The sequence below is a fragment of the Microcaecilia unicolor genome, chromosome 8, assembly GCF_901765095.1.
Source record: "Microcaecilia unicolor chromosome 8, aMicUni1.1, whole genome shotgun sequence".
Taxonomy (NCBI): domain Eukaryota; kingdom Metazoa; phylum Chordata; class Amphibia; order Gymnophiona; family Siphonopidae; genus Microcaecilia; species Microcaecilia unicolor.
The window spans coordinates 173,566,685-173,709,316 of record NC_044038.1 but is presented as its reverse complement, the minus strand read 5'-3'; the positions used below and the strand labels follow the sequence as shown (position 1 = coordinate 173,709,316).

At 43.8% G+C, this 142,632-nt stretch overlaps 2 protein-coding genes across 7 annotated transcripts; one reads left to right on the top strand and one right to left on the bottom strand.

The window, feature by feature from the left end:
• Positions 1–23,330: 23,330 nt before the first annotated feature.
• Positions 23,331–41,349, bottom strand: CCNI2 (cyclin I family member 2). Of its 3 annotated transcripts, XM_030211233.1 has the most exons (8): positions 40,990–41,349; positions 38,373–38,493; positions 32,503–32,659; positions 30,356–30,490; positions 28,856–28,930; positions 25,907–26,047; positions 24,395–24,625; positions 23,331–23,827 (listed from the first exon to the last, which is right to left on the bottom strand). In XM_030211233.1, exons 2-8 carry the CDS (start codon positions 38,399–38,401, stop codon positions 23,411–23,413), a joined length of 1,185 nt encoding a protein of 394 aa, XP_030067093.1. In that variant the 5' UTR covers positions 38,402–38,493; positions 40,990–41,349; the 3' UTR covers positions 23,331–23,410. The 3 variants fall into 3 exon arrangements, with proteins under 3 accessions (XP_030067093.1, XP_030067092.1, XP_030067094.1); XM_030211232.1 differs by lacking the exon at positions 38,373–38,493 and having other exon boundaries at positions 40,931–41,349; XM_030211234.1 differs by lacking the exon at positions 38,373–38,493.
• Positions 41,350–48,889: 7,540 nt separating this feature from the next.
• On the top strand, positions 48,890–131,409 carry KIF3A (kinesin family member 3A). Of its 4 annotated transcripts, XM_030211605.1 has the most exons (20): positions 48,890–49,010; positions 56,411–56,684; positions 57,873–58,017; positions 68,866–68,950; positions 69,582–69,687; positions 69,995–70,134; positions 74,244–74,441; positions 75,492–75,666; positions 89,715–89,813; positions 103,934–103,999; positions 106,610–106,618; positions 106,982–107,138; positions 107,568–107,748; positions 115,211–115,321; positions 117,237–117,362; positions 118,179–118,232; positions 118,321–118,389; positions 118,529–118,653; positions 121,955–122,011; positions 130,483–131,409. In XM_030211605.1, the coding sequence occupies exons 1-19, from the start codon at positions 49,005–49,007 to the stop codon at positions 122,001–122,003; spliced, it is 2,175 nt and encodes a 724-aa protein (XP_030067465.1). In that variant the 5' UTR covers positions 48,890–49,004; the 3' UTR covers positions 122,004–122,011; positions 130,483–131,409. The 4 variants fall into 4 exon arrangements, with proteins under 4 accessions (XP_030067465.1, XP_030067463.1, XP_030067462.1 ...); XM_030211603.1 differs by lacking the exon at positions 103,934–103,999 and having other exon boundaries at positions 131,005–131,409; XM_030211602.1 differs by lacking the exon at positions 103,934–103,999.
• Positions 131,410–142,632: the final 11,223 nt, after the last annotated feature.

Here is a 142,632-nt window from a genome sequence, read left to right as displayed (position 1 = left end):
TAACACATCTTAATGGTAGTCCATGTTGATAATCTCTCCCTTGATTAATGAAAAAAGAAATGTCTCTAGAAATCAAAATCACTTCTATATGTAATAAAAGTGAGCCAAGTATAGGACGATCAAGCCATTGTGACATCTTATTGGCTCTTATTGGTGGAATGAGGCATTATGACATAACAATATCAGCTCTGGTTACCAGAGACTGAAACTCTTCACACTAAGGGGGGAAGTTATTAACGTGGGCTACTGTTGATGTGTTACTTTACAATTAACTCATGCTATTTTAGCACAGGTCCCATTTTATGCAATGTTACCTAGGTATTAATAACTAGGATTAACAGTAAAATAACACATCTTAATGGTAGCCTACATTGATAATATTTTATGCCGTGAGCCCTTGTTACTAATAACGGAGGGTTAACAGTAAAATAGTCCATGTTAAGTTCCCCTCTCAATGTGTTAGTAAACTGGGGGGAGGCGGTATAGTAAATGCAAATAAATAAAATTGGTACTGCTTTTATATTTTTTGTTGTGCTGACATTGCTATGTATTTGGTTTGTTTGGTTTTTTTTGTTTGCTTGTTTTGGTCCATTTAAGCTGATATGTTAAATGTGTCTCTCTTCTGGGAAAATATTTAGGGATCATCACAACCTTTTTTTTGTTAGTCAAGCACCTGGAATTGGTGCGTGTTTCTTTTAAACAAAACCAAACCAAAATGTATTTAGTTTAACTGTTTTTTCTCCAAAGCCATTGTTTATCTGGGAGGGCAGATTCCTGTCTGGGTCAGCTCTTCAAAATGTATTTTTTCCCATAGAAACAAAATATGTGCCTATGGGTAAAAGCCTTTGCTTTAGATTGAGCTCCTTAAGACCACAGCTGACATGTGAGGGCAGTTATGTAAAAGGCACCTAACTGAAGCCTATTCTATAAAGAAAAGTAGATGCCTACTTTCTTTTGTAGAATAGTAGTGTAACTGGGTATATACATGCATATGTGTTTAGGTGCCAGCACTTATGCCAGCCATAGAGCCTAGACTGGGGTGATACATGGGGACTTGTAGTAGTCTATAAAGTTATACAGAAGTCTGCTTCCTGTCCAGGCTGCGCCCAGACTCTGCCCATGTGAATACCTACCTGCAAACTGTGTTATTGAAGATATGCATGCATGTAGTTTAAAAAAAATGTGTTTAAATTTATTTACCACCTTTTTGAAGAAATTCACCCAAGGTAGTATACAGCCAGATTAAGCCAGACAACAGCTGTAAAAATATTCTAATAACAGTATATAGTATGGCACAGTATACTATTTCCAATGTCAACACAATATGCAATAAAAAATCTTAAAAAGCATAGAGTGTTAAGCTGAGGTGGAACATATAGACAGGATAGACTAACAGAGTGAGATGGACGATAAGAATGACTTAAGGAAAAATTGCACATGAAGTCAGAAAAGTGTATGAAAATGACCTCGGAATAAGCGTAGATAAGCAAGTGTAGCCGGCGTTAGTCTTTATGGACTAGATTCTATATATCACGGCTAAAAAATTGGCACTGAAACGAAATACACCTAGGCATTTTCTATAAAGTGTGCTTAAATTTAGAATAGAACTTAAACTAGAATAAGCCTGCATTTCTGTGCGGTTTATAGAATAGGTCCGAGCGCTCATCTGCGTGACTAAATTTAGTCGTGGGCAGGTACGCCAAGTAAAACTTTATGTAAATGCTGACGCCTAAATTAGGCATGGACCGGGTGTATTCTATAACCACGCACATAAATTTTTGAAATGCCCATGACCTGCCCATTCCACACCCCATGGTCACACCCCCTTATGAACTCTGCAACTTAGAATTTACACGTAGAACTGTCTACGTTATAGAATACGCTTGAAATTATGCATGTCTACGTTATAGAATACGCTTGAAATTATGCATGTAAATTCTAATTAATGCCAATTAGTGTCATTTGCTTAAGTGGCAATTATCGGCACTGATTGGCTTGTTAATTAAGCTGCTCACGCAAATCAGAAAGTGGATTTTCATATGCAAATTAGGTCGCAGTATATAGAATCGCGGGGTATGTGTGTGACTTGCTAATTAGTCGCTTCTTCCATTAAAGGCTTGTGAGAAGAACTGAGCTTTCACCTTCCTGAAGTAGAGAGAGAGTCTTTGTCACACAACTTTCTCAGAGAGTGCTCAAGTATGGGGCTACTCTAGAGGAAGCTTGCATGTGACTTGATTATTATTTACGTGTGATTAGAATTCCGTCATTTATGTGCATTCTTGCCAAGGAGCGTTTTTAGCAGCTTCTTATAGAAAGTACCCCAAAAATATTGTGTGTCCATTACACCCGTAAATAGAATAGCATAACTACCACAATTCCGCCCATACCCACTTCACTTACATAAGGTGTTTTTCCAAAGGGGGTACAACATGGGCAGAGCTGAAACCTAAATGTGTAAGTTATGGGCATAGCTCTAGCCCTTAAGTACACGAGCCCTTAGCAGCTCTTTTAAGTGCCTATATACCTGGTTACACTAGTATTCCAGACAGGAAAGTAGGTGCCCTGTTAATTCTATAACTTCACATGCTTGGAATACCACAAAGTAGCCATGAAATTCTTTCTTTAGAATGCCTTTAATGTGTGTGTCTCTCTGTCCCCCCCCCCCCCCCCCCTTTCCTCTTAAGTGTTCTCTGCTTATGTAATCAGATACTGTGGGTAGTGCAGCAGCCCAGACAGTTTTTCTGGTCTTTCTGCACCACTGTGTCACAGTAACCTGACCAGTAAATATTTTTGCAGAGACCTGCGTTTGTCTCAGTAAAAGGGGACAGATGCTCAAAGCCACACTCAGATGGGCCCACAACTCGAGCAGTGCTCAAAGCTAATTATATTTAAATGTTATATGTAGTTAAATCGTGCTATTAAATAGGACGTGGAGAGAGGAACGTGCCTAAAGGTTTTATGGTAATCGTGGTTCTTGTGCACATATCCAAGCAAAAAACAGAAGTGCCAGTGCACATTGGCACTCTTTTTCTTCGGTGCCTAAATATGAGCCTCACAAATATTTCTAGCACATGGAGTTTATGCAAGGCTCACATTTTAAGTGCACAAGTGCAATTGATGTGTGCTTTTACTTTCTGTTGTGTTTGGACATGCGCACGTTTGTTCTTTCTTGTCTGCCTTTAAAACTTGCAAAACAAGAAGAAAAAAACCTGGCAGTTCAGTCTGGAAAAATTGAGAAGAAATCCTCTCCTCAAAACCACCTCCACTGCCCCTGATCTAGTGAAAACGTTTTCGTGTTAAAGCCAGTGCTTCCGTCGGTGCATTGCAAAGGGATATTTCTGACGTCATTACCCTATGTTTAATACAGTACTGCACACGTTAACGCTGGTGCTCGAGTCCTCTTGAGCATCTGGTGCACAACAACATGCAAGCAAACCCAGATTCTATATACTACGCCTAAAAAAATCACTGCGGAAAAGAAATACGCTTATGTATAATCTATAAAGTATGCCTAAATTTTGGCGTGGTTTATAGAATACACCTAGCACCCATCCGCACAACTTAATTTAGTCATAGGCAGTTACGCCAAGTAACCTTGGTGTAAATGCTGACGCCTAAATTAGATGCGGATCGAGTGTATTCTATAACCCGCATAGTTTTTAGAAATGCCCATGTCCCTCCCACACCCATGGTCATGCTCCTTTTTTTTTTTTTCTATACGCCTTAGAATTTACACACAATACTTTACAGATTACGCTTACACAGCTGTGCGTTTGAATTGTAATTAATGTTAATATTTGCTTGTTGGCAATTATTGGTGCTGATTGGCTTGTTAGCTAATAAAGTTGTGCGCGCAAATCCAGAATGTGACCGGATTTGTGCATGCAATGCAAGTCACTCTGTATAGCATCTGGGGGATAATGTTGGCACTAGATTTTGAGCGTCTGCCTCTGAGAGCCTCAGATATTGGGAACCGATTTGGATTTGACTGGGGCAAGCCAGGTGCCTCACCCTCCACTACCCTCTCAGTCAGATCCCCTGTGCTTGCATAGAGCTCTCGAAAGCAAAAGTTGCTGACAGTCCCTGGAAGAAATGTTTTGTTTTATTTTTCAATAGTGTGCCAGGTGCAGGTTGTGAAGATCTCTTAAGTGTATTCCATTGGTCAGTGATTTGCTGAGGGTTGTGTTATGAGTTGACCAGTGTTAAACAGTTACCCTTATTTCATTTTGCTCTGCCTGATATCTCCTGATTCTTTTTTTCCATTCATTTTGTACTGCTTTTCCTTTTATTAAACCTCACATTTATTTTGTTTTGTGGTGTCATTTTTTTGCCTTTGTTATCCATTATTCAAGCACAGAACCTGGTTTTATTAAGTGTTTGCAATAAAGAGAACAAAAAGTCTCTACCTCACTGTAAATGGTTGGGAGCAGGGATTCTCAGTCCAATCTCGGGACACACCCAGCCAGTCAGGTTTTCAGGATACCCACAGTGAAGATACATGAGAGAAATTTGCATGCACTACCTACATTATATGGATGTCTCTAGTGCCTATTCATTGTGGTAATCCTGAAAACCTAACTGACTCGGTGTGTCTCCAGGACAGGGTTCAGAAGCACTGCTGTACTATATTCTCTCTCTCTCTATATATATATCTATCTATCTATCTATATATATATATATATATATATATATATAACCTGTTTGTATCTCTGAAGGACTGGAGTTGGATTACCTGCTAGAGAGGGTTTGGGAATCAAAATCTGACATATATCTAAAATGCTTATGAAACCTAAGTAAACAGTTGAGCTGCTGCTTATTCAGCTATCTCGGAGATTAGTGTTAAAACAGTCTTATCCCAAAACTCTCAGGTGCAGATGGGGGGGGGGAACAATATCACACCAGGAAGCTTCTGTTGTAGTGTGGACCATTTCCATCTGCTCTCAGCAATGATACCCCCCCCCCCCCCCCCCCCCCCCCCCCCGGTTATTTTCAAAATATGTATTTTTACTGCATTAACACTAAATGATAGCAGGTAAACCATCTGGCCCATGTGATTTGCCTAGTGGTTACAGATTTCAGCTGTCGACCATAAGGCATATCCACCTATACGATATTTGTAGGATATTGCTACTTATCCAAGATAAGACTGTCATCTTTACAAGTAGTTGCCTAGTGATATTGCCACATCGTATCACAGTCACTGTTTCAACCACTACAAATGGTAGATCACTCATTGCAGGCTGCTTTTCCTTCCAGTGCCCAAGAAGAGGCGCTTCCTCTTTATTAAGATGTATATTATTCATAGGTTCAACAATCCTATATTTTATTTTTTTACTTGGAACAATGTAAATTAAATTACAAGGGCAAAAAATACGGTAAGTAACTTGACTGGTTTTACAATCGGTATGTTTGTTCAAGTGATATACGTACTTTATGTATTAGGGAGTGATTCATCTAATCACAGCATGACCATAATAAGTACAATGTTTACATTGTATGTGCCCTCTTCACTGGGTACATAAGAGCACTGAAGGCAATGATCGGTAGGATCTAGTTTTAAAAATGTCTCAAGTTCTGTCCTTGTCAGTATGCAAACTTGGGAAAGTTCTCAACTATCTCATGTTTTTGCAAAACATGTCAATATTTTCTAATCCTATACAAAATATTAGACTTGATGTGAATAAGGTAATATAGACTGGAACTCTAGATTCGAGTTGATGAGGTTGCAATAGTAACTCCCTGTTTGCATATTGAACTAGATTCAGTAAGTGGCCCCCAAATTTGAGCGCTGAAAAAAATCCTCATGGAGGTGCTGTTCTGTAAACGGTACGCTGAGCTGCGTGCCGTTTATAGAGTAATGCTTAGAGCCAATTTCCATGCCAAACTTTTTGGGCGTGAAGATTTACACCAACTGAAACCTTGTGTAAATCCTAGCACGTAAGTTAGGCGTGGATCCCCGGTATTCAGTAATACTGCGTGCATCTATAGTGAATATCCCTGACCTGCCCATGCCCCTCCTATGGCTGCGCCCCCTTTTGAGTTGTACGCTATAAGATTTCTGCATGGATCTTTATAGAATGGTGCATAGCAAGATGTGTGCACAAATCCAAATTGTTAGCACCCAATTATTGGCACTAATTGGTTCATTAGCCACTTCAATTGCACTTGTATCCCATAGTGTGCAATTTTGTGGGTGTAAATTTGCGTCCCATTTAGAGAATCTGATGCTCATTTATAAACACATTTAGGGGTCTTTAGTGTACTAGCGTTTGTAGCTCACGATAAAAATCAGCTGGCATTAAACATGATAGGACAAAATGGGCGTCTTGGCGTTTAGCGGCAGCTGATTTTTAGCACAAGCTAAAACCGCTAGTGCACCTTAGTAAGAGACCCTCTTAATTATAACGCTGAGGCAATGTGGAAGTTAAAAAAAAATTGACCTACTGGACTATTGTCACAAAGATTTTTGGATGGAAACTTCTATAATGTAACAGATTATTTTGATCTCTGTCCTTCAATACATAGTATCCTACTCCTACCATGTACAACACAAGGCACCACAATATTTCAAATAGTTACCACTACTATCATTATTGTTAATGAACATATGGCCTTCTGGCCTTTCTGTGGCTCGAGCCAAGACTTCTATCTAGGTTTTCCAAGGGAGATAAATAGCATCAAATATCTTTAAAGTTGATTTAAAACTTTTTTAGAATTGTATTGTGTTGATTCTTTACCACCATTACAGATGAGAGCATTAGTTCTTGAGTACGTCTCTAATTGTGACATCTTCATTTGCATACAGACTTTTTTTTTATCTAGTGATTGCCACTAGGCCCACTCCTTTGTTTTAAAGAAGATACCTTGACCTAGTCTGGAAGCACAACACGAGCTATTCATTATTTTATACAAGTTTTTGCATCTCTCTGTTCTCCATTAGATTTTTTTCCATCTAGACAGTTCTTGCTTCAACATGCACTGCCAAAGAGAACTGCAACATTCTGTCAAGTTGAGCATTATTGCATGCTTACAAAATGTCAAGTAGATAAATTACTTATTTTTTAAATTTATGGGGTAATATTTGAATTGTCGACCTAGTTTACAGGTTTCCTATTCCAGCAAAAAAGTTATTGTGTGACCCTGGCCTGGAAAACCCTAAGTCATAACACTGCATGTACCCACAATAACATTTCGGGCACACCTCACTCACGTCAAGTGCTCAGTGAAAAGGCTGCTTTATAGCATTCGGATAAAGGAGAGGCTTTGATATGATAGGTATAACCACTGGCCTTGGTAGAAGTAATCCATCCTAAATTTTTATCCTAATTTATGCCTCCATTCCCCCCAAAACTGCAGGGTTCTAAATGTTGGCGCAAGGAAAACAGGGTTATTTATAGAGTGCACTAGTCCTTATTAGCACAGCATAGGAATTAAGGGGAAAGTGCTAGTCTACATGAGTTGCAGACATCACATAGCTTTGTCGTGCAACAGCTGCAGCAGCCATTAGCATGGTCTTGATAACTTGCATCTATCATTGGCTTGCAGTAGTTCTTAAGATTGATCCAGTCAAAAAAGATTACAATTTGCAAAGCACAGTGTTTTCCTGAACACTGAGGGTTTTGCCAGTCATCCTCTTCCTTGCTCTTCATTGATGACTTCAAAACCCCTGCTGAGAGATGAGAAGTGGAGTGGAACAGGTAAACGAAACGTGGATCAGTTGTTGTACTCTTTCAAAACGTACAAAGACTAGGGGCCGTATCATGGCATTACTAGAGGAAAACATTTAAAAGAAAGCAGAAAGAATATTTTATCATTCAATTCTGGAATTTGTTGCTGGAGGATGTGGTAAAAGCTGCTAGTGTAGCTAGGTTTAAAAAAAAAAAAAAAAAGGTTTGGACAGGTTCCTGTAGGAAAAGTCCAGAAACTATGATTAAGGTAGTCTAGAGAGAAAGCATCATGGAATGTGGCTATTTTGGGGGATTGTGCTTGGGTACCTGTCACCTTGATTGGCCATAGTTGGAAATAGGATGCTGGGCTTCTTGGACATTTGGCCTGTACAGGCTTATTTTTGAAAGAGAAAGGGTGCCCATCTTTCAACACAAATTGGGAGATGGGCGTCCTCCCAGGGTTGCCCAAATCGGCATAATCGAAAGACGATTTTGGCCACCCTCAATTGCTTTCCGTCACTGGGACAACCAAAGTTCATGGTACATGTCAGAAGCATAGCGAATGCGGGACTGGGGTGTGCTTAACACATGGGCGTCCTTGGCCGATAATGGAAAAAAGAAGGGAATCCCTGACGAGCACTTGGCTGACTTGGTCCATTTTCTCTTGTGACCAATCCTCAAAAAGGTGCCCGAACTGACCAGATGATCACCAGAGGGAATCGGGGATGACCTCCCCTTTCTCTCCCAGTGGTCACTAACCCCCTCCCACCCTAAAAAAAACAACTTTAAAAATATTTTTTGCCAGCCTCAAATGTCATACCCAGCTCCCTGACAGCAGTATGCAGGTCCCTGGAGCAGTTTTACTGAGTGCAGTGCACTTCAGGCAGGTGGACCCAGGCCTGCCCCCCCCCCCTACCTGTTACACTTCTGGTGGTAAATGTGAGCCCTTCAAAACCCACATGTAGGTGCCCCCCTTCACCCCTTAGGGCTATGGTAGTGTTGTACAGTTGTGGGTAGTGAGGTTTTTTTTTTTGGGGGGGGGGGGCTCAGCACCCACAGGGAGCTATGCACCTGGGAGCAATTTATGAAGTCCACTGCAGTGCCCCCTAGGGTGCCCGGTTGGTGTCCTGGCATGTGAGGGGGACCAGTGCACTATGAATGCTGGCTCCTCTCATGACCAAAGGGCTTGGATTTGGTCATTTCTGAGATGGGTGTTCTCGGTTTCCATTATCGCCGAAAACCGGGAACGACCATCTCTAAGGTTGACCTAAATGTTGAGATTTGGGCGTCCCTGACTGTATTATTGAAACGAAAGATGGCCGCCCATCTTGTTTCGATAATACGGGTTTCCACGCCCCTTTGCCGGGACGTCCTGCGAGTACGTCCTCAGGAAAACTTGGGCGCTCCTTTCGATTATGCCCCTTTAGTATGATAGGTGTTCTTATCTCACTGAGATGTAAACATTAACATTACAGTAGTTTACTCTTGAATTTCTTTGTAATCCAGCATTTGGTGAACACATCTCTCCTTTCTGACCAATGGCATATACCTGGATGGATGGCAGGCAGTGTAGTAGGCTTGGGCCCATTCCTTGAAACGAAAAACTAACTGTTGTGCCATCTGTAATCTTAATAATGAAAATATATTGAAGTGCCTCTATAACCTGGACAATCCAGCACTGGTTGTCTTTCTCAGAATTCTTTCACTGTGTTTGTACAGTGTAGGCCCCTCAAAGGCTGCGGTTACCCCCAGTGAGTGCTATAATTTGTTATGGAGCTACCTGAGGGTTGCCACTGCAATGCACAGTATATTAGGGACCTGTACTGTGCTTCACTGTGTGTCCCACTGCATGTCCTTCACAATTGCCACTGTGACCTGGAGGTGTGTGTACAGCTGGTAAGTCTTATGTATTGATGTTGACTGGCTGTTTTGTTCTCTTCAGCTTTTTTAGTCTCCCCAGTGCGTGCTCCTTAACATCAGGACGACATTTTAATTAGAAGATGTATTAAGGCCAAATCATCCCAGGCAGAAGAACTAACTTGTGGCCTTCACCTTATGCTTCCAATACATAAACATTTGCACAGATGAGATTACCTGGGCTGAGAAAATTAAAGCTGCTTTCCACTGTAGAGCTATACGTGTTGAAGCTTTGTTCAGTGACATCTACCACTGTTGCTAAAATACAAATGGGCAAATTTTGGGTTAATGCAGAGCATCGATCACTCAAAACTGATTTCTCTCTGCAGTGATCTATAATGCATTCACTGTGAGCTCTTGCTAGAAAATGTTCTCATCTAAGCAAGCGAAGGCATTAGCAAAAAAAAAAAAAAAATGTGTGAAGGGTTTTAAAATTTTTTTATGTAATTTTTTTTTACTTTTTAATTTGCCTTTTCACCTTGGTGCTATTTGCTGGGTGAATTTTGGTTGGCATTTGGGAGGAGGAGAGGATGAAGTATTTTTCATTCGTCATATCTTAAACATTATTGCTCATAAGTAAGCAATGTAAAGGAGAGTTTACCTTTGCTCTGTCTCCCATTCTCTTTGTTAAATCTTCTAAAACTGTACCTTCACCTCACATATTACATTGTGTATTGGAATTTTTGTTGGAAACCTGATATTTTTAAGTAAGGAAAACCTGAAACTACGTTAAAGGACAACGAAGTTCATTGAGGACTGAGCAGTCTTTAGGCAGTACAGCTGTAGGTTTGACGTACAGCTAGGTATTCAATTGCTTCAATGTCTTCTCCAGTGATGGAAGAGAATTGAATGTGTCCAGCCTGCAGCAGCCTCCACCGGCCTGTGCTGAAGCCCAGTTCCTTAATGCTTACGTTCAGTAGGTAAAGAAGCGGAGCTATTTTCTGTAGTCGTGTTCTTTCTCTATGTATAATCATTAAATGTAAATATGAACCATTACTAAGACTAAGTACTTGTGTATCATAGGAGAACTAAAGAGAAAAAGGGCCTTGCCATGAAAACACTAGAAAGCAGGACCCCAAGGAAGCAGCAACAAAATAATGAACTAATAAATTAAAAAAATGGCCTAACATGGCCATGTTCCAACATACAAATGCCTGCGTATATAAGTAACTCTGAAGACAATAGGGCTCAGGTTTTATAAAAGTACATGAATCTGTATTCCACAAAAATCAGGCAAGACATTGTTTACTGCCTGGACTGCAGTGAAGGAGTGAGAGCAGTGCCTGAGGCCCACAGCAGTGGGAGGGGGGGGGGGGGCATTCTCCCCTAACCACTAATAGCCAGTGATATATGTTGGATGAGGGGCTAGGGACTCCTGACCTTTATTGCCCAAAGGCCCAGATCACTGTCAGTCTTCCACCTGGCTATTGCTAATACAAATCTTGGGGTCATTTTTGTTATCCCATTTTTGAGACACAAAGAGACTTATTTTCAAAGCACTTAAACTTATAAAGTTATGTAGGAACCTAAGTGCTTGAAATGAGCCCCATAATCTGATTTTACGAGGAATCAGCAATAAAGAAAAAAATTCTATTATTTTGAGGGCAGTAAGATTTCTCTGCTTTGCAACATTAGATACAGTTAAACAGTTTTTGAAACAAGGCAACTTGTCTGATTTTTATTTTTTGTGGGACACAGATATGTTTACCTTTTTAAGAAACCTGAGAGCTACTGATGTTTTTTAACATTAGGGGGTCCTTTTACTAAGGTGCGTTGACAGATTTCATGCACGCTAACAAATTATGTGCCATTCAGTCCATAGCATAAATTAGGCAGTGTGGCATTTATCATGTGCCAAATCTATTAACGCACATTAGTTTCTGCTCTCGTACATTTCAAATTATTAACACTAGTATTCTACTACTACTACTTAGCATTTCTATAGCGCTGCCAGGGTTACGCAGCACTGTACAACTTTAAACACAGGGAGGGACAGTCCCTGCTCAAGAGAGCTTACAATCTAACGGTAACAGACTACGTAGTCAGTGTAGGTAACAGGAATGGGGAAGGTGGTTAGGCGCCAAAAGCAAGGGAGAAGAGATGGGCCTTGAGTAAGGACTTGAAAATAGTATTCAAAGGGTTACAACCCTCAGTGCCAGATTTACATCTCCAATTTGCATCTTCCTCATCTTGCCTTCTGTAATTTATGCTCCTCTTAAACAGCCCTATTACAACTTCCATACCCAGCTTGGCGTCACTTGGGATACTGCATTTGATTATGTAGCACCCAGAATCTGGAACACTCTGTTGAATTAAAAACAGAAGTTTCCTATGCTACTTTCAAGAAACTCCTTAAAACATGACTCTCCAACAAGTATTCAATATCTGAACAGTGTCTCGCATTTTTTTTACCTCTCTACTTTCATTTGTTTCTTTTTCCTTTGCTCTCTCTTGAGCTTTTGTCAACTGCCTTAGAAACATAGAAATATGCAGGCAGATAAAGACCCTATGGCCAATCCAGTCTGCTCATCCATGCCATTTATTCTCCCTGTCCCTCCCAGTTGGTGACGCAGTATATCAAGACTTTGTAAATAAATAAGTTAAATGACCCCTATGTACCTGTACATACCCCTGATGCAACCATCTGTATACCAAAACATGGTTGTGCTGGGTCTTTTTTTTTTTTTTTTTTACACTTTGTTTTTCCCGATATTGTAGCATAAAAGAGACAACATGACATTTACACTGTGGTAAATTCAACCCATTACTTGAAATCTACACAATTAGGAGAAAGGGAAATGGAACTTGATATACCACCTTTCTGTGGTATTTTGCAACTACATTCAAAGTGGTTTACACATATACAGGTACTTATTTTGTACCTGGGGCAATGAAGGGTTAAGTGACTTAAACCCAGTCACAAGGAGCTGCAGTGGAAATTGAACCCAGTTCTCCAGGATCAAAGTCCACTGCACTAACCACTAGGCTACTCCTCCACTGTTGAGAAGCTCACCACTGTTCAGTCACATGTACCACATGAATTATACACTAAAAGTTTCCAAGAACTTCGCCATCTATAATGCAGACCCCGATATAGCCCTGCTCACAGGCCCCTGCTTGAACATATAGGTTACTGTTCTTAAACAGGCCTACTGACTGCTAAACCTATGAACAGTACATTTTGAATGGAAGTCATGTTTCTTCAAATTTCCCAAATGCCTCCACTCAAGAGCAACTAGTCTTTCCATCATGTAAAGCTCCCAAACATTTATACCAGCCCTTAAGACAGGGAGGATATAAATTTTTCTGAAGAGTTGTAATAGAAAGGCAGCTCACCACCAAAAACAGATAGTCTAGTAAACCAGACCTATTCAACACCTCAAAGTCTCAGCATATCTCAGCAACAATAATATAATCAACAGTAATCTATGTGACTTCTTTTTACTAAACGGCATTAAGCCCATGAAAACAGGGTATCGCACAAATCCGTTAAAGTATTTTGCAGTATTTCCCTGATTCTGCATACTAAGGGGCCATTTTATGAAGTGGCTGTTACCATACAGCCAGGGCTGCCGAGAGGGGGGGCAGGGAGGACAACATTCCCTGGACCTCTGCCTCCAAGGGGGCCTGGTGCTGGGGTCTCTCTCCTGTTCCCAGGCCGCCGGCACTGCAGTCCCCGGTCTCCACCTGCCTGCCCTCGGCTTCCGTCAGCGACCCCCTTCTGTCTTCCACTGGGCCCCCTGCATTTGGAAAAAGGAGAGTCTCTAGTTGGCAGCGCAGTGTCTCGCGTCTGAGAGCGGCGGATCGTCTCGGGCCTTCCCTGTGTCCCGCCCTTGTCTGATGTAACTTCCTGTTTCCACAAGGGCAAGGCACAGTGAGGGAGGGCCCAAAGGGAGGCGATCTGCCGCTTTCACATGGAGGTGAGGTGCTGCTTGCTGGTGCTGCGCTGCCGATTTGAATGTAGGGGGCCCAGTGGCGGACGGAGGGAGCTGTCGATAGGGCTGGGAGTGGGCGGCTGGAGACTGGGGACTGTGGTGCTGGCGGCCTGGGAGCAGGAGAGGGAGGCGACAGTGGTAGTGATTGGGGGGCGGCCTTGCCCCGGGCCCAACTCAGTCTCTCGGCGGCCCTGCATACAGCCACCTCACTGTGTACCAAATCAGCTGTACTGCAGGGTTCACTGAAGAGTCTGACGGTAGTTTCGGCTTCCAGCATACAGCAATTACAGTGCTAGAAAATACTTTTGTGTTTTCTAGTGCAGAGGATATGCCTGTTGGTAATCAGGCAGTGACGCACTCCTGCTGGAGCCCCTACCGCTTCCCTAGGAAATGGCCATGCGCCAAGACCTTGGCTTCGAGCCCAGCCATTTCCTTCCAGAAAAAAAATAAAAAGCCTTTTACTGGCAGCGGTAAAATGGGGCCTCGCAAACCCATGTGCCAATACCACCACAGGCCCTCTTTTACCGCCGTTTGGTAAAAGGACCCCTAAACCCCGTGTTAATTATTTGGAGGGGAATTTTTTCCTGAGGGGGTGTGGCATGGACAGTGTATGGGTATTTCTGTGTTATCCAGTTAGTGTGTTCTGGAAGATGCAGAGTTAAGGCAAGAGCATTTAGTGCCTCCTAAACAGGAAATGGTAAGTGGTCCCACATGATTAGTTCTGCGCATTAATGGGAATATTAGCGCACAACCTGTTAAAAACAGAAAAGAAATGTCCTAAGAAGTGCCATGTTAAATCTGGACTTGGCATGTGGGGAAATCCAGCATTATCACATGTTAAGTCCCTATGTTCTCTAATAGTAAGAGCCGTGTCTTGAACTAGCTTTCAGAAGGCCTTCACCATAGGGCACCTACCAGTCCACAGGGCCACTACCAATGCTGTTTTCAACTTTGAAAGCACACACAATTTTTTTTCTTTTGCTTTAAAAGCAGATGTATTGAACGTTTTGTAGAAAATGTCTATGCTATTTATTTGTTCTGTCTAATAAATCAGTTGTATGGCATTTTCAAGTTGGCGGGAAATTTAAGACGTAAGGGGCAACTGGTTATTATGAAAGACTTAGGACCTTATGTACTAAGCATTTGTTTTCTATAGACCCAAAAGGAGGGAGAACATTTAATACAAAGGGCTCTTAATTTATGAAAGGATTGGAATGGGCAGATCTGAAGACACCTTTAATAAGTTATGCAACATGGATGATGGTAGTAATTCTTGGAATTCCTCTCTCAACCAGCCTCAGTTGAAACAACGTGTAAGCAGGGGCGTAGCTACTATGGGGCCACGGGGGCCTGGGCCCCCTACATTTGGTCCTGGACCCCCCTGCCACGACTCTCTCAACGCCCCACTTCCCGCCACCAACCATCTCCCACCACGTGCCTTTGCTGGCGTGGGACCCCAACCCCCACCAGCTGAAGTTCTCTCCTTGGCCGCGCGGCGTTGCTTGCTGAATGATCTGATCAAGCTTCTGTGCGTGTGTCTGACGTCCTGCACATTGTACGTGCAGGATGTCAGACGCAAGCACAGAAACAGATTCAAACTTAATCAGATCATTCAGCAACGCCGCACGGTCGAGGACTTTGGCTGGCGGGGTTTGGGGTCCCCCGCCAGCAAAGGTACGTGGTGGGAGATGGTTGGCAGTGGGAAGGGAGGGGCCGAGAGGGTTGTGGCATCAGCAGTGGTGGGGGTGAAAGGCGGCGGGGGAGGGGGGGTGAAAGTTGGCGGTGGCAGTGGCGGCGGGTGGGGAGAGCTAAAATGTGCCCCCTCCCATTGAAGTCTGGCTATGCCCCTGCGTGTAAGTAAGATGTTTATGAGAGCAGTGTACTGATATGGAGGCACATTTGTTGTTACCACTACTGTAGAGGTACCTACCTCAGCAAAGTTTCAAACTTCAGCTTCTGGGGAAAGAAATGTTCAAAGAACTAATTAATGTTGTTACTACATTAGAGGCATAGCCAGACCTCAGTTCGGGAGGGGGCATGAGCCCAAAGTGGAGGAGCACATTTTGCCCCAGCTCCCCGCCACTCAACCGCTGCTGTAACCTCACATGCCTGGGCTAGCAGGGGTCCCTAATCCCTGCTAGCAGAAGCTTTCCTGTGGCGATATTTGCCACTGCACTGCCTGCCCTGCTTTCCCATCCCGGCATGCATACTTGTTTTAGTTGAGGACGGTAGATTGAGACAGGAGACGGCATATCTAGTCCATTATGGAGGCGGAAGCTTGTAGGCAGAGCTTGCCGCCATTTTAGTTCACCCAAAACAATAGCAAATGCTATTGAAAATAATAGCAAAATATTATTAGGCAGTCTTATTTCTTTGTGTGGTCCATTTGTTAAAAGTCTAAAGCCATTCCAGTTGGATAGGCAGTGCCTTAAAAGATGGAGGATAAACAATATATATATATATTTTTTACTTATTTGACAGCTTTTTTTTATTTATTTGAATGCTTCCTATAGCTAGATATATATCATTAAATAAAATTAATATCACTAAAACAGCTTAAAAAATTATTGTAGCTGGTAGAACAGCAGTAATAATCTTTGTAATTTGTGCTCATTTTTCTACACTGTTCTGTAGAATACAGTAATACATGGCCAAATTTCACAAAGGATATCCTGTTTCCTGATAGGATCATCTTAACTGTTGTTGTAATCTGCCTTGGGAAGCCTGGTGTTATAAACATGGAATATATTGTAATTACATTGGAAGTAAAAATAAACTCTCATTGGGACACATCTTCACCTCATCTGTTTTATAGAAGTTTACATTTTAGATACACAAATGGATTATTTTATATTAAGCATGTTTCAGGGACAAGTAGTTTTATCAGTCAAAATAATAAAATTAAATATTTTGTTTCAGGCAGAGCTCTCGTTTAAACATAACTAAAGGGGCTATAAAGCCCCTAATGAAGTCGATTGGGTTTCTTATATTTTGTTCTCGTGCTGACTTACACTGTGCCAAAACTGAACATTCTTATTTCTTCTATCTGGTCGATAATAAAAGGAGTTCATTGTGAACACTATCCACCCTAAAAGTTTGTTTTGTGATTATATATGAAGAATTGTGATATTGAATAAATAAGTGTATGTTTGTGTTCCTAATCACGCATCCAAAGGTTATATAATCCTTTCAAGAAAACCAGTTAATCATTTAACTTACTAGTGGAACATGACCAGAAAGGCATGGTATGGTTGCATTTTCAATATAGTAATACTAGAGCCTAGCTAAGGAACAGGTTATTTTGAGGTAGTCTTCACTGGACCAAATTTGCTTTCCTTGTGCCATCACCATCCAGCTGGATAGGCAGTGCCTTAAACGGTGGAGGATAAAGGATTTTTAAAAAACATTTATATCCCATATTATCCCCAAGCAAACTCTCAGGTTCAATGTGGCTTAAATTTGAAAATACAGCGAGACAGAATAATAGAATTCAGTAACATCATGGGAGCAAGTAGATGGCTGTGTCTGAAACATTTAACAAAGTTGAGATTAGCATGTATACCTCACTGGGCATTTAAAAGTCTGACCTATAATGATGCTGCATGTTTGGAAATCATAGCCATACGTATAGATAATTATTCAAACATTATCACATGCACATAGCTATCCATACACATATTGCAACAGTAAATGTCTACAGCATACATCCAAAACTTGTTTCCTCTTTTCCATCTTCCAAAATTCTAGACAGCAGATGTACAGATCAGTAGGACCCAACACAGTCCATAACAAGTAAAATCAGTTTATATCTAACTGTTCAACTGCCCTTAGGCTTTGCCTTTGGGTTTAAAAATCAATACCATGTGCATGTAAGGTCTGGATAAACTAATTAAAACAATGTTTAAAGCAAATACCCATAATATGTAATACTTGGTAGCAATAATGAAATTGATGGAATATTCATATAGCAGGCAGCCAACAAATTTATTTTCCATGGAACATAATTACTAAGCCACACTATAGGTGTGCTTGTGTTTTTCACACATGCTAAACATATGGGTGTTTCTAGCGTTTAGCGTGCAATAATTTTAGTGCATGCTAAACATACTAGTACACCTTAGTAAACAGGGCCCTAAGTTTGTATGAACTTGGTGGCTAATAGTGTACTAAACCGGACAATGTTGGCATATTTAGACTAACTCTGGACAGAACTTCTATATGAAGAACCTGTTCCCTCATTATTCAATACCTCTCTGTGAAATAGTGGTAATAAAAAAAAGCAAGTGCATTTTTATAATATACCACTGCATTCCACAAAACAAAAGGAGAAAGTTGTCACATACTATATTTTCTTTTGATGTACACATAGGAAAAAAGGAGGTTGTGCTCCAAACTTTCAATCTAATTAATGTTTAAAACAAACCTTTGTACTTATAAATAGTAACTCTGATTGTTGAGCACCTGATTCTCATAACATGTCTATTTTGGTGGCCCTTTACTAGGTGAAAACATTTATGCACAAATACAGGGAGTCCCTATAACCAGACCCTCCACAATGATTATGATTCAGAACTAATTACTCTCTAACCAATGAAACCGATACTTCCTTGTGCATATCCATATGCTGCACAAACTGCCATGGTTGAAAATATAAGTGAACTCAAATAAAAATGCTACCAACAATAAAGAACGCCAATGTGGAAGCAGCAGCTCATAGATTTGTTTGCTTTGTTTTGTGTGTATAGGGATAACGGCTGCACAGGGTATAGGGAAAGGGAGATCTACCTCATTGGTTTCAGCTTTTTTACTTCGGGCCGTCTCCATCTAACCTCCTTGTGCTATATCCTTGTTTGCTGAAAGGATACAATCTTCAAACAACCCTTCCTCCTATACTGTCCTGTTTAATTCTTAGCCTGATGAGACCCTGATTGGGTGTAGCTACTTATCTAAACTACCTTTATATTCTTCCACTCACCATACGCTAAGCAGATTACTAAAACATTTATAGTGCCAATAGACAAAGTCTGTCTAAAATTAAATGCTTCTACAAGACTTGAAGCACGTAGGTAAAAACATTTCTAGATGACAAACATAATTCTCCAAGTACAAAGATGGTGATCTTTTTCGAAGTTTTCTGTGAGTGGTCCACCCTTCCCAGTAGAACAGGAAGAGCTTTTGAGCTTGGGCCCCAACTGTGACTGGAAGATGTCAGATAAACTCCTTCAGTTTCCCCTCATTCTCACTAACTCCTTACACCAGTACTTCTCAACCTAGTCCTTAGGACACACCCAGCCAGTCAGGATTTCATGGTATGCACAGTGAATTAAAGTTTTGTTTGTTTAGTTTCTTATATACCACCTGCAAGCCCCAAAGCGACTGAAGTGGTATATTCAGGTACAGTAGCTATTTCCTTGTCTCTGGAGGGTATACAATCAGAGGGCCCTGTTTAGGAAGCATTTTTTTTTCACAGACAAAAAAAAATATGGGAGAAAACCTTTAGTAAGCAGGCACAAAAGTTCATACCTGAGGCAACGAAGAGTTCAGTGACTTGCCTACAATCACAGGGAGAGCAGTGGAATTTGAACCTGGCTCCTAGACCACTGCTGTAGCCATTTGGCTACTTCTCCACTCTGTGTATATGAGATAGATTAATGTAGGTAGGTAGTACATGTAACATATTCATTGTTTGAAATCTAGTCAAACTTAGACAAATCAAATAAAAATGTATACAATTTAACATTATCTTTAAAATTAAAAATTATTTTTATGTACAGGTGTTCAGAAATTGTCACCACTATAAAGCTGACACATATTGCTGGCGATTACCACATTCAATCACTGCACAAACATTTTTTTATGTAAAGTCCCACATACAAAAATACAAAAATCAATGTATGCAACAAAAAAAACCCACCTAGACATTTTTCTATTTTGTTAAATCTCATCCCATAAGTCATCCAGTGATCATCAGATCATGGCGTCCTTTTACTAAGTGGCGGAGCGTGTTTGGAGCCTGGAGAGGTGTGCCCAGCGCTAATCGGTTAGCGCAGCTACATTGCCACATGCCAACTGATTAGCGTACGGTTAGTGCGTGAGCCCTTTCTGCCTACTAAATAGGGGTCAGTAAGGGCTCATGTGTTAATCTGGAAATTAATAGAAAAAAATGGAAATGGCCATTTTACAGCCACACCAATCGTAGTGCACGGTCCTTTTAGCGCAGCTTAGTAAAAACACCCCCATGTTTATAAGTTTGGTGATCACTAGATTTATGTACATGGGTATCATGGGTTGAGACGTATTATTCTGGGGAAAATTCATGAAGTCGTGTTGGGGCATTAAGTTGCATTATTTGCCCCTTAATGTGCCGTAAAGGTTTCTAATGTTGCTTGAACTAAATTACCACCATGATATTTAAGTCACTGCGAGTTAAGCAGCAATGAGATGTAAAACATGTAAATTCATGTTTTGCAACTCATTACTATGCAAATAATGTACTGCGACTTGCAGTGATACCCAAGTCACGTTAAGGCCAAAAAATGATGGTATTACCCCAACTTTTTGTTATAATTATTTCACTGCTCAGGAGCATCAAGCTATGAAGTGGCAGCCCAATGTTCCCAGGCTGACTGAGCAGGGCCCCCCCTCTGGCTGAAGCCCCACCCACTCCCACTCCTAAAATAGCCTTTGCCCCTTCTAACAGTGATGATCTGGGAGGAGGTCTTCATGCAGGAGGAATGCCCAGTCACTTCTGCCTAATCCAGTGCCAGCTGCAAAATAGTGCCCTTAGCGGTAGTCTTGTAAGCTACCGCTAGGGGTGCCATTTTGCAGCTGGTGCTTGATTGGGCAAGAGCGACTGGGCATTGCTCCTGCCTGATCTGACAGACCTTCACTGTTCTAAAGGCAGCCCTTAGAGAGGGCAAGGGCTACCTTCAGAGTGGGGGTGGGCAGAGCTTGACCTGGTGGGTGGAGGGGAGGCATCAGGCCGCAGCTTTGCGTGGGAGGTGGCTTGCAAGCAGCATTATTCCTTCAAAACGGAATTCAAGAACCTGCGCAAATGAGATCCCATAGGTTGCTGAATCCCACAGGAAATCAAGGTGTGGTTAAAGGCAATCTTTTACCGCCCCTTGATGAATTCCCCCCTTTCATTTTTTAATATAGTTTTTGTGCACACATTGATTTTTTAAATATGGGACTTTCAACATCCATTATGTACTGTGGTAATTGCTCGCAATAGACGTCAGCATCATAGTGGTGACAATTTATGAGCACCTGTAATTTTAAAGATAAAATGTTAAATTCTATACTTTTCTGTATTTGATTTCCCTAAGTCTGACTAGATTTCAATTTTTCTCCATGGTCTTAGGCTAGTTTAGGGGCCTCTTTTTTAATGCATTAAGATATGTGCTTAGCGAGTTTTAATGTGGGGATTTCCCATTCATTAAGCCAGTGTTTCCCAGGTCTGGTCCTGGAGTACCCACTGTGCCAGTCAGGTTTTCAGGATATCCACAGTGAATAAGCGTGAAAAACATTTGCATATAATGGAGGCAGTGATTGCAAATCAAGTTCATGCATATTTATTGTGGATATCCTGAAAACCTGACTGGCAAGGGGTACTCCAGGACTCAAGCAGGAGGAATGCCCAGTCACTTCTGCCTAATCTAGTGCCAGCTGCAAAATGGTGCCCTTAGTGGTAGTCTTGTATTGACTTGGGAAACACTGTGCTAAGCCCATTTTAAATGCAGTCCAAATAGAGGGCTTTTTTCTTTTTGCAAGTCCTGCGCTAAGTTTTCCATTAATAGGTGAGACCAGCTAAAACACTAAGGGTAAAGAGTAAATCTGGGGTAGTTTTCATGCCCATTCCCCGTCACCATCTTATCATGCGCTTAGTGTTCACTGACAACTGTTTGCTAAAAGGGGCCCTTACTGAATTATTTCCCAAAAGCTGTTATGCATATTTAGTGTGGATATCCTGAAAACCTGACTGGCCAAGTGAGTCATGAGGACCCTTGCTCTATATACTTGTGCATTCACCATAAAAAGTGACTAGCACACAAGCTGCATCCTTCCCCTGGTGAATGGCTGAGGAGGAGGGGTACTGAACACTAAGGTATGAGTTAATACATGAACTGAACTCATCCTGGGAGAGACAGAATCTTTTTCTACGACTGTCACCTTATCATGCAATAAGTTTTATGATCACCCTCACAAAAAAACACACCTGTGAAATAGTAGGAAGAGCAGTAATGTGGGCAGTAAAACTGTATGACAGGATGAACAATAACTATCTTTTAAGCAATGGTGCCTGTTCAGTTTGGTTGTGAGAATTTTTTTGTGCCTAGGGCTAGGAAGGATTACAGTACATACAATGTTTCTTTCAGGCTAGTGATCAGGCCCTCATGACAGAGTTTACCCATTACAAAAAGTCTCTAAAGCTTACTAGGAAATAAAAATGCTTGGAATGTTCAATAATGCACACAGATTTTGGTATGAACATCATACACTTTATTTCAGATAACTATAAAAGTCTTAGCTTCTTTTGCAAAGTCACAGTTCAAAATAGAAAAAGTGCTTTTTTTTCCTTCCTTCCCTCCTCTCTCAAATTAAGTAAACCATACATTGCACATACAAAAACATAAAAGACAGCCCAGAAATAGGAAGAGAAAGCTGATCTGGTGGATATCTTACCTCTTGGCAAATGGAAGAGAGGCATTCCCCACTGCTTATCGCTGCTGTCTTTTTTGCACAAGCACCACCCGTGCTGTAAGGGCTCTAGCTAAGCACTAATTTGTGTGTAATAAAGTCTGAGCTTAACAGATGTGCGAGGTTCAGCCTTCACCAGAGTTCGCGGCATTCACATACCTTAGAACGTAGGATTTGCTCAGGTACATCCGTGATTGCGTTCATGGTTGGCTCAAACATGTTTGTTCCTTGGTTTTAGCACCCTGTTTGAGAAGCTTCTTCATACAGGCAGAAGCTTAATTAACTTTTTGAGTGCCACTATGTTTGCAAAGCTAAATCTTAAATGCTATTATTTCTCAATTCTCTGTACTGCATATTTAAATTATATACTCACCAATATATGAACTCCATCAGTTATAAAAATGGCTGTCTGCCACTGCTGGGTGACAGTCCTTAGGGAAAAGTTAAATTGCTTTACATTATTTGTATAAAACAGAAAAACAAAATGGAAGTTAAATGGCAGTAGCAGGCAAAGAGACCACAGTATGTTAAGTGTATATAAAAATAGTTAAAACTTTCATACTACCAAGTCAGCTAAATTATCTAGTTTACAAATAACAAAATGGGTTGTTCCACATCGGAGTCACTGCTGTTTGAATAGCACAGACACCGACTTCACTGCTGGTAAGAGGAATTTGGTCCCACCTAGGAACATCTAATAATCTCCAACCAGACATCGTAATAGTGCTCTTTAACACCTAAAAAATCTGTGCTCCCCTTCAGAAAGGCTTTTGCAACCTACAAACAATGTCAAAAACACTAAACGTTTTGTTAAAAAAAAAAAAAACACACACACACACAGAAAGATGGAAAGTGGCCTGGCCTATTTCATGAAAATCTAGCTGCCTAAAAAAAAACAACCAACTCAAGAGCCCTGGCTTCACCTCTTGTGAACCGTTCATCCCTGAGTGCAAGACTTCACCGATTCAGACGTCTTAAAAGACTTTTCATAGCATTTCAATAAACACTGTACATAGTTAGAAATATACAAAAAAAATACAGCACAATGAATTAACACTTTCAGAAAGCAATATAACACAATGGCAGTTTTTTTTTTCTTTTACCAGTTCCCTAGCCTGAAACACTGGCCTGGGTTGTGGTACCTAATTCAACATTTTGTTTGTACCTAGACACTAGATTTACCAGTGGAGTTCATGAATTCCAGTGTATTTCAGGGGGCTGCAGTGGTGGGCAAGGAGAACAGTGTTCCTCCTGCCTCACTTTATTGCCTGCGTCACTGTTGCTTATTGTTGCATCTTCCAGAATAGCATCTTCATTATACAGGTGTTGGAACCCATCGTAAAACTCATCCGTCTCTGTGGTGTCTTGGTATCTGTGATCTGAGGCCGAATCATATTCTGGTAGGGCAGGCTGACTTGCTGTGACCCTTGAGTTGCTCAGTGGCTGTGGATGCTGACCGTTAGAATTGCGAGACAGTAATCTTCCCTTTGGATGAACCCGGATGATTTGATTGGCCGGGTTAAAAATATATATTGCATTGGCAATGGGCAAAACCATTAATTGCTGGTCAACCAGCTCTTTGCAGTGGATGAAGTGGCTGCTGTCAACCTGCAATGAAAAATATAGATGCATTTACCCCACTGTCAGGTGAAATTGAGTAAGTTGTGCACAAAGTTTGTTTAAAATGTGTTATGTCCCATTGGATCTTTTAGAGGGAACTTCACAAAGCAAAAATTCTTGTTGAATAAAATGTGAACTGTAGTATCTAATGGTGCAATCAATATGTCACATTTCATACGTCAGGAAATTAGTTTCAATAAAACCATTCTGTGACAGCCACCTGTAATACATAATTGCATCTTTCCAAGAACCTTGATTGGAGCAAATATCCTAGGAGTAGATACACTTGGAGACACTAGTCACAATTTTACAAACACATTTAAACACTGTAGACCTGCTTGTTTTCACAGATGAACTTTCTCAGAAAAGATCAATTTTCAGTGGCAATTATTTAAGCTGATACACAACAGGGCTAGATTGAAGATCAATTGACTGGGTCACAGCTGGTGAATTGAGGGTACCGGTTTGTTTTCCGCCATCTTTGTTATTTCTACAGCATTTGGCCAAATCTTGTATCTATGTGTCAACTTTGGCAAACGCCATTTTGATTCGTACCTGTGCTTTCTTCAGCAGATCAGTAATAACGGGAAACCAGTCAGGAGTCAGCCTCTCCAGTTCTAAGGTGATGATCACCAAGGCCAATGTGGAGCCCTTAAACTGCACTAGCTGGTGGCAGGCCATACAGTGCTGTAGCTGCCTAGTCAAGAATGCAACATGGCGGGAAGGATTCATCTGAGCAAGCCTATATAGTAGCTGGGGCCAGTTGGACATCACCATGGCATGGAACTGAAAAAGATGGGGGGGGGAAATAGATATATCAATGTAATACATCCAAGCTCAACTGTGGACATCCTACCTTACATGTGTTATTGGCCAAAAGTTCAAACTAACATTGATTCACATCAGGAGGCCTGGAACAATCCTTCCCTTTCACCGTGTATGAGTTGGTCAGTGATGTACATTCTAACTATTCAACTGTTTGAGCTTGTAATGACTGTGAAAGGCCTGTATTTTCTGACTAGCTTGAGTTAACCGCAATATTTTATTTATTATCCAAATGGTTTCTTGTTTTAAATAGTTGAAGCATGCAAGTGGGCACATGGAGAGAGTTGCACTGCTTCAGGGTAATTGGTAAACAAGTCAACAACTGGTTACTGTCTGTTTCCACTAGATGGGGAGTTAAAGCAACTGTAATCACAAAACACAAGCCGAGGATTTCAATGACCAAAAGAAGTGAGATTCTCCTCTTTTTGGTGTTGGGTTACTTTTTTTTTTTTTTTAATTGAATGATGTTCTGAAAATCTCTCCCCATTTGAAACTAAGTAAAATCAAGGCTCAGCAGCTACTGGCTGCCCTCCAGCAGAACCCCAAAGCAGCTGTTGCACTAATACATAGGAATTGAAATATGAACTCAGGACAGAGTTAAAGCAGGGATTGCAGCCATAATGGAAGGTGCACAATTTCAATGCCAAACTTATAGAGGAGAAAAGGAAAGGAGACCTAGGAATAATATCATGAAAGCAAGAAATAAAAGCCGAGATGCGAGGGGCGTAAATTATGTTCCCTGCATCATCCCAATCCACAAAGACTAACTTTCTCATAAACCAATTTAGGACAGAGCCCTAAAGAAAACTGACTTTAGTAAGTGCCAGACTTAATGGTCTCCATACAGACAAACAGACAGGCTTCTTAGTGTACCTCTGTTTCAAGTGTAGCGAGAGCTGACAGCCTTCTATGTACAGTATTAGAATAGAATGGAATACAGAAATATTTTTGCAGTGTCTATTTAAACAGAATATTTATTATCCACACAGTTTAGATAACTTTCTAAAAGAGATTTAGTTGTCCTTTAAAATGAAAGTCTAGTGATAAAATGGAATATTAAAGTTTTGAAAATTGCTATATAAATGAACACTCAGTTTTTACATTCTTTAACTACTGGTAAATAGTTTAAAATGGAACATGCACAGGGCTGTGCTTATGTATTTTTCAGTCTTGTTTGGTAAACGGCTCCATTTATTGCAAAGGAAAAGTACGTTGCTAGTCTGAAATTTGCGGAAAACTTACTGTGTTCAGGAAATCCACTGGTGTTGCTGTAAATAGATCCCAGTGAAGTTTATCTAGAATGATCCTTTCCATTCTCAGAACTTCCGCTGTAGAACATCGGCAATCACTCTGCACCGCCAGCTTCTTCACCGATGGTAGTACCTTGTAACAAAGAAAAAATAAAAACAACTGACGAGGTCAAACCTCCGTGTTTCTCTTCTGTTTCTTGACAGGCAGGACCATGTTAATAAACCACTTCAGGCTGCATGCTTGGGTACTGCCTCTATTGCTTGTGTGTAGCATTTTATTGTGGTGCATTGCATCAAGGTGTGTGCCAAAGCACTGCTACGGTACCCATAAAATCAGGCCCAGATGGTTACCAGCTATGGCACCTAGAAAGCTGTAAAAAGATTATGAATGTGTAGTAGCACAGGAAAGTGGCCAGAAAGATAGGGGTGGCACAGACTAAGTGAATAACTGGCAGTACTGTAGGCATAAAAGTTCAATATAGTCTCTGTTCCCAGAACCAGAGGCCAAAGCCCAAGGACAGAAGTGACCTGTTTGAGAGGGAGGAGAAGGGTAGTGCAAACACATCAACCAAAGTTTCAAAATTAGAGGTACCTTGGGGACTGAATCCCAAGGGATAGATTAGAAAACAAATTCCTACAAACGTGGCTGTGTTTTGTTTCCACTGGAAAGCTGCAGAAGTTTCCAGGACATTAAGGATGAGCAGCAAACACCGGTGGGAACTGGTTTTGAACTGTAAAAAGAATTGTCATTGTATGTTTTTTAAATTGCTTTAATGGATGAATTTTTACTATTCCCTTTTTTTTTAATCACTTTGTAAAGCTAGTCACAAATGTTAAATCTTGAGATTCACTGCAAACTGGTTTAGACCATGTTGTCAACCACTTCTTTTAGGCGGCATTGTCTCCAAAGACCACGTTGTCAGCCACTTCTTTTAGGCGGCAGCGTCTCTAAAGACCACGTTGTCAGCCATTTCTTTTAGGCGGCAGCGTCTCCAAAGACCACGTTGTCAGCCACTTCTTTTAGGCGGTAGCGTCTCTAAAGACCATGTTGTCAGCCACTTCTTTTAGGCGGCAGCGTCTCCAAAGACCACGTTGTTAGCCACTTCTTTTAGGCGGCAGCGTCTCCAAAGACCACGTTGTCAGCCACTTCTTTTAGGCGGCAGCGTCTCCAAAGACCACGTTGTCAGCCACTTCTTTTAGGCGGCAGCGTCTCCAAAGACCACGTTGTCAGCCACTTCTTTTAGGCGGCAGCGTCTCCAAAGACCACGTTGTCAGCCATTTCTTTTAGGTGGCAGCATCTCCAAAGGAGTTTGTTTTCTGCAAACTGTGGCAGGTCTGAACCTCAGGCTTCAGTCAGTGTTTCATATTTAGAGCTGGTGCCCCTCAGACTTCCATTGCACCAATGAGAGCTTCCTTCTGAAACTCAGTAGGCTGGTAGTGGGCACGTAAGCAGTGGGCTAGGATAAAACACACAACCAAACAGTCCTGTGGAAGACCTTGTAATACGGCAAAACGTTGACTCCTCCTATCTTCTAATTATCTGCAAGACATGGCCAGCAGCAAGGGTATTTTGCATTTTATATTAAAGCACATAAAGCAGAGGAGTAGCCTAATGGTTACAGCAGCAGGCTAGGAACCAAAGGGACCAGGATCAGAACCCACAGTGGGTCCTTGTGGTCATCAGTAAGCCTCTTTACTCTCCATGCCTTGGGAGAAGGCAATGGCCAACTACTCCTGTATCATTGCAAGGAAAACATGGGAGAAATCCCTCATTGTGTGGTTGCCAAGTGTCAAATCTGATTGAATGGCACATCTGGAAAGTCCTTTCCAATACTTGTAGATGCATACAAAGTACCATATTCAGGGCAAGAGTAAGGCATAGGCAAACTAGTCATGTGCCTAGTGCTTCTTCAATGGTTCCCAAGCTAGCTTTTGCCCCAGAGAGTCAGCTGCTACTAGAAAGAAGAGTGGGAGTAAGGGTGGGGGCACCAGAGCTACAGTCCCCGCAGTGGTGTTGCTATTCTCCCTGCCTCCTGTGCAAGTGTTTCTTACCTGCTTGTTTCTCATCTTTCTGCTTTTCTCTGGAGTTTTAAAGTGTATTTATACTACAATGGTGGGGGGGGGGGGGGGGGGGGGGGCAATGCGTTTGTTTGCTTAGGACCCACCAAAAGCTTAAGCCTGCCCTGACTGCATACTGCACCATCAGAACAAATGGGAAAAGACAGAGCACAAGAGAATGCAGAGGAATAGAGGGGAGAGAGTGAACCTCAGAGGAGATGAAGAACTAGAAACGTACTTTTTAAGAGTGTAGGAAACAGAGCCCTATATAAGTTCAGTCTTTAGCCCTCTATAACTGGCACAAGTTCTGTCTGCAACATTTCCTGTGCTGCTCTCTGCACTCTGTTTGTGGTAACCTATTTCTCCCCCTCCCCCCCCCCCCACCCCATCTTGGTATGCTCGGTGGTATCTACTTCCTGTGGTCATTATCTACTGCTAGGCTCCAGTTTTATTATTTGCTCTAAACCCATCCACGGTGGCTTTTATCAGCAGCAGTTTGTGCTCCCAGCTGCTCAATTTTAATGGCTACCTGCGATTGCTTGGCTAAACAATACTTGGGGTATTTCCCAGTTGAATTGTTTGGTGTTTGCACCGTGGCCCAGTTGATAGCTGTATAAAATTACACCACTAGTTACTGCAGTGCACCAGCCTCTACTTCGAAAGCATAGGGTAAGACCTACAGCTTGAGGGAGTGCTGAAAGATTTTAGTTTTACACTACCTAAACAATTAATTGCAAACCTTAATTCTAGTTCTGGGCCTTCTCTGAGCAGGGTGATGATAGGTCAGTAAACTGATTTCCTTGTATTGTAATGTACAATCCAGATTTTCCTACTGAAGAGCTAATGCCTCTAGGTGCCACCTCTCCCAGTAAAATGGACTAACCTCATCTTCTTCACTGGTCTTAGCAGCAAGCAGAAAACACGAGACAGCAATACAACGGAGATATTTCACTTGTGCCTGGTGGGAAAAGAGGGGGAAAAAGTTTGCTGTACAATACCTGTCTTCTTGCAGAAAGTTCAGTAAAGAGCAAAGCATCACAGAACTGCGATCATCCTTGGATCATACCATGTACACATCATTTTCATTCTGTTCTGTACTATAGTGAAAATGATGTGTGCTCCAGGTACCACTAGATGTCAGCAAAGAGTCTTTGGCTTCCTCAGTGGTGTTTCTAGTGCACTTCACTATACTTACAAAATTGATGTGTCTATTGCATGGACTGGGGTTACAGCGCTAAGATATTGCATAAACCTCTGGCTGTTCCACACCTCACTACACAATTATGTGCCTTATCCAAAATTCAGAAAATGCTTGTAAGGTAATTTATTTATTGCACTTGTATCCCACATTTTCCCACCTATTTGCAGGCTCAATGTGGCTTACAAAGCTCTGTTATGGCATCGCTCTGTTATGACAATCTGGATAGAGGGTGTTTAGGTGTTGTGTTGTATTTAGTTATGGGTTCTCGTGGTAGGCCTTGTTAAAGAGATAGGTTTTCAGAGCATGTGTGTATTATACACACACACACACACTTTCTATATTGCCCTGCAATGGGGGGGGGGGGGGGGGAGGGTGTGTGTACATATTTATCACATCTGATATACTGCTCAAGCCTACTCATAGGCATGGGGGAGATTCTATATATTTGCGCCTATATTCTATAACAGAGAACGTAAATTTTAGAACGCCAACGAAACGCCCATTTCCCAGCTCATAACCATGCCCCCTTTTGCCAGCGTGCATTAAAATTTAGGTGCTGTGCATTACAAATACACTTAGCGATTTGCGCATGTAAATTTTAATTATTGTCAATTAGTGCTCATTATTGCTTAAGTGCTGTTAATAATGCTGATTGGCTTAAGCCAATTAAGTTACACGCGTTGTTATACAATACGTATTTTGAAGCGGAACGCTAGGCGTGCTATATAGAATCCAGAGGATAGCAGGTTCACACACAAATATCTGCACAGGTACTTTTCAGTCCCAAATGGGCTCACTAATTATTATTTGTACCTGGGCCAATGGAGGGTTAAGTGACTTGCCCAGGGTCACAAGGAGCTGCAGTGGGAATCAAGCCCAGTTCCACAGGGTCTCAACCCACTGCCCCAATTGTTAGGCAGCAGCAGGAATCAAACCCAATTCCCAGGTCCACAACCCGCTACACCTAACCACTAGGCCAATCCTCCACAAAGTGTTACATCCACAGAAAAATTACAGCTCTACAATTTATGGCAGTTGGTCTAGGCTGATTCACTCAAGTATATTACCATATTAATGGATATTTCCAATTCTTTCTAAGGGGGCCTATTCGCTAATAATGTATGTATATTTTAGTGCATTCAAACACAGAGGCATAGAAAGCAGCTGAAATGAAATTCCTACCTTCACCGAGGCCAGTAACCTGTTCAGAATGTTGACAGCCAGGGCAAATGTTTCTGGCTGAAACAGGAACTGGGAAGTCAGTTCTCCAATCCATAGCACCACCTGCTCATAATGGAACGGGGAGATGTCTGTGCCCTGGCAGGGAACAATGGAGTTACAGCAGGGTAAGAATGCTGTGCTGCAACAAAGTCCTATCTCACTACACAGAAGCAGCAGCAAGTGGGCAAACCAGTTCTTGTGGAAGGAAACTTTATTACCACCTCCCTTTTACAGGAACATGGCAGGGGTGTAGGAGCTGAATTCCAAGCCAACACAAATCAGAAACCATCATCTCACACCGGATTTTTGTAGACACTAATGACATGTTTATGGAAAAGATACATTTCAAACTGTGTTTCCAAGCTCCCTACTAGAAACACGGACACCTTCACCTGCAGGTTTATTGAGAAATAAACAGCATCTTCTGAATACAATTTCCTGTGGGAGCAGCCCAGGCCCAGATTTAAGATTTGGACAACTAAAATCCCCAAAACCACATTACCATTGCGGTGCCTATCTGAAGCAGTACATGCTTATGACCCCAAAGTGACTATTAGGTGCCAGCAAAATCTAATGACCTTGGCAGGTGGCCTACAGCAAACTGGGTTCTCTATAGTATGAAATGCCAGAGGCAGCAAATCTTCATACTGGCTCTAGAACGGGGTTGTCCAACCTTGGTCCTCAAGGGCCACAATCCAGTTGAGTTTTCAGGATTTCCCCAATTAATATGCATGAGATATATTTGCATGCACTGCTTCCATTGTATGCAAATAGATCTCATGCATATTCATTGATCCCTCAACATGACAAACTATTAATATTAAAAATCCAAAATGTATTCACTAAACATGATAAAACACATACAGCCCTTGTGTTTGTTTAGGATGCATATTCATTGGGGAAATCCTGAAAATCCGACCTGGGCTGAGGGGGACACCCCTGCTCTAGAAGGTGCTTACACAGAATGGCCTGTATTAACTTTCATCAGATTTTATGCTGTAAACCCCAACTTCCCTGCTCTGGAGCTGTAAATGAGCAACAAGTGCTGTCTGTCTCTGGGATTCCAAATGGAACATGAAGTGTAAACTTTAGACCTTTACTTGCTAGTAACTGAAAAAAGCTGCACCATATGTCTGTGCTGACAAGAACTTGATGGCAATAGTGATAGAGAAAAACTGCATCAAAGCCCCATCTTCAGTCCAGCACCAATGTACTTCAGTGTGGCATATTTTTTCTTGTATTTTCTCTGTTCTTCTGGGCTTCCAGCTTACTGGAACCAACCTTCATGACTACCTGGTGGGAAGGGGGGCGGGAGTCTCCTCATTTTATCTATCTCCCCGGTCATCTCAGTGACAACCTTGGCCAGGTGCTACAGACTATAGCTCCTTCTGGAACCTAGGCCCTCATGATCAAAAGCAAACTCCGGCGCTAGAGGCTGTTAACGCCATACTAGCGCCGGAGTTTGCTGCTGACCCATGATCAGAGCCCTCGAGCGTGTGAAACAACGTACTCGAGGGCTCTTAGCGCAAGTAGCATGCAAATGCATGCTAAACAGGGCTCTCAGAGCAAGTAGCTTGCAAATGCATGCTAATCAGCGCTTAACGCATTCATCCCCAATGATCAGCGGCCAGTGCGCCAAAGAGTGGGTCGCTGGCTGCAGCAAAATCTACGCCAGCTCCGAGCTGGCGTTAGGTTTGCGCCGATCATTGGGGAGGAATGCTCCAGCCCCTGTGTTTGACAGGTTTGGGCTTTTGACAGCCCAGACCTGTCAAACGTGCGGGAGAATTGTGCTGATCCCTTGATCAGAGATAATTGCGCTGCTTAAATTTGCATGCATTATCTCTGATCATCGATGCAGAAAAGCCCTGCGCTGTTCCAGCGCTATTTTTAGAGCGCTGTTCGGAACAGCGCAGGGCTTTGGATCATGAGGGCCCTAGTAAGCATGCACCCTGAGTCTGGTATGCAATGGATATGACCCCCGTCCCACCCTCCATAGCAGCCTCAGTCCCTGGAGGATGGGGGAGGGGGGTCATTTGCAAAAATGATCTCATTGACTGCTGCCCAGTGGAAATTGCACAGGTTTTCAAAATAAATGCAGTAAGCGATACCTTTATTGTACAGTTCTGAAAAAGTGGAACCTTCCACTGCCTGGCTTCCACAGCTAGGGCATTCTCCAACAGAAAGGCAAGCCTCTGGTTCTCCGAAGGCCCGGGAAACTTCATAGCAATCCCTGTATCAGTTAGTTTCATAGCCAGCCATAGAGATCTACATGAATGAAAGAAGCATGATAAATAAACTGCAAATACCTCTAAAAAGGAACATCTAATATAATAAAACGCACCCTCAACGTTCTGAGGACAACGTTCTGTGAAGCCGTGAAGCCCTGAAGCCTTGAAGCCATCTGACGTCACTCCCAGGCTGAAGGGTTCGTGGATTCGTGGTGTGAAGCCTTCAAGCCAGCCAGCCGTCTCTGCCCCGCCCTCGCCTCAAACCAAACAAATCCGGAAGCGAAGCGTCAGGGAAGGAGGCGGCGCTCCCGACGTCTAGCCTTCCCTTCGCTGTGTTCCGCCTTCAAAAGACGTCGGGAGCGCCGCCTCCTTCCCTGACGCTTCGCTGCACGAACCGCCACGGAGGTAAAGTTAAAACGAAGAAGAAAAAAAAAAGAATGCATGGATGCGAACGGGGGGGGGGGGGGGGCATGGATGCGAAGGGGGGGGGATGCATGGATGCGAAGGGGGGGGCATGGATGCGAGGGGGGGGGTCATGGAAGGGAGAGAGGGGACTTGCTGGAAAAGGATGAATGGAGGCGGCAGGGGACAGAGGAGCATGGATGGGCATGGATTGGGAAGGCAGGGCTCAGGGAGAGAGGGGAATTACTGGAAATGGATGAATGGAGGGGGCAGGGGACAGAGGAGCATGGATGGGCATGGATTGGGAGGGCAGGACTAAGGGAGAGAGGGAATTTGCTGGAAAGGGATGAATAGAGGGGACAGATGGGCATGGATGGATATGGATTGCAGGGCAGGCCTCAGGTAGAGAGGGCAATTGCTGGATAGGGAAAAATGGAGGGGCCAGGTGACAGATGAGCATGGATTGGAAGGGCAGGACTCAGGGAGAGGGAAATTGCTGGATAGGGATGAATGGAGGGAACAGATGGGCATGGATGGATATGGATTGCAGGGCAGGCCTCAGGCAGAGAGGGGAAATGCTGGATAGGGAAAAATGGAGGGGCCAGGTGACAGGAGCATGGATGGGCATAGATTGGAAGGGCAGGACTCAGGGAGAGGGGAATTGCTGGATAGGGATGAATGGAAGGGACAGATGGGCATGGATGGATATGGATTGCAGGGCAGGCCTCAGGCAGAGAGGGGAAATGCTGGATAGGGATGAATGGAGGGGCCAGGTGACAGAGGAGCATGGATGGGCATGGATTGGAAGGGCAGGACTCAGGGAGAGGGGAATTGCTGGATAGGGATGAATGGAGGGGACAGATGGGCATGGATGGATATGGATTGCAGGGCAGGCCTCAGGCAGAGAGGGGAAATGCTGGATAGGGAAAAATGGAGGGGCCAGGTGACAGAGGAGCATGGATGGGCATGGATTGGAAGAGCAGGACTCAGGGAGAGGGAAATTGCTGGATAGGGATGAATGGAGGGGACAGATGGGCATGGATGGATATGGATTGCAGGGCAGGCCTCAGGCAGAGAGGGGAAATGCTGGATAGGAATGAATGGAGGGGGCAGGTGACAGAGAAACATGGATGGCCATGGATTGGGAGGGCAGGGCTCAGGGAGAGAGGGGAATTGCTGGAAAAGGATGAATGGAGGGGGCAGGGGACAGATGGCCATGGATTGGGAGGGCACGGCTCACACTCTCTCTCTCATATACAATTTCTTTCTGACTCTCACTCTCACACACTCTGTCTCACACTGTATCACATTCACTCTCTATGTGCCACACAGTCACTCACACACTCGCTTGGTCTCATACACACACTCTCTCTCACACTGTGTCTCACATACACACTTGCACACACTCTCATTCTCACACACACACTCTCTCACAAACACACTCACACCCAGACTCACTCTCTCTCTCACACACTCACACTTTCACTCTGACTCTCAAACAGTCACTCTCACATACACTCTCCCAAACATACACACTCCAAGGAAAACCTTGCTAGCGCCCGTTTCATTTGTGTCAGAAACGGGCCTTTTTTACTAGTAATCTATAAAACTGCCCTGGGATCTAGAAGTGTTGCAACTGCTCCGAAAACATGAAACTGGGAGAAAAACCAAGTCCCAGCAACTCCAGCAAACATCTATTGTTATATAACGGGTCACTTGTGATCTCTCCACCAAAAGGAACCAACCCTTTGCAATTTAACATTTTAAGTAAACACTGATCTGGAGCGAGTGGCGCTTGGCTGGACACAACTATTTCTGCCAGTAACCAGTTGTGTACTTTGCATGTTACAGTCAAAAATAATGTAATGGTTTCAGTTTAATTTACTAGTAAATTCTGGAGGAAAACCGAATAGACCACATCCTAGTGCTCTCATAACTAAGTGAAACAAGGCATAAGGACTCTACCCCTTTACCTTCAAAAATAACCCTCTGCTAAAAAAATAAGGAGATCAAAGAATGAGATACAATTACCTCCTTAATACTGACATCAGACACTCTAGAACCGAGATCCTCAACCCAGCCCTTGGGATATACACAGCTAGCCGAGGTTTCAGGAAATCCACAATGAATATGAATGAGACAGATTTGCACACATTGCCTCCTTTGTATGCAGATCTGTCTCATGCATATTCATTGTGGATATTAACTGGCTGGGTGTATCCCAAGGACAGGACTGAGAATCCCTGATATATACCCAAGTGATACTGAAGCACCCTTTCTCTGTTTCAAGTGCTAATGTACCAAACCTCCACCCTAAATACACTTTCCTTTCTAAATTTTACAATTATTAATCTGATATAGTCTTCATTTTAGGTTCATCAATTTTTTCTTGCACAAGTACATTTCCGTCTCAACTACAGCTAAAGCACTGGTTCTCAAACCCATCCTGGGGGTTTCCCAGCCACTCCAGTTTTCAGGCTATCCACAATAACATAGTAGATGACGGCAGAACAAGACCTGCACGGTCCATCCAGTCTGCCCAACAAGATAAACTCACATGTGCCATTTTTTGTGTATACCTTACCTTGATTTGTACCTGTCTTTTTCAGGGCACAGACCATATAAGTCTGCCCAGCACTATCCCTGCCCCCCAACCACCCGCCCCGCCTCCCACCACCGGCTCTGGCACAGACCATATAAGTCTGCCCAGCACTATCCCTGCATCCCATGGATATTCATGAGAGATCTGTATGCACTGCCTCCTATGCATGATTATTCATTTAGATATCCTGAAAACCTGACTGGCTGCGGAGCCCCCAGGTCAGGTCTAGGAACCAGAACAGAATGGCTGTGCTTTATAACCCTAACTTTCTCTCATTCATTCATTTATTCCAATTTATACATCACCTCTATTAAACAATCCCAAGTGATTTGCAGTTCAGCTTCCAACCCCTCCCTCCAACCCAGTATAACAATCACATCTCATATACATATATACATTTCCAGTGCATATACCCCCAACACCTACAAGAATAAATAAAAAAAAAATTCTCATGAACCCCCTTCCGATATCCCTAACCCCATATTCCCAGGTACCTAGATGTCTGGTTGTGTTGGACTATAACCTCATTAGTACAGGTGTTGATGTGGATTATTATAAAACTTAGTTGTATGACAGGGAAGGAGGGCTGGGTAAATTAGGGGTGGTAAACTACAGTCCTTGAGAGCTCAAAACTAATCTATTTTTCAAGATTTCCGCAATGAATATGGATTAAATCTATTTGCATACAAATGGAAGCAGTACAAGCAAATCGATCTCAAGCACATGTGGAAATCTATCTGATCAGGTCCTGTAAAAGAGGAAAACAGGAAGGCCAGGAGTAGTTTACAGTGGAATGGGTAGGGGCCAGCACTGTAATAGAAATTAAATGCGCTTGGAAGAGGAAGTGGCCTAGTGCTTAATAAAACAACCTGAGAACCTGGGAAACCAAGTTCAACTCCCACTGCAGCTCCTTGTGACTCGGCAAGTCATTTAACCTTCCATTGCCCCAGGTATAAAATAAGTACCCAAGTTTATTCCAGTCTTGCTATCCCGCAAGTCAAAGAAAATGTCTATGCGGCTTATGATTCTAAAAAGATAAAAGAGAAAAATAGTTGAAAGGCGGAAAATATGGGGGGGGGAGGGGGAAAGAGTGTAGGGAGGGAGAAATTAATGATAGGAAAGATAGGGTATCAGCAGGAATAGGGTAGGGATTGGTATGTCTGAGCTGGTAGTTAGGCTCATCACCTAGACCAGCGATGGCGAACCTATGGCAAGCAGAGCCCTCTCCTTTGGCACGCGCGCCGTCGGTCCGCTCCGCCCACTCTCCCTCCCTCCGAGTACCAGGCCGCCCGCCCTCACTCCCTCTTCCAAACTGTGGAAGCACCAGGCCGCCCGCCCTCCCTCCCTCCCTCCCAGCACCAGCGCTCGCCCTCCTTCCCTCCCAGCACCTCCCAGTACCAGCGCTCGCTCGCCCTCCTCCTCCAAAATTGAAAAGGCGTCGGCAGCTACAGCAAAATGTGGCATGGTCTTCGCTCAGCGCGCCTTTGCTTCGCTTCTGTCTCTCAAGCTCTGGTCCCGCCCATGGGCGGGATCAGAGCTTGAGAGACAGAAGCGAAGCAAAGGCGCGCCGAGCGAAGACCATGCCAAGTTTCGCTGTAGCTGCCGACGCCTTTTCAATTTCGGAGGAGGAGAGCGAGCGCTGGTACTGGGAGGTGCTGGGAGGGAGGGCGAGCACTGGTGCTGGGAGGTGCTGGGAGGGCGGGCGGGCGGCCTGATGCTTCGGTAGTTTGAGAGGGAAGCAGGCCTGGTGCTGGGAGGGAGGGAGGCAGGCAGGCTGGGTGCTACTGGGTGCTGGGAGGGAGGGAGGCAGGCAGGCCTGGTGCTACTGGGTGCTGGATGGGAGGGAGGCCTGGTGCTGGGAGGAGGAAGGGAGGGAGGGTGAGCGCTGGTGCTGGGAGGTGCTGGGAGGGAGGGAAGCAGGCAGGCCTGGTGCTTCGTCGGTTTGGGAGGGAGGGAGGCAGGCCTGGTGCTGGGTGCTGGATGGGAAGGAGGCCTGGTGCTGGGAGGGAGGGAGGCAGGCCTGGTGCTGGGTGGGTGGAAGGGAGGCCTGATGCTGGGAGGGTGGCCTGGTGCTGGGTGGGTGGGAGGGAGACCTGGTGCTGGGAGCTACTGGGTGCTGGGAGGGAGGGAGGCAGGCAGGCCTGGAGCTGGGTGCTACTGGGAGGCCTGCCTGGTGCTGGGAGGGAGGGCGGGCAGGCAGGGGGGAGAGGAGGGTGGCTGGACATGGGTGGCTGGAGGGGAGAGGAGGGTGGCTGGACATCTGTGGCTGGAGGGGAGAGGAGGGTGGCTGGACATGGATGGAGGGCAAGAAATTAAGAAGAAAGGAGGAAAGTAAAGAAAGAAATGGAAAGGAAGCCCTGGAAACGGAGTTAAGAGAACAGCAGAATCAGAGACAACAAAGGTAGAAAAAATCATTTTATTTTCATTTTAGTGTTTGGAATATGTCCAATTTGAGAATTTACATCTGCTGTCTTATTTTGCACTGGGTATACTGGAGCTGTAACAGCTTACAGAAATGATTTATAATGGAAGAAAATCATGTTATTTTTTTCTTCTATACTAGTATAATATTTTCAATGATGTCTGTTTATATGCGCCATGGCTGGTGTAAGGGGTGTGGCTATCATAGGGGTGGAGTCATATGTGGTGACTCCGCCCATAATGAGTACCAGCACTTTGCGATAAATAATTAGATTTTGGGTTGCTGTTTGGGCACTCGGGCTCTGAAAGGTTCGCCATCACTGACCTAGACAATCTATGTAAATATAAATGCATCCTCAAAGAGGAATGTTTTAAGGTCTGTCTTGAGTTTTCCTAGAGAGGTCTTGATCTGAGGTGAAAGGGCACAGCATTCCATAAAGGTGGACCTGCAACAGAAAAAAACAGACTCTCGTGTAATATCGAATCTAATATGACGGAAGGACGGCACAGCTAAATGATGTTGGATTGAATGGAGTGCTCGAGAAGGGGCATATGGAGTCAAAGCACGTACAAAGAAAGAGGGGGTTTCTGACTTTCTAATTTTTATGTTGAAATCATTTTTATTGATGACATTCATAAAAAGAACAAGTATAGTACAGGCGATACTGGAACAAAAAATCATCAAAAAATTTTTGTATGTAACATAGGAAACTCCCATTGACACTCCACCAGCTCCCTTCCCTTCCCCAAACTACCTACCTCTCCCCCCACTAAAACCAGTATCAAAAGATACATCCATCAAAATCAAACACTATATATGGAGCGCATACAAAAAAAATTATATATATATATACGGAGCAATCTGTCATCCAATATTTACAAGTACCCCCTCCATCCTAAAGAACACAGAAAATTATCAGCAGCCCCATAAGTTAACTAAACAGCCACAAAATAAATGCAGATAACCTGTAAAAGCCCACTAACTTATCGGACTTTCTAATTTACTTTCTACTTTTTTTAAACTAACAAAATAATTTTGTAAGATATCCTATGTGTGATAGGTAGCCAGTGGGCACTTTTGAGCAACAGGGTTACATGATCATGTTTCTTTGACCCTGTAAAGATTTTAACGGAAGTGTTTTGAATAATTTGAAAATGACGCAGGTCCTTTTCTCTCTGACCTTTGTATAGAGAGTTACAATAATCTAATTGAGAGAGGACAAGGGAATGGACTAGAATATTGAGGGTTGATGGGTAAAGAAGTGATTTGATAGAATATTTTATTTATTTAAGATCATTTATACCCCGCTTTTTGCCACGTAACGCAGCCCCAAAGCGGCTTACAATGAACTAAGGAAAAAAATTACAAAGACAGTTGAAGGCAAAAGGGAAGGGAATATAAATACAAAAAGTTAAGCAAATGAGCAGCAGGTAGGGAAAAGAACACAAAAAGAAAAGAAAGGAATACATATGTAAATCACTTTCATTGCAACCACAGAAAGGCAGTATATCAAATTTCGTTCCCTTTAATGGTTAAAGCAATGTGCTAAGAACCAGATAAGTCACAGCTTAAATCCCACTACTCACACCAACATTCCTGGGAGCTTTGGCAAGTCACTTTATCTCCCATGTAGGCTCTCCAGGGCAGGGACATACTGTACTTAGGGGGTCTCTTACTAAGCCGCAGTAGCGCTTTTAGCTCGCAGTAGAAATCAGCTGGCAGTAAACACCAACACGTCCATAGGAATATAATGGTCGTCTCAGCCTCTACCACCAGCTGATTTCTACCATGAGCTAAAAATGCTACCGCAGCTTAGTAAAAGATTTCCTTAAATACTTATCACCGCTGTACAACATCACAAAATGTCCAGTAGTGCTAAAAAAGGATTATTATTACAAATTTAATGGACAGTAGGGAAGGTTTGGAGATTTGGATTCAGCTCACACCTTTTCAATAGAAGCTCAAGGTGAGTTATATATTAGGTATTTTCCTGTCCCAAAAGGGCTGACAATTGCTTAAAGGGAGCCATTGCTTCTAGTATTAATTTATTTGTGGCTCTCCATTACCTATTCCTTGACTCAGTGACTGAGAAAAATCTTGGTTTCTAGACCCTACTTATTGCAGGGAGGGTACTTCAGAAATGGGACAGTTTGTATTGAAAGCCTACTACTGTCCCTTGTGAGCTCACAATCTAAGTTTTGTACCTGGGGTAATGGAAGGTTAGGTGACTTGCCCAGGGTCACAGGTAGCTGCAGTGGGACTTGAACCCAGTTCCCCAGGATCAAGGTCCACTGCACTAACCATTAGGCTACTTTCCCTCTCCAAAGCCAACAACTTAGGCAAAATAATAACAAAGTTAATGGCTTGGTCTATAATCTGCAAAGCCAATGTTGCAAGAACTGCATTTCAAGTCAATCTTGAAACCCCATGAACAGTATAGAAGAAAAACAATTCTCGATTACCAAGCGTTTGTTTAGGGTTTAAAAAAAAGGACTCAAACTAGTTACTTTTATACGGTGATGCCTACTTATTAATTTTTACTTAAGTGCACTATAGCCTTGATCACGTAAGATACATTTGCCTTGTTTTTACTTATATAGCTGAACGTTTTACTTGCTCGAGGACCAGACATTGTTTAATGTGTATTATTAACTATGCATACGGGGTTTTAAAAACTGCAGCCACACAGATCTGCAGCTGCAAACCGAAGCTTCAAAAAGTCCCTGAAATAAAAAGGAAACAAGATCATGTGACAGAGACAGGACGTGAGCTCTGCTTTTCCTGGCAATTCTGTTGCGATGTTTAACATTTTTATTTGAAAATGTATTACAAGTAGGGGGTGGGGATTGCAAGCCCCTCTCTCTTATTCCCTCCCCCAGTACCTTAGTGGTTTGAGAGGACCCCGAATCAGGCGCAGTAAGGTTCCGATCTGCTTTCTTACCTCCCCGGGACTTCGGGTTTGGCAGCTCATGGGGACAGAAGGAGAAGACGGGGAAGGGGGGGGGGGTCCTTTCCTTACTCTCCCCCTTTCGCCATCACTTGATGTTCACCAGAAGCAAACGAAGACAAGAGCGAGTCCGGCTCTAATGCCCAACGGAAAAGGGGGGATCGGTCGCTCTGCAAATCCAGCAGCACCTCGAAATCCGGGATCATATTAATTAGGCTGAGATCCAGAGGTGGGGAGGACGAGAAAGCTCTGATCCAAGAAAGAAGTGCACAGATCGGGAGGGGGGGAATCTTCTTTTTTTGTTGTTTACTGCCTGGACGGTCTCTGCGGGCTGTTTGAATGCGACGAGCTCCGCCTTGCACTGTAACGTTAACTGCGGACGTGAGAGGCTGAAGCCAAGGGAGGGCCGGAGACACCTGGGGAGGAGCCTCCTGGGTCCTGTCCCGCCCCCTCCCCTCCCCCTCAGCGGAATGGATGTTAGGTAAAAACCAAGGAGGTTTCATAGACCTCCTTGGGTAAAACCCCTTCGTCTGTCTAGCACAGACTAATTGCTTCCTGCCTGCAGCAGTTTGTCTTATTCCTCACACTTCATTTAACCGTATGATACGTGATTGCATCAGTTTAGATGTGCTTTTAATTAAAGGATCGGTGAGCCTTAAGCATTGCACTCTCTTTCTCCATTAGTTTTAAGGCCCTTTTTCTATGATGATCACCTTAACATCGCCCCTTCCAAGCAGGATCTTGTAAACATAGATTTTTACAAATTAAGGTTTGTTTTGTATATACACCCACACTTATACCTGGCGGGTAAATGGGTTAGTTGAAAATTGCCCAGTTTCCCTATGGGGGGAAAAGCACCACTGATGGTTCTTGGACTTTGTGTGGCTGTCTGGACTTTAGGTGTGCACAGGGACGTAATCTGGGCCCCATCCGCAACTTCCCCAGTCAATTCTTTTCCATCCCCACCTTTTTTTCCCCCACACCCATGCCTAAGCTGCATTTAAAAGTTCTTGTACATTCAGATTATCAATAGAAATCAAACAAAATAAAACATGGAAAAGAAAATAAGATGATACCTTTTTTATTGGACATAACTTAATACATTTCTTGATTAGCTTTCGAAGGTTGCCCTTCTTCCTCAGATCGGAAATAAGCAAATGTGCTAGCTGACAGTGTATATAAGTGAAAACATTTAAGCATTACTATGACAGTTGACAGGGTGGGAGGAAGTATGCATGGGGACATCAAAGCATATCATTGATATTCTAACAGGGTGGGTGTGGATAGGTGAGGGGAGGAAGAAGGGCAACCTTCGAAAGCTAATCAAGAAATGTATTAAGTTATGTCCAATAAAAAAGGTATCATCTTATTTTCTTTTCCATGTTTTATTTTGTTTGATTTCTATTGATAACCTTAAGAGTGGACTAACACGGCTACCACACTCTTGTACATTCAGACAAATCATTAAATGCATCCTATAAATTCAAATTCAACACAAAAACGATAGGCATTACTTTCTTAATCATGCAAGAACAACATTATTAACATGGACTCCTCTTTTATTTATTTAGCTGAGGTATTGGTGTTTTCATGTTTTTAAATTGAGGTGTACATAGGGGGACATAATCTGGTCCCCATCCCCTCCTGTCCCCATCAATGTTCTCTCTAATTTCTGGTGGCCCTCGTGTGCATGAAAAACATTTTGTGTGCAAGTTTTCAACCTTGACTCAATGTGTGTGGTGTAGCTTATGTTCACAATAAAGAAAGCCAGCAAATATATTGTGCATGCAGTTTCTAGGCGTGTGCTCTCCCTTTCTGACCCATGTGTGTGTACACATGACCAGCTTGGAACACTGGTCCCCATTCACTTCTGATCCATCCTCTTCCATTCCATTTAGTTTGACTCCATCCCCGCAGTAATAATGACTGTTTTATTACCAACACTGTGGATTCCCATGGGTTTCTCGTTGTCCCCACCCCCGTGCTCACCTGTAGTCCAGACTTATTGTTTTGTTTTCATTGCAGCTGCTCTTTGCCCACCTCTGCCCCCCTCCAAGCACCTGCTGCCAAAGGTCACTGCCTCTTCTGCCTATTGGTGAAGCTGTCCTGTAAATAATTCTTCTGTTTCTGTAGGTCTAGATAACTTACAAAGAAGATAAATACGTTTGAAAGTCAGTTATTATTCTCCCTAATGTACTTTGTTTTTATGGACTGTATGACATCATTTTTGTAGCCCTACTTTTGAACATTTTTGTACAGTTCTGGAGGGTCTAATAAAGGATATTTTACAATCTTAATATTCAGCCTCCTCCAATCATTTTCCATGTTGAGATTTGTGTGCCTGTCTAGAGATTTCGATTTCATCAAGCAGCCCTGTGTAAATGCCCTGTAGTGCTTCATAATCCTCATTGCTTCCTATACACACAGGGCAGGATGCGAGTGGTAGGGGGCATGTCGCACAGGCAAGTTTCTGGCTCCACCCTGTTAATTTTTAGAGAAGCATTGTCCGTGTCACATGATTGGAATTATACATTTTAAATGTTACTTATTCCTAGAATTTGGAATTTATATTCATTATGATCTCACATTTGTGAAATGAAAGAGTGTAAGAAAACATTTCGTACAAGAGTGAATCGCCATAGGATTTAGTCAAAAGCACTACTGTTGATCTACCCTAATCACTCCCTTCCTTCTTCTCTCTTCCCTTAATTTCTACACCATACTAACTATATCTGATATCCTGGATTGACAATGCTAACAAAACTATGTAAGCCACATTGAGCCTGCAAATAGGTGGGAAAATGTGGGATACAAATGCAATAAATAAATACAAATCAATAATTTCTCCATGCATGTAGCCAGTAATGTGGCTGAGGAATTGTATGTAATTGTGGTGTAAGTTCTTGGTATTTGGTGGAGTGGCCTAGTGGTTAGGGTAGTGGACTTTGGTCCTGAGGAACTGAGTTAAATTCCCACTTCAGGCACAGGCAGCTCCTTGTGACTCTGGGTAAGTCACTTAACCCTCCATTGCCCCATGTAAGCCACATTGAGCCTGCCATGAGTGGGAAAGGGCAGGGTACAAATGTAACAAAAAAAAAAAAAAAAGCTCCAGTTTCCTTGACTTCACTCAGCTTCTGAAACTGAATGTGATCCTTGGATGACTGTATTGTTCTATTATTTCTACCTATGATGAAACCTCATATTTCTTTTATTTGTTATGTATTAATATTACCATGTTTCCAGCCTTTCCTGCTTGCTTACAAAACTGATGAGTCAAAGGTGATGGGATGCAGTTTCATGATGAATCAAGTCATATGTATGTTGCACGCTATCATTTGCATGCTGAATGGTAAACAGATGGGTGTTTCCCTATGTCCTCAGATTTTGAAAATAACTACCAGACTTTAGATATGCTGAAAACCAGAGACAAGTGTGGACAGAGAACATACTTGTGCTGGGCTTTAAAGGGAGCCATGGTCAATGCTGCTCAGCCGAAGACCATTGCTGCAATGATCAGGCTGGATGGCTGGAGGAGATAAGACGAGGGAAAAGCCCCAGAGGCAGGGCCAGCTCAACTCTTAGGGCAGACCAGGCAGTCATCTAGGACTGCAGCTTCTAGAGGTGACAAATAGCAGCTGCAATCAAAACCAGACAGTAGGCTCCGCCAGCCATACAAAGAATTATCAATGCATATTTGTGCATTATGTATTAAGTAGTCTAATCAAAAAAGTATCATCTTCTTTTTGTTTTCTTTGATTTCTATTTATTATTTTGTACTATTGAGAATTGCCCAGTGATGTACTGCTGTTTTGCTTTGATTATAGCTTCTCTTTGCTGCCCTCCAGAGATGTAGCCAGGTTGAGAGCACAGGGGGAGCAGAGAGTGGACTGCCAATGGCGTATTTTAAATGTGACACATCGCATGAAAAATAGGTGCCAGCACCGTTGGAAGTCCATTTGGGGGAGCGGATGCTCCCCTGTCGACCTACCTAGCTATGCCTCTGCTGCCCTCACCACCCCCATCCAATAACCTGTTGACCAAGGTCACTGCCTCATCTGCTTATTGGTTAAGCTGTCTCAGTGGCCTGTAAATTATGGTTCTGTTTTTTAATGTCTAAATAACTTTCAAAGAAGATAAATACTATTGGAAGTCAGTTATTATTCTCCCCAATTTACTTGAACTTTGTTTTGTTTTACCATTGCTACAATGTCCAGGCTGAATGGCTGGAGGAGGTGAGAAGGGGAAAAAGCCCCAGAAGCAGGGCTGACCCAAACTTTAGGCAGACCAGGCATATAACAGCCACATTTGGTGCTCAACTTTGGGTGCGAGGACCTATGCCAGCTGAAATCTGGTAGAAATCTTGGCGTACAAACTGGGCATGGATCTCTGCTATTCAGTAACACTGCACACATCTTTTGTGAACACCCATCATAGAAGCCAAATTTTCAAAATGATTGGGGGTGCTGGAAAATTTTTTTTTTTTTTTTTACTGGTGGTGCATTCCCCTCCCCTCCCTCCCTCCCCCTCCCTCCCCCTCCCTCCGAGTTCCAGGTCCCCCTCCCTCTGAGTTCCAGGCCCTCCCTCCCTTCCTCCGAGTCCCAGGCTCTTCCTCCCTCCCTCCGAGTTCCAAATTTTAAAAGTAATCTTACCTGCTGGAGGTCCCAGCAGCAGCAGCAGCAGCAGCAGCAGTGAAAGGTGTGCAGGCTCGGCCCTTCAGCCTTCCCTTCTCTCACTCTCAGCTCTGGTCCTGCCCTCATTTCCTGTTTCCGCAAGGGCGGGACCAGAGCTGAGAGAGAGAGAAAGGAAAGCTGAAGCGCCGAGCCTGCACACCTTTCACTGCTGCCGCCGAGACCCCGAGGTAAGATGACTTTTAAAATTCTGGGCGGCATGCAGGAAGGTGAGGGCGGGCACCGGGCTGGCGAAGGGAACTTCCGGTTCCGACGGGTGAAATATTGGGGGTGCTCGAGCACCCACAGCACCCATGGAGTTGGCGCCTATGACACCCATTATCTGCCCATGTCCCTCCGGATACTGGTCCAATCAACTATACTATCACAACTAGACTACTGCAATGCAGCATACGTAGGGTGCAAGGAAAACACACTAACATCGCTGCAAATAGTCCAAAACACTGCAGCAAAACTGATTTTCAAGCAACTTAAATATGAAAGAGCAACCCCACTGCTTGAAACACTACACTGGCTAGTGGCTACCAGTCAAGGCAAGAATATTTTTCAAAGCGAGCACACCCTAATCTTCAAGATACTATTCGGAATGGCACATGAATATATGCTTAACATGATTGAACTATCTTCAAGAAATGCCAGCCCAGAAAATAGAAACTACCTACTCCTACATCTACCCAACTGCAGAAACACCATCTGCAAAACTATCTACACAGCAGGATTTAGCTACCTGGGTTCCAAATGACAGAACTCGATACCAACAACCATAAGAATCATCACAAATCTCCTCCAATTCAGAAAAGAAATTAAAACCTGTCACTTCAAAAAATTCTACAGCTAATCACAAAGATATTGTCACCTTCCTTTCAAATCTACCTGTTAAAAAATTATATGAATAAATATCACCAAAACTCTACAACTGAACACAAAAAACTACCACTACCATTTCCTCTTCAAATCTATCTCTTCAAAAACTCTATGAATAACCACACGAACTATAGATGCCCTCTCCACATTGCACACCATTATTGTAACTCCACCAAAAGTAAATCGTAAGCCACTTTGAACCAAAACTTGAGTGATTTCTTTTGCAAAAAGGCAGTAAATAAATCCTATTGAGGCATATCTTGAAATCCCACCTTGCTTGCAGCATATGAGGCCTGAATTCCTGCATCCCTATGCTACTAACAAGATATACTTCAGCCTCCTAGCCAACCTTAACTTAAATTTAAACTAAAAGCCGCATGCTTGACTTCTGACAAAAAGGTAATAGAGGGATGCCCTGGACTAACCAAATCGTAAAATTCAGAGTCCCAGAGCAACTCACCCACAAGTCATCAGTCCTCCCATATGTTACGAACTAATGTATGATAGGTCAAAAGTGCTGTCAAATTACATCAACATGTACACTTCTTCATTCCTTCCAAGCTCCATTCTACTATTCCATATCATATGCAACATCCTTCTTCTCACAACCTATTTACATACACCATTGAGAAAAGGTATATAATTTGTATTCTTTAAAAAATTACTAGGAAAATTACAGAAAGGAGATTGATAGCCAAGTCCAAAAGGCTAAGAAATAAGGGTGTCTGAAATAAACTAACAAGATCTAGCTAATACTGCTGTTGAGCAGATCAAGTTTATTAATACCTAGTATGAGGAAATGGGAACTGCTTGTGTCATCTTTTTTTTTTTTTTTTTTAATTGACATATAACATTGTAGTGTGTGAAAGACTATCAGTATTCCAGCTATCTATAAAATCCGAGCCTGGAAGAGGGTTCCCTAATTCCCATAGCCAGATGGGAGGATTTCAGGATAACAGTCACAAAACAGAAGAAAACACCGCCACGGATATAATATACTAAGTATAGAACAGTAGAGGGAAAAAAAAAACTCGTGCAGATGGTGTCCATGGAACTTTTATTCCAAAAATCTTAAAAAACAATAAAAGAGAGACGATTCTTCTGGGAATACATATGACATGACCAATTCCTAGATATGAATTCCCCCCTTTTTTTGGTCTTTGTTTTTATATTGTTTCATATTGGTTTTATATGATTTTATTTATTTTGTTACATTTGTATCCCACATTTCCCCACCTATTTGCAGGCTCAATGTGTGGCTTACATAGTACCAGAAATGGCGTTCTGCTTCTATATATGTTTAAATTTTTATGCATTATATATTTTCTGTATTTTCTCCATTAGGCCCCAAACACCAGTCGTGTTGGGTCTGTTTTATTGTTTCTGAAGATTTTTGGAATAAAAGTTCCTTGGACACCATCTGCAAGAGGTTATTTTTTCCTCTACCGTTTTATAGGCAGGATTTCAGGCTATCCACAATGTGAATATACATGAGGTACGTTTGCATAGATTGGAAACCCAAAATAGTACAATTTCTCTTGAGAAGACTTGAACACTCTCATCCTCTCTTACTCCTCCTAGTACACTAGGCATGCTTCTTTGCACAAGGGCAGAGAAAGTACATGCACATAATAATGTAAACCGCAAATCCCATTACCCTTTATCCCTTCTTTTAATTGACGAAGCTTTTATATGGGGTGTACTTTTTGTACGCTGGGTTGGTAGGGGGGAAGACTTTGACTAGGAACAACAGGAGATCACAGTGTGAGCAGTCAAGCCTTAACTGAAACACATTTGTACATAAAACATTTCCAGGCCGTGCATTAAAATCTAGGACAGGGCCTTTTCTAGGAACAAAAAACAAACAAGATATAATTTTCTTGATTTGTTTTGTTTTATTTCTATTTATTACTTTAAAAGGCAGACTAACATTTCACCGTCATTTTATCCAGAACAAAGCATAATTGACAAACAGACGAGCACGTGACCTCAGTCTTCCCCCGCCCAACCGCAAAGCGGCACAACAATCAATCTCCCAATCTGTAGTACTTTCACCATGTTGCCGGGCAACAATTAGGGCAGCACTGCCCGCCCCCACCGGTGATGCCGATCCGCCTTAGTGATTGCATTCACTATCCTGTTGGTTAGCGCCGCCGTCAATTACTGCTGGGTTTCTGAACGGCTTGCCGCGCGCACGCCCCTCCGTTTGGATTGGCTAACGACAGACGGCTTAGGGGCGATGAGCGAGACGGATTGGTCAATGTTTGAACTGTCAACACGGAAAACTTGAAGGCCGGAGGTGGAGCTAATTCTTCGCGCATGCGCAGCGGCAGCAGGTGTAAGGAACTGTCTGCAGCTCAGTGTTTCACCTCGGGAGGTTTATATACATCCGTGAATGTAGCGTGACGGATTGTTACAGGACTTTGTTTTGGCTTTGGGCTGCTTTGAGTGGCGAAGATGCCGGTAAGTGTTTAAAAGAATGTGTGTTGTATTTCTTTTAGTGGTCCTTTCTTTGGCACGAGCTTGGTTTGGGTTGGGCTGTGGTTGCTATGGTGGGTAGTGGGAAGGATGGAGGCTGCCTGGCGGCCCTCTCGCGACCCGTGGGCGCCTTGTCCCCGTGCTTTATGGACCGAAAACGATCGGTAAATAACGGTTGCGGGTTTCTTCCAGTCACCGGCCTTCTGACAGCAGTGGTGGTGGAGCGCGGTGTGCAGTGACGCTGTTCATGGCTTTTACCTGCTGTATAATTAAATCGGGCTCGCGGCACCTTATGAGCGCAGATGTTATGATTTTGTTTATTTTGCACCGCAGACAACGCTGAAAGCAAATAAGACTAATAAATCTGACCACTGCGACTGGACGAGGCTGCTCTGCATGGCGTGACTAGCTGTAGGAAATTAAAGCCTGTTTGGGGTTTTGGGGTCCTGGAATGGATCAGAACTTCTGATGTGGGAGGGGGCCAGAGCCCGAGGTTGGGGCCACATTTAGAGTACCGCCCCCTCACAAACAAATACCTTTGCTGGCTGGGGTACACAGGAGGCTTAAGAAGAAAGAAGAGCAGGGGGCAGGCAGTGAACACGGCTGCGCTGGAGTCCGCTGAGCGTCAGTGTGCACAAGAGGAGCAAGAAGAGCAGGGGGCAGGCAGCAAACGCGGCTGCGCTGGGGTCCACTGAGCGTCAGTGTGCACAAGAGGAGCAAGAAGAGCAGGGGGCAGGCAGCGAACGCAGCTGTGCCGGAGACCGCACTGAAAAAGGCTCTGGCTGGCGGGGGTTGGGGACCCCCACCAGCCAAACCAAGGGTCCGGACAAAATTTGTGGGGGCCCAGGCCCCCGTGGCCCCCCCCGTAGCTACACCCATATCAGAAGTTCTGATATGGGTAGAGTTCCGAGGTTTATCCAAATATTTGTATGTCTCTCTTGCCTTTGTTTATTTTCAGTTATTAGCTCCTTTACTTTTGATACTGGATTTCCGATTCTGAGTTAAGCTGTTAAACTGTGCAATCTAATTTGGAGATGTATCTGAAATGGGAAACATTTTTGTGACAAAACATCAGAATATTCTGACAGTTATTTATGTATTATCAAAATGAAAGATGGCCAGCCATCTTGTTTCGATAATACGGTTGGGTATGCTGCTTTACTGGGCCGGCCTTAGAGATGGCCACCCAAATAGATGGCTGGCCCCCTTCAATTATGCCCCTCTATGTGGACCAAGTGATCTGCATCTGCTGGCCTCATAATTTTTCTCTTCTGATACATTGCTTTATGGCAGAGACTTTCAGGCTTTCTTCAGTTAAAATGTTTTAAGATCTTTTCTGAGCACATTCAGAGGAGTTTGTTATTGATGTTTGATGTATTTTATTCATCATAGTATCAGAAGTTCAGTTGTGCTAAGTGCCAGTTTTCTGAAGCAATAAGAGTTTTTTTTTTGTTTACCACATTCAGAGGAGTTTATTTTTCTGGTGTTTGATAGTTATTTATTTGTAAAATATTGTATGAATTGCTTGGACTTTGAATTACCAGGAAAATTTCATAAATGACAGTGGCAACCAGATTAATTTTATTCATTATGGCCTCGGTTCAATGAAGTTCTTTAGTTGTGTTGATGGTCAGATTACTGATTAATATTTGACTGGTGGCCTTTTTCACAGGCTAAAGGAAAAATATTTGGATTTGCTTTGGTACTATTCACTTTTGTCTCACAAAAACTGTATTTTATTGCTTTTCACCCTTTTTAATTTGCAGAGCAAAATCTATTCTGTTTTCATCAACATCCAAGTGTGCTTCTGAAATGGAATCTGACACTAGGGTGACAAAAATGTATTTATACTTTACAGGTCACATTTTTTGTGTTTTGTTTCTGTATAGTAAAAATTCTTTAAGATTCTAAAGACTTCTGGTATAGATAAGTAAGACAAGCATATAGAATTAGATTAACCTGTTAAAATCTGCATTGTTATGTATCATCTCTAAGGGGGTCTTTTACTAGACTATGGTAGTGTTTTTAGCTCGCTGTAGAAATGAGCTGACAGTAAACACCGAGATGCCCATTATATTACTAAGGGCGCCTCAGTGTTTACTGCCAAATGATTTCTACCATGAGCTAAAAATGCTACCGCGACTTAGTAAAAGGACCTCTAAGGGTCTGAGGACCTATGATTCGTGCTTCTGATTTGACAGTGTATAATTTTGTATTATTTTCAATAACTTTTAAGCACTAAATTATTGTTCTACCTTTAAACTGTACAAGTCTTCCTGGAGCTCAAGGACATCAGTCATGTGCCTGAACCTTGCTACCTTTTAGGTGCGTGGAGTTCAGATATTTTTCTGTAACAATTGGCATCTGTTTAACATGTTTTATTTATTAGCTACTATGGGACTCATTTTTGAAACAGAAAAATGGCACAAAGAGGGCAGATGGACATCTTTTTTTGCAAATACATCCAAATCGCTATTTTCAAAATGTATTCTAAATATGTTTTTCTTTGCGGTTCGTCTAAATCTCAAGGGGGCATGTTGGAGGCATATTTTGGGCAGGACTAGGGCGAGCTTACGATTTAGACATTTTTCTGCGATAATGGGACATTGTAAAAATGTCCAGAACAAAAAATGTTTTTAGCTAGACCTGCTTCAATAACAAATAAGTGCCAAAAAGTGCCCAAACCAGATAACCACCAGAGGGTTAAAGGCATGACCCCCATCCCCCTTAATCCTCCAGTGGTCACTGATCCCCCTCCCACCCACCCCCAAGAGGTGAAAGTGACCGTACATACCAGGCTCTATATGGCTTCAGATATAACGACCATTCCTCTTAGAGCAGCATGTTCCTAGAGTAGCCCAGCGGTTGGTGCAGTGGACTGTAGAAAAGGGGACCCAGGGCCATATCCAAAACTGGTACACTTGTGACGGAAAGTGTGAATGCTTCAAAAACCACACACTACCTACTGAAACCACATATATGTGATCCCTGCAGGCATAAAGGCTGTTATAGTGGTGTATGTTTGCATATAGTACACTTTTTTGGTATTTCCGGAGTGCTCACCATACAATATAAGGGGTTTCTGACGTGATGTGTACCTGGGACCTTTTTATATGAAGTTCACAGCAGTGCCCTCTAAGCTACTCTGCTGGGATGTCTGTGTGGCCAGCCTAATAGGACTGCTGGTCCCTAAACATCCCAATGGCATGTTTTTGTGCTTTTCTCTTGGACGTTTTTTGATTGTTTGAAAATAGCCCTTAAAGACACACTGAGAACAAATAGATCTAAAATAGTGTGATTTTTGAACCAAACAGACCTTTTTCTGGGTGGAATATGACCAAGTTTGGCACTGGACATTTGGATGTCATATGGAAAATACCCATCTACATCTTCTTTTTCCATCGTTTACAATCAATTAAAAAGTGTCTTTGTACTGGCTAATAGCTTTGTAAAGGCAACTTTTAGTGTGAAGAACAAATGTCAGGTCTCAAGTGCAAAGAGTTTGGGTATATTTTTTTTAAACCAATTTTGTGATTGTATGTAAAATGCTCTGTGTGTGTTTATTTATATGCTGCTTTGAGCATATAGGATAACCAATAAATTAGAATGATAACATGCGATGGGATAATTCTATAAGGAGTTACCTAGTTTTAGGAAGCAAGAAGGCACTTAATTGGCCTCTTTTAGAATACCATCTCGTGGAAAGGTTCTCATGTGCTTATTATGGAAGCTGTTTGTGTTTTTAGATGTCCGTATTGAATGGATGTCCAAATCCCGATTTTACAAAGCCAGGCTTTAACTCTCTAAAACTGAAAGAACATGCATCTGGCAAGGGGACATGGTCTGGGCAGGACTTGGATGGGCCAAAAATATGGATATTCATTCCCTGTTGTGGAAGTGAAAGTAACATTCATGTCTATAAAGGTTGATGTTGGAAGTTAGACTTCAACCTGGAATGTCCAGGTGCTATCTTGGATCCTGGTGCCTCTGTCTTATAGCATGAAGGCAGAGGTGCCACCTTTTGATCCTGGCACCCGCCAAGACAGCAGCAGAGAGGGTCAGCTGCTGCCTGGGGCCACTGTAATGGGACATCTACATCTTGGGGGGGGGGGCATTTTAAAGGGTTGGTGAGGGTAGGGCTTGGGGTGTCATGGTTTTCTTGTCCATTGTTTGTGTAGGAGAGATTGGAAGGCATGGGGGGGGGGGGGGGTGACAACAATATGAACGCCTGTTGATATTATATAACATAGGCATTAATGTGCTATGAAATGGATGTGCAAGTGCCTGATGTTTTCCCTGTCCATTTTTTGGACAGGTTTATTTCTGAATGGATATTCCTGCTGTTTGTTGCGGCACATAAGTGCCTATTTCACCTTGCATTTTAGAACACTCACACCCACACTAACATCTAGGTGTGGGCATTCATACCAGCTATAGGGCTGGTGCAAGTGATCATGCTTTAATGTATACATGTTTTTGGCCTTCTGTGCTAGTATTCATACCAGTGTTTGGTTTGTTTCCAGAACGTCAACTGTTTCCTAAATAAAAGGAATGTCCCAAAGAAAGAAAAGACAAGAACTTCCCTCAGAAATTAATTCGGGACTTGTGCGTCCAAGGCCACACACATGCCTGGATTTTAAAAATATCCTTAAAATATCTTGTCGATAGGACACCAAACAGAAATTATTAGTGAGGTTGATACAGACATACACACCATACCTCACACGTGGTGATCTCATAAACCAAATTTTTATTCATAAAGGTAGGCTAAAAACCAAACTATAGCTATGTCATGCAAGGTTCCATGTTAGGAGTCACGGACCAAGAAAGGGATCTAGGTGTTGTTGTTGATGATACATTGAAACCGTCTGCTCAGTTGTTCTGCTGCGGCTAAGAAAGCAAATAGAATGTTAGATATTATTAGGAAAGGAATGGAAAACAAAAATGAGGATGTTATAATGCCTTTGTATCGCTCCATGGTGTGACCGCACCTCCAATATTGTATTAAATTCTGGTCACCATATCTCAAAAAAGATATAGTGGAATTAGAAAAGGTGCAGAGAAGGGCGACGAAAATGATAAAGGGGATGGGGTGACTTCCCTATGAGGAAAGGCTAAAGCGGCTAGGGCTCTTCAGCTTGGAGAAAAGGCGGCTGAGGGGAGATACAGTGGGGGAAATAAGTATTTGATCCCTTGCTGATTTTGTAAGTTTGCCCACTGACAAAGACATGAGCAGCCCATAATTGAAGGGTAGGTTATTGGTAACAGTGAGAGATAGCACATCACAAATTAAATCCGGAAAATCACATTGTGGAAAGTATATGAATTTATTTGCATTCTGCAGAGGGAAATAAGTATTTAATCCCTCTGGCAAACAAGACCTAATACTTGGTGGCAAAACCCTTGTTGGCAAGCACAGCGGTCAGACGTCTTCTGTAGTTGATGATGAGGTTTGCACACATGTCAGGAGGAATTTTGGTCCACTCCTCTTTGCAGATCATCTCTAAATCATTAAGAGTTCTGGGCTGTCGCTTGGCAACTCGCAGCTTCAGCTCCCTCCATAAGTTTTCAATGGGATTAAGGTCTGGTGACTGGCTAGGCCACTCCATGACCCTAATGTGCTTCTTCCTGAGCCACTCCTTTGTTGCCTTGGCTGTATGTTTTGGGTCATTGTCGTGCTGGAAGACCCAGCCACGACCCATTTTTAAGGCCCTGGCGGAGGGAAGGAGGTTGTCACTCAGAATTGTACGGTACATGGCCCCATCCATTCTCCCATTGATGCGGTGAAGTAGTCCTGTGCCCTTAGCAGAGAAACACCCCCAAAACATAACATTTCCACCTCCATGCTTGACAGTGGGGACGGTGTTCTTTGGGTCATAGGCAGCATTTCTCTTCCTCCAAACACGGCGAGTTGAGTTCATGCCAAAGAGCTCAATTTTTGTCTCATCTGACCACAGCACCTTCTCCCAATCACTCTCGGCATCATCCAGGTGTTCACTGGCAAACTTCAGACGGGCCGTCACATGTGCCTTCCGGAGCAGGGGGACCTTGCGGGCACTGCAGGATTGCAATCCGTTATGTCGTAATGTGTTACCAATGGTTTTCGTGGTGACAGTGGTCCCAGCTGCCTTGAGATCATTGACAAGTTCCCCCCTTGTAGTTGTAGGCTGATTTCTAACCTTCCTCATGATCAAGGATACCCCACGAGGTGAGATTTTGCGTGGAGCCCCAGATCTTTGTCGATGGACAGTCATTTTGTACTTCTTCCATTTTCTTACTATGGCACCAACAGTTGTCTCCTTCTCGCCCAGCGTCTTACTGATGGTTTTGTAGCCCATTCCAGCCTTGTGCAGGTGTATGATCTTGTCCCTGACATCCTTAGACAGCTCCTTGCTCTTGGCCATTTTGTAGAGGTTAGAGTCTGACTGATTCACTGAGTCTGTGGACAGGTGTCTTTCATACAGGTGACCATTGCCGACAGCTGTCTGTCATGCAGGTAACGAGTTGATTTGGAGCATCTACCTGGTCTGTAGGGGCCAGATCTCTTACTGGTTGGTGGGGGATCAAATACTTATTTCCCTCTGCAGAATGCAAATAAATTCATATACTTTCCACAATGTGATTTTCCGGATTTAATTTGTGATGTGCTATCTCTCACTGTTACCAATAACCTACCCTTCAATTATGGGCTGCTCATGTCTTTGTCAGTGGGCAAACTTACAAAATCAGCAAGGGATCAAATACTTATTTCCCCCACTGTATGATAGAGGTCTATAAAATAATGAGTGGAGTTGAACGGGTAGATGTGAAGCATCTGTTCACGCTTTCCAAAAATACTAGGACTAGGGGGCATGTGATGAAGCTACAATATAGTAAATTTAAAACGAATCGGAGAAAATGTTTCTTCACTCAACGTGTAATTAAACTCTGGAATTCATTGCCAGAGAATGTGGTAAAGGCGGTTAGCTTAGTGAAGTTTAAAAAAAGGTTTGGATGGCTTCCTAAAGGAAAAGTCCATAGACCGTTATTAAATGGACTTGGGGAAAATCCACTATTTCTGGGATAAGCAGTATAAAATGTTTTGTACATTTTTGTGATCTTGCCGGGTATTTGTGACCTGGATTGGCCACTGTTGGAAACAGGATGCGGGGCTTGATGGACCTTTGGTCTTTCCCAGTGTAGCAATACTTATGTACTTATGTAACCCTTTTCATCAATTGGACTGGATCTTAACCCCTCATGCTTTCGGTATAAAAGCAATGTGCTATCTTCTAGTTTGATTTTGATGATTTTAGCTGTATGTAGTTTTGTTCAGTATCATAAAATTACATTAAAGTATTTTTTTTTTTTAATATTGTTATAAATCTGTTTTTGTTCTTACTTAGATCAACAAGTCAGAAAAACCAGAATCCTCTGATAATGTGAAGGTTGTGGTTCGATGCCGGCCCTTGAATGAGAGGGAAAAGGCCATGTGCAATAGGATGGCAGTCGGTGTGGATGAGATGCGAGGAACCATTACTGTGCATAAAGTGGATTCTCCCAATGAACCTCCCAAGACTTTCACGTTTGATACAGTTTTTGGACCACAGAGTAAACAGCTTGATGTCTACAACTTAACTGCCAGACCTATTATCGATTCCGTTTTAGAAGGATACAATGGTATATGCATGTTTTTCTTTTGAAATAATGGCTCTTCTATGTTTTATTTTATCTATATCCATTGTCTATTAGTTTTTATACTAAGTATCACCAAGTTTGGATTGCTTGTAATGTTCTTTTTTCATCTTTAGCACCATCAGTTAAAGACATACCTAGTTTCTTTTTATGTTTAAATCATTTTTCTTGAACCAAGTAACAATAAACAAGGCATTTCTTAAAACAGTTCACTTTTCAATTTCTCCCCTATTCCCTCCCCCCTTTCCCTTCCTAGTTTCTTTTTAATCTTTCTGTCCTTGGCATTCACTTTATCTAATTTTTCTCTTTCAATCTGCTTTTTAAGTCATCTTTCTTTACTTTGAGACAGTTGTGCAATATTAAATTGTTCTTTGATGGAGAAGATCCCCTTTCCTTAGTTTTTACCCTACTTCTCAATAGGTTGGATTACTGTAATTCTTTCTGAGGGTCTACTCTTTCCGTTGTTTTTCTTTCTCTGTCATCCACAACTGGTTTAAAATACCATTGCAAAACTTTTTTGGGGGGGCCGACAAGTTTGATTATATAATCCTGTGTCTTACCACTCTTCATTGGCTTTGAGTTATTTATTACGTTTAGTATAAGATTTTGTTATTAGTACTTAAGGGCAGCAGACTCCACCCTTTCTCCATCCAAAATCTGCCCCCTACGCATATCCACAGTGAAAGTACCTGCTATGAAATGTATGTTTAGACTTTGATGCTAGTTAGTATTTTATCAGGTCATTTATGGTACCTGCATATGTGGCCAAAATACTGGCATTTATGCGTGTTTTTTTTGTTGTGCCTAAAACAAGGTGGCTCCTTAATAGATACCTTCTTGAATTGGATAATTAACGCATGTTAAGAATTATTTGCATTTTAAAGATTTGTTACTGTTATGATTTTTGTTGTGAAATACTTTTTATTTTTATTTGTTGTTTTCTATGTTTTCCTTTTTATGCAGCTTTGCTTGGCTGCCTAGATTCTTCTGCAAGATATGGTTCAGAATACAACTGTATTTTTCCTCATGTTAGTAGGGGATTATATATATCTATGGTTCCCTGCTAGCAGTACATACAGAATCCTTATCTTTTTTTTTTTTTTTTTTATATGAGATAAGCGAGAAATTGGGTATTGTAATTACCTAATACTTGTTTTTGTCTTTATATTTCAGGAACTATTTTTGCATATGGTCAGACAGGAACAGGGAAAACATTTACAATGGAAGGTGTTCGAGCTGTGCCTGAACTTAGAGGAATTATCCCAAATTCTTTTGCCCATGTATTTGGGCATATAGCAAAAGCAGAGGGTGATACAAGGTATATTTTGTCACATTCTCTTTTCTTTAGATCCAAATTTTATAGTTGTAAACAACCAGTGGAAAAACAAACAAAAAAGGCAACAGTCTCCTTACTATGGTAGAATAATAATAAAAAAGGTAGACTGATAGAAAACATTAACACATGAAATAATTTATTGGTGTGAATCAAAAAACAAACCCAAAGTGGCCACGTTTCGCCCTTAGGCTGTATCAGGGGTCAAAACTAAGAAATAAAAACACAGATATCAAATCATCAAACATACTTCATATATATCAGCTTTCCTTATAAAACATTCATATGTGTCATATTTTCAAAATAATTTCAAATAATAAAACAATGTTTATCATGATTGACACAAGAGTTTTTATATAATTGTTTGATGTTCATGGTTGACTGTATATCTATATTGATGTTATTATTTGAAATTATTTTGAAAATATAATGACACATATGAATGTTTTATAAGGAAAGCTGATATATATGAAGTATGTTTGATGATTTGATATCTGTGTTTTTATTTCTTAGTTTTGACCCCTGACTCAGCCTGAGGGCGAAACGTGGCCATGTCGGGTTTGTTTTTCGATTCAGACTAATAAATTATTTAATGTGTTCATGTTTTCTATCAGTCTACTTTTGTATTATTAAACAACCAGTGGAAATCCACCAAGGAGGAGAACTCTAAAATCCTGCAGGATATAGTAACAGAAGAAAACAAGTGGGAAATCGACCGTGGACTCCAGAAATGAGAGGGACAACCTTGATACTTTTAAGGAAGATTTATTGGTAAAAAGACTTGACACAGCACTGTTTCGGCCTATGGCTTGCCTCAGGAGTCTAAAGAAATATAAAAAATGATAGCTGATGTAACATTTTAATACTACTGTTTATAACAATGAAAATCATATGTATATATCTCTGTCTCTCGAAAGGACAAATATTAAAAATAGAAAATATATAAATATGAGCAAAACAAAATGTGTATATGAAGAACAGTACAAAACTATAAAAGAAAAACTCGTGTTGAAAGAAATGTATATGGACCAACCTTGTTGGATGACAACTAGATGACTAAATCTCCAATGTAGTATCTCTTAAATGCAAAAAAAACCCGCTAAGGTAGGGTTTACAAAAGATACACCACAAAATTCTGGAATACATATACAAAGTACAGTGCAGATGAATAGCATAAATAATAAAGATAAAAGCAATGGATTCGTATTGTGAAGTGTAACCTATGTAACCTATGCATATATACACACACAAAAGTATGTGTGTTTGCTGTCCTCGATGTAATTAAGCAAATCTATACCCAAAAATGTTAGTAAATATATGATAGAGACATAGATAACATGGTAGGTTTATAGACTTGTTCTTTAAAAATATCAAACCTGGCCACTGCTGATACAGATAGTAACAGTACTACTGAGATTTTGAAAAAGTGTCTGATTACAAACTTGGGTCACAAACGTAAAACATGTGACATAGTAAAGAATTCAACTCTATGAATAATTGAAATACCAATTGTGCACTGTGCATACCCTAAAAAACCCCCCAAAACCACTATACCTAATTTTTATTAAAAAAAAAAAAAAAAAAAAAAAGTACTACATTTTGAGAATGCAATGCTTAGAATGTAGATAACATGTAGAGGGTTATTGCTATGGTCAAACAGTATATCATTATAGACAGACTGCTGATAGTAAGCGCTCTCAATAAGCATTGCAGAAGAGACATGTTAATAATAAAACTTAAAATAAATGCAAATAAAGACAGCAATGGTGTCGGAAGGAAAAGCTGATATCAAAAGACTGGAAGGGCTTGTCAATTCAAAAACACAAAAATGCATAATAAAGATAATATAAAAGTTTTAAGGATGAGGCTGTGATTAACTAAACAGAGAATCCAAATGATAATATATCTACCCCATCACACGGTAAACGCTGAAAGACAGAGTCTTCTATTTTAAATAAAAGGGCTCCAAATATAAAGTTATGAGTAGACCTCTGATAACGTATAGTATACATACAAAAGCATAGAGAAACCAAAGTGGCCATGAGTGGAGTAAATAAAAAAAAAACTTCTGTATGGTCTTACCTTGAAAAAGACCTTAGATAAAAAATAGGAAATCAGTGCCTCCTCTGATCGCATGGCTAATGAACCAAGTAAAAATGTACTTCGGTCGGGGTATCTCCTTTTAAAAGTAAAAATTGGCACCAAAAATGACACATAAAGAGACGAGGATGTCATTTCCTCATTATAACCAGTAGCATAATAAAAACTGAGCAAAGTAATAAAACTGACTATATAGTAAAATAAGGTAACTACTTACACCTATGGGGAGATACAGTGGCGTAGCGGGGGCGGCTGCCACCCGGGGCAGATCGCCGCTGCACCCCCCCCTCCCGGGTGCAGACCAACACGACACCCCCCCACCGGTGTGGACCCCCCCCCCCCACCGGCATAGCGCCACCCCGACACGGTCCCTACCTGTCTACGAGCTCCATCCATCTGCAGCGCTGCTGTAAAAATTTGCTTCGTCGGCCCTTCCCTCACTCGCTGTGTCCCGCCCTCTGACGTAACTTCCTATTTCCTCAAGGGTGGGACACAGTGAGGGAAGGGCCGACAAAGCGATTTTTACAGCAGCGCTGCAGATGGATGGAGCTCGTAGACAGGTGGGGACCATGTCGGGGGGGGGGGGAGGCGCTGTGCCCGGGGGGGGGGGGGGGGGGTGGTGGACGGATGTACCCCCCCACCTGTTGACACCCGGGGCGGACCGCCCCCACCGCCCCGCCCTTGCTACGCCACTGGGGAGATATTAAAAATTGAAACTAGATGTAAAATGGAAAAAAAAGGATATTCAGAATATGCAAAACATGAGTGACAAAACACATTCTGAAAGTTACAAATGAAAAAAGGAAAGTGGCATCACACAGTAGCGTTACCCACAGCTATACAAATAAATGGACCAACAGCTGTGTATATGTTAAAAAAAAAAAAAGAGATAAACTGCTGTTCTCGATGTACCTTTAAAGCGTGTGAACTGTAAATCGAATAGTGTCCTATACACAGCGAACATACAAGTATCAGAAAGGAAAACTGATATCAAAAGACGAGAAGGTCTCGCCAATCCGGAAAACAAAAACGTATTACAAAGACATCATAAAAGTTCTAAGGATACGATTAACTAAACAAAGAGACCAAATGGTAATTTCCTTGTCATCAGCAGCAGATGAATCCATTAACTGGTTGTATCCGCCTACCAACCAGCCGGTGGAGATAGAGAACACTGAAAGACCATAGTGCCTCTAGGACGGCTAGCCCCAACTGCCAGTGCCTCTAGGACGGCTAGCCCCAACTGCCTTCAGTATTTCTCTGTCTCCCAGCAGGTGTGGACGTAGCTTGATCAGCTCCTGGATTTCAGACTGCCTGGGGTGGCTCCTTTGCTTTGCCAGTTGAGCGGGGGTGTTGTGGCTGGCGGTGCCCACTTTAAAGGCATATAGGTTCGCTCTCTCCCGGCCTTACGCATTCCCCCTGCCTCCCGGAGTCCCTCTGTTGCTGCCTGCCTCCAACTTTCCTCACAGCGTTAAAAAAAAATAAAAAAGAGCGCGCTTTTACTGCATGGCTGTTCTGAGGCTTTTTCCAGTGATCCTGGTTCTGTGCAGCTTGACTGGAGCTCGTTGACTCTGTCTTCTGATGTGAAAGTGGTGCCCAGCTCCGGGGAGGTCCCGCGGACGCCGTTCCGATCGGGTAAGTTTTGGCGTGAAGCCGCCATTTTATTGCTATGTTCCCGTCCTGTGAAAAAACGGACGATGGCTGCTGAAGGAGTTAAGCGCTGCTCCTGTTGTGGTAAACGCAGATCAGTAGCGGGGCTGTGTAAAACATGCTCCTTAGACGCTCACGCTAGTTTGAGCATGCCGAGCGATGTTTCTTCCTGCTCGATGGAGCTGGCAGCGGGCGCCATTTTGGAAGCGCCACATGCCTCGACCCTCGCGGTTGCGGAGGAGTCTGAGTGCAGGGGGATGCCTCATTTAGAAGCTGCCAGAGGAGCTCCTACATCCGTTTCTCCTAATTCGGAGGCGGAGGGTCAGGGTGAGTTTTTCTCCCCTGAGTTTGTGCTTTTAATGCATAAGGCATTCAGGCTGAAAAGAGCTCTGCCGCAGGTGTCTGACACAACATTGCCTCCTGGCTTCCCTCTGGGTGTTGATGCCCCGGGGATGACTTCAGAGGTTATTTGCTCCCCCGAGCGTTGGAAACACGCTGAACATAGACTAGTAAATTCCCCGTCTGAAAGTGGCGCATACCCTTTTTCCCCCCACCTTGGTCGGGCTGTGGAGAGTCAGGGGTCTGGCAGACCCTCAGGGACGGATGATCCAGAGGAGGGTGCCTGTTTGCCATTGGATTTGGATGATCCCAATGTGGTTTGGATTTTCCACTGCGAGCTGCCAGCTCTCATTACTGATGCCTTGCAGGCCCTCTCAATTGATGATCCTGCTGAAGGCGACGCCTCTGTTAATCTTAGGTTGGCGAGTACTAAGAAGCCTACTCAGGCCTTTCTTGGGCATGACTCCATCCAAGAGCTTATTTCTGCTCAATGGTCTGACCCCGACGGGCCTTTGAAAGTGGCCAGGGCTATGGGTCAGCTTTACCCTCTGCGTGAGGAGCACTTGGCCCCTTTGGGGATGCCTAAAGTGGATGCATTGGTCACGGCAGTGACAAAAAGACCACTCTCCCAGTAGGAGGAGGAGTCGCTTTGAAAGACATGCAGGACCGGCGGCTTGAGTCCGCACTGAAGCAGTCCTTTGAAATTGTGGGCCTTGCTTTGAGGGAATCTATTTGCAGTTCCTATGCAGCCCGGGCATGTCTTTCCTGGCTACAGCAGGCGGTGGAACAGCCTGCAGATGGTGCGGACCCCCTTTCTGAGCTTGCCCCACGGATGGAGTCGGCCCTGTCATTTTTGACTGATGCCCTGTATGATCTGGTCAGAGCTTCGGCTAAACAGATGTCTGTGACGGTGCCCACCCGCCGCCTTCTTTGGCTGCGGCATTGGGCGGCTGACATGGCTTCTAAGCAAAGACTGGTGAGGCTACCCTTTCGGGGCCTACTGTTATTTGGAGAGGAATTGGAGAAGATTGTGAAAGACCTGGGGGAATCTAAACCCCAGAGGTTACCTGAGGATAGGCCGAGGCCTTCTTCCAAGGGTTCTGTGTTTCCCTCCTCTTCCAGACCTCGCTTCCGTGAAGCTCGAAGGTATCGCCCGGGGCGCTCTGCTGGGTTTTCTCAACGTGCCCGTTTTCAACAGAGGAACTCCTTTCGCTCGGACAAACGTTCCGCAGGGGTCGGTTCTAGGCCAGGAGTTCAGGGGCGTCCTCCACAATGATGGGATGCCGGTCCACGCCTCCTTGCCTGCAATAGGAGGACATCTTTCCCTCTTTCTAGAGTGGACCAAGGTTACCTCAGATCAGTGGGTCCTGGACCTGATCAGAGAAGGGTACCGACTGGAATTCGGTGCCCCGGTGAGAGACGTGTTTGTGGAGTCCTGATGCGACACTGCCGTAAAACGGGCGGCGGTAGAGGAGACCTTATAAGTCTTGCTGCACCTCGGAGCGGTGATCCCCTCCCGCTGAACGCGGGAATTTTGTTGTGCCTCAAAAAGGCGGGTCTTTCAGGCCGATCCTCGACTTATGAAGAGTAAACGAGGCTCTCAGAGTACGACTTTTTCGCATGGAAACCCTGCGCTCCGTCATTGCAGCAGTACAGCCAGGAGAGTTTCTCACGTCTCTGTACCTAAAAGAAGCTTATTTGCACATTCCTATCTGGCCTCCACACCAGCGGTTCCTCCGCTTTGCAGTGTTGGGAAAGCATTTCCAGTTTCAGGCCTTGCCTTTCAGCCTAGCCACAGCTCCCCGTACCTTTTCCAAGGTAATGGTGGTAGTAGCTGCCTGCCTCAGGCGAGAGGGTATCAGAGTTCACCCTTATCTCGATGACTGGCTCATCAGAGCGGACTCGGCAATGGAGAGTCGTCTAGCCACAGCCAGAGTGGTGGCAGTCCTGCAGGCGCTAGGCTGGGTGGTCAATATACCCAAAAGTCACCTGACCCCCTCTCAGTCCCTCAAATATTTGGGGGTCCGGTTTGACACGACATCGGGGTTGGTCTTTCTCCCTGACCAAAAGTGGTGCAGGCTTCAGAATCGGGTCCGTTTGCTCCTGCGGATGCCTTGCCCACGAGTTTGGGACTTTGTCCAGCTGCTGAGGTCGATGACTGCCACCTTGGAGGTGGTGCCTTGGGTGAGAGCGCATATCAGGCCTCTGCAGATTGCCCTGCTTCAACAATGGTCTCTGATGTCCCAGGAATATCAACGCAGACTAACGTTGCTCCCTGCGGCCCGGCTCAGTTTGGATTAGTGGCTCTCCGACAGGATGCTGCGCCAAGGAATGCCTTTGGTGCTTCCTTCCTGGTGCCTGGTGATAACAGATGCCAGCTTTCTAGGCTGGAGAGCGCATTGCCAAGGAAGCTATGCTCAGGGTCTGTGGACACCCTTGGAAGCGGGGTGGTCCATCAATCGCTTGGAACTGAGAGCGATATTTCAGGCTCTTGTGGCCTTTCAAAAGACTCTAAAGGGGCTTGCTGTCCGGGTTCTGTCAGACAACACGACAGCGGTGGCATACATAAATTGTCAGGGCGGCACTCAGTGCAGGGCCCTGGCCACGGAGGCCGCTCAGATTTGCCACTGGGCCGAGCTCCACCTGCAGCTTCTGTCAGCAGCTCACATAGCAGGTCAGAGCAATGTGCAAGCCGATTTTCTCAGTAGACATCAAATCGACCTGGCGGAATGGGAACTGGCAGAAGAAGTTTTTCTTCAGATTTGTGACAAATGGGTGACACCCAGAATGGATCTAATGGCGTCAAGTGCAAACGCCAAAGTACCTCGCTTTTTCAGCAGAAGGAGAGATCTCACTCGGAGGGGTTGGATGCTCTGGCTCAACCCTGGCCCTTGATAGGATGAGTCCTCCTGCAGATTTGACAGCACCGAGGTCTGGTGATTCTCATAGCTCCAGATCGGCCAAGGCGTCCGTGGTATGCGAATCTCTGCCGGATGTTGGTGGACGCGCCGGTGCATTTGCCCCTAGTGCCAAACCTGTTGGTTCAGGGTCCGGTGACTATGGAGGATCCCTGCCGATTTGGTCTTATGGCCTGGCTATTGAGAGGGTGCAATTGAGAGACAAGGGCTACTCTAATAAGGTCATCTCCACTCTCTTGCAGGCCCGCAAGTGGTCCACCTCTGCAGCTTATGCGCGGATCTGGCACAAGTTTGAGGCGTGGGGTGTTTCAAAGGCGATCACACCCACGTGAGCTACAGTCTGAATTGTGCTGGGCTTACAAAAAGGCCTGGCTTACAATTCCCTGCGGGTGCAAGTGGCAGCATTATCATACTATCGAGGGAAGGTCGCTGGCTTGTCCCTTGCTGCTCATCCGGACATTGCCAGATTTCTCAGAGGGGTGCTTAAGGCTCCGTCCACCTGTCCTGTGGCCCTGTCCGGCCTGGAACCTGTGGCTAGTGTTGAAGGCTCTTCAGTGTTCGCCCTTCGAGCCACTTAGGCGACCTTTGGAGAAGGATGTGACTCTTAAGACAGTCTTTTTGGTGGCCATCACATCGGCTAGACGTGTGTCTGAGCTGCAGGCGCTGTCCTGTCGGGATCCTTTTCTGCAATTCTCGGGGTCCGCAGTAACGGTACATACAGTGCCTTCCTTCCTGCCTAAGGTGGTTTCAGCATTTCACCTGAACCAGCCCATTTTTCTTCCTTCCTTTTCTAGGGAAGAGTTCCCGGACTCCTTTGGGCAGTTACATCTTCTGGATGTCTGCAGGGCGCTGTTGCAGTATCTACAGATGTCTAATGACTTCACTTTTTTGTCTTGTTGTCAGGTCCTCGGCGTGGAGGTCCAGCGTCTAAGGCCACTATAGTCCGTTGGCTCAAGGAAGTAATTTTTGCTGCGTATCTGCTTTCAGGTCGGTCTCTGCCTGAAGCTTTTAATGCGCATTCCACGAGAGTCATCTCCTCGTGGGCTGAAATGGGTGTACTCTCTCTTCAAGAGATCTGTAGTGCGGCTACTTGGGCTTCTCAGCTCTCCTTTGCCCGGCATTACAGGCTGGATGTTGCAGCGAAGCAGGGCGCTGTTTTTGGAGCTTAAATATTGGCTTGTGGCGTGGCCTGTTCCCACCCTAAGTAGGGATTGCTTTTGTACATCCCATCAGTTAATGGATTCATCTGCTGCTGCTGACAAGGAAGGGAAAATTTAGGTTCTTACCTTGGTAATGTTCTTTCCTTTAGTCACAGCAGATGAATCCATGATCCCTCCCTGTCTGACTTTGTTTTTTGTTCAGATCTTTCATGCAGATATTAATCTCATTGGGAGAAGTTGGAAAACAGTTATCAGAATTTCTACATGATGTTCTACTACAGGAGGTTGAGATCGTCCCTCCTTTGATGCTCCTGTTATGGGGTGATTGTTCGCTGTGAGGAAAGTTTATTATACCTTTATGGTTCACTCTGCTTTGGAAATCTCAAATACTGAAGGCAGTTGGAGCTAGCTGTCCTAGAGGCACTATGGTCTTTCAGTGTTCTCTATCTCCACCTGCTGGTAGGCAGATACAACCCATCAGTTAATGGAGTCATCTGCTGTGACTAAAGGAAAGAAAATCACCAAGGTAAGAACCTAATTTTCCCATATCTGCCCCATCATATGGTAAACTCTGAGAGACCGCATCTTCTATTGAAAGAAAAGGGCTCCAAATGCAAAAATGTGTAGACCTCCAATAATGTATAGTATATACACAGAAGCATAGAGAAACCAAAGCGGCCACAAAGAAACCTCTGTATAGTCTTACTTTGAAAAACACCGTTGATTAAAAAAAAAAAAGGAAATCATTGCGTCCTCTGATTGTGTGGCTAATGAACTGCCGTTGGGATATCACCTTTTAAAAGTACAAATTGGGGCCAAAAATGACATACAGAGAGATGGTAATTTTCTCATTATAATCAGTAACGTAATGAAAACTGAACAAAGTGAAAAAAAAATGAAATAAGGTAACTACTTACACCTATAGTGAGATCTTGAAAACTAAAACTAGATATAAAAAAAAAAAGTATATTCAAAATATGCAAAACTTGAATGACAAAACCTAATCTGAAACTTACAATTTAAAAAAAAAGTACAGAGTGGCATCACACAGTAGCAAATCTATCTATCTATCTATCTATCTATCTATCTATCTATCTATCTATCTATCTATCTATCTAATTTATTTATTGCACTTGTATCCCACATTTTCCCACATATTTGCAGACTCAATGTGGCTTACAAAGACCTGTTATGGCATCGCCATTCCAGGGTAAAAGATACAATTGGTGTTACAAAGAGATCTATCCATCCATACCTTGCCAAATTTGTGTTCTCATTAAGAAACATTGAGTCTGTTGCAGCTTATGGTAATACTGAAACCGACTTGTGCACATTTTTCCTTTTGTATTTTCCATAGGTAATACTTTTTTTTTTTTTTTTAATCTTTATTGCATCATTTGCTTTATTTGTTTTGCTTTATTGATTTTATAGACATTTTTAAATTTAACTTTTAAATGTAATTTTTAAGTACGTGTTAATTTATGTATTTCACAATACCCCTAATGCAGCCTGTTGGTGAAATGTCGGGTTTTGTGTGATTACTTCAATAGAATAAAGGTCCTTTTTGTTTTAATTTCTAGTGAGCACTTTTTTTCTTTTGTTCACTTGTATAGTACTACTGATAGCACGCTGCATGGTGAAACATAGTCATGTTGTATTCTTTTAATTTGTCACATTTTAAAATTTATGTTGCACAATATTATGTTCCTTAAAACAAAAAATCCCCCTTGTTTATAAAGGATATTTTTTTTATTAATCCTTTGTGTATGCATATATATTTTCTATATTCAAGTGTAATCACACAACCTTCTCTCTCTCTCTCTCTCTCTCGATCGTTTAAATATATTGTGTGCCCACTAGGGACAGAGAACATACCTGCATATAATATATGTAAACCATTTGGTTGTCCCACAGAAAGGTGGTATATCAAATCCACTACCCCTAAATAGCATGATCATGCTAAACTGAGCATGCTCTGGAGAGGGTTCATTTAACTGGTAAAAGAGCTTGAAAAATTGAGATCACAGCAGATGGCTTGATTATGACTGTACTGATAGGTTGTTGGAGGCGAACACATTTAGTCATACTTTCTTTATCCAAAGCAAAATACAGACATGACACATTGTTAAAGGTTTTTTTTTGTTTGCAAGATTTAAGCATATACCATGAATATGCTTTTTTAGACAAAACAGTTAATCATACATTTTTGAAGATTAACTTATTTTTCTCCTTGCAGTGTATGTTCAAACAATTTTTATTGAATAGCCAATTAAAGGTACAGTCAAACTTCAAACTGTCTATTTGTACAATTTCTTCCATATCATTCACTTTGCATTGTAAAAGGCACATAGGTTTCACAATAGTGTAGTAACTGAGAAGGTCTAAGGTATTTGCCTGATTCTCAGGGATCATTGCTGTGTCTAGTCTGACGATTAAGCTCTATTGGTATTTAAAGGTTTGTCCATGCTAGTATTTTTCTTTGTGGGGGGATTTGGTTCTTTGATGTCTAATTATTAAAGCAGGGAGCCCCCCAAGAGAAAGTGACAAGTAGGGATTCTTCAGTTTTTTCCTCCCATCTTGATAATAAGTTTTCATGGAATAGTGGTGACACATACTTGAAACCACTTAAGCACTCCTTTATTTTAAACATTGTGTCTTATCTGTAGATTCCTGGTCAGAGTGTCTTATCTGGAGATATATAATGAAGAAGTACGGGATTTGCTGGGTAAAGATCAGACACAGAGATTAGAGGTAAGAAAAGGTTATTTTGGATTATTATGATGCACATGGAGGATAAAAGGACTCCTAGGCAGGGAAGACATACATGCTTTTTCATAAAATTGCTCCCCTCCATTGGATAGTAGATGGCAGACATTTTACAACAGAGCTGAGCCTGGAGTAATTGTATGTATATTTGATAAGAATAAATGCATAAATGCCAGTACTGCCCCTGCTCTTCCTGTTCTCCAACCGCAGGAACACCTACACATATATCACATAAAAGTAGGTTCTGTTTCTTCTTGTGTCCTTTTTATGTGCGACTTTCAAAATGTTCCATTATGACATTTTCTGCTTCTGAGTTACATAATACTAATATTTTATTATTGCAGTAAAATTGATCTTTTGGTGCAAGATTTTTTTTTTTTTTTGAATTGTCTTTACCTTGTCAGTAAAATGACATAGGCAGAAAGCACCAGCTAGATCAGTTGGCATGCTTGGTATTGTACACGCATGCTTTATACTGTACCTTAGAGGAATGTAAGTGAAATGCAGATTGATATTATGTAATTTCATGGTAATGTTGTCCCATAACACAGCATTTTCTGTAAGTTCTGTATTGCTGGGAATATTAATTTCTAACATTTTAGTTTGTTTGTTGTAGGTTAAGGAAAGACCTGATGTTGGCGTCTACATTAAAGATCTCTCGGCTTATGTTGTAAATAATGCCGATGATATGGACAGGATCATGACGTTAGGCCACAAAAATCGTAAGGATGATTATCTATTAGATGCCATATCAAATCTTTGCATATATTGTTCAGCTTTAAGTAGTTATGGCCAGATGCACTAATTTTTCCCCTAGACTCGCTATGAGCATATCTTTGATTTGGCCATTTTTAAAGTTAGCTCTGTAATTCCAGATAAAAATATAACTGTCTCTTTTGGGTTTGAAAATGGCTATTTTTCAATTTAAGCAGTCTAAGTATAGTTATTTGTAAACTTTTTAATGCATGTATCATTAACTATTTAATGGCAACATAAATTTGTGGTTGACTGGTTTTCATTTTTTTAAAGGTTCTGTTGGTGCCACTAACATGAATGAACACAGTTCTCGTTCCCATGCTATCTTCACGATTACCATTGAATGTAGTGAGAAAGGTGTGGATGGAAATATGCATGTCCGCATGGGCAAGCTGCACCTTGTAGATCTTGCAGTAAGTAGTATTTCTGGTGTGGAATGGTTCATCTTTTCAAAGGCTTCTTGCTGAGCCAGTTTGGGAAGCAGACTATATAGTATTTCATTGTGGCTGGGTCATACATATTTCTGAGCAATAAGAAATGTTGTGACCTTACTTGGTAGTTATTTAAAATATGATAACCTTACATAGGATATAATGGAACTTATTTTAGTCTTTCAGTGACTTTTTTTTTAATTGTATATTATTTGCTGTAATTCCATAAATTGACCAAGGCATCAAACTTTTGCAGCAAAATTGTTAAAATACTGCACACATTCTATAGCCAAAATTAGGGCTTCTTTTACAAAGCTGTGCTGTACTCACTATTAAAGAGAATGTGGAGTTTTTACACCAGGTCTAGACAATAATGCCTTTGTAGCTCGGGAAACTGCAGGTATTACCTTACTAGAACATGATATTGTAGGAGATAACTCCATTATTTCCCTCCTAGATGCCCTTCAACCGTGTGTGGGAGAGCAATGGGGGAACAGATTTGCATATTGCCAATTGAAACATTACATTCACTCCGTAGACTGGCCATCTTTGAACCTCCTGCGTTGGCAAGAAACTATTCTTTTTTTTTTTTTTTCAAAATATAGCAGACAAGGAGGTCTCCATCTCAGGCATTCATAGAGCACTTACTAAACTGGAAGGAGCTAGGGATCTGGGTCAAGATTTGGTAGACTGGGAGCCATTGGCTAATGTAAAAGGAATTCTGGGGCTTACTTCAAATGCAGCCCTTAGGAGCTTACTTCAAATACAATCCTTTTTTACAGAGCGTATTTCACCAAGGTACAGCTGTATAAGTCAGGTTATGTACAGTCCCCTTTGTGTGAAAAATGAAATGTTCCCATTTCAGATAATACCTTGTTTCATGGTTTCTGGACCTGCCCAAAATTAAGCAATTTTGGAAAGCCATGGTACAATATATTTGGTTTGACAGATAAAATCCTATGGTCCCCAGTTAGCTTGCTGCTGGACAAACCAGGCACCAATAGAAATAACAGAGGAAATACCCTGCTTATTCGTAAATTCTGTCTGTTAGCTCTCTAATGTAGTTTACAATCATGGACAGTTGCTGAACCACCCTCTTTTTGGAAGTGGAGAAATCGGATTCATCAGCTGTTTACTTGGGAGGCACGGTTGGCATGTAGTTCTTTTAAATGTAAACAGCGTTTTCTGAAGGTATGGGACAGTTATGGTCAGCATATGACACTACGGGGAAGAGGTCTTCTCTTAAACTCAGTACAAATGATAAACGCACAGAGATATCTTTCTTTCTTATATTTATTGGGATTTTTGTCTTTCTATGTTTTACTCCTTTTCAGTACATCACTGTCAGCTGTAAGAAACCAGGCTGCGTTAATTACAAAGCTGCGCTAGTGATGTCTGCGCAGCAAATGAGAGGAATCCCACACAATTCATATGGGCTTCCTCACAATTGCCGCGCTGGAATTGCTAGCGTGGCTTTGTAAAAGAAGAAGCCCTTAGTTCTTCCATGTTGGATATTCTTTTTTTTTTTTTTATTTTTTTTTTTTGATAATTATAACATTACATTTATGTAAAAACATAAATCACACACATCAGGTAATATTATTACACAGGAAATCTTTAAGGAAAAAAAAAAATAACATTTTAGTCCACAATTGTTGATCCAAGAACAGGAAAATTAAATGACCTCATACTTATCAGAGTAATTAACTTCTTACTTAAGCAGAAGGAACATGAAAATCGCTAGCAGGTATAACGCTTACAATCCAAGATTAATGCAGTATTATTCTTTTGTTGCAATAAATGCTTTTAACTTCTCTGGATCGAAATAAACATAATTTACAGAATTCAAAGAAATATGACATTTACATGGGAACCTTAACATAAAGGTCCCACCTATACGCAAAACTCTCTCTTTTAATAACAAAAATTGTTTCCTCTTCCTTTGAGTTTCTCGGGCAAAGTCTGGAAATACTTGAATTTTGGATCCAAAGAACAATGAATTAGTGTGGCGGAAAAAGAGTTTAAAAATATTATTACGATCTAATTGCAGAGCAAAAGTAACTAATAATGTAGTTCTTTCTGTTATAGTTTCTAATGAGGATTCTAATAATTCTGTTATATTCAGATCATCTTGAGAGTTAACAGGTAATAATTTCCCTTGTGCTCCAGAAATATACATTACTCGAGTAATCGGAGGGTACATCTCAGATGGTATACCTAATATTTCGTTAAGGTATTTCTTTAGCATGTCAATTGCTGGAACCAATGGGCTTTTAGGAAAATTGAGGAAACGTAAATTGTTAGCCCTCATTTGATTTTCTAAATATTCCGTTTTGCGTTGTTGAAGATTACTATCCCTTATTAAAACATTTATAGAAGAATTAATTGTTTTTACTTCTTTATCAAAATTCTCCATTTTTATAGTTTGTTCTGCATTTTTCAACTGCAAATCAGATTGTAGACTCTTTATATCCACCACAGCACCAGACAAAGTACCTGAAATTTGCTGCAAGCTGGTATTCAGTCTTTGGATTGCATCCCATATAGAATCCATCGTAACGGTAGTTGGTTTCATAACTTCAAGGTTCAAGGGCGATTCCCCAGGGCTTTTCTCAGACAAGATCCTTGTCGAAGCTGGCAACTGCACTGGCGTCGACGCGGCCGCGGGGTCTCCACACCCAGCCGTTGAGGACCGACTTCCGGATTCAACGCGCCGTTCTCTCGCGGCCGTCGTCTCTCGTCCTGGTCTTGGAGGAACCATCAAAGAAGGAGGGCTTAAAGATACTCCCTCAGCGCTTAGGTCTAATTGTTCACCCGGACCGCCATGAGCGAACATTCCGGTTCCCGGCGGTTGGAGTCCCGATTCTTCCAGCGTCAACTGCCTCAAAAGAGGGGGCTCAACCCTGCCTGTGGAGGTAGGCACTGCGGATTTACCCTTCCTCTTACCCATAACGGGTCTGAGAGCACTCAATTGATGCAGTTTTCGGTGGCTTTCAGGAGCTCTTTCCCACACGTCTGCTCAGGCAGCCATCTTGGATCCTCATCCCATGTTGGATATTCTTAAATTACTAATTATATGTATACTATGGTATACTATGGAGGAGTAGCCTAACGGTTAGCGCAGTGGACTTTGATCCTGACAACCTGGGTTCAGTTCCCACCGCAGCTCCCTGTGACCTTGGGCAAGTCACTTATCTCTTCATTGCCCCAGGTATAAAAACTTAGATTGTGAGCCCTCTAGGGACAGAGAAAGTACTTGCATATAAATATGTACAGTGCTGCGTACGTCTAGTAGCGCAATAGAAATGATTAGTAGTTGATTAGTAGTATATTAAAGATAGAAACAAGGAATTATCATTCAATATACTCCAACATATACGGAAGTTTATTAGCTCCCTCCCTTCAGAGAAACAAAAATTTTTCACAGCACTGACATAACACAAGAGATATGTGGAGGCATATTTTCAAAGAATTTAGTCTTACAAAGTTCCATAGTGACTTTGTAAGGCTAAGGGCTTTGAAACTGAGCCCCTAAGTGAGCTTCATTTTATTAGTGAAACATGTGAAGCAGAAAACAATTCCTTCTGTAACATCTTGTATCTTTAATTGGAATGGTTGAATTGGAGTGAAAAAATAATTTTATAAAAGTTTTCTGTCTGCATGTAAATCCTGTTTTACACGTGGAAAAGGAATACTACTGCTGATAGGTCATGCATACTTTTTACACAGACCCTGCTTGTTCTGTTTGTGTGTCCTAAGCTCCTGATAACATTCACACTTTTATACTTTTCAATTAGGTGTAAATTTATATGTGAAGATTTGTGCCTTTGTCTTGTTAAAATAGGTGCATTTTTAAGCATTCCACATAGGTGTGTTATTTTAAAATTAGTCTTTTTTTTTTTTTTTTTTACAATTTATAAAGGAAACGTATCCTGTTATAGAATCTAAAAATGGAAAAATACTTTTTGAAAAAAATAATATCCAAAGGATTGCTTGGACTTTATTATGGTAAATTGTCAGTGTTATTGGATAAGTTAGGTGTGTGATCATTACATGGATTACTTCTAACATCGGTCTACATTTTTCTCTAGGGCTCAGAAAGACAGGCAAAGACTGGGGCCACTGGACAGCGGCTTAAGGAAGCAACTAAAATTAACCTTTCACTTTCCACACTTGGGAATGTTATTTCTGCTTTAGTGGATGGAAAGAGTACACATGTCCCATATCGTAATTCTAAACTTACACGCCTACTGCAGGACTCACTGGGAGGAAATTCAAAGACCATGATGGTAAGAATTTTAATTATCTCCCTTGTCACTGTTCTTCCACAGACTTATACAACAAAAGATAGATAAAGCCAAAGAATATAAATTACAATAGTTGAAAATTACATTTGCTGAAAGACAGAGTGAGGTATCCCTAAAAGAATGGCAGTGCAAGAGAAAAGTGAAAAAGTGTAATCAAAGACCAAAATGTTGCCAGCTTGGTTAAATGGTGAGGTGAAAGAGGCTATCAAAAGAATTAGAAGCAACTCGAAAGAAAATTATCACTGGCAAATAATAAGCTTCACTAAGGCTCTGCAGCAGATAATTTGTGTCGGTGTATTCATGAACTGTTAATAACTGATTGCTAAAGTTAAATAAAAAACACGAACACTGAAGTAATTTCCTTTTCATTATAACCATATATGTGTTAGTTTTCTTGGTTAAATTTGTGCTGATAGAAATTGAACTCGGTGAGGATTTTAAAAGGGCTCTTCAGCTTGGAAAAGAGACAGATGAAGAGAGATATGATTGAGGTCTACAAAAATCCTGAGTGGTGTAGAACGAACGAGAAGAAGCAAATCGATTTTTTTTTAACTCGTTCCAAAAGTACAAAGACTAGGGGGACACTCGAGGAAGTTACATGGAAATACTTTTAGAACAAATAGGAGGAAATATTTTTTCACTCAATGATTAGTTAAGGTCTGGAACTCTTTGCTGGAGGATGTGGTAACAGGGGTTAGCGTATCTGGGTTGTTTAAAAAAAAGGTTTGGCAAAGTTCCTGGAGAAAAAGTCCATAGTCCGCTATTGAGACAGACATGGGGAAGCAACTGCTTGTCTTGGGATTCGTAGCATGGAATGTTTCCACAATTTGGGTTTCTGGCAGGTGCTTGTGACCTGGCTTGGCCACTGTTGGAAACGGCATACTGGGCTAGATGCACCATTGGTCTGACTCAGTATGGCTACTCTTATGGTCTTCTAAATAAGAGAGAGAAAAGTGTATGTCATCCAATTATATGCATCTTAAGACACTAAACATCTTTAGCTATTTCATTTTGTTTTCTAAACGTATAAAGTGTGCAAACATTGGCCCAGCAGACTACAACTATGATGAGACCATCAGTACGTTAAGATATGCAAACCGTGCTAAGAATATTAAGAACAAGGCTCGAATCAATGAAGATCCTAAGGATGCCTTACTGAGACAGTTTCAAAAGGAGATTGAAGAACTCAAGAAAAAACTTGAAGAAGGTAACTACTTTCTAGTGCCTTTTGGGTTGCTTTCAAAATATCTTTTCTTCTGCCTTTTTTTGAACAGAATACCCACACATCAGTGTTCAGGAAGTAAAGATAAGGACAGAATAAATTAAACAGTTGTGATTATGTAGCTGCACATGTGAAGAGCATTTCTATAACCTAGGCATTCATGCTTATGTACTCATTGTGCAATAAATGTTTAGAATACTAGCACTTGTTATGATAGTCATTATAATATCATTATGTTGAGGGGGTAGGAGGGGAGTTATATTGTTAGGTTTGTTTTGTATTTTGTGTAATCTTTAAAAATTTCAATAAAAAAGTAAAAAAATATATCATTATGCTTAATATATCACCTAACAATAAAATCACTAGGTAGGTCACAGTTTTGTAATTAACTTTCCAAGATGGCCGCTACCTGTTAGGTCACGGAGCTACTAGCTCCGTGGACACCGACGACCCCAACAGCCAGGAATTGGCTGTTACCGAGTCGCGCCGTCCCACTGGAGGACTCGGAGGTCCGGCGGTGGTCCGCGGACGGGCTCAGTTGACTCTCGGCGGTGCCGGTGGCCAGACAGCGCCTCATGGCAGTGCCGCGGTCGGTTGACCAGCCAGGTCGCGGCGGGAGTCCTGAGCAGCGGATGCTCGGGCAGGGCTCCCCACCGATCCTCCTCGCTAGCCCTTCCCCATCCCTCGCTGGCCCTTCCCCATGCCTGCTGATCCGGCGCGGGTGAGCGGGCGGCCCGGGGCTGATCCTGGCTGTCTGCTGCCGCGTGGCTGCGGCCTATTCCCTTCGCCGTTGTCCATCCGTCGGCCCGTGTCTGCTGCACTGGTCGTGCCCCGAGGTCCTGTGCGCTGCAGCCGTGCTCCCTGCCGGAACGGCCTGGGCACGCATCGCGGACCACGGGACCAGGATCCATCCTGCAGTGGTGTCGGGGTGCGACAGGAGCGGGACAGGAGCTAAGGAGGCCGAGAGGAAGCCGAGTCCATCAGCCCCAGCTTGTTCCAGCCCGCCCATCCAGCGACCTGTGCGACCGGGCCAACTGGGTAAGGGACAGAAGCCGAGGTGAGGCTGAGTTCCACTGGCACTGGCCTGTTCCAGTCTCCCAACCCGGCTTTTCCCTGTCTGTCCAGTCCATCTCTTCCAGCCACCCAATCCAGTTACTCCCTGTTGCTCCAGTCCGCCTGATCCAGCTTCTTCCTGCTTGTTCAAGTCCACCTGATCCGGCTCTCCCTGCTTGTTCCAGTCCGCCTGATCCGGCTTCTGCCCGCTTGTTCCAGTCCGCCTGATCCGGCATCTGCCCGCTTGTTCCAGTCCGCCTGATCCGGCTTCTGCCCGCTTGTTCCAGTCCGCCTGATCCGGCTTCTTCCCGTTTGTTCCAGTCTGCCTGATCCGGCTTCTGCCCGCTTGTTCCAGTCCGCCTGATCCGGCTTCTGCCCGCTTGTTCAAGTCCGCCTGATCCGACTCTCCCCGCTTGTTCCAGTCTGCCTGATCCGGCTTCTTCCCGCTTGTTCCAGTCCGCCTGATCCGGCTTCTGCCCGCTTGTTCCAGTCCGCCTGATCCGGCTTCTTCCTGTTTGTTCCAGTCCGCCTGATCCGGCTTCTGCCCGCTTGTTCCAGTCCGCCTGATCCGGCTTCTTCCCGCTTGTTCCAGTCTGCCTGATCCGGCTTCTGCCCGCTTGTTCCAGTCCGCCTGATCCGGCTTCTTCCCGCTTGTTCCAGTCTGCCTGATCCGGCTTCTGCCCGCTTGTTCCAGTCCGCCTGATCCGGCTTCTGCCCGCTTGTTCCAGTCCGCCTGATCCGGCTTCTTCCTGTTTGTTCCAGTCCGCCTGATCCGGCTTCTGCCCGCTTGTTCCAGTCCGCCTGATCCGGCTTCTTCCTGTTTGTTCCAGTCCGCCTGATCCGGCTTCTTCCTGTTTGTTCCAGTCCGCCTGATCCACTTCTTCCTGTTTGTTCCAGTCCGCCTGATCCACTTCTTCCTGTTTGTTCCAGTCCGCCTGATCCGGCTTCTTCCTGTTTGTTCCAGTCCGCCTGATCCACTTCTTCCTGTTTGTTCCAGTCCGCCTGATCCGGCTTCTTCCTGCTTGCTCCAGTCCGCCTGTTTCGGCTTGTTTCAGTCCGCCCGATCCTGCCCTCCCTGCTTGCTCCAGTCCATCCTGCTTGCTCCAGTCTGCCTGATCCAGCTTCTTCCTGCTTGCTCCAGTCCGCCTGATCCAGCTTGTTCCAGTCCGCCCGATCCTGCCCTCCCTGCTTGCTCCAGTCCATCCTGCTTGCTCCAGTCTGCCTGATCCAGCTTCTTCCTGCTTGCTCCAGTCCGCCTGATCCAGCTTGTTCCAGTCCGCCCGATCCTGCCCTCCCTGCTTGCTCCAGTCCATCCTGCTTGCTCCAGTCTGCCTGATCCAGCTTCTTCCTGCTTGCTCCAGTCCGCCTGATCCAGCTTGTTCCAGTCCACCCGATCCTGCTCTCCCTGCTTGCTCCAGTCATCCTGCTCCAGCTTGTTCCAGTCTGTCTGCTTCAGCTTGTTCTAGTCCGCCAGCTCCTGCTTCAAACCATTCCAGCTTGTTCCAGTACTGCTGCTGTGCTCTCCACTGCACTCACCTGCTCCTGCCACTCAACCTGCCTACTAGCCAATCACCTGACTGACTGACTACCACCCACCCTGAAACCTGCCTGCATCCCAGCCCATCTTCCTACCAACTCATCACTCCCCTGCCCAACTGCTCACCCTCACCTGCCTGTCTCCCAGCCCACCCACCTGTCCTGTGAACACCTCAGTCACTACTCATGGCCCCCATTCACATCCTATTCCTTGCCCTGTCCCTCCCTAATCTTTTCCCCCTCCCACCGCTGTATACCACACGATCTCACTACCCATCCCTGTCCTCTTCCGTCCTGCTCACTACTGCAATACCCTACCTACCCCTGTACCCCACCACCTTACCATTCCTACTGTCGTCCTCCTCCTTCCTAGCTCTCAACCTTCAACACCTCCTTCCTGCCATGAACCCTTCACTTTTCCTCCTAAGCGCATCCCGTCTTCGTCGCCTTCCTCACCCACCCTTCTCCGCACTCTCTTGCTCCTTCTCCTGCTATCCACGGGTGACATCAATCCCAACCCAGGTCCCCCACACCTGTCCTCGTCCTCATCTCATCTATGCAAACGTCCCCGCGATATTTCCAATCTCATCTCTATTCCCCTCCTCCCCCCTCCTCCCTCCCCTTCTCATGCGCCCTGTGGAACGCCCACTCGATCTGCAACAAACTTCCCTTCACCCACGATCTCTTCATCTCCCATTCCCTTCAACTGCTCGCCCTAACTGAAACCTGGCTCACCCCTGACGACTCTGCCTCAATCGCAGCCCTATGCCACGGAGGTTATCTTTTCTCCCATTCACCCCGCCCATCTGGCCGCGGTGGCGGCGTCGGGCTATTACTTTCGCCCTCCTGCAGTTTTCAACCTCTCCACCTACCTCAGTCTTACTGTTTCTCATCCTTTGAAGTTCACTCCAACCGTCTATTCCACCCACTGCCACTCAGAGTTGCAGTCATCTACCGCCCCCCTAATAAATTCCTCCCTTCCTTCCTTACCGACTTCGATGCCTGGTTCTCCGTTTTCCGCATCCCTCATTCTTGGTGACTTCAACATTCACACTGATAACCCATCCGACTCATATGTTTCTCAGTTCCTCACTCTTACCTCCTCCTTCAACCTCCAACTGAGCCCCACCCCACCCCTACTCACAAATCTGGCCACTGTCTTGATCTCGTCCTCTCTTCTACTTGCTCACCCTCCAATTTCTACGTTTCAGCTCTTCCTATCTCTGACCATCACCTAATCACATTCACACTTCAGCACCCTCCCCCTCAATCTCGCCCAACACTAACTACTACGTCCAGAAATCTCCAGGCTGTTGACCCCCCCCCACCTTATCCTCTAGTATCTCTGATCTCCTCCCTTCCATCATGTCCTCCAAATCTGTTGACATAGTTGTCTCCACTTACAATGCCACTCTCTCCTCTGCTCTAGACTCCCTTGCACCGTCCATCTCCCGTCCCAAAAGGCGTACCAATCCCCAGCCCTGGCTGACCCCTTGCACCCGGTACCTTCGCTCCTGCGCCCGTTTGGCTGAACGCCTCTGGAGGAAATCTCGCGCCCATACTGACTTCATTCACTTCAAATTCATGCTATCCTCCTTCCAATCCTCCCTATTCCTCATTAACCCTCCAGACCGGTCAAGACGCTTGGGTTATGCTCGCCTACCAGCAGAGGGAGACTGAGAACATTAAACTTGAAACTATGTACATATAACCTGTGCCTAGCCATCTACAGCCAGTATTTTCTCAGTCTCAGCAGAGGGTAGACAGGCAGCCTGTGCAGCTTGCCCGGTCTGGATAGGTTGTTGTGTTGATTTTTATTATTTTCTTTTGTTCTGTGCTGGTTTTCATCCCTGTACCTGGAAGATTTTGGTGTGCTAGGGGTTGCGGGTCCGCTGGGGCCCGTCTTTGTCCCCTTTGGGGTGTCACACCCGGGTGGCCGGGTCCCTCCCCCGAGCTGGCTCTCCGTTTGGGCAGCTTTGTGCCTAGGCTGCAGTTTGTCATACTGTAGCCTTGAGTGCCGGATGGTTTTAGCAGCAGCAGCAGGGCTCAAACCAAAGGCTGCAGTAAAGTTTTATTAAAAAAAAAAAAAAAAAGAGTCGAGAGAGGCCCAAACTGGTGAGAGCTATTGGAGCTGCACTCCGGAGCCTCGGAGCTGTTCAGCTGTGAGTAAGGTGCTGAATTTTACTGCTCGGGTGAGTTTCTTGGTTTTTACAATTGGGGCACTTGTTTGGCGGTCAGCTGGGCTTGCAATAATGTCGGGGAAACCGCTGAGGTGCCGGTCATGTGCGCGTCGGGGTGTCGACGCGGTGGGGAGCGTTTCTCGGTTTTGTGGGGAACCAAAGCCTCAATCCTCCGTCCCGCCGGTGTTGGCGGCGGAGGTTCCCGCGGCTAGCGTCTCGGAGGTTACGGCGCCTTTGAATAGCGGCCCTGCGGCGGTTCCTATTTTGGCGGGAACCGCCGCCATTTGGATTCGGCGCTACACGGGCCCGAGAGAGTCGGAGGACTGCCGGGCAGCCAATTTCCAGCGCCTTCGGGGGGTGATACCTCAGGTAGGATCGGTTTTCCCCCGGATTTCATTTGGAGTTTATATCAGGCTTGGCAGGCAGGGCCGTCCTGAGCGGAGCCCCTTAGTCTTGGAACGGGGGGGGGGGGGGGGCTAGCGCGAAGAGACCACGTGTAGAGTGGTCTGAGGATTTTGAAGGTTTTTCCCCTCCGGATTAGGAGGGTGACTTTAGCCTCCTAGAAGAGGAGGAGGGGTCGTTGGCTGGATATGATAAGGAGCTTGCGCCGCCTGGGGAGGATCCCTCGGTGGTGCGCATTTTCAGCGAGATGAATTATCGGATCTCATTGATCAGGTGGCTGCGACCCTCAAATGTGATCCGGCGGCAGCTCCGTTAGAGGCCGGAAAGCAGGATCCGTTGGTTAAGGGGATCAGACGGGTGTCTTGTTCTTTCCCTATGAATGCGGATCTGAGGGAAATGATTACTCAGGAGTGGCAGGCGCCGGAGGCGCCGGGTAAGGTGGCTCGGGCCATGGCTAAGCTTTATCCCCTGCCGCAGGAAGATAGAGATTCGCTCAAGCCTCCGACTGTGGATGCCGTGGTTACGGCAGTGACTAAGGCCACAGCGATTCCGGTGGACGGGGGGGGCTGCGTTGCGAGACCCTCAGGACAGAAAATTGGAAACTTTCCTGAAGCGCAGTTTTGATTTGTCGGCCCTGGCGTTACAGGCGTCGGTCTGTGGAGGTCTGGTGGCGCGGGCTTGTTTCCGCTGGGCGAAGCGGCTCTTAGATAGCCCGCCAGGGGACAGAGCCTCTTTGACTCAAGATCTGGCTAAGTTGGAGTTGGGTTCCTCCTTTTTGGCGGATGCACTGTATGATTTGTTGCGGGCCTCGGCGAAGAACATGTCTCTAGCGGTGGCAGCTCGTCGGGCCCTGTGGTTGCGAGGCTGGATGGCGGATGCTGCGTCCAAGGCCAAGTTGTGTTCGCTCCCGTTTAAAGGCTCTTTGCTGTTTGGTGAAGAGTTGGATAAGTTGGTAAGAGGTCTTAGTGATGCTAAGGTTCCTCGGCTTCCGGAACTTCGCCCTAAGGCTTCTAGAGGATCCGCGGGTCGCGGTCGTTTTCAGGAAGCAAAGCGGTATCGGCCGGGTAGGTATTCTGGTGGGACTAGGGGTCGTTTCTTTCAGAGAACTCAGTCCTTTCACGGTGGCCGTCGTGGAGGGCGAGGTTCCTCTTTGGGAGCGTCCGGTGCGTCCCGTCCTTCTCAATGATGGTTTGGGGGCCCAGCCTCTGGTTCGCGTGGGGGCTCGCTTACGCTTGTTTTACCAGAGGTGGGTCCAGATCACGTCAGACCAGTGGGTCCTGCAGATAATCCGAGACGGGTACGCACTGGAATTTGACAGGCCTCTGTCCGACTTCTTCCTAGTGTCTCCCTGTCATTCAAGGCACAAGGCAAGAGCGGTCCGCGATACTCTGTCACGTCTGATAGCTTTAGGGGCTGTAGTTCCTGTTCCTCCAGCAGAGAGAGGAAAGGGATGTTATTCCATATACTTCGTGGTACCCAAAAAAGAGGACGCTTTTCGTCCCATTTTGGATCTCAAGAAGGTCAATGCAGCCCTAAAGGTTCCTTCCTTTTGGATGGAGACGTTACGCTCAGTCATTGTAGCGGTTCAGGAAGGGGAATTTCTGACTTCTCTAGATCTGACGGAAGCTTACTTGCACATTCCCATCATGGAGGCGCATCAGCGTTTTCTTCGCTTTGTGGTGCTAGGGAGACATTTTCAGTTTTGTGCGCTTCCCTTTGGACTGGCCACCGCTCCTCGCACCTTCTCCAAGGTGATGGTCGTGGTGGCAGCAGCTCTTCGCTTGCAGGGCATTTTGGTGCACCCGTACCTAGACGACTGGTTGATTCGGGCCAAATCAAAGGCGGAGAGCGAGGAGGTCACCGGTCGGGTGGTGTCCTTTTTGCAATCTCTGGGCTGGGTTGTCAATCTGGCCAAGAGTCACCTTGTGCCGTCGCAGTCTCTCGAGTATCTGGGAGTCCGGTTCGACACGAAGAGAGGCCGGGTGTTCTTGACTTCCTCTCGCATGTCCAAGCTGCAGGCTCAGATCCGTCTTTTCCGAGTCCAGAGGGCGCCGTCGGCGCGGGAGTATCTTCAGGTGTTGAGTCTGATGGCCGCATCGATAGAGGTAGTTCCTTGGGCCAGGGCACATATGAGGCAGCTGCAGGGTGCTTTGTTGTCTCGTTGGTCCCCTCAGCTTCAGGATCTGGAGGAGAGGCTCGCTCTGTCGGAGGTTGTTCGTCGCAGTCTCAGCTGGTGGCTCCATTCTCCGAACCTAGTGAAGGGCATGCCGTTGGCCGCTCCTCAGTGGGTGGTGATGACCACGGATGCGAGTCTGTCAGGCTGGGGGGCGCATTGTCTGGGACAGGTGGCCCAGGGACGTTGGACAGTGGAGGAGGCGTGTTGGTCCATCAATCGTCTGGAGACACGTGCAATTCGGTTGGCTCTTCGGTCCTTTCAGTGTCTGTTAGACGGCAAGGCTGTCAGGGTTCTGTCCGACAATGCCACAGCCGTGGCGTATGTGAATCGACAGGGAGGAACGAAGAGTCCCGGGTTAGCACTAGAGGCGGCAGAGTTGCTGGTGTGGGCAGAGGCACATCTGCAGAGTCTCTCGGCGGGACATGTGGCAGGGGTGGACAACGTGAGCGCGGATTATCTAAGCAGGCACACGTTGGATCCCGGAGAGTGGGCTCTCCACCCCTCCGTGTTCGAGCGGATAGTGGTTCAGTGGGGTCGGCCGGTGTTGGATCTCATGGCGTCGTCCGCCAATGCGCAGGTCTCTCGGTTTTTCAGTCGTCGAAGAGATCCTCGAGCCGAGGGCATCGACACGTTGGTCCTTCCGTGGCCGACTCAGCAGTTGCTCTATGTGTTCCCGCCGTGGCCGCTGGTGGGCCGAGTGGTTCAGCGGATCGGTCGTCACGCGGGATTAGTAGTCCTGATAGCGCCCAATTGGCCCCGGCGTCCGTGGTACGGAGATCTGATGCGGTTGCTGGTGCAGGATCCGATTCCCCTGGGGCCTCGGGTGAGATTGGTGCAGGGGCCGATCGAGATGGCCGACCCCTCTCCATTCTTGCTTACGGCCTGGCTCTTGAAAGGCACGTTTAAGACATAAGGGTTTCTCGGCCAGGGTGATTGCTACGATGTTGCAGTCTCGTAAGAGGTCTACTTCCTTGGCATATGTGCGGGTGTGGCGCATTTTCGAGAATTGGTGTCAAGAGCGGGGCTATGCCCCATTGCGCGTGTCAGCGGTTGAGGTGTTGGATTTTCTTCAGGATGGTTTGGACAGAGGGCTTTCGCTCTCCTCTCTGAAGGTGCAGGTTGCAGCCTTGTCTTGTTTTAGAGGTAAGGTTCGGGGAGTATCCTTGGCGGCTTCTCCGGACGTGGGGCGGTTCTTGAAGGCAGTGAAGTTGCTTCGGCCGCCTTGCCGCCCGGTGGTTCCGCCTTGGGATTTAAATTTGGTCTTGGAGGCTCTGGTGGCGCCTCTGTTTGAACCTTTGCCTTCCATTACGTGTAAGGATCTTACTTTGAAGACAGTCTTTTTGGTGGCTATTTCTTCGGCACGTAGGATTTCGGAACTTCAGGCTTTGTCTTGCAGAGCGCCTTTCCTGTCTTTTGCCAAAGAAAAAGTGACTTTACGCACGGTTCCTTCCTTTGTTCCTAAGGTGGTGTCTTCCTTTCATGTCAATCAGGTGATTGCGTTGCCAGTGTTGGGTGATCGTGCCGGGGATTCCGCGCAGCGTCGTTTAGCTAAGTTGGATGTGCGGCGCGTGTTGCGGTCCTATTTGAGCAGAACACAAGATTTTCGATCCTCGGACAGGTTGTTTGTTTTGTTTGGAGGTCCCAAGAGAGGAGAAGCTGCCTCCAAGGCCACTCTGGCTAGATGGTTGAAGGAGACTATTGCTTCGGCTTATTTGTTGAAGCGTCGGCCTGTGCCCTCTTTACTTAAGGCACATTCTACGCGTGGAGTAGCAGCTTCTTGGGCGGAAAGTAGTTTTATTCCGCCGCAAGAGATTTGCAGGGCTGCAGCGTGGTCCTCTATCCATTCCTTTGTGAAGCATTATAGACTTGATGTTCAGGCGAAAGAAGATGCTCGGTTTGGAGCGGCTGTGTTGTCTTCTGCTTTACGAGGGTCCCGCCCTTTGTTGGGATACTGCTTTGGTACGTCCCAAGCGTCTTGACCGGTCTGGAGGGTTGATGAGGAAGGTGAAATTAGGCCTTACCTGCTAATTTTCTTTCCTCTAGACCCTCCAGACCGGTCAAGAGCCCGCCCGGTCTTTTATCAGAAGTATTTAGCAGCCGTGTCGATGCATAGCAGTATTTTGTGCCGTATCTATGAATAGCAGTATTTTGAGCCGTGTTCTGCTACGACTATTCCTTTAAGGTGTTGTGGGGTCGGAGAGAATTCTTTGACTCTAAGACTTTACAGAGCGGGACACTTGGACGTCTCGTCTGTTTTCAGCACACTGTTGGTATTTGTCCTTTGGTGTTCCAGGTACAGGGGTTTTTTTAGTTTCAGAGTTGTGTTTTTGTTTATTCTCTGCTTTGCTAAGCGTATACTGGCTGTAGATGGCTAGGCACAGGTTATATGTACATAGTTTCAAGTTTACTGTTCTCAGTCTCCCTCTGCTGGTAGGCGAGCATAACCCAAGCGTCTTGACCGGTCTGGAGGGTCTAGAGGAAAGAAAATTAGCAGGTAAGGTCTAATTTCACCTTCCTCGCTAAACAGGACTATTACACCCAACTGACTAATTCCCTCAGCTCTAACCCACGTCGTCTCTTCGCCACCCTCAACTCCCTCATCAAAGTGCCCTCCACTCCCACCCACCCCCCCTCACTCTCTCCTCAATCTCTGGCCAACTACTTCCGTGACAAGGTCCAGAAGATCAACCTCGAATTCACCACCAAACCTTCTCCTCCTCTTCATCCTATAACCCACTCTCTCAACCAACCTACCCAGGCCTCCTTCTCCTCTTTTCCTGCTATCACCGAAGAGGAAACCGCCCATCTCCTCTCCATCTCGAAATCCACCACCTGTTCCTCAGACCCCATCCCCACCAACTTACTTATCACCATCACTCCTACTATCACCCTCACCATCTGTCATATCCTCAACCTCTCTCTCTCCACTGCAACTGTCCCGGACATCTTCAAGCATGCTGTGGTCACACCACTCCTCAAAAAACCATCACTTGACCCTACCTGTCCCTCCAACTACCGCCCCATTTCCCTCCTACCCTTCCTCTCCAAGATACTTGAACGTGCCATTCACAGCTGCTGCATTGATTTTCTCTCCACTCATGCCGTCCTCGATCCGCTTCAATCCGGCTTTCGCCCCCTACACTTGACAGAAACTTCACTATCTAAGGTCTGCAATGACCTGTTCCTCGCCATATCCAAAGGTCACTACTCCATCCTCATCCTCCTCGACCTATCCGCCGCTTTTGACACTGTCAATCACAACCTACTTCTTGGCACACTGTCTTCCTTTGGGTTCCAGGGCTCTGTCTTCTCCTGGTTCTCCTCTTATCTCTCCCATCGTACCTTCAGAGTACACTCTCGTGGCTCGTCCTCTTCCCCTATCTCGCTCTCTGTTGGAGTTCCTCAGGGATCTGTCCTTGGGCCCCTTCTTTTTTCAATCTACACCTCTTCCTTAGGCTCCCTGATCTCTTCTCATGGTTTCCACTATCATCTTTATGCTGCCGACACCCAGCTTTAGCTCTCCACACCAGAAATCACTGCGGAAACCCAGGCCAAGGTATCGGCCTGCTTATCCGACATTGCTGCCTGGATGTCCAACCGCCACCTGAAACTGAACATGGCCAAGACTGAACTTATTGTTTTCCCACCCAAACCCACTTCTCCTCTCCCTCCACTCTCTATCTCAGTTGATAACACCCTCATCGTCCCCGTCTCATCTGCCCGCAACCTCGGTGTCATCTTCGACTCCTCCCTCTCCTTCTCTGCGCATATCCAGCAGATAGCCAAGACCTGTCGCTTCTTCCTCTATAACATTAGCAAAATTCGCCCCTTCCTCTCCGAGCACACCACCCGAACTCTCATCCACTCTCTCATTACCTCTCGCCTTGACTACTGCAACCTATTCCTCACCGGCCTCCCACTTAGCCATCTATCCCCCCTTCAGTCCATTCAGAACTCTGCCGCACGTCTTATCTTCCGCCTTAACCGATATACTCATATCACCCCTCTCCTCAAGTCACTTCACTGGCTTCCGATCAGATACCGAATACAGTTCAAGCTTCTCCTACTCACCTACAAATGTACTCGATCTGCAGCCCCTCCTTACCTCTCTACCCTCATCTCCCCTTACGTCCCTACCCGTAACCTCCGCTCTCAAGACAAATCCCTCCTTTCAGTACCCTTCTCCACCACCGCCAACTCTAGGCTTCGCCCTTTCTGCCTCTTTTCACCCCATGCTTGGAACAAACTCCCTGAGCCCATACGCCGGGCCCCATCCCTACCCATCTTCAAATCATTGCTCAAAGCCCACCTCTTCAATGTCGCCTTCGGCACCTAATCACTACATCTCTTCTCAGGAAATCTCATCTACCCCAACTTGACATTTCGTCTTTTAGATTGTAAGCTCTTCTGAGCAGGGACCGTCCTTATTCGTTAATTTGTACAGTGCTGCGTAACCCTAGTAGCGCTCTAGAAATGTTAAGTAGTAGTAGTAACACCAAGGTAGACGTTTTTCTCCCCAGTTTGTCCAAATTCCAGGGGGGCATGTTTTGGGTGAGAGATGGGCGGAATCAAAAATAAGATTTTTTTTTTTTTTTTTTGCAATAATGAAACTGACCAGGGCAAAAATTAAGATGTTTTTGGCTAGACCTGTTTCAATCATGAATAAGTGACCAAAAGGCGCCCTAAATGACCACGGGGAGGGATTAAGACATAACCCCCCCCCTCCCAGTGGTGTGCTGGTAAATTTTTAACAACAGGCTCTCTCCATGGTCCACCTCGGCGCCCCCCCTCCCCCCAAAATTGCAGAGCTGGCTATACCCCGGGGGGGGGGGGGGGGGGGGGGGCGGCGGCCAACACATTACTCTCTCCAGGAAAAAAAAAATTAAATTATCCCAGGTTCCAACCTAATTCATGTTTAATATGGGATAAAATGCCATAAATAAGTAAATATAAACTTTTAACGTTCAGCACCTGATTCTCAAAGTGGACATATTCCAAACACTATAATGAAAATAAAATTATTTTTTTTCTACCTTTGTTGTCTGGTGACTTTGTTTCTCTGATCATGCTGGTCCAGTATCTGATCCTGCTGCTCTCTATCTGTTCCCTTGACTCCGTTTCCAGGGCTTCCTTTCCATTTATTTCTTTTCTTTCCTCCTTTCTTCTTCATTTCTGGTCCTCTGCAGACTTGACTGTACAGTGGATCCAACTTCTGCCTATTTTCTCCATCCATGTGCAGTTTCTCTCCTCACTTCCTTTTCCCTCATCTAATCTCCTTCCTCTATCTTCCCTCCATGTCCAGCATTTCTTCTCTCTCCCTTCCCTCCCCTCCATCCATGTCCTGAAACTCTCCTCTCTCCCCTGCCGCCCTCTACCCACCCATGCTCAGCAAGTCTCTCCCCTGCCCCCCTCTACCCATCCAGCGATTCTCCTCCCTCCCGCTCCAAAGCATGTCCAAAGATGTCCTTCGCCCCTCCGTCTTTTTTTAATTACCTCTGTCGAAGCGTGCGCCATTTAAAGCCCTGCTGCATGCTGGCCGTCTCTCCAGGCTTCCCCTGCTTGATTCGGAGGATGTTCGTGCCTTAGTCCCGCCTTCATTCTGACGTCATTTCCTTTTTTTCGCTAAGGCGGGACTAAGGCACTTCGACGGAGGTAATTAAAAAAAGACGGAGTGGAGCGGGAGGGGAGGGTGGGAGCGAAGGACATCTTTGGACATGCTTCGGAGCGGCAGGGGAGGTAAGCATGGCCTGTGATGGCGCCCTCCTGCCATGCTTACCTCCCGCATTGGAGCCGGCTCGCCCCCAACAACAACTGGCTCGCAAGAGCTGTCAAAATTTAACAAGCGGCTCTTGCGAGCCGGCTCCAGCACACCACTGCCCCCCCCCCCCAAAGGTCACTGACTCCCTCCCACTCCCCTAAGATGTGTACATACCAGGCTGTATGACAGCTTCAGATGTGATGGCAATTTTTGTTGGCACAGCAAGCAGGACCCAGGAGTAACTCATCTAGGGGTCAGTGCAGTGAGCTGTAGAGAAGGGGGACCCAGGCCCATATCCCACTATAACTGATACACTTGTGGTGGAAAATGTGTGCCCTCCAAAAATCAATACCTACTGTATAGTAGGCTTTTCTCTGTTCTTGGAGGGCTCATCATACAATATAAGGGGACTTATGGTGAGACGTGTATCCGAGACCTTTTATATGTAGGTACTGCCAGCTCATCAAGATCTCGCTTTTGACAGCACTGTAGTGCTCCCCCTAGACTGCCCTACTGCTCTGTTGGGATAGCTGTGTTGCTAATCTACAATGATGGCCCCCAGACATCCCAATGGCTGGTTTTAGGGTGTGTCCTAAAAGAAATATACGCTGAGCACAAAACATCTAGAAAAATGCAATGTTCGAACCAAAATGATAGACTGTTTCAGGATCGAAAATGGCTGTGTTCACCACATAAGTTTTGGATGTTTTTAGCAAAACATTTTATCGAAAATCTTTTAACAATGTACTACTAAAACTATCACATAAAATAGTGTATAAAATTTGATGTGTACTTACTGATATGTTTATTTTTGTTACAAATAGTGACCTGAAGTAGACTGCACATAGTACTGTCAAATGAGGTCTTGATGAGCTGGCTGTTTCCATGAATGCTTCAGTTCTCTCTAACAGATCTCTCTTATCTTTAGGGGAATCAATTTCAGGTTCTGATTTTAGTGGATCTGAAGATGATGAGGATGAAGAGGGAGAAGTTGGAGTGGATGGAGAAAAGAAAAAGCGGCGTCGAGGTCAGTATGCAAGCATATAGGGGACGTCCTTGGCTCTGCATGCATGGATTTTGTGTACTGTACACTACGGAATCCCCCTGCCAATCAATCTTTGCGTTTTCTTAGCCAGTTTGCATCGGTTGTAAATATGGCACCTACTTAAGCAAAGGAGCTGAAGTGATCATTGCTAGATCAGATATTCTGTGGAGTTTCTCCCTCTCAGTAGGGATTTGCTAATGTCCTCTCATACAGCAAGATTATTTTGTTCATCCTATTGTACTCTGACTCTGCAACAGAAGTCAGCAAGCAGCCAAGCAAATAACTGAAGATCTGGGATTTTACATGTAGTCATTAGCACAGTGGAAAATATTTAACACTTGCAAAAGAATTGTAACTAACATGGTAGATGACAGCAGATAAAGACCAGTACGGTCCATCCAGTCTGCCCAACAAGATCATATTGTACTTCGTGATGAGTTAACTACATATGTATACTAGATCATGGTTTGTCCTTGTCATTTTCAAAGCATAGACTGTAGAAGTCAGGGCACAGACCGTAGCAGTCTGCCCAGCACTGGTTTTGCTTCCCAATTACTGGTGTTGCCATCTAATCACCACTAAGCTACTTAAAATATGCTGGTCAATTTAGTGCTGTGTATTTTTCTTCAAGCACTTTTAAGATCAGAAAACATATGTTAACTAAGGGCCATGTTCGCTAACGCTTAGGGCATGTTAAAATCTATTGGCATGGTAAGCTTTAGTGAATAGGGCCTTGAATGCTTGTATAACATCACATGTATTAATTTTGTATGGAAACAATTTCTGTGTAAGAAAAACTTCTTCCATTGTGAGTCAAATCTTTTTCTAGCTAAGTGGAGTCTCTTGCAGACTTTAATAGGGCTTATTTTTACATCGGTTATTTAATACCACAAATTCTTATCCTTTTGAATTCTCTGCAGCTCGGTTCTTTGCTGTGTCAGCACTAGGGAGTGGTGATGGTTTAAAACGAGCCTCTAGTTTTCTTATGTGTAACATTCAAATGAGTGGTCTATATGATAGAAAATTACTAGACTTTATGCTGAGTTAAGGTTATTTATTTATTTTTTTACACAGCGTGACATACATCTCATATAAATTAGCTGTTTTGTGCTTTTGTGTTGTGCCGTGTTTCAGCTTTTGGCAGTTAATGTTCATGTTCCAGTTTTCTGTTTGTTTTTACTGAATTGGCAATAAGGAAGGGAGATACTGGGATTTAAGAAAAATTATATAAAATGATTTTTTAAGAAGTTGAACCTAATTAAATTAGATTTAGGTCACAAATACTTGTGCGTTCAGGGCTTCTTTTATGGAGCCCTTGCTATAATTTGAGAGCTTTTGCGTGGGAAACAACCATGTGCCTCCCAAGCTTCCTATATAAGCAATCGATGAACTTGATTCCTCTGCCGCCAATAAGCCAGCGGTTCATTAACCATCCACTATTGTAAAATGCATCTATGAGCCACCGAGCAGAGTTTACAGATCTGTAGTGTGTCTCCCCTATAGTTACCCCTGGTAGCTCCTGCTTTATCTAAGAGCAGGGACGTAGCTGAATACAAAAGATTTTTGCCAGTAAGAATAGATACTTCCATTACGTTCCAAGGATCAATCTAGACAAATGGGTTGTGACCATCCGCCAGTAGGTAGAGATAGAGAACTCTGAGTTGTGCCTCATAAGCTCCAACGCTTATCAGCCAAGCCAGTATTCTCTATCTCCAGCAGGCAGGATAGAAGTTCCTGTGCACTGTGGTGACTTCTGTGTGGCTTCCTGTCCTGCTTGCAAATTCAGTTGAGTTGGGGTGTTGAGAATATCCTGTTCCTCAGATGTAAATCTAGTGGTGTAAGTCCCTCCCTGCTCCCCTGTTGCCACTTTCTACCTCTTTATCTCAGTCTTCCCTTCTGTTTTTTCTCCTACCTCTGTCTTAAAAAAAAAAAAAGCCACTGCTTTTTCTTTTTGAGAGTGTGGGAAGATTGTGGGGCTTCAGTGCCTTGGAAGTAACAAGACTGGCTGTTTTCTGTGAGTATATTTAAGTCTTGTGTGTGCTTCAGGGGGTAAGCTCTTGGCTACCAGTTCCTGCACGCTTTGCTTTACTTCTCTGGACATGCTGCTTTTGCCTACTTTGGCTGTCAGTACGCCATTTCTGGGAGTTCAGTCCGGCAACCTTGGATGTTCTGCCTTGGGCGAAGTTCCACAAGTAGCACCTACAGTCGTTCCAGTTGAACTGGTGGTCTCTGATCTCGGGGACTTATGACCAGCTGGTGTTGTGGATGCCTCAAGCCAGATGGAGTCTGACTTGGTGGCTTCTTCCTGTGCACACTCAGGCGGGGTTGCCCTTACTGACTCCCAGTTGGTGTGTTCTCATCTCTGATGCCAGCCTCTTCGGATGGGGAGCCTATTATCTCTACCACTCTGCACAGGGCGGTCGAGAGTGGAGGCTTCTTGGTCCATCAACAGATTGGAACTTCGAGCTGTCCAGAAAGCTGTACTAGCCTTTGCACCCCTTTTTCGTGGGAGGCCGGTGCGCGTTTTCTCGGGCAATAACACAGCCATGTCTCACATTAACAGACAAGAAGGAACAAAGAAACAAAGAATGTGTCTATAGCTCAGGAGGCGCGCGCGTCTTCTTTTTCGGTGGGTGAAATTGAACATTCTGATTTTCAACGTCTCACTTAGTGGATTTCCTTAGCAGAGTGTCTTTGGGCTCGGGGGAATGGTAACTGTCAAAGACTGCATTTCACCTCATTTCCACACAGTGGGGCCTTCCGGTTCTGGACCTCATGGCATCCAGACTCAATGCACAAGTACACAGATTCTGCAGCAGCTTCAAGGAGCAAGACTCCCTAGAAATGGATGCACTGGTACAGCTTTGGACATCGAATGGTGTCCTTTACATGTTTCCTCCATGGCCTCTCATTGGAAGTACATTGCGCTGGATTGCACGTCATCTCAGGAAAGTTGTTTTTGTAGTTCTGGACTGGCCCAAATGTCCTTGGTATGCAGACCTCATCCATCTTCAGATTGCTTCTCTGTTGACTCTTCTTACATACACCAAGGTCCAGTACTTATGAAGGATCCCTCCCGCTTTGGTCTTACAGCCTGGCTCTTGAGGGTGCTATTGAGGAAGAAGGGTTACGTGGATGGTGTTGTTACTACCTTGCTGCAAGCCCGAAAGCGGTTCACTTCTTTGTTTGCTAGAGTGTGGAGAACTGTCTGCACAGAATGGTGTTCCTCCATTTCATGCTTCCTTGCCTCAAATTTGATCCTTCAGGAGAGATTTAAGAAAAGGCTTGGCTCTCAATTTGCTCAAGGTTCAGGTGGCAGCGTTGGCTTGTCATAGAGGCAAGATACAGAATGCATCATTGGCTGTTCACCCTGATATAGTGAGAGTTGCTCAAGGGTGTCACTCATCTGCATCCCTCTTTCTGCAACATTTGTCCTCAGTGGAGTCTTCAAGTGGTTTTTTTAAGGCTTTCTCGTCAGCCCCCTTTGAGCCCCTTCGTTTGGCAACTATCAAAGATCTTGCGTTAAAAGCAGTATTTTTAGTTGTCATTTCATCGGCACGGAGAGTTTCAGAGCTTCAAGCTGTCTTGCAGGGATCCCTTTCTTCTCCGAGGACAAGCAGGCTGCTTGTTCTCACGACTGGGTGACGTCCGCGGCAGCCCCCACCAACCGGAAAAGGCTTCGCGGGACGGTCGGCATGCAGGGCACGCCCACCGCGCATGTGCGGCCGTCTTCCCGCCCGTGCGCGACCGCTCCCGCCAGTTCCTTTTTTTTCCGCGTCTGGAGAGAGTCGTGCCTCGCCGCTCTCTCTGTTTCAGCCGCCGGATTTCGATCGCGTTTACGCGGATCGTGCTTTTTCTTTGTTTCACTTTGATTAGTTACCGTCCGGTTTCTTTAAAAAAAAAAAAAAAAAAAAAAAAAAAAGAAACCCTGCGCGTGTGGAGCACGCGCTCCCTTTTTCCCTCGCTTCCAGCGGGGACGCCGCGTTGCGGCCTAGTGGCCGCACGGTCGTTTTCCTTTTCGTGGTGTGATTTCAGCCACCATTGACGACTTTGACTTCGCCGACGCGATTTTTCCGTCGATGTCCTCAAGGGTCCCGAGTGGATTTAAAAAGTGTGGTCGCTGCGGCCGGCCGATCTCGCAGACCGACACCCACGCTTGGTGCCTCCAGTGCCTCGGGCCGGAGCACAATATCAAGTCGTGTTCCCTGTGTCTCGGTCTCCGGAAACGGACTCAGGTTGCGAGGCAAGTTCTGCGGGACCGTCTTTTTGGAACTTACGCCGGCCCCTCGACGTCGACCTCGACGGCATCGGTATCGACGCCCGGCCCTTCGGTACTGGTATCGATGCCCGAGACATCGGCACCGATGGCATCGACCCCAGGAGAACAGGTCCCGTCGGCCCGCCGGTCCGCTGGCGAGGGTAGAGGTGAGCGGCCGCGTGGGCAGTCGGCCCCGGTCACTCCCTCAGCCCGTGGCCCTCGGGACTGAACCCTGTCTGACCCGGCTCCCCGGGACCGAGGGGGATCGTCCTCCTCCTCCTCCATACCTCCCGGCACCGGTGACGCGCATCGGAAGAAAGACAAGAAGCGTCGTCACCGGTCGCCCTCGGTGCATCCGGACATCGGAGAGGAGGCGGCGCCGAAGCGTCATCGTTGAGAGGAGAGGTCCCCGTCGGTCGTGGAGGTACCGACGCGTCAGGGTTCCGGCACCTCGGTGCCGTCTCCTGGCCCCCATCAGCTTCTGGCACCGACACCCCTACCGGCCCCACCGCCTTTCCCGGCAGCGGGCCTGGACGAGTGCCTCAGAGCCATCCTTCCGGGGATCCTGGAAGGGCTGATGCGCCAGGCTGTGCCGGCGCCGGGGGTGCTTGCGCCCTCGGCGCCGATGTCTGTGGCGCCGGTGAGCTCTAGCCCGGCGCCGGGGCCGTCGACACCGCCGCCGCTTGCGGCGCCGGTCTCGACCGCCACGCAGGTGGAGTCCCCGTCGATGTCGATGGAGGGAGCTCCGTCCCCGCCGGCGCGGGAGTCCACCGCTCGACGACACCGAGACCTCGGTGCCTCGACGTCGAGCCGGGCCCGGTTCAGGACTCAGCTACATGAGCTTATGTCCGATACCGAGGATGAGGACTCGTGGGGGGAAGAGGAGGACCCTAGATATTTCTCCTCAGAGGAGTCTACGGGCCTTCCCTCGGACCCCAAGCCTTCACCGGAGAGGAAGCTCTCACCCCCCGAGAGCCTCTCCTTTGCCTCCTTTGTGCGGGATATGTCTATCAGCATTCCCTTCCCCGTGGTCTCTGTGGAAGAGCCGAGGGCCGAGATGCTCGAGGTCCTCGACTATCCATCGCCACCTAGAGAGTCCTCCACGGTGCCGCTGCACAATGTCCTCAAGGAGACACTGCTTCGGAACTGGGTGCGACCGTTAACTAACCCCACCATTCCCAAGAAAGCAGAGTCCCAATACAGGATCCACTCCGACCCAGAGTTAATGCGGCCCCAATTGCCCCATGACTCGGCGGTCGTGGATTCTGCTCTCAAGAGGGCACGGAGTTCGAGGGATACCGCCTCGGCGCCCCCGGGGCGGGAGTCTCGCACTCTGGACTCGTTTGGGAGGAAGGCCTACCAATCCTCCATGCTCGTGACCCGCATCCAGTCATACCTGCTCTATATGAGCATCCACATGCGGACCTATGTGCAACAACTGGCGGACCTGGTCGAGAAGCTCCCGCCGGAGCAGTCCAGGCCTTATCAGGAGGTGGTCAGGCAGCTGAAGGCGTGCAGAAAGTTCCTGTCCAGGGGTATCTATGACACCTGTGACGTGGCATCTCGTGCTGCGGCCCAAGGTATAGTGATGCGCAGGCTCTCATGGCTGCGTGCCTCTGACCTGGACAACCGCACCCAGCAGAGACTGGCCGACGTCCCTTGCCGGGGGGATAACATTTTTGGTGAGAAGGTCGAGCAGATGGTGGACCAACTGCATCAGCGGGAAACCGCTCTCGACAAGCTCTCCCACCGGGCGCCTTCAGCATCCACCTCAGCAGGTGGACGTTTTTCCCGGGCCCGGCAGGCTGCACCCTATTCTTTTGCAAAGCGTAGGTACAACCAGCCGGCCCGAAGGCCTCGTCAGGCACAGGGACAGCCCCAGCGCGCTCGTTCCCGTCAACAGCGTGCGCCTAAGCAGCCCCCTGCGCCTCCACAGCAAAAGCCAGGGACGGGCTTTTGACTGGATCCACGGGAACATAGCCGCCCTCAAAGTGTCCGTACCGGACGATCTGCCGGTCGGGGGGAGGTTGAAATATTTTCACCAAGGTGGCCTCTCATAACCTCCGACCAGTGGGTTCTCCAAATAGTGCGGTGCGGATACGCCCTGAATTTGACCTCCCTGCCTCCAAATTGTCCTCCGGGAGCTCAATCCTTCAGCTCCCATCACAAGCAGGTACTTGCAGAGGAACTCTCCGCCCTTCTCAGCGCCAATGCGGTCGTGCCCGTACCACCCGGGCAGGAAGGGCAGGGATTCTATTCCAGGTACTTCCTTGTGGAAAAGAAACAGGGGGGATGCGTCCCATCCTAGACCTGAGAGGCCTGAACAAATTCCTGGTCAAGAAAAGTTCAGGATGCTTTCCTTGGGCACCCTTCTGCCAATGATTCAGAAAATGATTGGCTATGTTCCCTGGATTTAAAGGATGCATATACTCACATCCCGATACTGCCAGCTCACAGACAGTATCTCAGATTCCGCCTGGGCGCACGACACTTTCAGTACTGTGTGCTGCCCTTTGGGCTCGCCTCCGCTCCACGAGTGTTTACAAAGTGCCTCGTGGTGGTGGCGGCGTACCTACGCAGGCTGGGAGTGTTCCCATATCTCGACGATTGGCTGGTCAAGAACACCTCGGAGGCAGGAGCCCTCCGGTCCATGCAGTGCACTATTCAACTCCTGGAGCTGCTGGGGTTTGTGATAAATTACCCAAAGTCCCATCTCCAGCCCACCCAGTCTCTGGAATTCATAGGAGCTCTGCTGAATACCCAGACGGCTCAGGCCTTCCTTCCCGAAGCGAGGGCCAACAACCTCCTGTCCCTCGCTTTGCAGACCAGAGCGTCTCAGCAGGTCACAGCTCGGCAGATGTTGAGACTTCTGGGTCATATGGCCTCCACAGTTCATGTGACTCCCATGGCTCGTCTTCACATGAGATCTGCTCAATGGACCCTAGCTTCCCAGTGGTTCCAAGCCACCGGGAATCTAGAAGATGTCATCCGCCTCTCCACCAGTTGCCGCACTTCACTGCTCTGGTGGACCATCCGGACCAATTTGACCCTGGGACGTCCATTCCAAATTCCGCAGCCCACGAAAGTGCTGACGACGGATGCATCTCGCCTGGGGTGGGGAGCTCATGTCGATGGGCTTCACACCCAGGACCTGTGGTCCCTCCAGGAAAAGGATCTGCAGATCAACCTCCTGGAGCTCCGAGCGATCTGGAACGCACTGAAGGCTTTCAGAGATCGGCTGTCCTACCAAATTATCCAAATTCGGACAGACAATCAGGTTGCAATGTATTACGTCAACAAGCAGGGGGGCACCGGATCTCGCCCCCTGTGTCAGGAAGCCGTCGGGATGTGGCGTTGGGCGTGCCGGTTTGGCATGCTCCTCCAAGCCACGTACCTGGCAGGCGTAAACAACAGTCTGGCCGACAGACTGAGCAGAGTCATGCAACCGCACGAGTGGTCGCTCCATTCCAGAGTGGTACGCAAGATCTTCCGAGAGTGGGGCACCCCCTCGGTGGATCTTTTCGCCTCTCAGACCAACCACAAGCTGCCTCTGTTCTGTTCCAGACTTCAGACACACGGCAGGCTAGCGTCAGATGCCTTTCTCCTTCATTGGGGGACCGGCCTCCTGTATGCTTATCCTCCCATACCTTTGGTGGGGAAGACCTTACTGAAGCTCAAGCAAGACCGCAGCACCATGATTCTGATAGCGCCCTTTTGGCCCCGTCAGATCTGGTTCCCTCTTCTTCTGGAGTTGTCCTCAGAAGAACCGTGGAGATTGGAGTGTTTTCCGACTCTCATTTCGCAGAACGACGGAGCGTTGCTGCACCCCAACCTTCAATCCCTGGCTCTCACGGCCTGGATGTTGAGGGCGTAGACTTCGCTGCGTTGGGGCTGTCTGAGGGTGTCTCCCGGGTCTTGCTTGCCTCTAGGAAGGATTCCACTAAAAAGAGTTACTTTTTCAAGTGGAGGAGGTTTGTCGTTTGGTGTGAGAGCAAGGCCCTAGAACCTCGTTCTTGCCCTGCACAGAACCTGCTTGAATACCTTCTGCACTTATCAGAGTCTGGCCTCAAGACCAACTCAGTAAGGAATCACCTTAGTGCGATTAGTGCTTACCATTATCGTGTGGAAGGTAAAGCCATCTCTGGAGAGCCTTTAGTCGTTCGATTCATGAGAGGCTTGCTTTTGTCAAAGCCCCCTATCAAGCCTCCTACAGTGTCATGGGATCTCAACGTCGTCCTCACCCAGCTGATGAAACCTCCTTTTGAGCCACTGGATTCCTGCCATCTGAAGTACTTGACCTGGAAGGTCATTTTCTTGGTGGCAGTTACTTCAGCTCGTAGGGTCAGTGAGCTTCAAGCCCTGGTAGCTCATGCTCCGTATACCAAATTTCATCACAACAGAGTAGTGCTCCGCACCCACCCAAAGTTCCTGCCGAAGGTGGTGTCGGAGTTCCATCTTAACCAGTCAATTGTCTTGCCAACATTCTTCCCCAGGCCGCATACCCGCCCTGCTGAACGTCAGTTGCACACATTGGACTGCAAGAGAGTATTGGCCTTCTACTTGGAGCAGACACAGCCCCACAGACAGTCCGCCCAATTGTTTGTTTCTTTCGACCCTAACAGGCTAGGGGTCGCTGTCGGGAAACGCACCATCTCCAATTGGCTAGCAGATTGCATTTCCTTCACTTACGCCCAGGCTGGGCTGGCTCTTGAGGGTCATGTCACGGCTCATAGTGTCAGAGCCATGGCAGCGTCAGTGGCCCACTTGAAGTCAGCCACTATTGAAGAGATTTGCAAGGCTGCGACGTGGTCATCTGTCCACACATTCACATCACATTACTGCCTCCAGCAGGATACCCGACGCGACAGTCGGTTCGGGCAGTCGGTGCTGCAGAATCTGTTTGGGGTGTAAATCCAACTCCACCCTCCAGGACCCGAATTTATTCTGGTCAGGCTGCACTCTGTTAGTTGTTCTTCGTAGGTCAATTTCTGTTGTACCCTCGCCGTTGCGAGGTTCAATTGACCTGGGTTCTTGTTTTGAGTGAGCCTGAAAGCTAGGGATACCCCAGTCGTGAGAACAAGCAGCCTGCTTGTCCTCGGAGAAAGTGAATGATACATACCTGTAGCAGGTGTTCTCCGAGGACAGCAGGCTGATTGTTCTCACCTACCCTCCCTCCTCCCCTTTGGAGTTGTGTTTCATATTTTATTGCTTGTCATTCAACTGGCGGGAGTGGTCGCGCACGGGCGGGAAGACGGCCGCGCATGCGCGGTGGGTGTGCCCTGCGTGCCGACCGTCCCGCAAAGCCTTTTCCGGTTGGTGGGGGCTGCCGCGGACGTCACCCAGTCGTGAGAACAATCAGCCTGCTGTCCTCGGAGAACACCTGCTACAGGTATGTATCATTCACTTTCTCTGCTTTTCTGACTCTGGAGTTTCTATATAGACAGTTCCTTTCTTTTTGCTGAAGATTGTATCTACAATCAGACTGTTTCTTCCTTCTTTTTCCAGGGAGGTCTATTCTGCAGAATACACTTCCTTCGGCTGTTAGATGTAACAAAAAGATGATCAGACAACCTGAAATAGTTGGTAGTGGTAAGAGAGTGCTCTCTTACCACTACCAACTATTTCAGGTTGTCTGATCATCTTTTTGTGTGACCCCAGAAGGGTTTGTCGGCCTCCAAAGCGATAGTGGCTCGATGGCTTAAGGAGGCTGTTTCTTCGACTTACATTCTGAGGGGTAGATCTGCTCCCATTCTGAGGGGTAGATTTGCTCCCATGCACGTCAAGGCTTATTCTACCAGGTCTTTGGAGACTTCTTTGGTAGAGTCTAGGACTGTTTTGTTGTAGAGATCTCTAGATCAGCGATTGTGGTGGTTTTCTCATTCCTTTGTTGAGCATTACCATTTGGATGTGTGCTCTAGCAGATGCTTCCTTCGGGGCCACGGTTCTTGCTGTGGGGGATATCACAGTCACTCCCTTCTTAAGGATTGCTTTTGTACACCCCATTTGTCTGGACTGATCCTTGGGACATAATAGAAGGAAAACTTAGTTAATTACCTGATAAATTTTCTTTTCTTTAGTCCCAAAGGATCAGCCCAGAGCCTGCCCTTCTGTGATGGTTTCAGTTTTTCTGGGTTCTTTGTAATTTCGGGTGTTTGTATTGTTCTGGATCTGTTATTTCTAAGGCACAAGTTTTGCCCTTTATTTCTTAAATCTTTTTCTGTCTAGAGTTTTTTTTTCCTCTGGAAGTCACATTCTTTCACCGCTTATCAAACTGGCTTGGTTGCTAAGCGCAGGAGCTTGTGAACTGGTGAATGGTCACAACCAATTTGTCTGGACTGATCCTTTGGGACTAAAGGAAATAAAATTATCAGGTAATTTTTCCATAACAGACAATAGCAATCCAAAATTGTTCAATCTTAGTATTATCAGAACTCATTCATTTACCACAGGACTGTATCTGACCAGATTTATACAGTTCTTCTTGAGTAAAGTACGCCCATATGTAGCATACGAAAATATGTTAAGGCAGCTAACCTTTGTGTTAATAAATTACATAAAGGAAAGAGGAAAAGAAGGCCACTCAGGTTCTTGAACGTAGTAGTCGAAAAGGTAAGGGAAAGGAGGTTAGCCTTTTTATGTTATAAGACGACTCAGAAAGAAGAGGACAGGTGAGGATACCTGGATAAGCTAAGAGAAGCTGGAAAAGTTGTCAGAAAGTGAAGAGGCAAATGGAAGAAAAGATACCTAATATGGTAAAAATGGGTGATAAAATGTTTTTCAGATACATAAGCGACAGGAGGAAGTGCTATAATAGCATTGTGAGGCTCAAAGCTGAGGAGGAGGAATATGTGGAAGCTGATGAGGATAAAGCTGAACTGCTTAACAACTATTTCTGTTCTGTGTTCACGGATGAAGGCCGGAGGTAGGACCGCAGAAAACAAATGCAAATGGGGATGGATGTATGGTAGACCAAGACCCGTTCTCAGAGGACTGTGTTCGTGAGTAGCTAGCTAAAATAAAAGTAGACAAAGTGATAGGGCCTGATGGGATATATCAGAGGGTGCTCGAGGAACTCGGAGAAGTTCTGGCAGCTCCACTGATGGACCACTTCAATGCTTTCTTAGAGTCCGGAGTGGTCCCGGAGGACTGGAGAAGGGTGGATGTGGTCCCTTTGCACAAGATAGAGGTAAGGAGGAGGTTGGTAATTACAGACCGGTCAGTCTGACCTCGGTGGTGAGTAAACTAATGGAAACGCTTTTAAAGCTGAGGATTGGAGGTTTCTCAAATAGAATGGAATGCAAGACCCAAGGCAGCATGGCTTCAATAGAGGTTGTGTCAGACAAATCTGATTGGTGGACATGGGAGGGGTGCTAGATGTAGTGTACTTAAATTTCAGCAAAACCTTTGACACAGTTCCACACAGAAAACTCATAAATAAAGTGAGTACCCTTGGTGTGGGATCTAAAGTAACTGACTGGGTTAAAAAATGGTTGAACGGGAGAAAACTACTACTACTACTTATCACTTATATAGCGCTACAAGGCATACGCAGCGCTGTACACCATACACAAAAGTCAGTCCCTGCTGAAAGAGCTTACAATCTAAGACAGACAGGTAAAACAAGAGGTAAGGGAAATAAAGAGGTGGGGTACAGGGCAAGATGGTAACGGTGAGTGGAGCTTGCTCTGAAGATAGGGATGTTATCAGTGGAGTACCACAGGGATCGGTCCTAGGGCCGGGTCTTTTTAATGTCTTTGAGTGATATTGCCTGGTAAGGTTTGTCTCTTTGTGGATGATACCAAACTCTGCAACAGGGTGGACACCCTGGAAGGTGTGAGGAAAGACCTAGCGAAGCTTGAGGAATGGTCCAATATTTGGCAACTAAGATTTAATGCTAAAAAATGCTGTGTTATGCACTTGTGTCACAAGAATCTGAGGGAACGGTACAATATAGGGGGGTGAAGTGCTTCTGTGTACAAAGGAAGAGCAGGACTTGGGGGTGATTGGAAACTTTAAGGTCATCATACACAAACAGGTAGAAAAAGCGACGGTCGTAGCCAGAAGGATGCTTATGTGCATAAGGAGAGGGATGACCAGCAGGAGCAAAGAGGTGATAGTGCCCTTGTATAAGTCTCTGGTGAGGCCCCATTTACAGTACTGTGTGCAATTCTGGAGATCGCACCTACAGAAGGATATAAACAGGATGGAGTCTGTCCAGAGGGCGGCTACAAAATTGGTAAGCTGTCTTGGACATAACATATAGGGACAGGCTTATGAACCTCAACATGTATACGCTGGGAGAGAGGAGATATGATAGATGTTTAAATATCTCAGGGCATTAATGTACAAGAAGTGAGCCATTTTCAAATGAAGGAAAACTCTAGAATGAGGGGGCATATGAAGTTAAGAGGAAATAGACTTAGAAGGAATCTAAGAAATTATTCGTTCATGGAAAGGGTGATGGAAGCATGGAATGGCCTCCCAGTGGAGGTGACTGTGTCAGAATTTAAGAAAGCGTGGGACAAGCAAGTGGGATCCCTTAGGAAAAGGAAGAGTTAGTGTTACGGTGGATGGGCAGACTGGATGGGCCATTTGGCCTTTATCTGTCATTATGTTTCTATATATCAATATTGACAATGAATATAATTTTTCTTCAAAACATTAATATAAATTTAGTTAAAATCTATTTGAAAAAGCCAAGTTTTTTTTTTTTTTTACAATAACTTTCAAAAACTGAAATAAGAAGGAATACTCCAAAACTCATTGGGTCAAGAGATTCAAAGTGAAGGTCCCATATAAGAGAGTGCTCTATTCTTTGTGGTAGAAAGTTTAATTACGTTTAAATCAGGAAGCTGAATCCTTTTTGGGGGGAAGATCCCATTGACCGTTGAGGGACATATGTTTTTAATTTGTTAGAAAGATAAACTGGAAGCTCAAGATGTAATGACTTACCCAAATGCTTGGGAATACAACCAGGTCTTTAAGACTGGCTTAAATTTCTGTTTTGAGGGCTCAGTATGAAATGCTTTTGGCAGTAAATTCCATAAGATGAGAGCAATGCAAGAAAAGTGTGTGGAGCAATAAAAGACGGACTCACAAGGAGGTTTGTATTTGTAGATCTCAGCGAATAGGAGCTTGTAGAATAGTTAATGAAGATAAGTAATAAGTCCGGTGTGTAAGCATAAGAAGTTTAAATTGGTTTCTGTATTTAACTGCTATTGAGACAGACATGGGATGCAACTGCTTGCCCTGGGATTTGTAGAATGGAGTGTTGTCACGATTTGGGTTTCTGCCAGGTACTTGTGACCTGACTTGGCCACTATTTGGAAAACAGAATACTGGGCTAGATGGACCATAGGTCTGACCCAGTTTGGTTACTGTTATGTTCTTATGTAACTGGTAGCTTGATCTGACCTTTTTGCTCTGTATAGCGGCTTAACTGCTGGGAATCTCCAATGTAGAGAGGCTTGTGTGTTAACATTCAAAACAAGGACAGATTGACTTTTCTGTTTTTATCAAATATTTCTAGTGAAATACACGATATGTTTCTGAACTTGCATCAAAAAGCATGGTGAAGTTTTAACAATTGTAAAATTTGTAACTACTCATTTAGCCTGGGCACCAGCGTTCATCATTTCCTCCCAGAAAAAAAGAAAAGGAATGTTTCCACCAATTAGATTTTTGACATTTGTAAGAGAATTATGAGCGAGCTGATGTAGTGCTTAATGCAGGCAGCAGCTTTATTGCTCTCTTCCTGGGAACTGAACATTGCCTCTTATGTTTCTTCCTATTCACGGTTCTTTCTTGGGCTTTCCCTGGGGCATTTCCTGTCTTTGTTTTCCAGGCAGTAGCAGCAGCAGTGGTTCAGACTCCACTGTCATAGAGAAACCTCTGGATAAGTCCTTTACTAGTGAGTGGGAGATCTTCAACTCTTTAACAAAGCTTTGGCTGTTCCATAACACATGCACTTCATTCATGTTGTAAATGCTGCTAAAGAATTTTAGATCTCTGTGCAAGGCATGCTTTTTTTTTTTTTAAACCCTTGCAGTTTCCCATTTTACATGAATTTTCCTGCATTTGTAAAAATACATATGTTAGGTGTAGAAGTGTACAGGAGAATCTGCAAGAGCGGAAAACTCAAAAGTCCCATGGGAAAGTGCAGAAGATATTAAAAAGAAAAGTGGGGAATTGACCACGGGTACCAGAGACTGGAGACACTTGTTTTTGAGTAAAAACATTTATTGATAAAAAGGACTTGACACCACATTGTGTTTCGGCCTTTTTATCAGTAAACGTTTTTACTCAAGGACGAGTGTCTCCAGTCTCTGGTATCTGTGGTCAATTCCCCACCCTTTTTTATATCTTCAGGTGTAGAAGTGTAAACAGTTTAAAAGCTTATTTCATTTAAGATTGTTTTATGCTTCACAGGAGCTTACTATAAGTGAATCTGCAGGGTATAACATTTCATTTGATTAGCATAAAATAATGAAATTGTTCCCAAAAGCCAAATAGATTTACAGCAATTTCTAATCAGATACCCAAAATGAATTCTGTAAGGTTGTAATAAAGCTAGGTAAATCCAAAGAAATATCAACAATAGGAATTTTTTAAAAATTGTTTTTCATAATGATACATCAAAGCATAACTTTGAGTGGAAGTACAGTGCTGCTTTTACATATTCAAAAAGGAATGAAAACAATAATACAAAAAAAATACATCAAGTTCACGGCATTCACTTAGGGCTTCTTTTACTAAACCGCGCTTGCGATTCCTGATGTGGCAAATGAGAGGAAGCCCATTCAATTCCTGTGGGCTTCCTCTCGTTTGCCATGCAGGAATCACTAGTGCGGCTTTGTAAAAGAGGCAAACCAGAGGAAACTGGTATTATAGGAAAAATCAAGTGAAAGGCATAATGGGAATCTTAAAGTATTTTAGTCATTTACAGATTCCATGCTTTTAACAGGGTCACAGTGCTGTGAGGTTTCTTTTCAGTGTTGGTTTGAAGTAAATCCAAAATGAAGGTAAAAGAAAATAAGTATCAGTTGTTCAATTCCAGTTTTGCCTTTCCCAATGATAAATTCTTATTTTGAATAGTTAGCAACTATTTTCTGTGTATTGCTCAGCGTAGTTCTCTAACATTCCTTTCTGGAAGGTAGCTTGGAAGGGACCCGACACCTGTTGAGAGTCTCAAACATTCAGAAAGACATTAAAAAGCATGTAATACAGTTGTGGTGGTTCCTGCTGAAGGGATGCGGAATCTGGGTAAATTACAGCAAATAAGCTATTTGATCTGATGGGCTGCTTTAATGGGTGCTGCTTTTTTAATTTGCAAAATGATTCACTGGCACTACTTGTTGGTTCACTTTTTTTTTTTTTTGCATGTATGTTTTCCTCATGCTGTACTCACCCCCTCCAATCACTTATCATTTTCACTTCCTTTTTTTCTCTCTTGTCCTTGACCATTGCTTAAATATCAGACTGGTTGTTTACCCCTTGAAAAGAGCAGAATTAATATAATTGTGACAATTTTATTGATATAGTTGCCATAAAGACATATTGGGCCATAAAAGAAGACAAGTCACCTCTGTCTTTTATTGGTCTCATGGATGGATTAGATAATGTACCAAATTGCTTTTTTTTTCTATGGGCTTCAAAGTCTTGGTAGATACTTCTCAATTTTTCTAGTCTAGTTATTCATTTTATAATATGCCCCAAATTCTTAGAGTATGATCCTTTTTACTTCTTGTGTAAAAATGAGTATAAATGGTGCAAGATAAAATCACAATATATGATAGTCCCGTTTGGAGATGCTTTGGCAGGTAAACTTAAATTCTCGAATACTTTTCACTGTAAAGTAGCTGCTTGAAACTAAGGGCCCTGTTTACTAAGCCACGCTAGAGGCGCATTAGCATTTTTAGTGCGCGCTAACCATGTAGATGCCCATAATATTCCTATCGGTTTCTACATGGTTAGCACATGCTAACTTTTAGCACGCCCTAAAAACGGTAGCGTAACCTTAGTAAACAGGGCCCATGATGTACTTTGTGACTAGAGTGGGCTAAAACGTAGTGCAGAACTGTAAGTATAGGCCAAAAATAATCGTAAAATTAGTTGTTGTTTTTAATGACTTCCATTAGTTTCGAAAACCAGGGTTTGCAGACCTTTCCTCCTGAATGGCTGTAGTCTGAATGGTCCCTTTTTTTTGTTATAGGACTAGTCCATTTGAATGAGATTTACTTCAGTGGAGATCTGTGAACATTCACTAATATATGAAAAATAATTTAGATTATAATATTCACTAACTTTGTAAAAAAAAAAAAAAAGAAACTGATTCTTAAAATACTGCAATAGTGAGTTTTGTAGCTGTTTTTACTTAATATTTCTGCTGTCTCTGGCTGTAAGCGCTTTTACTGATTTCTTCCTTATTAAAAATAAGTATATTGATTTAAATATTTTTTTCCTTCTTCCTATTCATATGCTGCCTATCTGCGATTTGCTTGCTTCCTCCTCTCAATGCAAGATCAAGCAGGTTGGTGGGATTGAGTTTGCATGCCCTGTTTTATTAATGGTGTTGCTTTGCCGTTTTTTAATAAATAAGTATTTTAACAGAATAAATGTCTCTCTGCTTTTATGTGAGTAAATAACCCTCCTTAAGAATAAATTTCCCAGATCATGTGTTTTGTGAAAACACTTATTAGAGAAGGAAGTTGTCTCATCCATTTTAGTGATAGTGACTGTGTTCTATAAAATGTTGTCGCCTATGGTAGTGGTTTCCTGCGAATGTTTGTTGGTCATGGAGTTGATTTGATGCCTGTTTGTAATATGGTGATTTTCTCCATTCAGTTTAATTTGGGATGAATATATTGATGTAGAAATCACTGTTCTCTAATAGGCAAAAAGAAAGTTTCTCCAGATAAGATGGCGGAGATGCAGGCAAAAATTGATGAAGAGCGCAAAGCACTTGAAGCAAAACTGGACATGGAAGAAGAAGAAAGGAACAAAGCCAGAGCGGAACTGGAAAAGCGAGAGAAGGATTTGCTGAAAGCACAGTGAGTGACATTTCTAGGATGTAGAGCTTCCAGCCTGGAAGGAAGAGCAGAGCTGCTGGAAGATGAGATTAACGAATTACACACCCGCAGTCTTCTAGCACGTACTTTGCATCTAGCATGTGCAACAACTGTTGATCACTGTTGCAGGTTATTGGGGAGCTGTTCAGACCACTGCTAGCAAACCAATTCCTTTTAAGATCAGGACAGAAGGCTTGGAGAGTGGAGGACAATGTTTGTAGTTCAGTTTTTTGGGAGTGGAAAGGACATTAAATGGGGGTAGAGTAGAAGAGAAGTTAGAAGAAAACATAGAGAAAGTGGAACATAGAAACGAGGCGGGAGAAAGTGTACATAAGAAATAGACATGAAGGATGGTATACCTTTACCACCTTTTTTGCTGCTCCAGTGTTTCTAGTATTTGTGTCTTGTTAGACAAGATCATCAATCGCTGCTGGAAAAATTATCGGCTCTGGAGAAGAAGGTGATTGTGGGAGGTGTGGACTTGCTGGCAAAAGCTGAGGAACAGGAGAAACTACTTGAGGAATCCAATAACGAGCTTGAAGAACGCAGGAAACGAGCAGAACAGCTTCGCCGAGAGCTTGAGGAGAAAGAGGTGAGTACTCGCATTAAATGAACCATTGCAGTTCTGTCTGTCTTTACATTTAGACTTGAATAATAACCTTGTGTATAAAAATTCTTCCTTCATTTTGCTAGGCAGGCTATAAATTCGTAGGACTTTGGCTTTTTTTTTTTTTTTTTTTTAGAGAAACCCAAACAGCTCTGTATAGTAGTGGAATATTTTTCCCCTCAGATGAGCGTTACAAAGGGTGGGTAACTTTGTTGAATGCAAGTGTTTTCGGGCAAGCTATGACCAAAACGCTATTTCAGGCCACAATTTGTTTTTGATGCGTGGTTGAGATAAAAAGTTGGTTCTATGTTGTTTATCATAGTCTTTGTATAATAGTTCACACACACAAAAGTATAATGTGGAGGGGTATTTTTGATATGACGTTGTCAAAATTTGTACGCTTTGTGCTAAATGTCTCAAATCCAAATAGAAAATATGGCCATTTTCGAAACAGCAAACGTTTCTCTCTCATTTTATTTATTTAGTTTTACTTGTTCATGTTTCTGTGCTCTGTGCATTTATCTTTTTGGGCAATTTTATCTAGATTGTAAGTTCTTTGAGCAGGGACTGTCTTTTTGTGTATGGTGTACAGTGCTGCGTATGCCTTGTAGCGCTATAGAAATGATGATTAGTAGTAGTAGTAATTTTTTGGGGGGAAAAAAGTACAAGTGAAAAACATAGAAAACCAAGCCATTGGGATGTAGGAGGAATCAGCATTCTGAGTGGACTGGACACGCACACATATCCCAGGAGAGCAAGGGGGCACTGCTGTGAACTTAGATAAAAGCTCTTAGTAATACATCTCACTGTTGCTCCACCACCCTCAACTTTACACCACTACAGTAGCCCTTATGGATGAAAGGGTTACCTATATGTGGGTACAGTAGGTTTTTAGTGAGTGTGGGAGGCTCACAATTTCCAGTACAAGTGTAACGGAGTGTGATTATGGGCCTGGGTCCTCTTCTCAATGGTGCACTGCACCGACCACTACACTACTCCAGGGACCTGCTTGCTGCTCTAATAGCTGAAGCTGTCATAGAGGCTGGTAAGTACTATTTTTATTCATATCTTTGGAGGGTGGGAGGGGGTCAGTGACCATCTGGGGGAGTAAGGGGGAGTCATCCCTGATTCTCTCCAGTGGTCATCTGGTCATTTAGGGCACTTTTTTGTGCCTTACTCATTCTAAAAACAGGTGTAGACCAAAACATTGAAGTTTCAGTACTAGATGTTCTTGTTTTGTTCCATTATGGCTGTAAAACGAAATGTTAAGAATGCCCTAATCTTACCTCTGTCATGCTTTCTTTGTTTTGGACACATTTTCAGACAAATTGCATAGATAAACTTCTGCAAAACGGGTCTTTGAAAATACTGATTTGGACATTTTGAGAAGAAATTTGTCCAAATGCTGCTTTATGACACCTTTTTAAATGTTTTTCTGTTTCGAAAATGAGCCCCAAAATATTTAAAATAACCCACAAAACAGCTCATCTGATGCACTTCCAATTAGGAGTGGGCCCAAATCATGTCCAATCAGAGTACTTGATGTGATCAGCTCTAAATACAAGCTAGAATTTTCCCACCCTGTTGCAGACTTATTTTTAGTCTTACCTTGTTGGGTTCCTGCAAAGGTGGTGGCAGTTCAAAGCACCCCTATCCCAAGAAGCGGTAGTGCTTGTTCATAGAGCCCAGTGGGGTCTGGGCTGGTAGTTATTTGGTTGTTCCTAAGTAGAGGAACCTCTTTGGTCCTATTGTTGAGTTAAAAGCAGTAAATCCAGAGTAACCTTTTGTTATAGAAGCGATACATTAGGGAGAGTTTCTCATGGATCTTCATATCTCATAAACCACATTTCTCAGATTTGCAATTCTGGGCTGGCACTTTGTTTCAAGCTCTGCCTTTTGGATTAGCCACTGCTCCAAGGACCTTTTCTAATATCATGTTTGTAGTAGTGGCAAGACTTCATCAGATCCAAATCAAACGTTGAACAACTCTCGCAGTGACCCAAACGAATGTTCCATAGCATCCCTCTGGACCAGCACAGGTGGGTTGTGCACTCTAACCAGCAGATGGAGACTGAGAACCACAAACTCTTTAGAGACTTATAACTACATTGTGCAGTCCATCAGATTCAGTAGTTCAGTCTCTAGCAGATGGTGGTCGTGCTCAACCTGTGCAGTCCCAGTCTGAGGTTAAAAAATAAATTAAAAGGAAATAGTGGTCCGCGGGGGCCTCTTTAGCCCTGGGGGTGCCAAATTCAGAAGAGAGTCGTTCCCCCCCCCCCCCCCCCCCCCCAAATGTATCTTGTCTGGGACTTATTGTTTAGCATTTGCTTGAGCCATGCTCCTTTGCTTCGATGAAGACAGCTGGCTTTAAGTGTAGGGGGTCTGCTGCTGAGCGTTGTGAAGTGCTGCCATTGCAGGGCCAGGGACTCAGTTTTGTTGCCTAGCGACCCACTTGTAACTTCCAATGTAGGTGTTGGTGTCCAGCCTCTGGTTCCAGTTGGTAACTGGTTAAAGGATTTTTACCGGAGATGGATCCAGATTAGGGAGGATCAGTGGGTCCTGGAGGTGGGCTACAATGGTTACGCCCTGGAGTTTACACGCCCATTGCTGGATCTCTTTCTGGAGTTGCGGTGCCGGGCCGGGCCAGGTGGCAGGCAAGGACAGTCGGGGAAACTCTAGACAGATTGATCCGCCAAAGGGATAAATCGGGCCCTCGGTTCCCAGTTTTCTTATGGAGACTCTTCAGTTGGTGATATTGGCAGTGCAGTCCGGGGAGTTTCTGACTTCACTAGATGAAAGTTTATCTGCATATCCATATTTGGTAGAGTCACCAGTGGTTCCTTCGTTTTGTAGTTTTAAGACTGCACTGTCTGTTCTGTGTGTTCCCTTTGGACTGGTGATGGCTCCGCATACATTTTCCAAGGTCATGATGATTGTGGCAGCGGCTCTGTGGAAGGACGGAGTGTTGGTTCATCTGTATTTGTACAATTGGTTAATTTGGGCAAAGTCCTTCCAGGAGAGCACTGAAGCTACAACCAAAGTGGTTTGTATGCTACAGTCGTTAGGCTGGATGATGTGGTGAAGAGTTGTCAGGTCCCTTCTTGGCCCTTGGAGTATCTGGGAGTGCAGTTCGACATGATCTGGGGGGCAAGTGCTCCTGCCCGAGGGTCGCATCTTGAAACTGCAGTCTCTGATGCGTCTGTTGCTTAGTCATTGGTGTCCCTGGCTGTGGGAATAATTGCAGGTCCTGGGATCCATGGCAGCCTCCTTGGAGGTGGTTCAGGGGGCTCGAGTGTGTATGTATCTGCCTCAGGAGTCCTTGCTGGTGAGCTAATCTCTGCAACATCAGTCCTTGGAGGTATGCCTCATGCTTGGTGCCACTGTGTGGCGCAGTCTGTGGTGGTGGTTGCACACTGAATTTGTTACATGGCAGGAGTCTACACTCTCCAACTTGGACAGTGGTGACAACGAATACTAGCCTGCTGAGCTGGGGTGCCCGCCTGAACAGAATGCCCCAGGGATGGTGGTCCCGGGTGGAGGTGCGTTGGTCAGTTGGTTGGAGACGAGGGCAATTGTCTTTCTCTGCAGTCGTTTCAGGATCTGTTGATGGGAAAAGTGGTGCAAATCCTCTTAAACAATGCAACAGTAGTGGTGTATGTGAACCACTAGGGGGCACCAAGAGTTGTCCATTAGCAGAGGAGGTGGCTCTTCTGTTGAGTTGGGCAGAGTGTCACTTGCGACCTCTTGGTCGCTCACATGGCAGGAGTGGATAATGTTCAAGTGGACTTTCTCAGCAGACATGTATTGGACCCTGGGGAGTGGAGTCTCGGCAATGAGGCCTTTCATCTGGTGGTAGACACATAGGGCTTGCCAGTCATGGACTTGATGGTGACCTCTGCCAGTGCCAAGGTGCCTCAGGTTTTTCAGCAGGAGAAGAGATTGCGGAGCAGAAGGCATCGATGCTGTGGTGGAAAAGTGGCTATCCACTTTGGCAATATGTTCCTTGAATGATCTTTTCTTGAAGATGGTGTTTGTAGTGGCTATTTCATCAGCGAGGCAGATCTCTGAATTGCAGGCACTTTCATGTAGGGAGCCCTTTCTGTTGTTTTCCAAGGAGAAGATGGTCATGCAGCTGGTGTCTTCCTTCCTCCCCAAAGTTTTGGGTTCAGCTGCTAGTACGCCATATCACGCTGTTTGCATTGTCTGGATGTTCAGAGAGCATTACATGTTTATTTGCAAAGGATGCAGGAATTTTGGAACTCAGAATCTTTGGTCCTCGTCGATTGGCTGATTGGTGGTCCTCACCATGCAGAGGCAGCTGACAACCTCGCGATGTACTTCAAAAAGAAAATCGTACAACTGCGACTTAAAATACCTGTCAGCCCCATCGAATACGCTGCACTCCTAGACTGTCTAGATCCAGACCTTGGAGTATACCCAGCAAATAGGATTTGGATTGAATTTGAGATACTATCGGAAGATCTCATCTCCCAAACGCTTAAAAGATTCGCCAAATCTCATTGCAAACTAGATATATGCCCAAATAACCTTATGAAATTGGCCCCTCAACAATTTATAACAGACCTAACGAAACACGTGAATTTTATGCTACAAAATGGACTCTTCCCAAAGGAGAAAGGAAACATTCTACTCACCCCCATACCCAAAGATGCAAAGAAAAATGCGAGTGAATTAACCAACTATAGACCAGTAGCATCCATTCCCTTAATAACCAAAATAACAGAAGGGATTGTGACCAAACAACTCAGACTATCTAAACAAGTTCTCAATACTACACGACTCCCAATCAGGATTTTGTTCTAATCACAGTACTGAAACAGTACTAGTTACGCTCATGACTAAATTCAAACAAATGATTGCAACCGGCAAGAACATACTACTTCTACAATTCGACATTTCAAGCGCCTTCGACATGGTTGATCATGGAATTCTACTACACACCCTTGAATACTTCGGTATCGGAGGCAACGTTCTTAATTGGTTTAAGGGATTCCTAACCACACACTCATATCAAGTGACATCAAATTCGATTACATCAGCCGCATGGACACCTGAATGTGGAGTTCCACAGGGATCCCCCCTCTCACTGACCATATTCAACCTAATGATGATACCCTTGTCCAAACTACTATCAAACCAAAACCTCAACCCATACATATACGCCGATGATGTAATGATCTACATCCCATTCAAACAAGACCTAAAAGAAATTTCCAGCGACATCAACCAAAGTCTACATATCATGCACTCCTGGGCAGATGCATTTCAGTTGAAACTTAATGCAGAAAAAACCCAATGCCTAATATCTCTCAACACAACACGAACAAATTTACCACCATCAACACACCAAAACTAAATCTACCAATTTCGGAAACCCTAAAAATTCTTGGAGTTACCATTGATCGGCACCTAACACTTGAGAATCACGCGAAAAACGCAACCAAAAAGATGTTCCACTCAATGTGGAAATTAAAAAGAGTAAGACCATTCTTCCCAAGGACCGTCTTCCGTAATCTGGTACAATCATTGGTACTCATTTAGACTACTGCAACTCACTGTACGCTGGCTGCAAAGAGCAAATACTCAAAAAAAAACTCCAAACAGCCCAGAACACAGCAGCCAGACTCATATTCGGAAAATCAAAATAAGAAAGTGCAAAACCCCTACGAGAGAAGCTACACTGGCTCCCACTCAAAGAATGCATCACGTTCAAAGTATGTACCCTAGTTCACAAAATCATCCATGGTGATGCCCCAGCCTACGTGTCAGACCTGATAGACCTACCACCCAGAAATGTTAAAAACTCATCTCGCACATTCCTTAATCTTCATTTCCCCAACTGTAAAGGTCTAAAATACAAATTAATGCATGCATCAACCTTTTCCTATATGAGCACGCAATTCTGGAACGCGTTGCCACGCAACTTAAAAGCGATCTATGAACTGACCAACTTCCGCAAACTACTGAAGACCCATCTCTTTGACAAGATATACCACAAAGATCAACACATGTGAAACTCCCCACATATATCCAGAAATGTTTAATAATGCCTTCTGTTATATTACTATCATGTATTCCATTACCATGCAACCCAAAATCCTTCTGTAACACCAAATGTCTATTCTCTTCTTAGTTCCACTATCCATGATATATTGTAAGCCACATTGAGCCTGCAAAGAGGTGGGAAAATGTGGGATACAAATGCAATAAATAAATAAGGCTACCGTTGCCAGGTGGATAAAGGAGGCGGTGTTCTCTGCTTACATTCTCAAGGGTTGGACGGTGCCGTTTTGGCTTTGGGCTCACTTTATCAATGGGCAGGTGACCTTTTGGGCGGGGAGTTCTTTGGTTCCTCCTCGGGACATTTGTAAGGTGGTGGTGTGGTCTTCCTTGCACTCTTCTGTGTGGCATTATCTGGATGTGCAGGCTCAACAGGATATGGCTTTTGGGTCCCAGGTGTTGTAGTCAGGGCTGCAAGGTTCCCTCCTTTAATGGTCACTGTTTTGGTACTTCCCACCTATGCTGGACTGGAGGGACGCTATGAATAGCGATATTAGATTTCATCTGCTAATTTACTTTCCTTTAGTTCCTCCAGACCATCACAGGGCCCTCCCTCCCTGTTCCCCGTGTCCTGGTTTGCTGTTTAGATTTATCTTGTGTGATGACCTTCGGTCGGGAGTTTCTGGTTGGAATGTGGCGTCTGGTACTGGGAGGTGTAGGTGCCGGATATTTGGAGTTAACACAAAACAAGAAACATAAAAGGCAGCAGCGACTAGACTACTTGATGGCTTGGAGTTCCAGCTCTGAGAGGTCGCTTTGCGGGCCAGATGATAGTTCTTCTTTGCTGTTCGAATACTGACTTTCTCAGAGGGACTACACAGTGTAGTTACAGGTCTTTGAAGAGTTTGTGGTTCTCAGTCTCCATCTGCTGGTCGGAGTGCACAACCCACCTGTGCCGATCTGGAAAGTAAATTAACAGGTAAGATCTAATTTCTCCTTCTCATCTTTTGCAGTTCCTTAGTTGGGTAGTGAATTTTCAAAAGAGTAATCTTGTTCCTCACAAAGTTTTTGATATCTGAGGTCCAGGCTTAAGATTTTGTGAGCAAATGTTTTCCTACCCTTGCAAAGAATTTGAACATTTTTTTTTTTTAGAATCCGAACAAAACTTGTGCAGGATTACATATGTGAGTTCTATCTGTGATGATAGAATTGGCCTCTTTGGTGCAAGCTTATGTGCATCCACTTCAGTACTTTGTCCTGAGCTGTTGGTCGGCTCAACTATAGAATTTCAAGGTTGGCCTTCTATGCAAGCCCTATTAGCATTCTACTTTCCTTTTGCGTTTTATGTACATGTTTGTTTTGCTACCTCTAGTGATTTGCAATATCTGCAGTTCTTATTATTTATTTTTTGTATTTTTCTTAACAGCAAGAACGATTAGATATTGAAGAGAAATACACAAGTCTGCAGGAGGAAGCCCAGGGCAAGACGAAAAAACTGAAGAAAGTTTGGACCATGTTGATGGCTGCCAAGTCGGAGGTTAGATGAAGATTTGTTTCAGACCAGTAATTCTGCTCCCTTGCCCTTTCTTCAGAAAATTAAGAGGCTTACCTATCAAGCTGTGCTAGTTGTTTCATGTCTCTCTTAGTGCATGTTAATAGTGGGACACATTAACTGTTAGTACTCACTAATTTCCACACTAAAGAGCTAATTTAGAAAAAACTATTTTGGTGTGGGGGGGGGGGGGGGGGAGGATGGGCTGGGATTGCATCTTGTAGTAAATGTGGAGGTTGTTGCTGTGCATTAACTACTTTGTGTTATTTGCCACATTAATATTACTTCAAATGATGAATCCAGAGGCAGCAGACACACATTGAGCAAATGTAAAAATATACATGTGTATATCGGTCAAGATTTATACACATGCTTTGCATTTTGCAGAGTATATATGTGATCCCAATCTCCTACCTAACTCTTGCCTCAGAAATGACCACTTAAAACATATTACTTACGTAAATAATAAAAGAAAAATGAATAGATCAGCCTACACATGCTTTTATACTTGTATCCGGTACATAGCTCATGTAAAACTTTCAAAATGTGGTTAAATTTAGACTGGTGACTGTAGTCTTGTTTTCTTTGTGCAGTGTGGAAAAGAGCTTTGGTCTTGCTTGATGAGTGGGCAGATCCATGAGAGAGTACTTATAAGTACATAAGTACATAAGTAGTGCCATACTGGGAAAGACCAAAGGTCCATCTAGCCCAGCATCCTGTCACCGACAGTGGCCAATCCAGGTCAAGGGCACCTGGCACGCTCCCCAAACGTAAAAACATACCTAAAAATGCGGAATTTTTCCAAGTCCATTTAATAGCGGTCTATGGACTTGTCCTTTAGGAATCTATCTAACCCCTTTTTAAACTCCGTCAAGCTAACCGCCCGTACCACGTTCTCCGGCAACGAATTCCAGAGTCTAATTACACGTTGGGTGAAGAAAAATTTTCTCCGATTCGTTTTAAATTTACCACACTGTAGCTTCAACTCATGCCCTCTAGTCCTATTATTTTTGGATAGCGTGAACAGTCGCTTCACATCCACCCGATCCATTCCACTCATTATTTTATACACTTCTATCATATCTCCCCTCAGCCGTCTCTTCTCCAAGCTGAAAAGCCCTAGCCTTCTCAGCCTCTCTTCATAGGAAAGTCGTCCCATCCCCACTATCATTTTCGTCGCCCTTCGCTGTACCTTTTCCAATTCTACTATATCTTTTTTGAGATACGGAGACCAGTACTGAACACAATACTCCAGGTGCGGTCGCACCATGGAGCGATACAACGGCATTATAACATCCGCACATGCCATTACTTGCCATTACCCATCAGAAATGCACTTCATCACAGAGGGCATACACACACAGTGCTTACAATTGCTTTTGGAACATGTTTGTGTTGTTCAAGAGGCACAATCTTCTCGCTGTCCAGTTTTGTTATGCAGTTTGTTTTTACATTTATTGAACTTAATTTTAAAGCAGCGGTGCCTTATACTCGTAGCAGAATTTATATTTGCACTGGTGAAACATTGAAGGGAGAGAATAACTTTTTTTAAATAGAGAGAAATTCATAAGTTAACAGTCCTCTGTTCTGTTGATTTGTATTTCCTTTTCTTATGTCTGTTTTTTGTCTATGAACCGCTTTGCCCTGCAAAGTCAGTTAAAGCAGTATAGTAAGTCTATAATAAATAAAAATGTAAATAAATACCTTCAGGAAGACCAAAAGTGCAAAATCTTACCCACAAATAAAATAACCCAGACTTGTTATCCAGATGCTTATTGGATAGAGCCTGCCCCATTATCAAGAAACCCCCCCCCCCCAATCATTCATGAACTAAAAATGCCTTGAACTTTTCCCAAAGTATACTTGTACTGCCTACCTAAATGTTTTATTTCTCTGTTAGATGGCAGATCTGCAGCAGGAACACCAGAGGGAAATCGAAGGCTTGCTGGAGAATATCAGGCAACTGAGCCGAGAACTTCGTCTTCAGATGCTTATAATTGACAATTTCATTCCTCCAGATTACCAGGTTAAGTGCATCTGAAATGGGGTTTTTATAAATCAGACATTTTTGATATGGCCAGTTAGTCTTTATTAAGGAGCAGAGTCGGCTCTTCTACAGGGATTTTATGATAAGATATCTGAGAATTATAATAAAAGAATTGCGTTTGCTCTGTTAGTCCCCTTTGATGTGTGTGAACAAGGGTCTTCAAACAAGCTGTGAGTGAGACCTTTTTTTATTGTGCTAACTCTTGCCCAAATGGTCAAAAGCAAATGTGGGTGCTAGAGGTCAGTAATGCCCTATTAGTGCCTGCGTGTGCTCCTGCCCGATGATCAGAGCTGAGCCCCCCTCCCCCCTTCTCCCATGTACCTCTAATGACGAGGAGAAAGTAGCACTCCTTCCTTCCTTTAGCCGCTGCTTCTAAAATGGCAGTGCCCTGCCTTCCCAGTGCATCCCTACCATATAAGGGAGTTTATCCCTTATATTGTATGAAGGTCTTGCCCAGCACATCCCAAGGTGCTGCCATTTTGGAGGCGGTGCTGAAGGAAGGAGTGAATTCTACTCCCTCCTCATCGTTAGAGGTACACGAGGGGGGGGTTGGGAGGGACAATAGACTACCAGGGGAGGGGGGGGAGCACTAATTTCAGCAGAATTAATTTACTGAGGTGCCTGACTCTATTTTAGGTACGTCCATAAGACACACACACACACACACACACACACACACACACTATTCAGTAAGGGGTTTGCCAGTTTGTAGAGTAGGATAAATTGTATAAGATGGAGGGTTTGTAGAAGCATGCCAGAAATAGAAGCTGACTGAAGTTTTTCATTTGCTTGAAGGAAATGATTGAAAATTACGTTCACTGGAATGAAGACATTGGAGAATGGCAGTTGGTAAGTCTGATAATTAACTTGTAGTAATGCAGCAAGTGTGTACTTTTGAAAGCCATGAAATAATTACATACATATTTTTATTTTTTAGAAATGTGTTGCATATACAGGAAACAACATGAGGAAACAAACTCCAATACCTGATAAAAAGGAAAAAGATGTAAGTTTCTAATGGATACTTTGCTTGGACATTACTTCGGTTATCTCTGGTTGTGGTATCCACTTTATGAAAGGACCTGATGAAGTGGGACAGTTTTTTTTTTCTTAGGTTTTAATCCTTTGTGTGTGCTTTTGTTTAGCCTTTTGAAGTGGATCTTTCTCACGTTTATCTGGCTTACACAGAGGAGAGCCTCCGACAGTCTTTAATGAAGCTGGAGAGGCCCAGAACGTCCAAAGGAAAATCCAGGCCTAAGACTGGTAGAAGGTAGGTCTTATCATAGCTTTCAGAGCTGGAATGAATGAATGAATACATTTCTTTCCAAGACTTTCTATATCACCTAACTGACTAGCAGAGTAGTGTACAGGCTACATGAGGTAACAGGTAAAGGAACTCCATTAAAATGTAAGAAAACAAACATCACCAAGGAGGAAAGTAAGAGAGGGAAGGAAAGGGAGAAGGGAAAAGAGGGAGGCAGTCTACGCAAATACAGCTGGTAAATTCAATCACACTGTTTGTCCATAAGCTATTTGTAAGAGCCAAGCTTTAAGTTCTATCTTAAAATTCCTGAAAGAGATCACTATGGAGGCTTATTTATTTGTAACAAGATTTATAAACTGCATTATCAACAATTCTAAGCGGTGTACAAAAATACATTTACAATTCAAAAAAAACAAAACAACCTAAAATAAGCACAATGAAAACAATATAAACTTTTGAAATCTTAGAGGGAGATTTATTTCAAGTATGGGGTGCTAGAAAGAAAAAGGCACTATGACCATATAGATTCCAAGAAGCAAGTCTCGGACTGGGCAGAACTAAATGGTGATCGTTTAAGGAATGTAAAAACCGAGCAGGTAAGCAAGGAAAGGTACCTAATCTTAGGGTCTTGAAAGTGAAAATAACAACCTTATAAGTGATTTGCTGTTTGATGGGAAGCCAGTAAAGGTGTAGTGTGGTCAAAGTAACCTAATAGCTGTATTTTGCAGTATTTGAAGTTACTTCAATATAGCTTGGTATAGACCAGCGTAAACTATATTACAATAGTCTAGAGAGGAAGCGAAGAAAGGACCAGTTCATGAAAATGTCGAGTGTCAGAGAGGTGGCAAATTGCGCGTAGTTGACAGAAGACTCAAAAACTAACCTCGGTCAGGTGTGATATTTGAGGTAGAAACAAGAGCGAGGAATTAAGTATAATGCCCAAATATCGAAAGATAGATGCTGCTGAGATTGACATGCCAAAGATAAATGAAGGGAGGGAGAGGTGTGCCTGAGAACCAACAGGCCACTGTTTATCAGGATTAAGTACCAACTGATGTTCTTTAAGCCAGTTAGCTACAGATGCAAGGCAGATCTGCAGTGGAGTGAGAGAGGGGGAGACGGGGGGGGGGGGGGGGGATGTGGGATGTAGCAGAAGAATGTCATTAGCATAGAAATCCCAAAAGACTGAGGTCCAGATGCACAAAACCTAAGGAGCCATCAACATGGTTTTACACTGGTTCCAGACGGTTTAGCGAGCTAGTAGTACAGCGAGACATGCACAAAAGGGTTCTCAGCTCTTTTCATGACATGGGAGCAGCTGACAAAAATGGAATGCAAAGTTGGTATAATGAGCTAATTACTGTACAAATGTGCAAGCAAAGCGATGCATAGCCGTTTTCCGACCAATGCACAGAAGCAAAATTTTAACAGCGGGTCTGGAACTGTGGGTCCCGACAGTTCTTGCAAGTATTCCACAGTTGCAGGATCCTCTATACTGGCAGAAATAGAAAAAGTTTGGGAAGAGGGTGAAAGGGAAAAAGAGCCTTCCTTATTCATGCCTGCTTCTCTTCATTATACAGCAAGGCTGCTGCCACATTTCAATTCATTCTCCCTCCGGAAAATGCAGAACACACAAGAGAAAGGAGAGAAATGATTCTGAAAAAAAAAGCTGCCACTTTATTTTCTCCACACTGCTGATTTGGGGGAGAGAGAAGCAAAGCTACAATCACTGAAATATATTCCACCTTTAGTTGTTTGTTGCCATTTAAATATGCCAGGAGCGTAAGTACCCACAGAACTGAAAACTTCTCAACTGCGGTTACCTCGGTGCTTGGGTCTGCTCTTCAGCCGCAGCTGAAGCACATCCCTGTCTCCAAGCACAAAAAAAAAAGTACACCGGCTTTCATGTGTGTAACTTCTTTGCATGTATAAAAGCCATATACAAGCGCTGCTCTGAGTGTGTGCAGAGCAGCCAAGCTTAATGATTGGCTGTTCTGCGCATGCTGAGCTGGCTGACTGGCTCCTCCCCCTCATCACATGCAAATGAGCTGATCGCAAAAGCAGCGACCAGCTCATTTGCATGCGATTTGCCTTTGGGAATCCCTCAGTTTTTCCAAATCAGTACATTTTACTGAGGTGGAAATAGAGAGTGATTCTTCATGAGTACCTTACTGCATCTGTCTGTGAATAAGGGCAGCAAAGGGTCTTGGGTAGAGATTGAAGAGTGCATCATCAAACAACAATGTTTTGTTCAGTACAAAGTTTGTTTGATTCACCTCATTTCAGTCTTGATTAGATTAAGGTGTTTGTATTACCCAAGTGCTTAAGACAATGAGAAATTTTTTTTGGTGTGGTGATCATAAATTGTGGTGAGAGCGTTTTGTGTGTTATGTTATATGAGCACTCCAGGTTTCATCACTTTTTAATATATTTAGCATTTGATTATTCATTCCTAATTATATATATATATATATATATATATATATATATATATATATATATATATATAGGAATTTGTATACCCCATTTTGAGTGTTTGTGTGAAGAGGAAGTTTTATTTTTAAAAATGATGCATGCAGCAAGAAAGGCAACAAGGCTGGCAGGGTTCCTAGGCTTCTCTTTCCAAAAACAATAGTACAGCATGGCAAAACTCCTGAAATTAAGCAGCAAGGGTTGTGGCCCCTCTCACCAAACTTTGTTGGCAGTTTCCTCCCCCCACCACCACTTACTGTTTTGGTGTTTTGAAATTCCCTATATGGCTAGTGTTGAAAAGTTTGGGACCTTTTGACCTAAGCCATGATTTTATCCTGAGCCTTGGAACAAGGGAACTGGGTTGTTTCTTCTCTGCTCTCCCTTATGTATTGGCTAATGCCTACAGCTTACAAACTCATACATCCTCTCTCTGTTGCCTGTCTGAGGGGTGGTAGAGAACCCTCAATTTGAGGATTCTCCTGCATTTATCTTGCCATGTGAGCCAATTGGATATCTATCCTTCTGGACTCTGAGCTGTTCTTGGTGCCCACCAAGCTCAGACTGCAAATCTGATTATAGAAAATTTGTACCATCACTAAATCATATGCTATGTATTCATTTGCTAACCGTACTGAGTTAGCAAGTAGGGCCCATTGAGAATTATGAAGCTTTGGTTAAACAACATACTTTAAATCGTAATAATGCACATTAATATCTTGATACAGCTTAGCCAATGAAGCCTCCCTTATGTTTTCCAGAAATGTGTAGCACTTGGCTGTATTCCTTTACTGTAGTAATGTATTTTCTTTTTTTTTTTTTTTTTTCCTTTTAACAGAAGGCGTTCTGCAAAGCCAGAGGCTGTGATTGACTCCTTGCTTCAGTAAACAATCTGGTTGGTTTACAGAAACAGTAAATGCAGATGAAACTTTAAGTGTAATTTTTGTTTAGAAATGTAGAAGAGTTTTGCTTAAGGTGACATTTACTTATAGTTGGCCACATGTTACTGGAAAGGTAACTCTCCATGGGAAAACTTTGTCAGCCCTTTCATGTTGTACGGTTAGTTTCATAACATATTTGAACACATTTAGCCTTATATATTGACCTCTTGTGTCAGATTTTACTTCAGTTTATTTTCCTATTTCATGATTGTTCTTGTTGTTTTGAACTTCATTAACGGTGCAGCTTATGACACTGAAAAGTCTCGCACGTGTGTCTTTTTTAGAGAGGAGAATATGAACAACAGAAGTCAGGATTCCTTATGAAAACAGAGTTTTAAAGAACCAAAATTAACTTAAATGTTTTGTTATATTAATGTTAGACATGTTGTCAGTTTATTGCAGTATACTGTAGAATTGTGTGTTGTGCAGGGAAGTATGAAGGGAGTCAAATAAGGTAAATTAAATACAGCATCAAAATTGTAAAAAATTCACCTTGTCAATTTCCTCTTGGTAGTTATCAATTAACTACAAGAAAATACATCTTTAGAAGTTTTTACAACTGCTTTAATAGATGGAAGCTGGAAATCAGAAAGGCCCTTTTACATAATTACATAAGTATTGCCATACTGGGAAAGACCAAAGGTCCATCAAGCCCAGCATCCTGTTTCCAACAGTGACCAATCCAGGTCACAAATACCTGGCAAGATCCCCAAAAAGTACAAAACATTTTATACTGCTTATCCCAGAAATAGTGGATTTTCCCCAAGTCCATTTAATAACGGTCTATGGACTTTTCCTTTAGGAAGCCATCCAAACCTTTTTAAAACTCCGCTAAGCTAACCGCCTTTACCACATTCTCTGGCAACGAATTCCAGAGTTTAATTACACGTGAAGAAACATTTTCTCCGATTCGTTTTAAATTTACTACATTGTAGCTTCATCACATGCCCCCTAGTCCTAGTATTTTTGGAAAGCGTAAACAGACGTTTCACATCTACCTGTTCAACTCCACTCATTGTTTTATAGACCTTTATCATATCTCCCCTCAGCTGCCTTTTCTCCAAGCTGAAGAGCCCTAGCCGCTTTAGCCTTTCCTCATAGGGAAGTCGTCCCATGCCCTTTATCTTTTCATCGCCCTTCTCTGCACCTTTTCTAGGTCCACTATCTTTATTGACATGCAGCGACCAGAATTGAACACAATATTTGAGGTGCGGTCGCACCATGGAGTGATACAAAGGCATTATAACATCCTCATTTTTGTTTTCCATTCCTTTCCTAATAATACCTAACATTCTATTTCTTAGCCGCAGCAGCACACTGAGCAGAAGGTTTCAACGTATCATCGACGACGACACCTAGATCCTTTCCTTTGGTCCATGACTCTTAACGTGGAACCTTGCATGACGTAGCTATTTGGGTTCCTCTTTCCCACATGCATCACTTTGCACTTGCTCACATTAAACGTCATCTGCCATTTAGACGCCCAGTCTCGTAAGGTCCTCTTGTAATTTTTCACAATCCTCCCGTGATTTAACGACTTTGAATAACTTTGTGTCATCAGCAAATTTAATTACCTCACTAGTTACTCCCATCTCTAGGTCATTTATAAATATGTTAAAAAGCAGCGGTCCGAGCACAGACCCCTGGGGAACCCCACTAACTACCCTTCTCCATTGAGAATACTGACCATTTAACCCTACTCTCTGTTTTCTATCTTTTAACCAGTTTTTAATCCACACTACCTCCTATCCCATGACTCTCCAATTTCCTCTGGAGTCTTTCATGAGGTACTTTGTCAAACGCATTCTGAAAATCCAGATACACAATATCAACCGGCTCACCTTTATCCACGTTTGTTCACCCCTTCAAAGAAATGTAGTAGATTGATGAGGCAAGATTTTCCTTCACTAAATCCATGTTGACTTTGTCTCATTAATCTATGCTTTTGAATATGCTCTGTAATTTTGTTCTTAATAATAGTCTCTACCATTTTGCTCAGCACCGACGTCAGACTCACCGGTCTATAATTTCCCAGATCTCCTCTGGAACCTTTTTTAAAAAATTGGCATTACATCGGCCACCCTCCAATCTTCCGGTACCACGCTCGATTTTAAGGATAAATTACATATTTCTAACAATAGCTCCGCAAGCTCATTTTTCAGTTCTATCAGTACTCTGGGATGAATACCATCTGGTCCAGGAGATTTGCTACTCTTCAGTTTGTAGAACTGCCCCATTACATCCTCCAGGTTTACAGAGAATTCATTGTTTCTCTGACTCAGTTTCTAATACCATTTCCGGCACTGGTATCCCACCCAAATCTTCCTCGGTGAAGACCGACGCAAAGAATTCATTTAATCTCTCTGCTACGGCTTTGTCTTCCCTGATCGCCCCTTTTACTCGGTCATCTAGCAGTCCAACCGATTCTTTTGTCGGCTTCCTACTTTTAATATACGTAAAAATGTTTTTTACTGTTTGTGTTTTCTCCAACGCAATCTTTTTTTCGAAGTCCCTCTTAGCTTTCCTTATCAGTGCTTTACATTTGACTTGACATTCCTTATGCTGTTTCTTATTATTTTCAGTCGGTTCTTTCTTCCATTTTCTGAAGGATTTTCTTTTAGCTCTAATAGCTTCCTTCACCTCACTTTTTAACCATGCCGGCTGTTGTTTGGTCTTCAGTCTTCCTTTTTTTAATACGCGGAATATATTTGGCCTGGGCTTCCAGGATGGTGTGTTTGAACAGCATCCACGCATGATGTAAATTTTTGACCGTTCTTCTAATTTTATCATAGTCTCCTTTTTTAAAGTTAAACGCTAACTTATTTGATTTCCTATGTATACTTACTTCAAAGCTAATATCAAATCCGATCATATTATGATCACTGTTATCAAGTGGCCCCAGCACCATTACCTCCCGCACCAGATCATGCGCTCCACTAAGGACCAGGTCTAGAATTTTTCCTTCTCTCGTCGGCTCCTGTACCAGCTGCTCCATAAAGCTGTCCTTGATTTCATCAAGGAATTTTACCTCCCTAGCGTGCCCCGATGTTATATTTACCCAGTCCATATCAGGGTAATTGAAATCACCCATTATTATTGTGTTGCCCAGTTTGTTTGCATCTGTCTGTTCATCCTGGCCAGGCGGACGGTAGTACACTCCTATCACTATCCTTTTCCCCTTTTACACATGGAATTTCAATCCACAGTGATTCCAAGAAGTGTTTTGTTTCCTGCAGAATTTTCAATCTATTTGATTCAAGGCTTTCGTTAATATACAATGCTACCCCTCCACCAATTCGATCCACCCTATCACTATGATATAATTTTTACCCCGGTATGACAGTGTCCCACTGGTTATCCTCCTTCCACCAGGTCTCAGAGATGCCTATTATATCTAATTTTTCATTGAGTGCAATATATTCTAACTCTCTCATCTTATTTCTTAGGCTCCTGGAATTCGCATATAGACATTTCAAAGTTTGGTTTTCCTATTTACATGATGCTTAGTACTTGACAGTATTAATTTGCAGTCTTTTGTCTGATTTCTATTTTTATTTAAGGACACCTAATCTACTACGGTCTCTTTTGCAACCTCACTATCAGGATACCCTATCTTCCCTGTTTTGGTGATACCTTTGAAAGATACCTTATCCAGAACCATGCGCTTTTGAGCGACTGTTGGCCTTCCCCCCCGTTTCTAGTTTAAAAGCTGCTCCATCTTCTTTTTAATTGCTGACGCCACAGCCTGGTCCCACCCTGGTTAAGGTGGAGCCCATCCTTTTGGAATAGGCTCTCCCTTCCCCAGAATGTTGCCCAGTTCCTAACAAATCTAAAACCCTCCTCCCTGCACCATCATCTCATCCGCGCATTGAGACTCTGGAGCTCTGCCTGTCTCTTGGGCCCTGTGCGTGGAACGGGTAGCATTTCAGAAAATGTTACCCTAGAGGATCTGGATTTGAGCTTTCTACCTAAGAGCCTAAATTTGGCTTCCAGAACCTCTCTCCCACATTTTCCTATGTCATTGGTACCCACATGTACCAAGACAGCTGGCTCTTCCCCAGCACTATCTAAAATCCTATCTAGGTGACTTGTGAGGTCCGCCACCTCCTCCAAACAGACTTTTAGAAAAAATGGCACCTATGCGCCGCCACCACCACCACATGCCAATATCGTTCTCTACCTCCGTCCTCTTCCCTCCCTTGCGAGCTTCTTCTGTCTCTTCTGCCTCTCCCATCTGCGTGGCCGTTTTTACAGCCCTGAAGCGTTCTCCGTCTGGCACCGGCGATTCAGATAGCCTCCTTGCCAGCGTCGGGGCCTCTCCTCAGACGTGTCCCGCCTACTGTAATGCAACGTCCTGTTTTCCGCATAGGTGGGACGTGCCTGAGGAGAGGCCGTGATGCTGGCAAAAAGGCTGACTGTCTGAACTGCCGGTGCCGGACAGCGAGCGCTTCAGGGCACTGAAAATGACCACGCGGACTGTAGAGAGGCTGTGGACGAAACGCGAAAGATGTAAGTCTCGGGGAGGGAGAAAGAGCTGCCCAAGGAGGTTTTAATAGGAGTGGAAGTGAGCCTAGTCTATTGTAAGCAAGGAAGCTGGTTTGGTTATCTGTTTCCACTCCCCCGCCTAGCCGTCATTGCTGTTCACTCGAAACAGAGCAAGCAAACTTATGAGCTGCTGCCTCCACCTTGTCATTTTTTTATTGTTGGTCCATCTGTAACAAGTCTAAAGCTGTTTCAGTTAGATAGGCAGTGCCTTAAAAGTGGGAGGAGAAGAGAAATAACAATTGAATATCACTAAAACAGCTTCAAAAAATATTGTAGCAGGTAGAAACCGCAATTATAAACTCTATAGGTTGAGCTCATTTTTCTTCACTGTCCTTGTTCTATACAATACAGATGTCCAGATTTCAGTGAGGATATCCTGTTTCCTGATGGGTTCATCTTAACTGTTATTGTAATCTGCCTTGGGAAGCCTGGTGTTTTAAAGGTGATAGAATATATTGAAATTAAATGAAAGTAGAATTAAACTCTCCTTTCAGTGGGGCACATGGAATCACATCATCTATTTTGTAGAACTTTCTTTTAGATACACAAATGGATTCTGTTTTGAATGTGTTTCGGGGCCAAGTGGTTTTATAAGCCAAAATAAAAAGAAATATTTTGTTTCATCAGATCTCTTTTGCTTAAACATATATGGGCTATAAGCCCCTAATGCAGTCCATCGGTTTTCTTATATTTTTTTTGCTTGTGATGACTGTGCCAAAACTGAAAACTCTTATCTCTATCTGGTCGATAATAAAAGGAACACTATACACTCTAAAAAGTTGTTTTGTGGCTGTGCATGAGGAATTATGATATTGAATAAATAAATAAATGTATATTTGTGTCCCTAGTCTTGCATCCTACATTTATATAATCCTTTCAAGAAATCCAGTTAATCATTTAACATTAGTGGAACATAGCCACAGAGGCATGGTATGGTTGTGTTTTTAATAATGGTAATACTAGGGCCCATCTAAGGAACAGGTTATTTTGAGTTAGTCTTCACTGGACCAAACGTGCTTTCCTTGTGCCATTTCTATCCAGCAGGATAGGCAGTGTCTTAAAAAGTGGAGGATAAAGGATTTTTTTTTTTACACATTTATATCACACATTATCCCAAGCAAAGTCAGATTAAATGTGGCTTACATTTGAAAATACAAATATTTGTTTTGTAAAAGGTACATTTTTTTCAATTTTTATTTTGCAAAGTATAGGAGAAAATGCATTTGTTTCTTTTTTACCAGTATTGCACTGTTTATAGAGTCTGGCTTCCTTGGGCAGAGAGGAGGGGGTCTCTATTTCAATTTTTTTTTTTTTTTTTTCCTTTTGTGGCTCTCTATTTTGTATTAGATTGTTATCGTGGAATGTTGTCACAATTTGGGTTTCTGCCAGGTGCTTGTGACCTGGGTTGGCCATTGTTGGAACAGGATGATGGGCTAGATGGACCATTGGTCTGACCCAGTATGGCTACTCTAATGTTAACAAGGTGTCTAGCAGTGGAATAAATGTGTGTGCTAGGTAGTTAATAAGATAGGTTGCCTGCTCTGGACAGTCCAGGGACCTCTTCTGCATCCTGCCTCCTGATGTAACTTACTGTTTCCTTGTAGGCAGGACGCAACAGAGACAGCCTTTATTAATCAGTGCCCGCAACAACACAGACAATGCTGTCTAGCTGACCCCAACCGGCACCTATTTTATAAAAGTCTGCTCCCCCTGAGATCAAAACCTGGCTACGCCTCTGGCAAGTCACCATGCCATTACCTACAGACCTGAAAGCAATCAAAGAAACATCTATCTTTCGGAAATCTTTGAAAACATTCTTCTTCAACAAGGCCTACAATGAGAACTTATAACCTCATCAAGTCCACTCAACTATGAGCGCACACCTCCTATAATTACCCTAACAACTCTCTTCTCTCTTCCCTTACCCCTTCCTAAGCGCTACTCATTACTAATTGTATCCGATATCCTGTTATGACAGTGTTATCAAATCTATGTAAGCCACATGGAGCCTGCAAATAGGTGGGGGAATGGGATACAAATGCAATAAATAATAATAATAATAAATAATCCTCATGTCCACCAGCCACCCAGCTATCTATATGCCTAATGATCGAATCATCAACTACAAGAGCTGTCCAAACCTTTCCCTCCCGGGCAGCACTTGGAGACATTATCCTCGATGTGAGAGGATAGTACATCCCCTGGTGGGCATGTCCTGGCTGCAGGAGTACTTCCTGCTTCACCAGGGTGATGCTCTCCTAGGAGACCGCCCTCCTCCAAGGTAGCACAGGGGCTGCCAGACTGGAGGTGGGACTTCTCTACAACATCCCTGTAGGTCTCCTCTGTATACCTCTGTCTCCCTCAGCTCCACCAAGTCTGCTACTCTAGCCTCAAGAGAACGGACACGTTCTCTGAGAACTAGGAGCTCTTTGCATTACATTTCGTTACATATTATTAAAATTGATCATGTTGAGTCTAGGGCTGGAAATTTAAGGGTCCTTTTACAAAGGCACACTGGCGTTTATAGCGTTTGCTAAAAATAAGCATGCACTAAACATTGGAGATGCCCATATATTTCTATGGGCGTCCCTAAGGTTTAACGCGCACTAAAAACACTAGTGTGCCTTTGTAAAAGGACTCCTCAGTGCCATAACACATTTGAACATTATATAATCTCTCTATATCCTTCCTAATTTGCAACATGCCTTTACTGCATAAATAACACACCTTACATTTTTATTTAGTGAAGGACAAATAATAGTAACCTTTTTCTACACTAAATTATTCATATTCTAGAACACTGTTGGGGGATTTTATTTCACATCATAATGATTGAAAATTTTATTAAATTAAACCTTGATTTTTACAGATTACTTTCCTTCATTCCCCTCTGTCTTGTCACACATGGACTGTATATTTTCTCCTGCCTGCATTGGCTATTTGTGTGCACAAATTAATTGATTGAGCCAATCAGCGCCAATAGTTGGCTGTAAAGCAATTATTGGTGTTAAATTGGCTTTAATTGGGAGTTGTGTGTACATCGTATTCTATAATGCTGTGCGTGAAACTCCTGTAGTGTGTAATTTCAAGGGGGCATTCCAGGGGTGTTTCCAGAATTTTACATGCATTGTTACAGAATAGACTCTGCCTCTAACTTAGGTGCCAGCATTTACACTTGCTTTCAGCAGGCATAATTGCGCCAAAAGTTAGGCGGCATTTATGTGCTTACCCCCAGGATTCTATATAGCACCTAGAAATCCGCGCAGAAAACCAAGCGCATTCTGTAACAACGCGCATAACTTAGCTTAAGCCAATTATCGTTGATAACAGCACTTAAGTAATAATGAGCACTAATTGGCAATAATTAGATTTTTTGTGCACAACTCGCTAAACATATTCTGTAATGTGTGCCTAAGTTCTGATGTGCGTATGCAAAAAGGGATGTGGTTATGGGCAGGGAAATGGACATTCTGAAATTTACGCCCATAGTTCTAGAATATGGCCTGGTGTGCCTAAATCTGTGCACCAGAATTTACACCTTGTTTTTGTTGGTATAAATGTGCATAGTTTTAGGCACCAAGAAATCAGCTAAGCATATTCTATATACCTTGCCTAAATGTAGGTTCTGCTTATAGAATATGCTTAGGCAGAAATGTTTTGCCTGTGGATTTTTTAGTCACCATATATAGAATCCCCCCCCCCCTTAGCGCTATTCTGTAAAGAATGCAAATTGTTTATAGAATAGAGACCAGTGCTTAAATTTTTCTGCAGTGATTTTTCTGCTCCATTTACAGAATCTAGTCCTTAGTGTATCTTCCTGTATTATGTTTAATTTAGCTATACATTGAAATCCATAACTTCTGTTTGCCCCGCCTTACAGCTCCTCTTCCATCCTCTCTCCCTTCGCTTAACACAAGTATGCTCATTCATATTCGGACATGTGATAATCTTCTGATTTTACAGAAGATGATGATGCCTCATTTGGCAGTAAACAATGGGGCATAAAATAGTTACGACAATCCATGATTTATGTGAATGTGAGGTATCCTTGTAAACCTCAACGACTATTGCTGAATTCAAAAGTGAGGCTTTCCAGTGAGGCTGAACAGTTGAGCGGTTCAAATGAATCGAAGTTGGCTGCCATGAAGCAGCTGCCGAGTTTTACATGTATCTCCTGGTGTTCTATTAAATGGAATATTAAGAGGGTAGCCAAAGCCAATTTATGGATTTTGATGAATTGTTGAGCCTTATGCTGCTGACAATACTTAGCACTTCTTTCTTTAGTGTGTATCTCTGTATGTTGGGTGGCAGTGCCTGAACACACTGTGTACAAACGTTCTTAAGTACCAGTTACTGGTTTTCTAATGTTCTTGATGTTAAAACCATTTCAATTGAATTTTAGGGTGGTCTTAAGAAGGCAGAACTATGATTGCTGTGATGAAAAGATCTGGTGTTGCAATGAAACATATGGATGGATCAGACTGATGCACTCCAGATTAGTCTGTCTTCAGTGGCATTTAAATATTAGCATTTGTGCTCTTTGAAGGATTATAAGGAGCACACTGTGCATATATATATATATATATATATATATATTTTTTTTTTTTTTGTGATGTGACTGTTTTAGCTGAATATACAGGTGTGTGCAAAGGTTTAAGCATCCTTGGATAAACTGTGTGTTTCAATGACTCCCTAAGTGAACAGAAGCTGACATGTGGTAAGCATGACATCTTTCTGCAATTGTATATACGAAATTACTATGCAGTTTTTACAGATTGACAATGATAAAAAGTGACTATGGCAGATGCAAAATTTTGGCCATCCTTTTTGTCAGTACTTTACCACCTCTTTCGGCAGACATAACTGCTTCCAAATATTTTCTTGTAGTCACCTAAGGTGCTCATTTTTAAAGCATATGGATGTCTTAAAATGCCTTAAAAATAAGTCCATTTCCCTAAAGGGATGCGTCCGTTTCTTAAACGGACGGTACTGCTAGGTAAGAAGGCAATCTTGAGCTTGTGGATCACTTCAGAGTGCCCATTATTGTCCCACTGGAGAGGGAGGATGATTTTTCAATGTTCTCTGGAACGCAGAGCAGTGGGTGATTTGGCCTCACCCAGAGGGGAGATCTTTTGCCAGACTTGGGCCCCCTTCTGGGACTCATTAACGATGGTGGCTAGGAGCAGGATATTAAACTCGTAAGGCACAGTTAGATGAAGCAAATGGCACGGCGACAGAGGTGAGAAAGGGAAGAGTTTGGGGGAGGCTTTGGGGAGGGGGGAGGGGAAATGTTAACCGTTTTTTGAGGAGGGATTGGCACATTTTGTTCTAACGCACAGGCCTATTTTGGCCCTGCTATGTGTTCATGCTGTCAGATGTATCTCTCAGACTTGATATTAATAGACATTACAACTTGAAACGCGAGTAGAAGAAATGAGGGAGGGTGCTGAGGGTGGGGTGTAAAGGCATAAAAAGAAATGGAATGGCAACAGCAGAGGAACTGGTAATTGTTGATGATGTTGTTAATGCTTTCTTGTTGCAATATTTTGTACGTAACCTTGAACCTTACGCCAATAAACAGATTTAAATAATATAAAGTATAAAAAGGAAAAAAAAAAAGTCCATTTGTTAGAAGCATCCCAATCCTGATTTTTGGACATTTTATACTGCAGTTCATCCAAATAGCAAGGAGGCGTGTTGTGGATGTGTTTTGGGTAGGACAGCAGGCAACCTAAAAGTAGAATGTCCAACAGAGATTTTCGAATGGGAAGAAACATCATGTCTAAAAAGGACATTTTTATCTAGACCTATTTCAATCATGTCCAAGTTACGAAATGAGCAGCTGACCACTGGAGGGATTAAGGCATGACCCCGGAATCCCCCAGTGATTGCTGTTCCCCACCATCTCCCCTGAAAGTGAAACTGGAAAGGAAAACCAGGCTCCGTCAGCTTCAAGTATTATGACCATTCTGAACAAAGCAAGCAGGTGAGACCAGTAGCTTAGTGGTTAGTGCTACTGTGAACCAAGGGACTTCAACTCTTTTTAATAATTTTGAGCCTTCCAGAAACAGAAAAATTTCTACTGTACCTAAATGACACCTGCAAGCCTGAAGTCTATTAAAGTGGTGTACAGTAGGTACTTTTCAGATCCTGAAGGGATCCCATTTACAAGATGTTTTATAGTGGGGGTTGATCCTGTGTCCTCTGGTTTACAGTCCACTGCATTAACCACTAGGCTGCTACGCTGTTCTGCAGGGACAGCTATGTGGCCATATTTTTTAAAATGATGCCAGTCAGATGTTTTTTTTTGTCATTTAAAAGTTGGACTTTTCATTTTAGAAAATGGCTACTCATTTTGAATGTTTTCAGTTAAAATTTTCCATCTCACCGCCATAGTTGAACAGGAAATGTAGATGTTCCTGTTTGATTATGGTTGTGAGATGGACATTTTTTTGGACGTTATGAACAGGATGTTTTTTTGGACTTAAATTTTTTTTAAAATGCCCCTCTAAGTATCTTTCTATTCTTGCTTGTGGAATTATTTTCCCACTCCTTGTAGGACGTTCTATCTTGGAAGTGCAAGATGAGGCAAAAAAAAAGTAACCCCTTAGGTTTTTGTTTTTTGCTGTGATAAAACAGCAACCGCTTGGAATTTCAACATGAAATTTTACAGCGTTATTTGTCCTTATCACCTTCATTTATGTGCCGAGTGGAGTGAGATTATCTTTAAAGACACACTAGATAGTAATGCTAAAATGTTGGCAACATCAACATAGCTTCAGATAATTACATGTTTAATACATAAGTATGATGACTAAAGTATGTAAAATTTCACTTTGAAATTCAAAATGGTTGCTGAGAAAACAGCAAAAAAACTCTTAGGATCCATTTTTTTTTTTGCCTCACCTTGTACACTTTGGTCTCTGCATGCACTACATGTATGAGATTTCCCTCTGATTTTCTAGAACTTTCATCTTTTTTTCCTTTAAGTATTTCATGATTGATTTTATGTTTATATTTTGAATTGTTGTCATGCTGAAATATCCATTCTCTTTCACCTTTGTTTTTTTTCACAGACTGAGGGACATAAGCTCTAAGAATATGTTGGTTAATTGAATCCGTTGTTCTTTGCACCCACATAATTTTTCCTGTGCCACTGATCACTGAGAGTGTTCATTCATTAGTGCACCTTACGTTTACTGCATGCTAAATAGATTTAATGTACGTTAGCCTATAAAACTAGTATGTGTTAAAGTACTGTGGTGTTTTTTGTTAAGCAAATTTATCAAACCAAAAATATGTACAGAAATTGGGGGGAAAAAAACTGAAGCTAAAACTTGTTCTATGAACATCCCTACAGACTACCACATAATTCCAAAAGTGTGATACATCCACTCCCAATGCTTAACAGTTGATAAAGTATTTCTTTAAATATGTGCCTGGCTTTTTTTTTTTGTTTGTTCTCCAAGCAGTTCAATTTTTATTTTGTTAGTCCAAAATACTTTGTTCCAAAAACTTTCCGAGCTATCCAGAGTTCTTTTGCAAACTTTCAATGATTTCCTTCTGACATTATTTTAAATTTCAACATGAAATTTTACAGCGTTTAAATTTAAATGCTTTACTTTTTGTCTATTAGATTGTAAGCTCTTTGAGCAGGGACTGTCTTTCTTCTGTGTTTGTACAGCGCTGCGTACACTTTGTAGCGCTCTAGAAATGTTAAATAGTAGTAGTAGTAGTAGCATTCTCATGCTGGTTATTATTCTGTAAACAGCGTTGCATTGTGGACAGCAAAACTTTTCAGCAGGTCAGTTGCCATGATTTGTGGTTCTCTTTTGCAGATCTGACCAGTTTCAGACAGTTCTATATGATTCAGTTTATTAACAGTGCTTCTGATGGTTGAAGCTGCTAACTGGAAGCATTTAGAGATTTTCTAATAGCCTTCTCTCTTTTATAGGATTTAATAATCTTATTTAATGCTCAGACAGTTGCTTTAAGAAGTCTATGGTTATTGAAAGTAGACAGGGCAGCAATCAGAAGCTGGGAAGTTGGAAGGGTCAGACTATTTGTTCAATCATGAAACTCTCTTCATCTGACATTGAAGAGACAAATGTATTAACAACTTAAAAAAAATAGTAGTAATGAATGAACTAGTAGTGTCCAAACTTTTACACTTGTGATATTCACTTTTTAAAATTATTTTCAATGCATTAAAATCAGTAGATAATTATACACTATAATTCCCCCTGATATTCAAAAGCATTTAGGGGCCCTTTTACTAAGCCTCGTAAGGGCCTACGTGCACCCAACGTGCGTCAGTTTGGAGTTACCATGTGGCCCGTGTGGTAATTCCATTTTTGATATGCAAAAGTCTGGCGGTAACTCCGACTTGACGCATGTAGGTGATTACCGCGCACGGTTAACGCGAGAGACCTTACCGCTAAGTCAGTGGCTGGCGGTAAGGTCTCCGACCCAAGGTCCGTTGAAAATAGATCTGCACGTGTCCAATACACGTGTGTACACCAGTGCAGGCCATTTTTCAGCGCACCTTAGTAAAAGGACCCCTTAACCGGCCACGGTTAAATGCATCATACCTGTCTGCGAATTTTCAGCAAGAAATGGCCAGCCATGGCCTGCTGAAAATTCACGGTTAGAGGATAGCTGGTTATATATATCGTGATATAACCGGCTATCTGCTGATTGTCAGTGCAAGTTTGGTGGCCATACTTGGCCAGGTGAATACCAAGGCCTATTTTTGGCCAGTTCAAACTTAACCAGCCAGCGCTGAACATTGGATTGGCCAGATAAGTTTGAACTGGCCAAAAATAAACTATATATTGAATGCTGGTCACCGGAAATGACCTGGCATTGAATATCTGGGCTTGGTGCCAACTGCAGGAGTTAGCTGGGCTAACTGCCGCCATCTGAATATTGGGCCTATTGTGTTTAAGTTTGTACTTTGTGGAGGTTGTGTCAACTTGTGTTCATTTAGTAGCCCTTTCGCTAAAGCTTAGTGAGTGCTAACAGAATTAATGCACACTAAATACTAAGACGCCCATAAGAATAATATGGGCTTCTTAGCATGTAGCATATGCTAAGCTTTAGTAAATGGACCAGAGGTGCCTAAACCTTTGCACGCAACTGTTACCAGTCTGTTAAGGGTATTGTGCTACTATGCAGGCATGGTAGCACAACAAAGGAAATGTTTCCTGTCACAGTGAGTTGTGGTGGAATCTGTTATGTGTTTGTTGCAGGAATTAAAAGCTGGAGTATACTAACAAAGTGACTCAGTACATAAACTAAGAGAGATGACCTGTATTTCAAAACCATAGTAGCTTCATTCAAGCCTGTCGGTCGTATGCTGGGCCTGTACAGGTTAGTTGATTTGACTTTTTCCAGTGACTAAACTCCTTTATGGGGCCACATATCCACTGCCTTACGGGTTTAATTAAGAAGTTTTATGCATGTGGAGGGCAATTCTATAAATGTACGTGCATATGTGTACACCTCCGTGCGTAAATGCTGAAAATTTGCTTAAGCGCTGTTCTGTAAATATGCACATATCTTACAGAGTGCATATTTGACAGGTAGGCACATGGGTGGAGTCTGAGCAGAACTCACCCTTAAGCGCATTTCTCTGGCATTTAGGTACAAACATTTCCACCAGTTTTCTGGCTGGCATAAGTGCATGCACCTAAATAGGCATGTATTTTAGCTGTTACGCTGGTATTCTGTGAAGGAAGGTAGGTATCTACTTTCATTTATAGAACCTGCTCCTGTTGTGCCTAGAGCAGAAACCTTGGAAGCAAGCGTGAAATTAGCTTTCATCATGTAATAGTTTCTGACTCTTTTACGATTTCCTGTGCAACTTTATAAATTATTTATTGTCTGCATATTTTAAATTATTGTGATTTTTTTAATGTAATCCATTTTGCCAGTACTGTATGTAAACATAAATAGCAAATGCAGAGTTGCTTCATATTTGTTTTACTAACTAGATTAAAGTAACAAGACCGTGTTTCTCATGATCTTCTGTATGTATAAATTGTCTCCCATGTGGTGATGTATGTAACAGTATTGAATGTATACATGCAACGTGCTCATGCCAATAAATAAAGCCTTCTCTTGAATCTTTTTTTTTTTTTTTTTTTTTACTGGTATTATCTTCCTTTTTAAGAGCCAATGCTCTTGGATTCCAGTTTTGTCCATCTGTTTGTTTGTTTTTTTTCTGCCTGATGCAGGGTAAAAAGTGCTGACAAATGTGCTCAGGTGTCAGATATCTAGAATTGCCATCAATGACGGCACTTGTACCTCTTGAGTGCTAGAAAACTGTACTGATTCTGTCTTGCAAGAGAGAAGAGAGCTTATAAGTCTGGCATGGCTGGCTCGGTGGCTCAAATGGCAAGTGCTACACACTTTGTGGAAGGCCAGTGGTTTGAGTCCCAGGTTGGGTTTTCAGATCCCTCTGCAGGCTGGGACTGTTGTGAGCATTGCTTGCAAGTTGCACCTAGATGACTGGAGTCAGGGCATATGGCTCCCAGTCCTGGATAGTTGCTGCAGCAAACCAATCAAGTATGTTCAGGCAGTCTGTAGAAACTGGTAAATTTTGAAAACAAAAGTACTACTACTACTTATCATTTAGGCACATCCTTTCCCCAAGGAATGTATGCATTTAGATTTACCCCTGTTCTTTATAGCAACCCACATTTTCCTGGTTAGTTTACACACACAGGCTTGTAAGTCCTTCCTGATCCCCACCACTGAGAATACCTCTAGTCAGGCTGTACCCACATTAATTTTATGCATGTGTCAGGCACTTTTATAAGTGCCTGTTTCTGCTCAGAAGGCATTGCTTTACGTGCGGAAATGGCTTTGAAAATTGGCCTCTACGGGGAGAATTTTCAAAGTGATTTATGGAGGTCAGAAGCATTGTATCCTCATTAAATGGTTATCTGAAAATTGTCCTCCAGTGCAGCTAAAAGTTTGTATATTGTTCCACAACACGTGCGATTTAGTTCAGTTGAAGATGTTTAAGTTTTGCCATACATGTAACATTTTTTGAGTCGCTATGTGCCTTTATGCTGTATTGACACCGTTTTCCTGGCTGTACTTTTTTGCAGTTACCAGCTGGCCAGTGGGATTCCCCCCTCCTCAGGCCTACCTTAAAAGCCTTGTTGGTCTAGCAGCCTCTTGGGGGCAGGAGGGATCATCACTTGCTCCTGATCATGCTGGTTTTGCAATTAAAGTGGCTACTGCAACTTCCTGCGGCAGCCATTTCGAGATTGGAACTGGCATAGGTAGGAGCTGTTCCTGTCTATGCTAGTTCCAATCTCAAAATTGCTGCCATGACCTCCCGCGGCAGTCTTGGCAGCCATTTTGATTGCAAAACCAGCATGGGCAGGAGTGAATGGGGGTTGCTTCTGCCCCAAAGAAACCACTCCACTACCAGTGCTTTTGAGAGTATCACATTGTGGTCCCAGGGGGTGGAGTTTTTTTTATGGGTCCAAATCACAAGGGGGTCTGTTGGGGGTGGGATTTGAGTGGTCCCAAAACTTGGGACATTTTTCTGCCATAATGGAACAAAGCAAAAATGCCCGGGCCTAAAAGTTAGACAATTTAGTCTAGATTTGTTTTAATCACAACTAAGTCACAAAAAGGTGCCCTAAATGACCAGATGACCACTGGAGGAATAGAGGCATGACCCCCTCTTGTCCCCCAAAGATGTGAAAGAAACAGTACAGGATAAAACCCTCCTCTCAGTACCCTTCTCCACCACCGCCAACTCCAGGCTCCGCTCATTCTGCCTCGCCTCACCCTATGCTTGGAACAACCTTCCTGAACCCTTACGCCAAGCTCCCTCCCTGCCCGTCTTCAAGTCTTTGCTTAAAGCCCACCTCTTCAATGCTGCGTTCGGCACCTAACCCTTACCGTTCAGTGAATTCAGACTGCCCCAATTTGACTGCCCCTATCGGACCGACCGTTCACTTGTCTATTAGATTGTAAGCTCTTTGAGCAGGGACTGTCTCTCTTTGTTAAATTGTACAGCGCTGCGTAACCCTAGTAGCGCTCTAGAAATGTTAAGTAGTAGTAGTAGTAGTACATACCAGCCTCTGACAGCTTCAGATATTGTGACCAGTCCTGTTAGAACAACAAGCAAGATCCCTGGAGTAGCCTAGTGGTCGTTGCAGAGGACTGTGGAGAAGGAGAGCTAGACCTATGTTCCATTTTTTGGGTGAAGTGTGAACTCTCCAAAAACCAACTGTACTTACATATAGGTGACACCTGCAGACATAATAGCTATTGTAATGGTGTACAGTTTGGTACAGATTTTTGGAGGGTTCACCTACACTATAAGGGGGGTAACGGTGAGATGTGAACCTGGGACCTTTTATATGAAGCCAACTGCAGTGCCCCCTAGAGTGCCCCACTATTCTGCTAGAATGTCTGTGGCCGTTCTACTAAGAATACTGGCCCCCAGACATCCTAGGCTTGTTTTTGTGCATCTTTCCCTTGGACTTTTTTCCCCCCCAAAAAAATGGCCCTAAAAGAAAGACACACAGAGCATACAAACATCTAGCAAATGGCCATTCAATTCATGTTTGCTATTGGATTTTTGACGTGTGGCTTAGTAAAGGGGGGGGGGGGGGGTGGGTTAGATTGTGAGTCCTCCATGGACAGTAGAATATCTCTTGTACCAGAATCTACACTGCTTTCATAGCTTTCAGGTGATAATGTTATAGTGCCAGCACAAAATGAATTTTGTGGGTAACTAATAGCCAAACCAGGAGAAGAACAAATGATTTCCATTTTAATAAAAAAACATTTTAACGTGATGTATAACAAATGACTAATATAAATATACTATAAATAAGTTAAAAACATAGCTCATAAAATGTAACATATACAGAAAAATCCTTCACAGCACAACCAACTTATCTAACATGTATGACGCATTGTTTAGATTCAGCTCGTTCCTTGAGCTTCCAGTGAAAAGGACGGCAAGCTACGTTGATCCAAATAAATAAAGGGCTCCTTTTACAAAACTGCACTACTGATTAGGGCGCATTGAGGGGCACTTTTACAGAGTGGCAGTAAGTCCAACGCGAGCTTACTGCACACTAATCTGGAGCTATCACTGGCTGAAGGCAGGCAATGCCATTTGCTGCGCTACGGGAAATAGCCAGATGTTTTCCAGCACTGCACACTACCCAGTTATTGCTGGGTTAGCGCGGGAGTTTTTAATGCCACCTCAAAATCTGACTTTAGTTATGTTGTATTTGTAATCACTCCTAAAACATTCTTTAAAATACATTTTATTTCACAGAATTTCAAAAGTAAAAAAAAAAAATTATATATATATATATATAATATATGTTATTTGTCCCTGAGATTCTGAGCAATCTCCTTGTTTGGATATTTTTGAATAGCAGCTGCCTCCTTTTCTTTGCAATGTCTTTCCAAGAATGCCCTAGGTATAGTCCCAAGGGGCCTGAGCTCACACAAGTATTAGAGGTAGAATTTGAGCAAAAAATGGAAATTATCATTTAAAAAAATGTAGATAAATTCCACCAATTGGGCTTTCACAATATCCATAGTAAATATGTATGAGAGATTAGCATACCTACTGTCTCTACTGTGTGTAGACCTCTCATATATTTACTAGGAAGATTCTGAAAGCTCCGTTGGTTTGGGGTCCTTGATGACTGAAGTTACCTCTGCATTACACTATAGATCAGTTTTTGGATTTAGGGAAGGATGGGATTTTGGATTTTTCTCACACCTTTGCGTAGTAGCATAAGTCAAGTTACATAGAGTAGGGATTTGTCACTATTTAAACAAGGAAAACTTTATAGATAGCTGTGTTTGATTTAACATGAGGTATAAATTAGGGGTGGGCAACAATTAAAATTTTTTAATTGAAATTCTGTGGTTAAAAAATGTAATTGCATGGCTAATCGCAATTAAGCCATAGTATGAAATTATGGCATCACCACCACCACCACCAATCTGGCATTGCCCCATTTCTCCCACTCTCCCTTGTTCACTCATGTGTATTATTTTATTTATAACTGCATTTATATCCCATGATTTTCCAAAATGAATTGGTTCAACGTGGCCAACAAATTTAAAAAAAATATTTGATAGCATTGTTTGTGTTAGGGAATGTGGTGTGCAGGGGTTGGGGGGGGGGGGGGCTAACAATTCTTAGTCTCAGCTATGTAGTATTGTTCATGGCTGAGCTACTGTTTCTCACTGCACAGCAGTGGGAAGGCAGCAACAAATGACTGAAGGCAGGCAGATTTAGGGATATTGCTTTGTGTGCGTCAACTCTAGTTCTGCTGGCCCAGAAGCAGGAAGTGATATCAGAGATTGATGTCCTTTCCTGTTTCTGGGACTGGCAGAACCAGAGTCGGACACAAGGCAATGTCCCTGTGTCTGTGCCTTGTGTTGTTTGTTGCTGCTGTGCAGACCAGCAGAAGCAGCAGCCTGGCCATATGAGTGAACAAGGAGAGTTGGGAAGGAACGGGAGACAGATGTAGCTGTGTAGGATGGTGCTGGTGGATGGAAAAGACGGGGCTCTGCTGGATTGTTGGGGTGGGGGGGAGGGTGGGTTGGGGAAGAGAGCCAGGTGATGTAGCCAATTAACCCATTGAAATTTGTAATGCATGTCAAAAAAGTGTTAATCGCATCAACGTGTTAAATTCCCACCTCTAGTATAAATACTTTGTAATTCTATTGGGTGTCTTAATGCAACCTATCCTGCAATAGAGAATTTTCCTTGTACAGTTGCTGGGAGAACTTTTTAACATCCTCAAGAAAATCTTTCAGTTTTTTGTCCTTGTGTGCTGGCACAGTGCAGTATGTCTGGAAGAGAAAAGTCTGGAAGAGAAAAGTCAAAGACCAGTCAGTGCATGTCAGCCTGTAACAGAAGGCGTCGCTGTCTGATATGTATGCGTGGTGACAGCTGCAGTTTTAATACTGTACTGTAGGATGTCAACCTGTTTTATTTTCACTTTCATATCAGACTGTCTTAAAGCAAACTGTGACTTACTCCTCAAAGATTGGAATGACTTTCTTCAACTTATGTTAAGGTTCTTTGGTTGCCAATATCAGAATTTTGTTCACATTTTTTCCCCTGTTACAAGAAGCTTCCTATGGGCTGGCCCCACTATCCAGTTCAGCTAGGCCTTTCAGAACTTAGGGCTCTGTTTACCAATGTGCGCTAGCGTTTTTAGCGCATTCTAACCATGTAGATACCTATAATATTCCTATGGGCCTCTACACGGTTAGCACACGCTAATTTTTAGTGCATGCTAAAAAGCTAGTGTGCCTTTGTAAACAAGGCCCTTAATTTGTTTGCATTTCCCTCTGTGAGGGGTAAGAGGAGAATGAAGTGTTTTGAGTCTTTCATTCCAGACGGCAAGATTAGGTAAAGGCATTTCTCCTTTAATATTGAATGCACATGGATATTTAGGTTTTAGGCTTCGGATCAAAACCTACTTGTTTCAAAAATTTGTTGGGATTTGATTGTAATCTTTTAGTGTTTTCATGATACTGTGTTTCTTTGAAAAATCCTGGCTTGTCCAGTTTATTTCATTGGGATCTGCATCGAACTGCAAGCTGTTGCTGATTTAAAAAAAAAATCAACAAAAGTAACTCCCCTTTGCCTAAAGCTGGTGGGTGTCCCTACGAGAATATTACTACTTGAGCATCTGGTGCAGTCTCAAAATGAAATCAGGCTGTTAGAATAGCTGATCCAGGGGCGTAGCCAGACCTCGCGGTGGGAGGGGGCCAGAGCCCAAGGTGGGGGGCAATTTTAGTCTGCCGCCTTGCTGCCCCACTCTGCTACTTCCCACCCACAGCTGCAGCAAATACCTTGGTCCCCAACCCCTGCCAACATCTCCTTTTAGTGAAATTGAGCATGCTCAGTTTCACTAAAAGGATCGTGCTGGACATCGGGTAAACACAGCAGGGCAGGCAACGCAGCGGCGCTGGAGAACGCTTTAGCTGGCGGAGGTTGAGGACCCCCACC

What these genes read in the sequence shown, in the direction of transcription:
- CCNI2 (XM_030211232.1), bottom strand. Translation starts at nt 41,019, where the DNA reads ATGAGCTGCCAAACCCGAAGTCCCGGGGAGGTAAGAAAGCAGATCGGA. An exon ending in AGACCAGTGAAGAAGATGAG is followed by an intron (nt 26,048 to 28,855) that starts GTTAGTCCATTT and finishes CTTTGTTACAAG; the next exon opens with GTACTACCATCGGTGAAGAA. An exon ending in ATCTGCTGAAGAAAGCACAG is followed by an intron (nt 23,828 to 24,394) that starts GTACGAATCAAA and finishes TTTTCATTGCAG; the next exon opens with GTTGACAGCAGCCACTTCAT.
- KIF3A (XM_030211605.1), top strand. An exon ending in AAAGAAAAAGCGGCGTCGAG is followed by an intron (nt 89,814 to 103,933) that starts GTCAGTATGCAA and finishes TTTGTTTTCCAG; the next exon opens with GCAGTAGCAGCAGCAGTGGT. An exon ending in AGGCCTAAGACTGGTAGAAG is followed by an intron (nt 118,654 to 121,954) that starts GTAGGTCTTATC and finishes TCCTTTTAACAG; the next exon opens with AAGGCGTTCTGCAAAGCCAG.